This window comes from Pogoniulus pusillus, chromosome Z (assembly GCF_015220805.1).
Source record: "Pogoniulus pusillus isolate bPogPus1 chromosome Z, bPogPus1.pri, whole genome shotgun sequence".
Taxonomy (NCBI): Eukaryota; Metazoa; Chordata; class Aves; order Piciformes; family Lybiidae; genus Pogoniulus; species Pogoniulus pusillus.
In genome coordinates, this window is record NC_087309.1 from 65604930 (window position 1) to 65749108 (window position 144179).

General features: G+C 42.4%; 2 protein-coding genes across 2 annotated transcripts in view; one reads left to right on the forward strand and one right to left on the reverse strand.

The window, feature by feature from the left end:
• Positions 1-14787: 14787 nt before the first annotated feature.
• FOCAD (focadhesin) lies at positions 14788-119922 on the forward strand. The gene is made up of 44 exons (XM_064176839.1): positions 14788-14835; positions 16322-16404; positions 19501-19575; positions 20444-20598; positions 22552-22656; positions 26378-26479; positions 28475-28679; positions 31185-31391; positions 32325-32412; positions 33050-33252; positions 39281-39538; positions 47648-47752; positions 48157-48258; positions 49212-49342; positions 50318-50444; positions 53941-54075; positions 57012-57062; positions 57698-57781; positions 58842-58974; positions 62938-63126; positions 63390-63511; positions 73046-73138; positions 75640-75728; positions 79766-79807; positions 82319-82427; positions 84168-84284; positions 85380-85618; positions 87186-87275; positions 96854-97001; positions 97884-98003; positions 98950-99072; positions 99752-99829; positions 100197-100268; positions 100416-100518; positions 101667-101747; positions 103468-103596; positions 106273-106388; positions 108056-108316; positions 109397-109486; positions 114019-114196; positions 115419-115516; positions 116288-116539; positions 117673-117748; positions 119479-119922. The coding sequence occupies exons 2-44, from the start codon at positions 16348-16350 to the stop codon at positions 119550-119552; spliced, it is 5412 nt and encodes a 1803-aa protein (XP_064032909.1). The 5' UTR covers positions 14788-14835; positions 16322-16347; the 3' UTR covers positions 119553-119922.
• An 11736-nt stretch (positions 119923-131658) lies between these two features.
• HACD4 (3-hydroxyacyl-CoA dehydratase 4) overlaps positions 131659-144179 on the reverse strand; it is a 24645-nt gene continuing 12124 nt past the window's right edge. The window contains exon 6 of the mRNA XM_064140458.1: positions 131659-131741. Within this exon, the coding sequence (XP_063996528.1) occupies positions 131659-131741 (83 nt within the window). The remainder of the gene's footprint in view (positions 131742-144179) is intronic.

The following is a 144179-nucleotide window of genomic DNA, read 5'->3' on the forward strand; positions in this document are numbered from 1 at the left end:
TAATATTAATGCATAGAAAGTTGAAAAGAAAAAAATATTTAACAGCCCCTAGGAGTGCCTAAGGAAATTTGTTCAGAGTGAAAACCCTTGTTGGGAGACCTACAAGGAAGTATTTAGATTTTTATTTTCTCACAGTGGTGTAGCCCCTAGAGGAAGTATGTCAGTTAGACAAAGGAACACAGTCAAATTATCTGCTCAGTTCATGTCTGTGTAATGACCAAATTCAGAGCCTCTGTTCTGGATTTCTGAACCATAGACAGGACAGTGTCTGATCACATGTATGAGGGAGCTGTTAAGAGGTTAACTTCACTGAAATCAGTGTTCTCAGCTCTTGGCCTGACAGGAGATCTCCTCACTGGAGAACAATCAAAGTATATCCTTGAGAGACAAGAGTAAAAGGGGGCCACATCTCCTGTGAAAATGGATGACAGAAGGCCTACACGTCTTTTGGGGGAGTACTTGCATCACAAATGATTTGTTTTCAGACTCTAAGTCTTGAGACAGAGGGGTCAAAACTCACTCATTCTGAAAGTTTCTCTCCAGTGGCAGTACTCAGACACTTTGCAGGACCAACAAAAGAGGGAAAGTTTGCATCGAAGAAGTGTATAAACTGCTATGATTGATCTTACTGCAAACACTGGAACTTATTCCAATAGAAGTGACTGTACTAAAAATGAGATTAAAATCTTGAGAGTTCCAGAAAGCAGTCTGGATTTACTGACCTTTGTAGAAACTCTTTGCCACAGGAACTGGAGGGAGGTAAGCCTATTTGGCAGCTAAGTCACAGAATCATGGAATCATAGAATCATAGAGTCAACCAGATTGGAAGACATCTCCAAGATCATCCAGTCCAACCTATCCCCCAGCCCTAGCCAGTCAACTAGACCATGGCATCAAGTGCCTCATCCAATCTTTTCTTGAATACCTCCAGGGATGGTGACCCTGGGCAGCCCATTCCAATGGCAAATCAGTCTCTCTGTCCAAGCAAACTGAATTCTACTTTTATTATTTTCTGTACAAGAGATAGGCCACAACAAGAATATATGTTGGAAACACCACCAAAGGTGTCAAATTTCTTTCAAATTTGACTGCTGAAAGCAGATTTTGCAGCATAATCTGCAGGTGGTTGTTGGAAGCACAAAACAGTGGAAAATCACTAAGTCCAATATTGCTAACAAACACATCATGATCAGCCAGACACAGAGGCTGGGAGGAGACCTGGTGGTCCATGTTTCCATGGCCCTGGGGATAATGGAGAGGCAAAGTGGAAGTCCACCATTCCATTCTTCCAGTTACCACCTGTAGCAGAGGACCTACAGCAAAAATAAGAAATGTTTTGTGCAACTGATAATGGAACAATAGATTAACCACCAGGAACAATAGTTTGACCACTTTTCCACCCACACACTCTTTTATATATATATATATATATAGCCCCTGTGCTTCAGGGTGCTGATGTCATGGTAATCTCCTAATTCAAGGGACACTGGGTGACGAATGTATGAGCCACACAGCTCCACAGAATTCCAGAAATGCAGAGAGTAGAGGATCTCAGAAGTCCTTGTTGTAGAATCCCCAACATGACAGAGTCTCAGAGTGTCTTTAAGTTAAGTAGTTCCGGAAGTCCTTAACAGATGAATAGGTAACAGCAGTAGAAGTCTTTAAGCAGAAGCCCTGTCCCTCAAATCTCCCTAACCCCCCAATTTCTCTACTTCTCATAGTTGCTGTTTAAGTATTCTTTCTTATCAATCACTTAACCAATAAACCTCAGCCATATATATTAACTAAAGCATGCCTCAATGAAAGATGCCAGCATGTAAGGAGGGCTGGCTCTGCAGGATGTTTCCTATTGGGTTGTTATTGTTTTGTTCCTTGCAACATGTAATTGGTCAGCTAGAGACCAAATATTTCACAATCCCATGTGCTCTATATGTGTAAGCTCTTATCTGCAGAGCAGTTGATGCAGTATAAATGTTGCCCTTATTTAAAGGGGAGCAAGAATTCAACACCAAACTGCAACAAGAGATTGATGGACTTGTCCTCCTGAACTAGTCCCAAAGGGAATACCTTCTTGTAAGACTTGCAACCTTGGCTATGCTGGGTACTTCCTGGGAGCCTGAGTTTGTGACTGCAATTGCATTTTAGAGTCATTGAGCTAGTCTGCAAATCAGTGCATTTATTACTGGAAACCTTAAAGACACTGTGTATGATGCACATGAACAAACAGTGATGTTTGTGCACCCGACTGCTTCTTTTGAATGCAGAGAGACTTAGAACAGACAGGCTGTTACTGCATCTGGTGTGAGGCTTGTAGTAATGGCAATAGCTGGCCTACCTATTACGGGATAAATCCAGCCATCCTTATCTCTAATCTCTGAGAACTGGCTAGAATGCGAGGGCAAATTAATCTTATGCCAAATTTCTCCATCGCTATATGCAGCACTGCTATGAACTTCTTTGAACCAAACCCAATTATGACTTTGGGATGATGTTGCCTTCATAACCCCAAAGTATTTATTTTAATCTGAAGGAAGACATTAGAAGCTGGAAGCATTGCTTCAGGGAACTGTAGAAAAACGTATCTGAGTTTCACAGCCATGTTCTCCAAGACCTTTAAATTGAAAGGCAATCAAAAGCAATATCTATGAATCCAGCAATCTCCTTTAAGATGTATCTTCTGCTTTTTTCCTCTACTTCTGAAATCTGGGCATAGAAAGAATGGCATTAAAACAAACCAAGAACCTAGGATTTTATGTAGAAGAGATGGACTCCTTTTGTCTCAAGCCAGGACTGAGTCTCTGGAGCTATCAAAAGTCCTTTGTGAGGGTGTTTGGGTTATATAGCTCAATGCCTTCATACATCAATGTCCTCATATGACCTACATGAAACTCTGAGTTTTGAAACAATGCTGGGAATTCTCCCAAGCAACCAGCAACAGAACAAGGGGACAAAGTCTCAAGTTGTGCTGGGGGAGGTATAGGATGCTGGATGCTAGGAGGAAGTTCTTCCCACAGAGAGTGATTTGCCATTGGAATAGGCTGCTCAGGGAGGTGGTGGAGTCGCCATCCCTGGACATGTTCAAGAGAAGGGTGGATGAGGCAATTAGTGCCATGGTCTAGTTGATTGGACAGTGCTGGGAGATAGGTTGGACTGGATGATCTTGGAGGTCTCTTCCAACCTGTTTGATTCTATGACTCTATGATACCAGCATCAGTCAGAGAATGGATATCCATGTCTATAAATATCTAAGGGGTGGGTGTCAAGTGGATGAGCCAATCTCTTTTCACTGGTGAACAGTAATAAGAAAAGGAACAATGGATACGAACTGGAACAGAGAAGGTTTCACCTCAACATGAGAAGAAACTTCTTTACAGTGAGGGTGATGGAGCCCTGGCACAGGCTGCCCAGAGAGGTTGAGGAGTCTCCTTCTCTAGAGCCTTTCAAAACCTACCTGGATGCATTCCTGTGTGGACTGCCCTAGGTGAAGCTGCTTTTGGCAGGGGGGTTGGACTCAATGACCTCTGGAGGTCCCTTCCAACCTCTAACATTCTGTGGTTCTGTGATCCCTGATATCCTGATGTCAAGCATGAAGCCACTCTGGTAAGCTGCTTCTCAAAGCAAGATGATCCACAGTATGCCTGGAAATGCTTTTCTGCCAGGACCCCTGGTTGTAAACAGGTTGTGTAAGCCCCCACACACCCAGTTCATGTCTCCCTGGGGTAAGCCCATGTGATCCCCATATTTGGGAAAGTCCAGGCGAGAGGCTTTTGCCTAGTATGGTAAGGTTTGGCTGACTACCAACCTGATTGGTCATTCTAGTGGCCAAAGGGCCTATTAATCTTAGCCCACATTCAATAAACAGGGGTGCACAGGTAAACAACATGCTCTGACCCACTCGCAGCTCAGACCCTCAGGCACAGACCCTGCATGGCTCAGCCACTCAGATGCTACTTTGATAGATCAGCCACTGAGACCCCCACGCTCGGACTTACTCACAGCTCACCTGCTTGCGTACCTTTCTTGCAGAGCTCATTTAAGCCTGCACATATATATATGAGGAGCCTATAGTCTCCTAAGCCAGCTGTGCACATCTGCACGCTACTGTGTTATCAGGACCAGATCCTGTATTGCCTTTACCTACAGAGCTCAGACTCCCAGCAGCTGCGCACACTTTGCATGCCTGCTGCATATCATTGCCTGGTAAGCGCCACTGCCACTGAGATAACCGGGAAGCAGATTCTGGATTGTCTGCATACACACACGGCCTGCTAGCCGTGAAGAACCGTGCCAGAGATAGCATGATATTCTCCTCCTGCTCCTGAGATCCTGCCAGCTGAGAATTCCTGGACACAGCATCCAAAGGAGCCAGCAGCACCAAAGGCAGAGATTGCCTCTTTGCCAAGGAGAACAAGGTTAGCAAACACCATTTCCCCAGAAGCTGGGAAGATTTATCCTTTCCCCTCAAGCCGGAGGATTCCAGCCTCAAAGTCCAAGGGCAGAGATCCCCTGAAGTCTGGACATTAGACACAGACTGTGACACAGCCCCGGAGGGTGATTAATAATTGATAAGCATTGTGAGTAAAAGCTTTAATACCTCTATAAATATCTGTTGCCTCTGCCATAGAGCAGAATCAGTTTCAGCTCGCTCTGCTGGGAAAATAGCATAGAGACCCCAAACAGCATTAAGCCATGGGGAAAACTCCTCTCTCTGTTTATAGTTTGAATGTTTGCTAGTTAATTAATAAGTTCCTGTACATAGCTTATCCTAGAATGTTTTCATAACTGTGTATTGAATATTAATATTAATATACAGTGGTTGGGGGTGGCGAGAGCTCAGAATATTGAGATTAATAAATATATATTTTTATATAAAATTATCTCACCCAAATTAATGTCTCCTCTCCACCAAAACTGGCGTAGGTGCTGAGAATCCCCCTCCATGACAAACCACCAATGGCAACCCCTGCATGAGCTTTGGGTACTGTCTGAAGCTATAATGCAGCGCCGGAAATCCAGAGAGACTACTTTGTATTTAAGAGTTCTGATTTTATAACTAAATTCTATTGTGCCTTCTGCCTTAGTAGAAAAGAGACCTTCAGGTCTCCCTAGAAGACAAGCAGCATATTGGCCACAAGATTCTCTCTCCAACTGTTTGAATAATTTATATATTTGCTAGTTTTCTTAATTGCTCTAAATTGCCTGTTCTCCTTGTGTGTAAATGTCCCGACCATCTGCTCAAACATTGTAAATAAGTTCTTCTGGTGAGATTGAATATTAATAAACATTTTTTATAATTACTAATAATATTTGTCTGGATATCAACATTAATAACCAGTAATTAATTTTGTATCAATCCGTAACACTCATTCTCTGCTCCAGCGGCATGTGACATAGGAATCTGACAAAGTCTATTGAAAGTCTTGTAGAACACATTGCATCCCAGGATTCTGATCCTGAATAGGTTGTATTTGCTCTACTGGGTCTTACACTTTGCGACAGAGAAGCCCATATGGTATTAACACAATTCATAATTTATAGTATCTTTGGGAAAGGTAATGTGTATATGGAACAAGAGTGGAACATATTGATTGATCCTGACCAGGATACTATTGTACATTGAGGACTCAGAGACCAGCCATACAGCTGGCCTGAGTGGATGCAGAACTTTGCTGTGCTGCACTGCTCCCCATGTCCAGCATGGTCTTCTAACTTGTCTTAATGCTGCAGAAGTCCCTGGCTCAGAACAAACTCACCCAGTGCACTGTAACCAAGGAACCTGTAGGCAGCTCTCACTTACTATCTGGTGATTACATGACCTGCATGGCTTTGCCCTTATCTGAAGTTCTCCATGAAGTTCTTGCATAGACATCCTTTATGAGTAGAGATCCTTTCTTGTAGGATAGTTGTGTAGTAGCTTGAACAACCAAACAAGCCTGAAGCTCATGGCAAATGCTATCACAGATCTCTCAGGTCATTGTCATAGATGACTTCTGAAGGGGGCGGGAGACCTGATATGCAGATTGGACCTATTTCTTAGGGAAGTTTGCTGCCTCCCTGGGGCCCATGTTACTGATGTAAGAGGAGTGCTTCCTTCTGTAACACAGCCCTCAGACTGCTCTCTACTGCTGATCTTTCAGGTAGGCAAAGATGAAGTAGCGACAAGTCCAAAGTCAATGAAGAGACTTCAGGGCCTTGGGATGACTGATTAAGGGATCAGGAACACAAACAATGTTCTCTTGTATTGCAGCAAGTGATGAGGGAATAAACAGAAAAAGTCAGCAGACCAGTGTTTCACTGAGTCTGGTATCTCAAGCAGGACTTTGGGTTCTTTAATGAGGGACTGATTTAAAGGACACCAGGTCTGCTAGGAACAGAAGAGGTACACCTGTGGCAAAAGCACATGAGCTAGCAGTGGTCAGTGAAAGGGCTATAAACTAGTTTTGAAAATGGAAAGGCACAAAAATGAACTTGCTAGAAATAAGCCCAAGGGCAGCACACCACTGTTTGAAGGGTAGTGTGCTAGTGAGATCCTTTGGTCTGTTATTTCAGTGAAGGCAGGGAATGGAGATCCATGGCACAGCAAAGATGCAATGCAAATTGATGGGTTATTAACCATGAGAGTACCTAAGAAGAGCTGAGAAGGACTTATCCCTGCAAAGATGTGGCAAGACCTTTAGACTGTATGAAGGGCATCTACACCAATGTGCATGGCATAGGAAACAAAACGGGAGGAGCTGGAAACCATTGTGCATCAGGACAACTATGATATAGTGGCCACCACAGAAATGTGGTGAGATGTCTCACATGACTGGAGTGCTACCTTTAGTGACTACAAACTCTACAGAAGGGATAAGCAAGGAAGGAGAGGTGGTGGGGTGGCCCTGTATGATGTTAAGGAGTGTCGTGACTGTCTCGAGCGTAATGAAGTGATGATAGGGTTAAGCGTTTATGAGTAAGATGTAGGGAGAAAGCCAACAAGGCAGATATTGTGGCAGAATTCCATTATTGACCAACCAACCAGGGTGAAAAGAGATTAAATGTTCTTCAGGCACCTGAGAAAAGTCTCATGCTTGCTAGCCCTGGTTCTCATGGGGGACTTCTACTTTCCTGATCTTTTCTTGGAAAAAAAAAAAGCATAGCAGAGAGAGAGCAGTCACAGAAGTCCCCAGAGTGTGTGGAGGATAACTTCCTGACACAGCTACTGATAGAAACAGCTAGAGAAGGTAGTCTGATAGACCTGCTGTATGTGAACAGAAGAGACTTAGGGGTGATATGAGTGATGGTGGGTGGGATGGTTTGGGTGTTACCCTAACCCCCCCCACTCTTATGAAATCACCCAGACTAGACTCAGCCAAGCTGGAAAGTAAGGAATGAAGCTTTATTTACAGCTTAGCACAGTATACAAGTAGATATCTACAATATATACAGCTATATACAGAAATACACAAGTTAAAGGCAATACAGAAGCACAACAGCCCTCCCAGAAACCAGTCCCCAAGAGGGGCTTCCAACCACCCTTCCACCTCCTTTCCACTCCTCTACCTTATCCTAGATTTTGCCTTAAAAGGTGAGTTTGGAGGATCGACCAGGGAGGTTAGAAAGCAGGATTAGTTACACAGAAAGCAGGCCGGGGAGAAAAGTACAGGCACCCAGAGACACACAGCGACTGTGTTATCTATGTTTTATGTTCTTGTTTTTATACATCTCAGCAAGCCTGTAAGTGAAGTACACATCACCACTGTTTCCCTTTCACAGCCCATCATTTAATTCTTCTCACCAAAATATTCCAGCTAACTTCAAACTAGCACAGTGGGCCATCTCATGCACAGTGATCATGAAATGAAAGTTCTCAGTTGGAGAAGTAAAGAATGGGGTCATCAGAGCTGCCACATGGGACTTCCATCAGGTAAACTTCAGCTTGGTTTGGAGATTGATTGACAGAGTCTCTTCAGAGGCAGTCCTGAAGGGCAAAGGAGTCCAGGAAGGCTGGACACTGTTCAAGAAGGAAGTTTTAATAGGCACATGAACAGGCTGTCCCCACATGCTGAAAAATGAGTCAGTGGGGAAGAAAGACAGGCTGAGTGAACGGAAAGCTTTGGTTGCAACTCAGAATAAAAAGGAGAGTTCATAGTCTTTGGAAGAAAGGGTAGGTGGCCAAGAAGGCCAGCAGCATCCTGTCCTGTATCAGTGTGGTGGTTTGGGAGTTAAGGAATGAAGCTTTATATTCACATCTTAGCACAATATATAAGCAGATATTTACAATATATTACAAATATTTACAGCTATATACAGAAATATACAAGCTAAAAGTAATACAGAAACACAACACCCCTCCCAGAAATCAAAGTCCCCACGAGGGGCTCCCAACCACCCTTCCAACTTCTTTCCACCCCTCTGTGGTGGAGGGGCAGCAGCCCCAAAACTGAGGCTTCGCCGTGCCTCTACATGCCCGGACATGTTTTTCTGCCAGGACTCACGAGGCAATAAACAGATTGTGTATCACACACACGCCCAGCCCGTGTACCCCGGGCTCCATCCAGGTAATCGCCTATTGGGAGGTCCAGGCATGTCTCTACTGCCTACTGGGGCAAGGTTTGGCTTACAGCCAGCCTGATTGGTCATTTTATGTGTCCAGATGAGCCATGAATCTCAGCCAGACTCTATAAAGAGGGGTGCATAGCAGCACCACGTGGTCAGACGGTTCATTCTGTTCATTAGCTCAGAGCATTCAGAGCATTCAGACTCAGCTCTGACCCACAGCAGCACCCTGCTGCTCTGACCTGCTTACATGGCCTAGACACAGGAATAGGCCTTACTCACTTGCAAGCATTACTGAGGTGCAGACCTCTTGCATTGATCTCAAGGCACAGTTAAGCTGTCTGTGTACCCTTTGAGAAGCAGAGCACATTCACGCCTGCACTTCATACATATATGGGGAGCCGAGAGCCCCCTGCTTAAGCCTAGGGCAGCCGTACACACTGGCTTGCTATCCTGCATTTATCTACGGAGCTTACGTCTCCCTGAAGCATGGCATAGACCCTGCTTATCAGCTATCCTGTAACTCTGGAAAGGTCCAGAGACAGCGGACCCTCAGACAGTCTGCTAACCTGCAAACACAGCCTGCTAGCTGTGAGACCGTGTCAGAAGCTGCACGGACAAATCCTTCTTCTGCACCTGGGAATCCTGCCAGCTGATCATCCCTGGACACAGCATCCAGAAGAAGCAACAGTGCCAAGGCAGAGACTACTTCACCCCAGGAGAGAAGGTTAGAGAAAACTCTATTTAACCCAGAGACTGGGATCCCTTATCATTCCCTGCAAGCCGGGACAGATCTTCAGCTCCACCAAGACCCAAATATTGGGCACATGCTGAGACAGAATCCCGAGAGGGTGATTAATGACTAATACCTGAGAACAACACACCTAAGTAAGCTTTGATTCCTTTGTAATATAAGTTATCTCTATCTGAAGAGCACACACAGTTTCAGCCCCTACTGGGCAAACACTAGAGTTGTTAAGAGGCATTAAGCCTAAGGGTATTTCTCTCTGTCTATAGTTGTTCATAATTTGATATTTCCATTTAATAATCAATCCCTGTAAATATATCCCAAGCTATTTTCATAAACTTGCAATACAAACCTGGATTTCATAGTGGTTGGGGGTGGTACAAATTTGTAAATATTAAATTTAATAAATAATTTTATAAAAAATCAAAACCACCTCAAATTAATTTCTCACTTCCCCCTAACAGAGGAGGAATAGAGAAATCCCCTCCACGACACCCTCTCTCCTACCCCAGAATCTCCCTTATGTGCAAGTTGATTTGGAAGGTTTGGCAAGGGGGGGTAGAAGGAAATTATTTGTTGGGTTACTGTGGCCTTTTGAGCAGACATTAAAAAAAATTTGGAACAGAAAAACTTAGAAGTGGAAGCTCTGAGTGGAGAGGTGAAGATTCTAGGGATAGACCATACAATGGCAACAATAGATAAGTTAATATAATTAATTTAATATAATTTATTTAGTTAATATAATTTCATTGGCGCATCGAGAGCTTTATGTCTGGAAACACAACTTGCACCTTCCCTTTGCTGCTTCTGCTGCACCCATGCTATCTTTCCCTCCTCCCTCCCCGCCCCAGCCAGCTTTGTCTGCTGCTGCTTTTGCTGCTTTGCCCAACGCTTGACTCTTTCCTCATCATCCTTAAGGTTATTATATTTCTGTAGTAGTTTATTCTCCTTATAGTGTTATATTTAGTTTAAACTATAAGAGCTAGAATTTCATTTTCCCTGACTTTTTTCCAAAAATCCATGTTGCAATGAGTTTACTCTACTGGAGGAGGGATCTACCCTAACCCGGGACAGTTACACAGATCCAAACAGAACGTCAGAAGCCCAGGGAGAAAACACAGACACCAACAGACTCTGACAGACTGTCTTATCTATGTTTGTGACCTTGTTTTTATACATCTCAGCAAACTTATGAATGAAGTAGACATCACCATTGTTTTCTTTTCACAGCCTATAATCTAGTTTTTCTCATTAAGATATTCCAGTTAGCCTCAAACCAGCACATACAGGAATAGTGTAATAAGCAGGACCAGGGAAGTGATTGTCCCTGTGTATTGGTGAGGCCACATCTTGAGTACTCTGTTCAGTGTTGGGGCCCTCTCTACGAGAAAGACATTGAAGAGATGGAGCAGGTCCAGAGAAGGGCAATTAAACTGTTGAAGATTCTGGAGAACAGGCGAAGGAACTGGGGTTGTTTAGTCTTCAGAAGAGGAGGCTGAAGGGAAACATTGTCACTCTCTACAGCTAACTGAAAGGAGCTTGTAGTAAGGTGGGTGTCAGTCTCTTCTCCCCAGTGTAACAAGTGATAGGACAAGAGAAAAAGGCCTCAAGCTGCACTAGGGGAGGTTTAGGTTGGATATCAGAAGAAAATTCTTCACTGAAAGGCTTAATCAAACACTGGAATAGGCTCCTCAAGGAGGTGGGTGAATCACCATCTATGGAGGCGTTTAAAAGACACAGAGATGTGGTGCTAAGTGACATGGTTTAGCACCACACTTGGAGGAGTTTGATAATGGCTGCACTCACCTTATTTTCCAACCAAAATGACTCTATGGTTCTGTCTGGGATCTGTGCAGTGTGCCGTGGAAAAAAACATCTTGGGTCCACCCAATGCTGCATGAAGGCAGGATTCCCACTGTGTGAGGTGATACAAGATTTTTCTGCTGTTTCATATTTCCCTTTCTCTTCTATCAGCTATTCCATAAAGCCATTTGCTGTCAGGCATTTCTTACTGAGACCTAGGAAGAACCTCACACAACATTTCTCAGCAACTTCACCTTGGTACAGAAGGTAAGTGCCTCACTCACACTCTCCCTTACCACAAAATATGTTTGGCTGTGTAATTCTTCCACCAAATCAAAATTACTGTTGGCAGGGAAACTTATTCTCAAAACAAATGTGATGGCTTCCTTTGGTCAGCATGTGAAGACCTCAAAACCCTCAAGACAGTAAAATCCACAAGAAGTATTTTAGTGTCTGTTTCCAAGTAAAGTCAGCAATGGTCAAAATTATTACCTGGTTTACAGCACAGACTCTCTTAATCTTATATTTTTCTAGCCTGATTAAATAACAAATTAGAAATGCTTCCTAATATAGCCATCTATATTTATTTATGAAACATCATCAAAGATTTAAAAATGTGCTTAAGGTTTAGTGATTTTATAGACTGATTGTAGTGGTTTAAGTCTTATTTGAATCATAGAATCAGTCAGGGTTGGAAGGGACCACAAGGATCATCCAGTTCCAAACCCCCTGCCATGGCAGGACCCTACCCTAAATCAGGCTGGCCAGAGCCTCAACCAGCCTGGCCTTAAACACCTCCAGGGATGGGGCCTCAACCTCCTCCCTGGACAACCCTTTCCAGGCTCTCACCACTCTCATGCTGAAGAACTTTCTCCTCATGTCCAGTCTGAATCTTCCCACCTCCAGCTTTGCTCCATTCCTCCATGTCCTTTCCCTACCTGATAGCCTAGAAAGTGCCTCCCCAGCTTTTTTGTAGGCCTCCTTCAGATACTGGAAGGCCACAATAAGGTCATCTCAGAGCCTCCTCTTCTCCAAACTGAACAGCCCCAACTCTTCCAGTCTGTCCTCATAGGAGAGGTGCTCCAGCCCTCTGATCATCCCAGTGGCCCTTCTCTGGACATGCTCCAGCATCTCCACATCCCTCTTATAATAGGGGCTCCAGAACTGGACGCAGTACTCCAGGTGGGGTCTCACTACAGCAGAGTAGAGGGGGAGAATCACCTCCCTTGACCTGATGGCCACACTTCTCCTGATGCAGCCCAGGATCTGGTCGGCCCTGCAGGCTGCAAATGCACACTGCTGGCTCATGCTGAGCTTTTTGTCCACCAGCACCCCTAAGTCCCTCTCCTCAGGGCTGCTCTCCAGCCAGTCACTGCCCAGCCTGTAATTGTGCTTGGGATTGCCTCGACCCAAATGCAGGACCTTGCAGTTTGTCCTGTTGAACCTCCTGAAGTTGGCTTGTGCCCACCTCTCCAGTCTGTCCAGGTCCCTCTGGATGGCATCCCTGCCCTCCAGTGTGTCTGCTGCACCACACAGCTTGGTGTCATCAGCAAACTTGCTGAGGGTGCACTCAATGCCTCTGTCCACGGCACCGACAAAGCTGTTGAACAAGACTGGTCCCAGGACTGATCTCTGAGGGACTCCACTTGTCACTGGCCTCCACTTGGACATGGACCCATTGACAGCCTCTCTTGGGTGTGGCCATCAAGCCAGTTCTTTATCCATCTAGTGGTCCACCCATCAAACCCATGTTTCACCAGCTTTGAGACCAGGATGTGGTGCAGGACAGTGTCAAAGGCTTTGCTCAGGTCCAGGTAAATGAAATCCATTGCTTGCCCCTCATCTATTAATGTTGTGACCTGTTCATAGAAGGCCACCAGGTTTGTCAGGCAGGATTTGCCCTTGGTGAAGCCATGCTGATTGTACCAAATCACCTCTTCACTATTCTCAGTAGTGCCTCCAGGAGGATCTGTTCCACGATCTTACCGGGCTGATTCCAATCTGTCTGAGCTGGCCTAGTAAATTCCAGTTAGAGTGGGGGCGAAAGTTCTTAACCCACCACACTGATGAACCCGGTTTTGGTCTAGCTGTCATTTAGGTTACTGGCAGAACAAGATACCAAGCAGCAGAAATCAGGCCCAAGCCACTTCAGACAGAAGCATATGTTCCACCATGTTTCAAGAATGAGAGAACACAAGTCCCAAAATATTGCACTGCCTGTCAGTTACTAATGAAGCTGTCAATAATGAGCTCTTCAACAAAGCAGAGAGTGTGGAATGGGAAGAAGAGACTGACGGCTGCATTTTGATTTATGCCATTACCTACGGTCACCTAGAGACACACTGAAATACATTACATGAAAGTTCTTCCAGGTCCTTTTAGCTGATCTTCAGATATTTCAGCTCCAGAAGCAAGTGGAGTTGTAAGCCTGTCTTAGGCTTAGTATATTGAGCTGAAAACAATACCACAAATACTTGTATATGCCATTTGCAAGTTACTCTGGAGAAGTCATGTAGAAAAATCAAGCTGCCTACTTGATTTATGGGATCTGATTGATCTTCTACTTTGCATGTACACATGTAGGCAGCTCAGGTAAGTGTTACTTCTGGGCTGTTAAAGGTTCTTCAAATGTCAGTGTGTGCTTTACAATCACTTCAAGAGGTAGGACATTTTGGGTGCAATAAACTGGGTTTAGTTAGTGAATCTGGAACCAATACATCAAGATATTAAGCAATTTACTAATATTTTAAAATTATTAAACATAAAAACACATTAGGCTGATTCGGCCACATTTGTTTCACATTTGCCAGCATTTCACTACCTTCAGCTCAAACCAACTCACATCCTTGAGTTACATTACACAACAATCTGGTGTGTTTCAAAGACTTTTCAAAATATTTGAGACTTTGCTTACTGAAGGTACTTTTTGTGAGAGCCAACGTTGTATGTATCTTGTAGAAATTGCCTGTTGCTCCACAGTTCAGAAATGGAAGTGATTCGTGTTAAAATATAGCCATCTTGATTGTATCACCAACTCTGTAGTCCCTGCTGTGTGGAGCCTTCAACCTGTCCGTAGCACAGCATCATCAAAGTACACCACATTTGAACTTCAACTGTTCTCCTGCTTTTGAGAAAGCTGTGTAACGTGTATCAATGCCAGCATCACTTATTATTTATGTCCAGTATCTTCTTGATACGCCTGCCGCTTGCTGGTAACTATGTTAAACTGTTTTAAGACTGAGGAGACTCACTCTGCAGTAACATTGAAGCTGACAAAGATTTGGTCTTTTTCGTATTTATGGAATGTATAATACGTTACATTTTCACCAAAAGTTATGTTGTTTCTGTTTAAGTGCTTTATGTCTTTATTTCCGTTGGATGAAAGAATGAGTGCGGGTCTGGCCCAGCACTACCAGGTCAGCCATGCCCGGCACCCCGCACCAAAGCCTGAGACACCTCACCCGGGCGCGCAAGCGTATGAGACCCGGCCGATCCCCGAGCCCACTCAGCCACATCGCGGGGTGCCACCCTGCTGACCTGACTTGCTATGACAGCACATCTGGGGAAAAAAACAATCCCTGTTTTCCCGCGGTCGTGGAAGGGACCGGGCCGCCGGACCGAGCTGCCACCTCCGGCGCCGCAGCGCGCAGGCACCAGCCGCCGCGCAGCCGCCGCGCAGGCGCTTCCGCCGCTGTGGGTGGAGAAGATCAGGCCGGCAGTTGCGTTCGTGTCACTCCGGAGAAAGGGTAGGGAGTTGGCGGGGAAGTTGGAAGGCTCGGCTTGCGAACAGCAGGAGAGCGCTGTGCTAGCCGTCCGGGCGGGTCTGTCGCTGGGGTCGCCGGTGGCGCTGAGGCGGAGGACGAAGGGCACGGGGCCCAGCCGGGACAGGCGCGGGAACTGAGCCGCGGCTGGGGCGCTGCGGAGCCTCCTCGTCCCGGGGCCCGCTCTTGGAGAGCTGCTGGGATCGGTCTCTGCTGGGCCGTGCCGCGCCGTGCGGAGCACGACACCGCTGCGGGCGCACTGGCAGGGTGTCAGGCCGGCAGGGTATGACGGCTGCTGCCGTTACTCAGTTGCGGCTGCTGTGCTTCGCTCTTGCTGAGAGCTGAAGTGCTGCACGCGTGACAGGCAAGCGAGATGCTCGTGGGTGTTCTCAAGCCGCTGGTTTCTTTGAAGCACCGGTTTGAAGTTGCAGTCCTTAGCGAACAAAAGGCATTAGATAGAGGAAAAGCGCCAGATAGTTGCATTCGGTGGATTCCTGCATGTTCCACAATGCTTTGGTATATAGTTGCCGTCTAAGCTTTGCAGCACTGTACAAGGTGGCAGCTTTATCTTTTAGTAATTCTCAAGTTCAGATCAGAAACTATGCAAGTGTCTGCTTCAGTAAGGATGAGGGTTTTTTTCCCTTTCTATGGTGACATTTTATTTCGTTCTGTTGCCTCTGGTCGTAAATGAAAAGAGTGGTAGAGGAAGGCCAGTAGCGGAGTACAGGCCCTGAACCGTAGGAGAGCACTCTGTGCCTTACTCGTAGGATGCTTTGGTAGGGTGCTGTGAGATGTAGCTTTGAAGAGTGAGCTCAGGAAAGCTGAGTAGTCAGAAATGGATTCACCAAGGGCGAACCATGTCTACCTGACCAACCTCGTTGCTTTCTACGAGGTTACTTGTACTGTGCACAGGAGGAGGGTGGTGGGTGTTACATACTGTATCAAGACCTCTGATACAGTGTCTCGTTATCCCGTCATCACCAAACTAGTAAAACGTGCCTTGGGTAAGTGAAAAACGAGAAGGCTGATTGAGCTCAAAGGATGGTGATCAGTGACGCAAAGTCTGTGAGACTGGCGGTGTGTTCAGTTATATGGACACCTATTGCCTCAAAATGCAGTTAAATCTATTGTAACACAATACAAACACGTACTGGCCTTACTCTGAGTGTGGTTAACAGGGTGGATTTTTTTGCTGAACTATCAGAAATGTAATTTGCTAGTATATGGGAATATTTTGCTACTTGTCAGGAATTTATTGAAGTGGGAACTAGAGAGTTTTTCTTCTGTGAGCAGTGTTTGTTGTGGTGCATATGTTTTGTGTGTTTCTAGGGTTTAAATTTAATTTATTTGAAAATAGATTGCAAGATCTGAATGACTATCTTTCCTAGTTCTGTGTATGTATATTTGTGCGTGTGTGTATATATAAAAATCTTTATATGTGTATATATATAAAAGTAAATCTCCATTGCAGAATAAGCATCATATGACAGACCCAGGATGTTGGATGACATCAAGAAGCGTCTTGAATTTCCTAATCCAGTTATTCAGTCACAGGTAATTTTTTTTAGAAGTGTTAAATTTAATTGTCTGTGGAAGCCTTTGTTCCAAGGCCTGCTGCCTGAAGACTGTTTTTGTAATGCTCCAAAAGCAGAAAACCATGGCATTAGAGAATTTAGAAAGAAATGCTAATTGCCTTCTCTTTATAGGACTAGAAGATAAAAGGCCAAATGGTTTTTAGTGACCCTGAGTTTTCAAGAGAAGCCAGAAGTTACCGGATGTAATGTGTGAGGTTGAAATACTTGATAGTACTTAATAGAACTGTCTTCAGGGCTGATCTGTGGTCAGTCCCCTGATCTCTTCAGTCTTCATGCGTGATAAGAACTCATGAACAGATGCAGTCTTGTGTGCCTGCGAAGAATAACTGTGTACAGCTTCACTGTGATTAGGAGGCTAACCCCCTTTTTTTCACACTGATGCATTGGACTCTGCTCATGTTCTCCTGAAACATTTTCATGTGCATGAAATGTTTATCATAGTTTTTAAATAGGTAGTAGTAGGCTCCATTTAAAAAATACATTTTCCTTGCTTGGGCCATCTCTCATTTTAGTATTAAATAGTTGTCTATTCAATATCTAGTCTGCTCTAAGATTGTTGCTGGCTTCCTTGTTTTCTCCTCTTCTGTTTTAAATTTAAGATTAAGTTTATCCATTTGTTTGAGGAAATAAGTTCGTCAGCTTAAACCATCATTGCAACCTGATGTCTCTGTTGCCTTTTCAGTTCAGCTCAGTCTACATTGGTTTACAATAATTAAGTTTGAAAGAGTGACACAGAAGTCCCCTTGTGAACAGATTGGCATTTCAGAGAGGAAGGCATATCCCTGAAAATTGCACTTCATCTAAGGTCCAGCCAGGTGTTTTGTCCTGTAGATGAGTTCACATCATTACTAGATTTGATGAGTAGGACTTGGCATCTTTGAACCAGTTGCTGCTTCTTCTCTGCAGAAAAATGTCCCTGTGGTATATTTTGCTGGAATCATAGAATCACCTGGGTTAGAAGAGATCTCTAAAGATCATCTAGTCCAACCCCCCTTCAGTGAGCAGGGAACATCTTCAATTAAAGAAGGTTGCCCAGAGTCCTGTCAAACCTCGCCTTTAAATATCTTCAGAGATGGAGGCTCAGATACCTCCTTGGGCAAAACTGGGTTCCACCACCCTCATAGTAAAGAACTTTTTCCTAATATCCAGTCTAAATCTGCTCTTTTCTTGTTCGAAACCATTGTCCCTCACCCTATCACTACAGGCATTTGTAAACAATGCCTTTCCATCCTTCTCATAAGCCTCCTTCAGGTACTGGTAGGTCATTATTAGGTCTACCTGGAGCCTTTTCTTCAAACAACTCCAGCTCTCTCAGCCTGTGCTTGTAACAGAGGTGTTCCAACCCCCTGGCCATTTTTGTGGGGCCTCTGGACTCTCTCACATAAGGTCCGTGTCCTTCCTGTATTGATGGTTCCATAGTGGGATATAGTACTCCAGATGAGGTCTCACCAGAGCAGAGTTAAGTAGTGGAATCACCTCTCAATCTGCTGGCCACACATGTTTTGATGTAGCCCAGGATGTGATTTGCCTTCTGGTTTGCAAGCAGATGCTGTCTGCTCACATCCAGCTTCTTGTCCATCAGCATGCCCAAGCCCTTTTCCACAGGGTCGCTTTCTATCACCTCACTGCCCAGCCTGTATTGCTAATGAGGATTGTTCTGGCTCAGGTGCAGAACTCTGCACTTGCTCTTGTTGAACATCCATGAGGTTCACCTGGGCCCACCTCTCCAGCTTGTCCAGATCCTTCTGGATGCCTTCTCATCCATCTAGCTTATCAACAGCACCACTCAACTTGGTGTCATCTGCAAACTTGCTGATATTGCATTCAATCTCACCGTCTATACCTTTGATAAAAGTATTAAAAGATATTAAACAGTACAGGTTCCAGTATGGACCCGTGAGGGACACCACTTGTCATTCCTCTCCATCTGGACTTCGAGCCATTGAGTGCTACCCTCTGGATGCAGCCATCGAGCCAATCCCTTATGCATTGAGCAGTCCACCCATCAAATTCGTATCTCTTCACCTTGACAAGTAGGGTGTTGTGTGAGACCATGTCAGAGGTCTTGCAGAAGTCCGATTAGATCACATCCATAGATTGACCCTTGTCCGCTGATGCTGTCACTTTGTCATAGAAAGCCATATCTTGATTCATCACTACAGATGCACATCATTAAGGGCTGCTGCTACGCTTTGGATGATTTTGTGTAGTGCTTTGGTTGGTTTGCGAATTCCCACTTGCATTCTGTGACTCCTGAGAAGTGTGTTGTAATATTCAGACTATCTTCGATCCAGGATTCAACTTTTTGAAAGATGTCTTCTTTTTCTGGAACCAACCAAGACATTGGCTCTGCAGAGTATATAATAGACACAGACAAGGATTGGCAAAGTGAGGAACTTAAGCACAATTTTATATGTCAAAGTTTTACTGGTGAATCTAGTTCTCAGTGCTGTGATCTAAGCTGCATTTCATCTTTTCTGGATAGCTATCTGCAGAAGCTATTCATAAGCCTCTTTCCATTGTAGTGGAAGTGTTTTAAGAATGTGGGTGTGAATTAATTTCTGGAGTTCCTTATAAGCAGGTTAAAGGGAAAAAAAAATAAACCCACTTGGTAACTGCACTAAAAAAGATCTGTCCGGGAAGTGTGTTACAGCTCTTACAGTGGAATAGCTGCAGAGAAAGAGAGTCAAGTGTCTGCCTTTGTCCCATTTTTTTTCTACCTGTTTTCACAAAAGTGAGATTCCCAAATGATAAACTGGTGGGGTTTTTTTTTCATCAAATATTTTAGAGTACATACCCAAAGCTCTGAAAGGCATAATCCCTGTAGTCTAGGAAGGTTTAAAGTGTCATCTGTCTTGGAAATGTAATCTGTTACCTCAGAGCGCTAATCTTTGTCATGTCACACTAGTATCTAAACAAAATGATGTTTCAGATCATGATAAAGTGGCTGTATGCAGCAGCAGGGTAAATTCTTTCTGATGGAAAACTGAAAAATAACATCTGATGTAGTTTATTGTGTTTTTGTTTGATTTTTTTCCCCTTACTCTTTTTTTAGGCAGTGAGTCATCTGATTGCTGCAGTACTGAAAGAAAGTGTTTCTTCAGGGAAGATCAGACACGCATCTGACGAGGTCTGTGGCAGTCTTTCATTTCTGTCTCCCATCCACAGGTGCTTATGTTTTTCTGTGGCTTCCCATTCTCCATTTTAATAAATCCTGGAAATAAGTAACGTAGTTAGTATAGCTAGAAATGGTAAATTTGTGAGGTCAGAAGAGCACTTTACTTCCAACAGAAGTCTTGATTCTTCAGAGTACTAACATCTAGCTATGATCAGAGTAAGAGAGTTTTATTTGAATTTATTTACTCTACTGCAAGTGAAGTTCCATGTGGTGAGACACTGTCACTTGATAAAGAAGGTCTTTTATATCACTGAAGTGCCATACTTTATGTTGGTGATATATTTCACATTACCTAAGCTGCCCTTTAATTTCTTCAAGCATGAAAACAAGCAATAGTTTTGATGAATATTGCCAGATATTTGCGCTTAATAGCAAATGGACTGAATGAAATACTTGATATGAGTACAGATGACTTACCTCTGGATAGGTCTTTGTATGCCTGCTTCTAGCTGTATAAACTGCCTCTGTGTAGCTTGACATAGCAGCTCCCGAGTTGCCTCCAATTAGACTGTGGTCTTTTTAAGCAAGGTGGCAATGATGTTAGCCTACCTGCATAGATACAGTTTAAAAATGTATCGGCTTTACCCTTTTCTCAGAGACTTCTATACATACTGACGGTATAGGTAGTAGTGCTCAGGAAAGAGGTAGCTATCCTCTGAAAGACATTTTTTAGGTGTAGTATCTGTGCTCCAGCTTTCTCTCTTGTGCTCTCTAAGACTTCAGGAAAGGCCAGGTTTGCATTTAAAGGTGTGTTTGAGATGAATGAGGAGAAATCAGCGTCAGCCTTCTCATTGCCTGTTTCTCATGCTTTTGCCTGCAGACTCCTGCTTTGGGCTTGCTCTGGGAGAACTGCTGCAGTGAGAATGTTGCCTTGCGAACAGCCTGCTCTGAGGGACTGGTGGCACTTGTTGCAGAGAAACATGCTAAGCTCGACTATGTTCTTAATGGGGCTCTCAACCGAATTCCCTCAGCAAGGTAGTGGTTCTTGTTGGCTGATTTTTGTGGTTATTGTCAGATGGTTACCAGACCTCCCTTTTTCTTTGGAAACACGGGAAGAGGTGAGATGCCGTGATTCACAGAGACATTCAGGTTGGAAAAGACCCTCAGGATCACCCAGTCCAGATGATATCCCTACCCTAAAATGTTAAACCTAAATCATATCCCCAAGCACCACATGCAAATGACCTTTAAACGCATCTAGGGTAGGTGGCTCAACCACCACCCTGGGCAGCCTAGTCCTGTGCCTGACTACACTTGCTGGGAAACAATGTTACTAATCTCCAGTCTAAACCTACCCAGTCACAGCTTGAGGCCATTCCCTCTTGTTCTGTCACTAATTACCTGTGAGAAGAGACCAGCACCAACCTGCCCGCAGCATCCTTTCAGGTAGATGTAGGTAGTGATGAGGTCTCCCCTCAGCCTCCTCATTTTCAAACTTAACAGCCCCAGCTCCTTCAGTTGCTCCTTATGAGATGTATTCTCCAGCCCCTTTGCCAGCTTCCTCCAGATTCCTCTTGAAATGAGATGCCTAAAACTGAAGACAGTACTCAAGGTGAATGACACAGCTTAGAGCCCCATTGAGCTTGATCTTGAATGTCTCCAGAAATAGGGCCTCCACCTTTGGGCAACCTGTACCAGTACTTCATTACCATCACTGTAAAGAACTTTCTCTTTATGTCCAACCTAAATGTATCCTGCTCTATTTTAAAGCCATTACCTCTCACAGTATCACAGTATCATCAGGGTTGGAAGAGACCTCACAGAGCTCAAGCCTAGACCATGGCACCAAGTGCCACGTCCAACCTTGCCTTGAACAGCCCCAGGGACGGCGACTCCACCACCTCCCCGGGCAGCCCATTCCAGTGCCCAATGACTCTCTCAGTGAAGAACTTTCTCCTCACCTCAAGCCTAAATATCCCCTGGCGCAGCCTGAGGCTGTGTCCTCTCGTTCTGGTGCTGGCTACCTGAGAGAAGAGAGCAACCTCCTCCTGGCCACAACCACCCCTCAGGCAGTTGTAGACAGCAATAAGGTCACCCCTGAGCCTCCTCTTCTCCAGGCTAAACAATCCCAGCTCCCTCAGCCTCTCCTCGTAGGGCTTGTGCTCGAGGTCTCTCACCAGCCTCGTCGCCCTTCTCTGGACACGCTCAAGCATCTCAATGTCCCTCCTAAACTGGGGGGCCCTTCTAAACACCCCCTTCCCAGCTGTCTAGTAGGTCTTCAAGTATTGAAATGCTGCTGTAAGGTTTCTCTTACAGACTTCTCTTGTTTGAACAAAACAACCCAAACTCTTTTAGCCCATCTTTGTAGGAGAGGTGCTACAGTCTTCTGATCATGTTTGTGATGCTCTCCTAGATTTGCTTCGTTGAGTATTCCAGAGCTGGACACAGTACTCCAGACGAGGTCTCATCAGAGCAGAGTGGCAGAATTGCCTCTCTTTATCTGCTGTCTGTGCTTCTTTTCATGCAGTTCAGGATACAGTTTTCCCTCTGGGCTAGAGGTGCACACTGCTGGCTCATGTCCAGCTTCTCATCCACCAACATCCAGAGTTCTTTACTGTAGGGCTAATCTTGATCCATACCAGATATTTACCTATATCCTTACCTTCTGATAGAGAATTGCTAATTTTCCAGTTTTGACATGTTAAAATCACCAGTTTCAGTTAATCAAATTTAAGATGTGGTAGAAGCAAACCATCAAAGGTTATAACTGATGCATTAATTATAGTCTCATCTGTTTTGCTCATTATGAAAACAATGATTTGTAGATGCATAACTTGCCCAAAGTTGTGTCAGCAAATAAGAGGGTGTCCTCGAGCAGGACCCAAGGCTTCTTGAGGGTCGTTTTTTCCCTTTGGGTTCCTCTTCTTATGAAAGAATCAGCTAGTGCAGCTGTGTACCTGACAATAATATATTTCTTTTTGTCAACAGGAATGTGCATGGTTTAATTAAAATTATATGGAAATTACTAGAAATTCAAGCTGTTCAACCAGGAAACGGTGAAGATGAGGCTGTGTGGAAGCTGTATGGAATCAGGTTGGCTTCACATTGGTTTTGTTTAGATAATATCACAACTGTTTTTTTTATTTCCAGAAAAAGACATAGACTAAGTGTTGATGTGAGCTTTCTGTCTGTCTTTTTTGTTGTTTTACCATGCAGGTAATTGAGCACTGATATATCTACATAGGTTGTGGGCAAAACCTGGCTGCATGAGATCCTGGACAGCCTTCACTGGCTTAATTTGCTTGAGTGCATAGGTTTGAGTAGATGACGTGAGAAGGTGCCTTGCAACCTAAGTGATTCTCTGGTTTTGGTTTTGTTGGTTGTTTTTTTTTAGTTGAAAATCAAATGTTTTATAGCATAAGATTTCTGCTATAAGCTCAAAAGAGTCACTGGCTACATGAGGGATGTATGTAAGAAAAAGCAAGTAGGTACTGGGTCTTGTTCAAATGCAATAGCTAGATGCTCACTAATAGTACTTTTGATAAGTATTAAGTTTTAAGACTGTGGACTCTTCCCTCTCATTTTTTTTTCTTGCTTTGTTCGTATTGTCAAAGTAAGGTTCCTGAATGCTTTTAGTGTTGAAGTAATTGCCAGCGGTGACATAGCCACTATTGTGTCTTGCCCTTAGAAGGTCCCAGCTTGGTAGATGTCATGAACATTTTTAAGCTGCTTTTTATGCAGTCTAGAGGCATTATTATAGCAAGTTGTAGCTATAGTTTTTTAAGGATATAAAAAGCACTATTTGGAAGACAGGAACTATGTCATCACTTAAATTGAAATAGTGAAGCAAAACAAAACAGACTTTGGCATGTTAGATGGGCTTGCATTACTGAAATCTTGTGTGCCTTTTTCTGGCAATGGCAGTTCTTTCTGCAGAGTCTGCATTCTCATAGAGATTTTAATTGAAAAGACATGTAATGGAACGTAGTAAGATGGAATTCTCTTGGAAACTTTAATAGCAAATAAACTTATTTGAAGTTGTCTAATTGAAGAGGTTAAATTAAAGCAACTTAGTCCAGGCTCCATGTGAAAAAGAGCATAGTAGGATGTGGCTGGAACAAAGAAATACCTCTGTCTCCACAGTAGAGTGAGGAAAAATCGTGCTTCCAGACCCCAATGAAGAAAAATTGCTGGTAACATTGGTAGCGTACAAGAAAAGTGAAATGATTTAAAGTAAGGTCATAGAGAACTGAAAATAAGCAGCAAATTTACACTTAGAAATAGATGTTTTAAATATATATATATTTCTTTTTACTTCTAGTTAAATTTAATTAAGGGACATGTCAGATTGTTTTACTTAGTTTTGAGTAGTAGGTAAAAGCCCTGTGATTTTTGAGATCCAACTTTTGGTATCTGGTGTACAGAAAGGCTTGCCTTTATTCAGTGACTTGTTAAGTAACAACTTTCATAGTTGCTTTTTATGAATTACCATTAAAACTTGATTTCTGAAAGGAAAAAAACAACAATACATTCAATAAATCACCAAAGGTAACCTCCTATTACAGTGTTCATATAGTATTCCATGTGGAAATAATCAGTGAAGAATATAAAAGCACCACTGTTTCTCAAGTAGTTTGCTATTGTCATCTCTCTTGGGACATTTTAAAATCAGTATTACAGGGTAATAAATAAATCTGCTTTATAGTGATGTTAATTCTGAACAATAGAATTAGTTTTATAGTGCATCTTCTTGTGATGGTGGATGTAATACCATAAACAGTTCCTGAAATGAAATGGGAAAAAATAATGTCCTGCAATTCTGGGGCTTCTGTCTGGGTATATATTGTATTGGGTTGTCTGCGATGGAGTTAGCTTTCCCTGTAGCAACCTTCATAGTGCAGTGGTTTGTATTTGCAGCTAGCAGAATATTGATAACACATCAGCATTTTAGCTGCCGAAGAGTTGTGCTGTCTCTTCAGCTCGCTCCAACCCACTCAAAGGCTGGTAAGGTGGGAGTGAACAAGACTTAGGGAGAGGACGTAGCCAAGACACAAAGGGATGTTTTATACCATGTGATGTTATGCTCAGCAATAAAAACTAAGAGAAGGAAACCCAAAGGGGACATTCATTATTGGGCATTTGTCTTCTGAAGCAGCTTCCCAGGAAGTGGCAGGACATCACCTCCTGGTGGGAAATTACAAATCTTTTTGTTTTCCTTTGGTTTCACATTTGGCCTTATATTTGCTTTATTAAACTGCCTGTATCTTGACCTGCGAAATTTTAATTTTTCTCCTTATCTTGCTGAGGAGGGGAAGTGGGAGAGCAGCTTGGTGGGCACCTGATGGCCAGCCAAGGTCAACCCACCACATAGGTTTTCTCATTTAATCTGGGGAAGCCTCTGTAGTTTTGATGCAGGGATTCTTTATATAAACAAACTGACCTTGGCAAATAGAGAAGAAAACTGGAAATATCATACAAGAAATTACCTCTGTTCCTGCAGAAGATGGGAAATACTCATTCTACCTTACAAAGTTGGTAGAAAACTGCATTATGTATCACTGAATTTTGGCATTCTGAATTTTTTCTCTAAGCTGTGTAAGTATCTTTTGTTTTCTGCTTGCTATTAAGATAACTAGTATACCAGTTGTGGATAAATACACAAGCAAACCTGCTCTGGTTTTGTTTTTTAAAGGATGTGTGAAAAAAGTGATGGGATACTCAAATTCACATGTAGAATGATCTGTACTTTTTATTATGAAGTTAGGACCGGTTAAATTCTGTCTCTGTAGCAGAGACATAAATACTCTGCAAGCTTGTCTCGCTGTGGACTAGAACTGAGCATTCCCAGTGGATTTATTATTTTTTGTCTGGCATAAAGTTAATTGTTTCCTATGCATGTTAATAAAGCTGTCCAGTAACCTAGGTGAACTGAGTAGAGGGGCAGGAAAGAAGAATTTTTGAGGGTCACGTCGGCATTGTCAGTGTAGGTGGGCCATGACATGCATGTACAGAACTTTGGCTGTACATTTTTGCTGACAGCTACTAACTTAAAAATGATGTGGTCTTTTATGTTATTCTTAGGGTGGGTAGAGAAATGCTTTTAAAATGTATATGTGGTAAAGTGCTATTCTACCTTTCTGAAAGGACGAGGGTTGCAGAAAACTCTTACGACTACAGATGAGATTTTTTTTGCTCACAGAGAAAAAGCAATCTGCCACCAAAGTTGTGCTCTAAATCAGATTGGAGCTCTCCTGTGTTGTTCAGAGATGTAACAAAAAGGTTAAGGTGACCTAAAAGTAAAAACTAATTTTTGTTCTATTGTTACTCCTCAGTTAAATATTTATTTACGTACTTGCAGGTGGATAGCTGCTGTGTCTGGCCATGCATTTTGCTTTATCTTGAACAGCTGTAATACAGGGTAGTAGCACTGTGATGTCATGTAAAGACATGGAGTTTGCAGTGCTATGCTAGCAATTGTTAGGTTAGTGTTGACAGCAAGTTACATCCACACACCTTCTTTTTCGTACTTCTAATATCACTAGCAAATGGAATTTTTTCAGATTATGCATTTTGGCCTTTCATTATTAGTCACTGTCCACTGTGGAGCTTAGCTGATTTCTTTTGTCATCCAACTCAGTGCAGTTACATTAGTTCGAGAGCACAAAATCTGACCTTGTTTCCTGATGATCCTGTAATGTGTGTATTCTTTTTATAGTCTGGTAATCTTGGAAAAGTTGCTATTGTTTTCATGGTAGATGTTTTGCACATTTGGTTTCTGCATTGTAGATCCAAATGTGATATCTTTGTGTTTCAGGATCACTCCTCATCCATTAATCAATGTCCTTGAAAACAGACCTGAATCCTGGCCAGTTATACTGCAGCAGATAACAAGATTTTTCCATCAGTGTCCAGAGAGGTAAATGAATGATTAATTAAACCCCCAAAAATGCAGCTAACTTAGTCATATCCATGTAACTTATTTTCCTGAAGGCAACTGCAATGAGCAATCTAAATTCTGTCATTTGAAAGATGTGATTGTAAAATTTAATGACACTGTTTAAAGGTTAAAATTAGAATATACCTAAAGTACTAGAAGAATGCACTAACATAAAATAGTTTTTTCTTAACTCTTTTATGTTGATTATAGTTTTTATGGATATGTAAAAATTTGTAGTGCCTTTGATTTTTCTTTTTTTTTTAAACAAAGTCTTTTGATTACTCAGTTTGTCAAGATCTTCAGAAAATGTGACAAATGTACAGATAGAACTCATCTGTACAAAATGATAAAAATCCAAAGGGAAAGCACAGATCATTGTATCTCATAGTAAAAGATGAGATTTTTAAAAAAAATATTGCATGATTCTTGATTTAAGAGGAAAAAAATGGAAAAAAATCAGTTTCACAGCCTTATAATAAAATCTCTTGAATGATGAAGAAATATCCAAACTAACAACTGTTTAAAATTTCTTCATCTGTACCTCCAAGGAACTTTCCCAATAAAGCTTTGGAGTGAAATGCCAAATTCTGTGGCAGCCTTAAAGCCAAATGTTTTCAGTCATTGTATACCTCTATGTATGCTTTTCAGTCAGCAGAATTTTTCTTTTCTCTTGCTTCCTGGAATACTTATACAAACCCAACAGAGTAATAACAGTACAGTGAAATTGGCTTGTGTACTCTTATACTCTGAGTAAGCAAATAGATTTATTAATTTGAAAAATCTGTAGTGGCTCTAGATGATATGACCAACTGTAAGACTTTAAAGCAAGAATGTGTCCAACTTAACTGGTCAGAGTATTTTCAAAATACTGTTTGCAGGCTTGTTCTTCAATCTGGGACTTATGAAGAGTCCTGTCAGGTGTCCAAATGGTGGAATGAACTGTGAATTTCTTGCTGGTGGCTTGTTTTTAATTAAAAAAATTACTTAAGAAAAATATCTTAATCTTGGATGAGGTCTTGAGTGACCTGTTCTAATGGGAGGTGTCCCTGCCTGTGGTGGGAGGTTGGAGCTAAATGATATTTGAGGTCCCTTCCAACCTAAACCATTTTATGAGTCTTACAATTGTAGTGCTGCTTTTCATGCATAGCTTTCTGTAGAATAAAGTTCTAGACTGAAAAAATTATAGAAGGATTTGGGTTGGAAAAGACCCTTAAGAGCACTGAGTCAAGCCATTAGCCTAGCACTACAAGTGCGCTGCTAGACCATGTCCACATATGTTGATGTAAATCTGTCACTGTGTTCTTTGTAATACTCTGTGCCAGGGATTAATTTTGTTGAAAACCTACTTTTAATTTTGATTCTCTGTATATTTTGCTTTATTTCATTGTTTTAGTAATGTCAGAAACAGCTGCTGTTTCCAACATGGCAAGCAAAAACAATTGTTCTGCAATAGATTTTTGAGTGGGAAGCCATCCCAGTTAAAGCAGTTCCTGTTTCATGTAGTTGTTTAAGGCCATTAGGAAAAAAATGGCAAGGAATGGATGGCTCTTTCTAAATCGAAATTAAGTTTTGTCTCTTAAAAAGACAGTTCTGAATAAATATGTTTAAATACCACTTGAGAAAGATACACTAGTCTCTCACAACATTAAAGAAGGAAAGTCATTTTCTTGAACAGATGAGAAAAAAAGAACTGTCATAATCTGCAAGTACCTAGTGGGTGTTATTCAGTGCTTAAATAGTGAGTCTTTTTGCTACTGCACTTCTTTATACAGCAACTATACACAGTGTCTTCTGACAGAACCTTGTGCTAATCAAAGGTTTTTTGGGGGGATTTAGTAGTGACTTTCATGACGCCTTTCTGTCAATTACATACTGTAAATTGCTGTGGGGAATGTCAAGCTGCTTGGGTTTTTCTTGTCATTGTTCAGTTTTCAATAGAAAGCAGTATTAGCAAGCCTATTTCTTGAACTGCAGGACACAGAGCTCATGTCTTGGCATAATGACTCCATTCCTAAGATACCTGTATTGTGAACCATCTCAGTTACGGGAGTATGCTGAACTCCGAATGGGTTTACTTAAGATCTTACTTCAGCCTCGTGGTCCAGAGCACAAAGAAGCACCCTCTGTGGTGGAACGTCAGATTCTTCAACTTCTGTGTGACTTTATTCCACACCTTCAGGTACATTTGACTGACTGGGCCTTTTAGAAATAAATGCTATTAAAGCACTGTATTATTATTCTTTATCACAGAGACATTCAGGTTGGAAAAGACCCTCAGAATCACCCAATCCAGATAATATCCCTACCCTAAAAGGTCAACTCTAAATCATATCCCCAAGCACCACATCCGAATGACCTTCAAACACATCTAGGGTTTGTTGCTCGACCACCTCCCTGGGCAGCCCATTCCAGTGCCTCACCACTCTTGCTGGGAAACAGTGTTTCTAAATGTCCAGTCTAAACTTACCCAATCACAGCCTCTTGTTCTATCACTATTTTCCTGTGAGAAGAGACCAGCAGCAACCTCTCCACAATGTCCTTTCAGTAAGCCGTAGATAGCAATGAGGTCTCCCCTAAGCCTTTTCTTTTTCAAAGCAAACAGCCTCAGCTCCTTCAGTCACTCTTCGTAAGATTTATTCTTCAGCCCCTTCACCAGCTTTGTTGCCCTCCTCTGCACTCGCTCTGGCACCTCCACATCTCTCTTGTATTGAAGTGCGCAAAACTGAACACATTACTTGAGGCATGGCCTCACCAGAGCTGAGTACAAGGGGTGAATCACCTCCCTACTCCTGCTGGACACAGCATTTCTAATCCAAGCCAGGATGCCATTTGCTTTCTTTGCCACCTGGGCACACTGCTTGCTCATACTGTTACTTGTCATTTAGACCTTCCAGATACCTTTCCTCAGTAAACTTGGAGAGATACCTATGAGAGAGAAAAAGCAAGGTATTTGTAAAAGACATGTACATTTTTACTTAAAATAGACAACAGTAAACTAAAACAAGCTGTAATTGATGGTCACATCCAGAGGGTAGTGTTCAATGGCTTGGAGTCCAGATGGAGAGCTGTGATAAGTGGTGTCCCTTGGGTCCACACTAATACTGGATAATATTTTTATCAATGATAGTGCACTTGATCTTACTGTCTATATCAGCAAGTTTGCGGGTGGTACCAAGCTGAGTGGTGCTATTGACATGCTGGAGGGACCTGGACATGCTGGAGGGACCTGGACAAGCTGGAGAGGTGGGCCCAGATGAGCCTTACGAGCTTCAATAGGAGCAAGTGCAGGGTTCTGCACCTGGGCTAGAACAACCTGCACTGTTAATACAGGCTGGGGGATGAGGTGATAGAAAGCTGTCCTGTGGAGAAGGACTTGGAGGTGCTGATATACAAGAAGCTGGACATGAGCAGAACCTGTTATATTTTTTCTATCTGATTAATACTTTATATTTGTTTGTTTGTTTTGCCTGCGATAGAACTTTAAATATGGGAAGGGAAATTCTTCCTTCAATAAGACTGGTTTGATGGACTGTTACAGAACCTGTCCTCCTTTCTTTCTTTGAACCTCAAGTGGTTCTTATCCTTCCTTTAAGCCTTACTTAATCTTCTGTATTGTATAAATGCTGAAATACTTCCTCCTTGTTTTATCTGACAGTGTCAGCCAAGGTGTTGAAAATACAGCTCATTACATGCAGATATTTATGGTGAAAAACTCAGTGGATTTGAGCAGATAATTCAGAATTTACTCCACAGAACTGAAAATCAGGATGTTATCCTTAATGCTGGCTTGTTTCAGAGTTTGGATCAGAACAACTGGGTGTAGAACTAGAATTTTCTAGAGCAGAAGTGATCTTCCTTAACATGTTAGGATTTTGAGACATACTGCTTCTTGAAAACACATTCCCTGGCTTCCAAGTGTGGAAATACTGCTTTAGGGTATTGCGCTTCAGCTTTTCACTTCGTGTCAGTAGACTACATGGTTTTCTAGAAGCAGGTTATACCACTGCTTTTCTCTTTTGAGGCATATGTTAAAATCTCACTTATATTACAGGGGAAAAACCCTAGAGCAGGATGTTTCTATTATTGCTATGTGACAGCCCTTCATAATTGTTCCATCTTGCCGAGAGAACTCAGGTGAATTAATTTGCTGTTGCATTTGAGGAAAAAGATAGGATTTTTTTTCTCATTAACTACAGAAGAATCTTTTATTCTTTCACATTTCTAATCTTCAAAAAATTAAATAGCAAATAATCTAAGTTGTGCCAGGGGAGGTATAGACTGGATGTTAGGAGAAAGTTCTTCCTGGAGAGAGTGATTTGCCACTGGAATGGGCTGCCCAGGGACGTGGTGGAGTCGCTGTCCATGGAGGTGTTCATGAAAAGGCTGGCTGAGGCACTTAGTGCCATGGTCTAGTTGATTGGACAGGGCTGGGGGATAGGTTGGACTGGATGATCTTGGAGGTCTCTTTCAGCCTGGTTGATTCTGTGATTCTATTGTTTTTTCAGGGTGGCTGGATCAGATATTCTTGGGTTTAGTTTATAAACATTTCTTTGAAGTCTCAGTAATATTTGCAATTGAAACATTACAGAACCTATACAGCTAGTTCTAAACTTGGAGAATTGTGCATTGATAGATAAGGGGAACTAAATATGATCTTGTTTTTGTTTTAACTATCTTTTTACAGGTTAAAGATTTACCGCAAGTTACAGAAGCCTTGTTTTTTCTGCAAGAGTTATTCCTTAGCCTTCTGCGCTATCCTGAGTTTTGGAAAGTTCAGTTATCCCAGTTTTGTCTGCAGCTGTTATGCTTCTGTGAACTATGTTTAAATGTAATGGGAGAATGCTCATCTTTGATATCCTTAGTAGAGGAGAACTTTGAGCTCCTAAAAGAGGTAGGTGTTCATAGGGGAAAAAACCCCAGTTGTAGTAAATAGAAAGTATGTCATATGTGTTCAGTTCTGGGCCCCCCAGTTTAGGAGGGACATCAAAATGCTTGAGCATGTCCAGAGAAGGGCGCCGAGGCTGGTGAGAGGCCTTGAGCACAAGCCCTACGAGGAGAGGCTGAGGGAGCTGGGATTGTTTAGCCTGGAGAAGAGGAGGCTCAGGGGTGACCTTACTGCTGTCTACAACTACCTGAGGGGTGGTTGTGGCCAGGGGGAGGTTGCTCTCTTCTCTCAGGTGGCCAGCACCAGAACGAGAGGACACAGCCTCAGGCTGCGCCAGGGGATATTTAGGCTCGAGGTGAGGAGAAAGTTCTTCACTGAGAGAGTCATTGGACACTGGAATGGGCTGCCCGGGGAGGTGGTGGAGTCACCGTCCCTGGGGCTGTTCAAGGCAGGATTGGATGTGGCACTTGGTGCCATGGTGTAGCCTTGAGCTCTGTGGTAAAGGGTTGGACTTGATGATCTGTGAGGTCTCTTCCAACCCTGATAATACTGTGATACTGTGATTCAGGACAGTATTTAGAGACACAGATGTGTGGAGATGCATAGAGACTTCAGATGGCATTAATCTGGAAGTGATCAGTGTTGTTTTTCTTGTGGGCTCTCAGAAGGTGAAAACTTAACCGCTTCTGTTTCTATTAGTTAACCTACTGGAATGGAAGTTACTTTAAAATGTGCTTAGAAAGGTTTGAACAAAATAACGAATTAAAGTGTTGTATCCATTCATTTAGAATAATTTTTTACACCATTCATGTTCTTCATTGTGTTTGCAGTGTCACTGTGTGCACTCAAAGAAACTACTAAGAGTTTGTCCTTGCCTTTTTGTACTGTTTAATGCCACTGAAGAACAGAAGACTCAAATCACTTTCTTTCTCCTTGTAGGTATTTCCTGTGGAGCAATACATAATTGGGCTAGCACTTCTACTGCTGCAAACACCAGAAAGTCAGCAAAAGTCTATCTTAAGTCTAGGTAAAGATCTTGTGAAAGAGGATTCTACACTCTTAAGACTGTGTTTCTGTTTCTTCATGTTTATGAAGCTGGATTGGGTGGTGAAATTTACTGTTTTGTAAGCAGATTTTTTTTCTGAATTTAAAACGTAGCATTGTGTCTAATAGTAATTAAGATAATTTTTCGTGTTACCCTGACTTTTTCCATGGATCTGAGTGTATTCTAAGTTCCCTGCTATCTTGGAGCTTTTCAGTTTCATTTTTGAGTCATCAGCAGGATATTCTCAGCAGAGATTCATGCATCTCGGGGAGTTTCTTTTGACAAGTCTTGATGGAACAAGTCTGACAGTTGTCACAATGTTTCCCTGAGCCTTCAGCAGTTTTGATTGGTGATGTTAATTCTAGTAAAAGGATAGGATTGTGTTGCATTCCATTATCTGTTTGTTTGTTTCTGCCATCAGGTTGGCTACAAACAACAGGAATGTGTGGGTCTCTAAACAGAATTGAAGCTTTACCAGAAAGTCTTTTGCACTTCACTTTGCGCATACTGTAACTCTGGGGATTGTCACCTCACCTGAGTGTGTCCTAGTAATGTTTGCACTGTGATTGTTTTTTTCACCCTGTGTGATCTTTGATTTTCTTTACCCTGTCTTGAATAGCCTACAAGATCCTTTCCTGTTCAGAAACCCAGAATGTCTCAACCACAGCCCTTATTTTGGTGATGCCAGTGCTACAGATCTTATCTTCTACAGCAGTGGGGGACTGCCTGGCAGAGGATGATTCTGGAACCACCAGACACCAGCTGGCTGTAAATCTTTTGGGAGTATTGCAGGAGGAAGCCATGAAGGATAAAAAGGAGCTGGTAAATTTACAAGGGTTTTCCTTCTTTTGAGGCAGGTGGAATCATAGGCTCAAACAGGTTGGAAGAGACCTCCGAGATCATCCTGTCCAACCCATCACCCATCCCTGTCCAATCAACTAGACCAGGAGTCCTCAAACTATGGCCCCCCTGGGTCCTCAGTGCGGCCCACCGGTATTTACAGAACCCCCCCCCCCCCCCCCCCCCCCCCGCCAGGGGTTGGGAGGGAAACCAAACAGCCACTTCCTGCCACTTAATCTGCTCGCTGGCCTCTGCAGCCCCCAAGCACCCACTGGGACTGGGCTGGAACCAAACTATAGTCTGGTCCCCAGCAGTGTCTGAGGGACAGTGAACTGGCCCCCTGTTAAAAAAGTTTGAGGACCCCTGAAATAGACCATGGCACTAAGTGCCTCATCCAGTCTTTCCTTGAACACCTCCAGGGACAGTGACTCCACCACCTCCCTGGGCAGCCCATTCCAGTGGCAAATCACTCTCTGGGAAGAACTTCCTCCTAACATCCAACCTATACCTCCCCTGGCACAACTTGAGACTCTGTCCTCTTGTTCTGTTGCTGGTTGACTGGGACAAGAGACCAACCACCACCTGGCTACAGTCTTCTTTCAGGTAGTTGTAGACAGCAATGAGGTCACCCCTGAGCCTCCTCTTCTCCAGGCTAAACAACCCCAGCTCCCTCAGCCTCTCCTCATAGGGTTTGTGTTCCAGGCCCTTCACCCACTTCATCACCCTTCTCTGGACATGCTCCAGCACCTCAACATCTCTCTTGAATTGAGGAGCCCAGAACTGGACACAGGACTCAAGGTGTGGCCTGACCAGTGTTGAGTACAGGGGAAGAATAACCTCCCTCATCCTACTGGCCACACTGTTCCTGATACAGGCCAGGATGCCATTGGCTCTCTTGGCCACCTGGGCACACTGCTGGCTCATCTTCAGCCTACTATCTACTAGCATACACAGGTCCCTTTCTACCTGGTAGCTTTCCAGACACTCTGTTCCCAGCCTGTAGTGCTGCTTGGGGTTGTTGTGGCCAATGTGCAGAACCCTGCACTTGGCCTTGTTAAATCTCATCCCATTGGCCTCTGCCCACTCATCCAGCCTGTCTGGGTTCCTCTGCAGGGCTCTCCTACCCGCCAACAGTTGGACACCTGCTCCTAGCTTGGTGTCATCTGCAAACTTACTGATGGTGGACTCAGTCCCCTGGTCCAGATCATCAGTAAAGATACTGAACCAGACTGGGCCCAGCACTGATCCCTGGGGAACACCACTAGTGACTGGCTGCCAACTGGATGTGGCACCATTCACCACCACTCTCTGGGCCCAGCCCTCCTGCCAGTTCTTGACCCGTATCAGAGTGACTTTGTCTAAGCCATGGGCTGCCAGCTTTGCCTGGAGCTCGTTGTGGCAGACAGTGTCAAAGGCTTTGCTGAAGTCCAGGTAGACTACATCCACAGCCTTCCCCACATTCACCAGGCAAGTAACCTGATCATAAAAGGAGATCAGGTTGGTGAGACAGGACCTGCCTTTCCTGAAGCCATGCTGGCTGGGCCTGATCCCTTGGCCATCCTGTAGGTGCTTTGTAATGGCACTCAGGATGACCTGTTCCATGATCTTGCCTGGCACAGAGGTCAGGCCGACAGGTCTGTAGTTTCCTGGTTTCCTCCTTACAACCCTTCTTGTGGATGGGCATCACACTATCCAGCTTCCAGTCTTTGGGGACCTTTCCAGTGAGCCAGGACTGTTGATAAATGATGGAGAAGATTTAACAGGTTGGATGCATGCCCCTGGCTTCTTGAAAAATACATGTGTGTAGCTTCTGTGGCTACAAATTGGGACATAGAAGGTTTCACCTCAACATGAGGAGAAACCCTTATAGTGAGGGTGAAAGCAGTAGAAGAGGTTGCACATGGAAGTTGTGGAATCTCCTTCTCTGGAGTTTTTTGAAGCCCTCCTGGTTGTGTTCCTGAGTGAACTACTGTAAGGGATCCTGGCTTGGCAGGGAGGTTGGACTCGATGATCTCTGGAGATCCCTTCCAATCTCTAAAGTTCTATGATTCTTTTTGTAGTACATTGTACAGAAGGACCCAAAAATGTGTGCAGTCTATAAAAGTATATTGCTAGTCAAGTATAAGTATGTTTGTATGCTTGGTATTGTTTTACTTGGGAGATGAGATTTTTTTTTCAATTTTAGAAGCCACATAGATAAAAAAAAATCACCTGTATTATTAATCTAGTAACAGAAGAAAACAAGGTTAAGTATACTTAATTTGTTTCTTTCAGATTTGCTTATTCTATTTCTCTGTATACTTTCTTTATTTCTACCAGTTGTTCTCTTCTTGTGTGAAGAGAGTTAGGGAGCATGTAAGTGGTTTATGTTACGTGTCAGCTAATTATCCTGGATCTTTTTGTCTGTATGTTGGCTTATTGGGTTTTATTTATTTACTTATGTTCCACTTAGTGGCTTTCCACTCATTTGTTCCATCTGTTCTGAGAGCAGGTGACACCAAGTCTCTTTGATCAAGATGTCTGTTCCTCTGCTAATAATATTCCTCAACATCCAATTTGCTTTGGTTGATGTAATGATGCACTTCTGACTGCAAGGCTGCTTACCAGACACTTGGATTGTAGCCTGTGATGGGCTCTGTGGATGTGTTATTCCAGACACAGAAGTTTGGCACTTGTCTTTGTTAAATTTCATACATTTCTTGCTATCCTGTTGTTCCAGTCTATCCAAGTCTCTCTAAAAGATGATTTTTCATTCTGTCATGTCTACCTCCCTGCCCAGTTCTGTGTCATCAGCAAATTTGTTGGGGCTGCTTTCAATGCCATCATCCAGATCATTTATGAAAATGTTGCTAACAAACAAAGAAGGTTTGGTAGGGGGTATGAAAGTTGAGGGCAGCCTTGGCTATGGTGACTACAAGACTGGAGTTCAGAATCACCTGAGGAAGTAGCAGGGTAGTAAATAAGATTGCAACCCTGGACTTCAGGGGACCCAACTTTGACCTCTTCAGAGATGTACTTGAGGGAGTCCTCTGGGTTAAGACTCTAGAAGGTAAAGGGACTTGAGAGCTGATGAATATTCAGAGACCACCACCTTCAAGCTCAATGTTTATGTACCCCCATGAGTAAGAAATCAAGCAAGGAAGATGAGAGATCTGCGTGAGTGAGCAAGGAGCTTCTGGAAGAATTCAAGTAGAACAAGGAAGTTCACAGTATGTCAGTATGGCCACTTGGGAGGAATATAGGGACATTGCCAGAATATGTGTGGGTACAACGAAGAAAACGAAGGCTCTCTTGAATTTAACCTGGCAAAGGATGTAAAAAAAATAACAAGAAAAGCTTCTACACATACATCAATAGGAAAAGTAAGAGTAGGGGAAATATGGACCTGTCCGTATCAATAGAAGATGTTTCATTGTAGAATGTGACCAGGTTAAACTGACAGGATTTGCCTTTGGTAAATTTCTGCTGGCTTTTCCTGGTCACCTGATTCATTTGGTCTGTAATAGCTTCTCAAAAGACTTGTTTCACCACTTACTTAGGGACTGCAGTATGGCTAAGGGACATGCAGTTTCTTGGGTCCTCTTTAGGGCAGTTCTTGTAGATGACTGTCAGATTTGCTATCTTCCAGTCATCGGGGTTGTCCCTCATCTCTGTCTTTTCAAGATAATGAACAGTGGCCTTACAACAATGTCAGCCCACTTCTGCTAGCACACTGAAATGGATTCCCTCCAGGCCATTGATTCAAGTATGCAGAGCCCTTACTGAGGGCCACTACTGATGGGTCAACACCTGCTTTGTTGTAGCTGCTTGATTCTGTGGCGTACACTGGTAAAGACAGAAGAAAGGAGGTATTGAGAACCTCTGCCTCATCAGCGTTATGAGTTACTTGTTTACCTGTCCTGTTCAGTGATGGTCCTGTGTCTTCCCTCTGCTCCTGCTTAGTACTTACATCCATGAGGAATGCTTTATTCCTGGCATCTTTGGCTAATTTCAGTTTTGGCAGAGCCTTTGCCTTCCTGTCTGCATCTCTATATGCCCTAGCAAGGTTCCTGTAGTTCTTAATAGGTATGTGACTGTCTTTCCATGTCAAGTATGCTTCTTTTCTGCTTTTAACCACACTCAAAAGCTCTATTTTTTTTTTCTTCCCTTTTTTTGTGGTATGTTTGTTTGGGCAGTGTTGGTAGTTGGGAAGGATTCTGCTTGTGGTCTCAGTATTTTGAAAAATAGTAAGATGTGGCTAATCTGCATTTGTGTTTTGCCGTTGAGGGGTTTCACTTAACATTTTTTGGTGTTGACAGGCTGAAATTTTCTAGCTAAGCTGCTTGGATGGGGATGTAGCATTAAAGAAAATATACAATGAAATAGCTGAAATACAGGAAGAAAGGAGTGAGTGCAATTGCATGGCAGAAACATTGGAGAAGTAATGTGGAATGGGAATTACCAATATGATACCTCAGTTTTTTCCAGTTTTAGCAGTTCTTCCAGGTATAAAAAAAAAAGTCAACTCACACACTAAATATGTAACAGTCTGATCGTGACCAGGAGACCTCTAGAAGGCATTTAGGATAACTTTCATAAACCATTTAACAGAGAGGATGCCCTAACAGAGGGGATGAAGTACTGGACCTGATGTCACCAACACAAGTGAGCTAATTGGTTATGTCAGGATTCAAGACTGGAGTGAGCTTGAGCTCCAGTGATCATGCATCCTTTTATGATCAGGTTACCTGCCTGGTGAATGTGGGGAAGGCTGTGGATGTAGTCTACCTGGACTTCAGCAAAGCCTTTGATGCTGTACTCTGCACTGGTTAGACCACACCTTGAGTACTGTGTTCAATTCTGGGGCCCCCAGTTTAGGAGGGACATTGAGATGCTTGAGCATGTCCAGAGAAGGGCGATGAGGCTGGTGAGAGGCCTTGAGCACAGCCCTGTGAGGAGAGGCTGAGGGAGCTGGGATTGTTTAGCCTGGAGAAGAGGAGGCTCAGGGGTGACCTTATTGCTGTCTACAACTACCTGAGGGGAGGTTGTGGCCAGGAGGAGGTTGCTCTCTTCTCTCAGGTGGCCAGCACCAGAATGAGAGGACACAGCCTCAAGCTACGCCAGGGGAAATTTAGGCTTGAGGTGAGGAGAAAGTTCTTCACTGAGAGAGTCATTGGACACTGGAATGGGCTGCCTGGGGAGGTGGTGGAGTCGCCGTCCCTGGAGCTGTTCAAGGCAAGATGGGACGTGGCACTTGGTGCCATTGGAGCTCTGTGGTAAAGGGCTGGACTCGATGATCTATGAGGTCTCTTCCAACCTTGGTGATACTGTGATACTGTGGTAATGCAAAGACATCTCTGAAAATGTTGCATTTTCATAGGAACAAATATTTAGTAGGAAAGAGATGGTTTATCCTTGATTAAGTTTATTAGTTTTAGTGAAAACCCTTGAAATTCTGCATCAATTTTCAGGAGCTTTGAAATGTATACTTCTGTAAATAATAAAAAAGATTCCTCATTTATTTTTATATTTTACTGCTCTTCTGCTTCTGTTATCTTCCTTGACTGCATCAATAGAACATTTTGTTCTGAGCAGTGAAACAGCCAAACAAAGTCAGGTAAACTGTATATTAAGTACTATAAAATGTTAAGAGAATTCCCTTAAAATAATAGAGGTGATACACTTTTGTGATGTACCTGTCATTGTCAGGAATGGAAGCTTTTTATATGCTGTGTCAATTTTAGTGAGGAAGTAGCGCAGCAGTTACCAGCAAGAACAGGAAGGGTGGATGCCAAATAGAGAGCAAACTCCTGTATAGGGAATAAGCAACACATTCATTCATCTTAAATGCAAGAATTTATAGAAAGAGTTGTAAAGAAATGTATTTATTCTTTTATTGTATTGGGACCCTGGAAAGAGAGATTTGTTTTGGATGACAGAACTGGATTAGTTATGGGGGTTTTTTTTTAGCTTTATTCTTTTATGTACCTTACTTGGTGATTGATAATTGTTTTGTTTCACTTGTTCTCAGGTGCCCTGCAAACTCCTTTTGCCCATAACAAGCTTTTACAGCTCTTTGTGTACAACCTGGAAAATCGTAGAGCTCATGAAAGAGAAATTTGCAGTTACTAACTGGTTATCCTCAGTGAAATCACTGCTACCTGGTACAACTCAAGTCCCTGCTCATGTTTATCTTTTGGTGGCTTATCTGCTGATCCAAGAAAATGGAGACAATCTTTGTGATGTTCTCCAAGCTACTACAGAAATAGCCAAGGCTGATTGTTCACAGGTAAGAAAACTTGCCATTAATGGATTTTGTTAGAGGAATTGAGCTGGATTCTGTGGTCTGAGAGAGGCAAAGCTTTGAGACCTCAGGTCCAGGAAGAGGCAGGACTATGCCTGTATTCCTAGTATTCTCAGTATATGCACATGCAGCACACGTGTACTGTCCTGGCATGCTGCTGGGTGGTGTTTGGGAATTTGGTATGAGAAGAATATTGTGCTTAAGTAGGTAGTGTTTCCCTTCTCAGTCCTTAGTTAAGTGCACCGGTGATACTTGAGTATTCTGCAGTTAGCAATACCAAATATATTACTGTCTTTTAAACTAAATTTTTTTTATTCTGAAAGATGTTACAGATCTTCAAAACTGGGACCTACCATGTGGCTTAGTTGAACTTGGAAGTACCTGGCATCCCTCTTGACTCTGACAAGTTATTTTAGTTCTGAGTCTGCTCAGTGGACCTACAGAGATTCTTACAGTGTGGCACAGCACTGCACTGAAACATTATCACATTGCTGCTTCTTGTAAGGGCAAATCTCTCTGTAAGGCAGAAGAAATTACCTAGGACTTGTCTAATTTTTTTTTTTTTTTTTTTTTTTTTAATAGTTAGTACAGGGGAGAAAGCTCATTGATGGGGGGAATAACTGATTACTTCAACAAAACCAATGGGAAGTGTGTTGGCAATAGCCACTAACATATTTATGATGGAGTTCTACTTTGGTAATGGCTTTATTTGGGTCTGTGTTTTATTCAGTTTTACATAAAAGGTGCTTTATAAAGTACGGGGGAACGTAAGTGGTAAAACAGTGATCAGAATGTCCCTTAAGAAGGTGGAACGCACATCACAACATGCTTGTTAAACATTTTGAGTCTCCAGTTCCATAGGGCACTGATTTAGCTCAGTGGAAGGTGGTGTGCAGCATAGTAGTTAAAAGGTTGTTCTGAAGGAAAGAAGTTGCCTATGTTAACTTGAATCTGTTCGTTTGATATGTTAGCAGCTCTTGAACATTGGCTTTAAACACATGCGTTTGTAATGGAAGGAGTGTCTCAGTAAATAGAGGTACATTCCTAATTCCATCACTCTGATTCATAATCAAAGTAATTTGTTCAGCATTACAGAAGGTAAATAAAGCAACCATAGGGCAAAATGAGAGAAGATGAGCAGTCAATGAATGTATGGAAGTGCTGAGATGTTGTAGTGAGGGTCATAGCATAAAAAAAATGGATCTGGGTTTTTTTTTTTCTTTCTTTTTTCCCTTAAGTGTTCAAGTTAATGAGTAATCCTCTACTAGTGAAATTCTCTTACTATGTGATTCAGGTGATTAGTGGCTAGCTATGGATATTAAAAAGCCACAGGTGATTGCCATGCCAAATTGTGAGTTAAAGAATTGTGTTTCAGATCAGGAGACAATATGCATATCCTCATTGATTCCATGTCAGTTGTAACTCTGCCAAGGGGAGGTTAATAACAGGATCTCCCATTTCTTCACTGGATATTGTTTTTATAAGGAGTGTGTTATCTCTGCAGTGTATTAATGGAGCATTAAAAAAGATTTCCAAATAGTTATTGTAATTTATTTTCCAGACATTGTTCTGGTTATGCTTTATCTTTGTTTTTCTGACTTTCCGTGAAGAGAGCCTACATTAGATTTGTTTATAGCTGAGGCATTTGGGAGTAGTGGTTTGAAACTCGATAGAAGAAAATACAGAAGTCCTCCTAAAAGGCTGCCAGGAGCAGTATATGGGTTTTTAAACTGTCTTAAATCACGGTATAGGCTGCACTGACATAGCTGTTCATGGAACACATAATACAGTCCTTCTAGCTAGGTAAATTTCTTGTTGTGCAAAAACTGTTATTACACTCTATGCAAGACCAGCTGTGTTGCAAGGGGAAGAAATTAAATCATCTGACTGAGTGGTCACTGGTGAATAGTAGCACAAGATCTGTTATCGTTATTAGAGGATTATGAGTCTCTAGAGGACATCTGTTCTTTTATGGTCTTTCAACTTCTGGAATGAAATACGTTAGTGGTAAATGACACCCTTCTGGAAAATCTGCCTCAAGGTGTATTAGTTTGTTTTCTTTGGGGGCTGGGGGTGCATTTTTAAAAAGTTAAATACATTTGTATTCAGGTGAAGACCCATTTAAGGGTATGCTGCACTGGCCAAACACAGCAGGTTGCTGTATTAAGCATTAAGGATTGCCTCGATGAAGGAATGAAATGTCCATTACTTGCTGATGACCTTGTGTCATTCAAAGATTTAGGTGACAAGAAGTCAGGCAATTTTTTTTTTTTTTAATCTTACTACTCAAGGTACAACAGGTGCTCAGCAGTAAGATTGTTTCCATCTAGCAAGTCTCCTAGTTTCCATGGGATTTTTTTTCCTTTTAGTTTCTCTGCAAGCTTGCTTTTCCTTAATCCTTGATTTAACCAAAATTTGTCCTTGCTTTGAGGATATTGAGCCTTTGTTATGTATCTTCTTTTAGGTACAATTTAATCAGGAAGTAGATTTTATTCCTGTATATTAACAAACACAGTTTTCTCTTAGGCAGAGCTCTTGTCCTTTTGGCATGGGTAAAGTGGGAAATCCAGCTTCATTGTGCATAGGGTAGTCTAAACAAATCATTACAGCTGGGGAATGGGAAGGAAAAGTAGATCAGCAAATTAAATCTCTTGTTTTAAGTGAAGGTTTCATTTTTCTGTTTTTCAATACTGATCCAGACATTTTATTACTCAAGATTACTGAGCTGATGTTAATCAAACTCTGCTGTGTGCTAGTGAGCTTAGAATTAATTGCTTTCCCCATGTGTTTTTGTACTTTACATAATACAGTGGTAACAAGGAATGCTTCTTATGCTGTAGAGTTTATAAGATATTGTAGTGATGGTCTTGAAAGTGTAAGCAAGCTTTTCAGACATGCAAGAGAGAAGAAATGTGCTGATTAGAGGCACATAATGGATCGAATTCAAGGAAGCTCCCAGGAAGTGGTGTGAGGGACTAGAGATGCCAGTTGCTATTCTATATGACAGAGCAGATGAGCTGTAATGAAAGTAAAACAACAACAAAAAGCCACAAATAAGCCCACCCAATTTTGAACAGAGAAGAAAAAAGTAGTTCAGAGAACTACTGAGGGGCTCCCTTCCTCAAGTTAGATAAAGGCCTTTTTCTGGGGTGATGCAATGAGGTGGACTATGTGTGGACACACTCCTTTGACTGAGTTCCATGGTGTTGTCCGATGCGGTAAGTCTGAAAGGAGTTGGGGGTTTTAAAGGTTTTTAATTGTCGTGCAAGAGGAAATCTGAGAGAATCTAAGAATCTCAAGGTATGTTGCTTATTAGAGAATATGTTCCTCAGAAGTATCTCCTCGCTATATTTTAGTCTTCTGTGAGACCATATATCCTGGATGAGGTAAGTTTTTAATGATTAAAAAACATATTGACCATTTCAGAGCAACTTACAAGAACTACCACTGCTCTGGTGAAAGGCAGGTTTATGGCCACTTCAAACAGGAAGAGTGGTATCCGTGTCATCTGCTTTGAATTGTTGCAAATTTTATCGAGTGAATGGTAATTCAGATTTTGAGCATGTCAAAATTATCTCTGCCTGCAGCTGTCAGAAATGCTGTAGTCTGCTGAGACAAGGTTGTTCGGTTGAGCATCATGGAAGAGTGTTTAGTTAAGAATGCTGGTTGGGAATGTTTGTGTTGGAGCAAGGCACTGGAGAATGTGATATAAACCCAAGTGTTGCTTGGCGATTCTTTTTTTGTGGTTCATCTGTTTTGCCCTTTGCTTTAAGGTAATGGTATTGTTTATTATAGATCATAGAGTAGAATCAACCAGGTTGAAAGAGACCTCCAAGATCATCCAGTCCAACCTATCGCCCAACCCTATCCATGTCACTAAGTGCCTCATCCACAGCCATTATTAATAAAGAAAAAAAACAAAAAACATCTTAAAAAAATGCAGAAAGCCACATGAATGCTTGAGATGTTCAGATCAGCTATTTAAGATATACATAGTTAGATTAAAAGATAACTTTCTTTTAATTATCTCTCAAATTCTGAAAATGCAATTAGACACTGGCCTTTGAAACTTACAGATATGGCCTGGTTTCCTATAAAAGCATTTGTACAGATTTCCAGTCTCCTGTTTGCATAAATCTACATTTTTGTATTATGTGTAAGGTAGGGTGTTTAATCCATGTGCAGTTTACGTTTTCTGTGTGTAAACATTTTTAACCTAATGGAATAAGCCTTGCTCCTACAGTTTACCTTATAAAAACAGTCATTATAATAAGTGTATGATCGGTGGACTGAGTGTTCACTTTGAAGTATTTGTGCTTCATATGAAGTTTTTGTTTGATGGATTGTGTTTGGTCTGTATCCAGAGCTAAACATTAGTAGTTAATCTAACACCCAATTCCCCCTCCCTGGCAGAGAAAGGAAATCAGGAAAAGTTAAAAAGACCCCTGGGGTGAAGTCAAAGCAACTCTAATGAAAAAGCAAAGCTGAGTAATATAAAGTATACAAAGTTAGCCCAGTGAATGTATGGCAGTGGCAATAGGTCTTAAAAGAAGTAGGTGGGGGAATTGACATTGTTTAGTCTGTAGAAGAGGAGGCTTAGGGGAGGCCTCAACATGTTGTCGAGAGTTGTTGCTCTCAAACTACCTCAAAGGAGGCTGTAGTGAGGTGGGCATCTGTCTCTTCTCTCTTACTATCAGATGATAGGATGAGAGGAAGTTGCCTGAAACTGTGTAGTGGGAGGCTTATGTTGACTATTAGGAAAAATTTCATTATGGAAGTATTGGTCAGGCATTGGAAGAGATTTCTCAGGTTGTTGCTGGAGTCAGTGTCCCTGGAGGTGTTTAAGAAAGGTGTGGACGTGGCACTTGGGGACAGGATTTAATAGCCACAGTGATGTTAGTTTGACAGTTGGACTCCATGATCATAATCATAGAATCAGCCAGGTTGGAAGAGACTTCCAAGATCATCCAGTCCAACCTATCTCCAGCCCTGTCCAGTCAACTAGACCATGGCACTAAGTGCCTCATCCAGGCTTTTCTTGAACACCTTCAGGGATGGCAACCCCACCACCTCCCCAGGCAGCCCATTCCAATGGCAAATCACTCTCTCTGTGATGAAATTCCAGTTCTATGATTCTATAAATGGGAGGACAATCCTCAGAAGAATCACGAGTCAGCCTCACCAGGGATGAAAAGGACAGAAGGAGAATGAAGAGAAAGAGTAGGATCAGGAGGAGCCCAAGCAAGAGGCACCTCTACTCTTAGAAAACCCCTGCCCTTTATAACAGCTGTGGCATAAGCATATCCATATCATAAATGAAACAGCTCAGTGAGCCTGTCCTGGCTGTAAACTGATAACAGCTTGCAACCTATGCCTGGCCTATGGTTCTCTACCATTGAAACCAGTTTTACTTATCTGCCATTCAGTTTTTATACAAAATAGAACTTTAAAGAAAGGAATTTGTATATGTCATGTTTTAACCCTGGTAGGCAGCTGAGCCTTACTCAGTCACTTGGTCACTCTTTCCCTGGTGGCATTAGGGAGAGAACTGGAAAAGTAAAAGTGAGAAAACTCATATGCTGAGATAAAAGCAGTTTACTAGGGAAAGCAAAAGCTACAGGCACAAGCAAAGCAAATCAAGGAATGTATTCACAGCATCTCATCGGGAGGCAGGTGTTTAGCCATAGGCAGGTGTTTAGCCATCACCAGGGCTCCGCCTTGCGTAATGATTGCTTAGGAAAACAAATGCAACAGCTTTTAACATCCTGTCTTCTTCCTTCTCTCAGTGTTATTGGTGAGCAAGACATCTTAAGGTCTAGGAAATTCTTTAGGTCAGTTGGAGTCAACTGTCTCTGCTGCATCACTTTGCCACTTCTTGTGCACCTGCTGCCTACTCATGACTCACAGTGTGAAACAGAGGTGGCCTTGATGCTGTGTCAATGCCGCTTAGCAATAGCTAAAACATCAGTGTGCTACCAGCACTGTTTTCAGCACAAACCTATAGCATAGCTCCATACAAACTATTATGAAGAAAATGAAGTATATCCCAGCCAAAAGTAGTACACACGAAAATTTGGAAAAGCTACACAAGTTGTCTTCCATCCAGAGGCCTGAAATAAAGGGGAGGAAAGGTGCTAGAGAAAGATTAATTCAATTTGGAATAAACAGGTGGGAAAGCAAGGCACTGTTAAAGTTGTTATTGAAAGTGCTTCTTGGCATGAAGGTCTGCTCAAGTGACCACTGCCATAAATGCCCAGTCACTACTGATTTTACTTTCAAAGAGTAGAATAGTAAAGCTAGCCATTTGTCTAGGCAGGTGCTGGAGTGCTGACTACATAAGCAGATACTAAACAGCATTTGGAACTGGAAAGAGGCTAGTTAATTAGTGAAATGTGGGGGAATTTTGGTTTATAAAGGGATTTATTCTGTTTAAGAACGCTAAGTAATATCTAGAAAACCAGAAACTAGAAGTTTGCTCTAGTTAATTACTTAGGTGTTAAAATACAGATTCTAGAACAAAGTTTTAAAGTTCATGGAAACACAAATTTGGGTTGTTAAACTGTAAAATCAGTGATACCTTGTAGAATAAATGGCATAGTTTTTGGTCTGTAATTTGGAACCAGTAATTACAGAGGGAAGTATACAAAGTCCTGGACCTCATGTTTTTTTTTCAATTTTTTGTATTATAGTTTCTGTAGACTGAGACCTTTATACAGTGAAAAATGTTACCATCTGCTCAGGAAAAAAAAGGAAAATAAGCATACCAAGAGAATGTTACAGCAGAATTTTCCATTAATTATTTTTTGAACAACTATATGTATAAACCACACAGTTCTATATATATATATATGTGTGTGTATGAATGTGTAGGGTCAGCTGTACCAGGATCAGTTTTCAACAGTGTAAGATAGCCAAACTATAGAGAAGATTAAAGATCCAATCTTGTTAACATTGGGTTTGAGAGTTGCTCAGTCTTGTAGCTCAGCTCAGGGATTTAATATACATTAATTCTGCTGCATTAACCAAATGTTTTTTTTTCTGAAGTTACAGAAGTTTCAGATAATTAAAGAGGAGAAAAATTCATCCAAGTGTCATTCACTACACTTACATGGTAAACACTAAACAAGAAGAGGAGAATTCTGTAGTAGTTTACCAAAAAGACTTAACTACTGCTAAATATCAAATTTGCAAATGAGTTTTTCTCAGAATGACATTACCTTTGAACAAAAGGTTTATCTTTGGAAGACTAACTGATGAGTCTAAGTGGAGAGAGAGTGATTTGCCATTGGAATGGACTGCCCAGGGAGGTGGTGGAGGCACCATCTCTGGAGGTGTTCAAGAAGAGATTGGATGAGGCACTTGGTGCCATGGTCTAGATGGCTGGATAGGACTGAGTGATAGGTTGGATTGGATGATCTTGGAGGTCTCTTCCAACCTGGTTGATTCTATGATTAAAGCAGAGTGTAAACCAGTGCTGTGTAGTGACTTAAATGTATACATAAGATGCCAGTAGGGGGAAAAAATGAGTAAATGTATATTTGCAACATAGTGATGTGAATGTAAGCAAGAGAAAACTGATGGACTTGCTAGTATGAAAATACTGAAAATATAATCTCAATAAAAGGGAAATGGAGATAAATGTCTCCTTTTATTTGCTGTCACTTTAGGTGCAACTCCCCTGAGGCTTTGGACCATATATGGAAGAATGCTGTAGATTATGACAAGCTTGTGCAATATAATAGCATCATTGGCATTCCCATGTCATGACAAAACTGAATTGAAATAGTTTCTGTGTTAATTTGCTATATCTTTTAATGTACCATTTTCAAATTCATGTGTTTTTCAGTGTGCCTATCATGGATTTTTGAGTAGAAATTAGATTATTGCAGTGGTTACAGCTGACTATGCACAACAAGGAGCATTTGAGATTGTGGCTTATAAAGAAATTATAGAGTTCTTAATTTCCCTCTTTTTCTGTTAGCAGAAAAAATAATATAAAAATGTTAGGAGTTAAGTTCACTCTCTTATGTAGGACACCATATTGACAACCTAGTTCCGAATTTCTTTCTTGCTTTTGTTTTTGCTTTATTTTAGGTCCCAAATTTGATCCCTGTTCTGATATATAAATTGGGAAGATCTTTGGAGCCCCGACTTTACAGAGATGTATTATATACATTGCCTACACTGGGTGTACACAAGGTCAGTGTGGAAAAATTCGAGTACAACAAAAACCTACATCAAGATGAGACAATTTATTTATAAAAAATTAAACTGGGCAATGCTTAAAATAACTAATTTGTAAGCTTCGGTATAGCTTTTTAATATTTTTTAAGAGATGTGACATTTGTTGTAAAGAGCAAAACATACTTTTTTTTTGTCTGCACTGTGGCATCACTATATATGTGTATATATATTTAACCATAACAAGATGATCTTGGATTCATGCACAAAAGCTTTTCAGAAGATTACTTTCAATTTCTTTCTAACATGACAGTTGGACAGTTATCTTCTGCTTGTGCATCATGTAAAAAGAAACTGGTAAATTCCTCTTTTTTTTTCATGGACATAAAAAAGTAAAAAAGGTTAAAAAAATCTCTTTTCAGGTCTGTGTAGCTCAGATTCTACGTGCCATACACACGCTGGGGAGTGTGACAAAGCTTAGACCAATTGCTTTGCGACTGATGACATCTTTATGGGAAAGACAGGTTAGATACTTCTTATGGTGTCACTAAGATATATAATGGTGTGGTTAGCGGGAGCAAGGAGGTCATTCTGCCCCTGTACTCTGCACTGGTTAGACCACACCTTGAGTACTGTGTTCAGTTCTGGGCCCCCCAGTTTAGGAGGGACATTGAGATGCTTGAGCGTGGCCAGAGAAGGGCGACGAGGCTGGTGAGAGGCCTTGAGCACAAGCCCTACGAGGAGAGGCTGAAGGAGCTGGGATTGTTTAGCCTGGAGAAGAGGAGGCTCAGGGGTGACCTTATTGCTGTCTACAACTACCTGAAGGGAGGTTGTGGCCAGGAGGAGGTTGCTTTCTTCTCTCAGGTGGCCAGCACCAGAATGAGAGGACACAGCCTCAAGCTACGCCAGGGGAAATTTAGGCTTGAGGTGAGGAGAAAGTTCTTCACTGAGAGAGTCATTGGCTACTGGAATGGGCTGCCCGGGAAGGTGGTGGAGTCGCCGTCCCTGGAGCTGTTCAAGGCAGGATTGGACGTGGCACTTGGTGCCATGGTCTAGCCTTGAGCTCTGTGGTAAAGGGTTGGACTTGATGATCTATGAGGTCTCTTCCAACCGTGGTGATACTGTGATGATAAGTGCAGTTGAAAAACTTCATTACCTCAAACCAAGGAAGGAAATTAATTTTGAAGCATTGCTTATACTAACATCGTATTATCAGCAGTATAAAGTAAATGACAGAAATGATGTCTCCATTGCTTCTGGTTTAGTGAAAAATTTCAGCATTATGTCTTCCATGAAACCTGCGTTTTGCAGACTGCAATTAGGGGTTAAAAAAAAAAAAAGACAGTGTTCAGGACAGCTTTCTGGTTTTCGTAATGTGCAGCAGGTAAAAGACCTTACTTAAATGGCAGTAAGTTTCTTCTCCATTTATCAAGCAGTAACTTTTGAAAGTGTAATTTCTAAATGAAATATTTACTAGGATCGAATTTACCCGGAATTGCAGAAGTTCTTGGCGATGTCTGATCTGCCGTCTTTGTCTGGTGACAAAGATGCTCAATGGGAAATGATGATTGCTAAAGCTGCTTGTATTAGAGATATATGCAGACAGAGGTAAGTGCAAGCGTTGTCTGTTTGGTGTCTTGTAAGAGAAAACAATTGGAGTGGGTTTTCTGGAGGAGGGGAGTTGATTGTTATTTGGCAGGTGGGGGTGTTTTGTGTTTGGGTTTTTTTTGGTTGATGGTGGGCTTGGGGTTTTTTGGTGTTTTCTGTTTGCTTTTGAGTTTGTGTTGTTTTTCCAGAAAAGCTTTTATTTAACCTAGGCTATTAAATGCAAATAATATTTTCCTAGTTCTATGAGAAACTAAGCATTGCTAATCTCAGCAGCTAGGAAGCTGTGGGATTTAGATTATAACTAGTAGAAAGCACATTGAAATAATATTAAAATTAAGTGTCTTCATTGTGACAGAGTAGAAATTTAAAGCATACCATTTTGAAATTATAAAAAGAAAGTAGTGAAATGTTAACCAACTAGTGCTATGTATGTGTTTTGATGTATTCCAAGAAAGGTTGTATGCTTTTCTGGAAAGCTTATTTTGGCTACACACAGCTTGCTGGTCTTCACCTGGCTATAATGTTGACCACAGGACACATTTCTACAAGTGTAACTATGTATTGATTGTTTCCAGCACTAACAGTCCCTTACTGACAGTACTTGATAATAATTTACAGTTCCTGTGGAGATTATTTTTTTAACACACTGAGTCTGATCTTAAATGTCTCAAGGAATGGGGGCTTTGATCACATCCTTGGGCAGCCTGTTCCAGTGTTTTGCCATTCTGGTTGTAAAGAACTTCTTCCTTGTGTATAACCTAAATTCACCCTGCTCCCAGTTTAAAACCATTGCCTTGCATCCTATCAGTACAAGCCCTCTAACCAGTCTTTCTCCAGGCTTTGGGTAGATCCCCTTCAGATTTTGATGCAGCCCAGGATATGGTTTTCTTTCTGGGCTGCAAGTCTTCATTGTACATGCTACTATAATATACTTAATTTTATATACTTCCTTATATGTTTATGGTTTGCCTTTAGGCCATACCAGCATGGAGCAGACATGTTGGCTGCAATTTCCCAGCTATTAAATGAATATACAAAACCTGATCAAGCTTCTCCTGCTGCCATAGCATTACAGGGTCTTCAGGCACTTTGTGAAGCTGAGGTAAGATTAAATGCTTGTCCCTGTGTTTCATGTTTCAATAGATAGTGAAGTCACTTGTAACAGACAGTCTTCTGTTTTACTCTAATGCACTCAATTAATTACTGATAAAGAAGATAAATAAGCATTGGAACATGCTGCCCAGACAGGCTAAACTGTCTCTGTCCTTTAAGGTTTTCATATTCCTGTGAGGCTCAAATAGTAGGAACTAGGTCTGATCTCATAGCAGGGTCACTGTGAGCATGAAGTTGGACTACAAATATCATGAGGTCTCTTCCAACCCAAATTGTCCTGTGATCCTATGATCTCTCTGATTCAGCAGTCAAGGCTCATTTCCACAGCGATATCTCGATGTGGATACAGGGCACAGATATGTTGTGAATCACACAATAGACAAACTGTGGGCGATGCAGGCCATCTGAGTTAGTGGACAAATGATAGCCTGCAGGAATATATGATTACCCACTCCGTGCCAAAGAGCATTTTTCTTAAATCCACTAAATCACTTTTAGTGCAGTGTTTTCTGCAGTGAGACCAATCCAACAAAATCCAGCCATTGCTGGGTGTTTGAAGTGATGTCAGCAGTTCAAGAGAAACATAGCAAATGGTTGCAGTCTGCACACATTAGCATTCAGTAAAGTTACAAAGCTTCAAACAATGCCTACAAACCAACTTAATCAGGGTAATTGCTGTGTTTGCTTTTGGTATGGAGTTTTGCTTTTCTTCAGGTCACGTAGGTTCTTTGCATGCTAGCCTCAGTATTCAAGCAGTGTTTTCCCAGGCTGGATTATATTTAGATAGTTTACTGCAAAGAAGCAGGAGCAAGGCCTATGACAAATGTCACATCACACTGTAAAAACCTCATTTAAGAAAAGATGTACTGTGCAGCTGCTGAGATGTGGAAGACAGAGACAACTCCAGTTATTCAGGATGGAAAGAAGGATAGAATTGCTTTGTGGGCAGGTACCAATTTTTCCTGTCCTAGTTAGTATAGGCCCTCCTTGTCTTGCTTTGTTTTCCCAGTATAATGCCAGTGTAATGTTCTTGGGAAATAGATGTGCCACTCAAGTATACCTCAACTTCAATGGAGAATTCTTTTGTGGTTTGGTAAATTAGATAACCATTTAGGTTAAGTAATGTAATCTATCCCATTTTGGATATTTAGACTCCAGTTTGCAGTGCAGAAACCCTAAAGGATGTAATCATAGAGACTGGTCAGAGGGTTTTATTTTGATGCTTCCTTTTTCTGCCACTGTCTTTGTAGATAACTATGGGAAGAGGATTTAATCTGTTTGTTCTCCTCCATGTCCAACTGTTTATGTGCAGGATTTTAATGAGCAACTGATTGTCAGTTAACGGAGTTTCTAGGCACAGTGTCTCAAGTACATGATGACAAATTGATTAACCATTTCAGACTCCAGATTTTTCTCCTAGAATTCATAGAATACCAGGTTGGAAGGGACTCAAATTGTCCTGTGATCCTATAATATCACTGAATCAGCACCCAAGGCTCTTTGTTTCCACAGTGACATCCCAGATGTAGATGCGGAATGGTGTATGGGTAACATATATCAGAATTAGAATATAGTTCAAACGAGAAGGCCCAGCACTCTGTCAAGCTGGGCCTTGAAATGTAGGAAAATCCACCACCTCCCTTTGGAATTTATTCCAAGATTTTGTAGTTAAAATAGTGAAATATTTTCCCCAGCATCCAGTGTAAACGTCCCCAGTAGCAACTTGTACCCATTACCTTTTGTGTTTACTATGTGACTCTATGTGAAAATGAGTCCCCAAGGAAGGTCTCCCAACCACCCTTCCACCTTCTTCCCATCCCTCTACCGTACCCCAGACTTTGCCTTATGCTTAAGGTGAGTTTGGAGGGTCGGCTAGGTGGATTAGGAAGCAGATGGATTTGTCACACAGACAGCAGGTTAGGTTAGATAGAAGTGCAGCCCCAAAAACAGAGAGCAAACAACTGCGTTATCTATGTTTATGTTCTTGTTCTTGTACATCTCATCAAGCCTGTGAGTGAAGTAGACACCACCATTGTTTCCTTTTCACAGCCTATAATCTAATTCTTCTCACCACAATATCCTAGCTAGGCTCGACCTGGCACATCAGTGTGTGTTGCATCCGCTTCAGAATTAGCTTCTGATAGTCTTTTTTGCCACCAGAGTACCTGTGTATAGCAGTATTAAATTTTGAAACTTGACTGTTCAGCTTTCTTTACTCCCTATAGATATTAAGAAGAAGGTCAGACTTCTGTGCAGGGTGTTATCTTTTCATTGGGGGATTTCAATTTTTTATTGTTTTTGGTTTTTTTTTCCCCAGTGATTTCAAATTAGTGAAAACCCACCATCCCTAGGATCAAAATATGCAAGGTGCTCTTAGTGTTTAAATTATAACCTGGTATGACAGGTTCCTTTGCACTGCAAACATTGGCTTCTTGGGTTGAAAAAAATATAGGAGAAGGGGGGGAAAAAAAGAGAAAAAGAGAAGGAGGCATGATTTTTCCAGTTCATACTGGATTGTTTATAGCATGGAAACCTGCAGCAGATACTCCTGCTGGACGTAATAATAACTGTGACAACAAAAGTGTATCTGAAGTGATTTATGATTCTACTTGACCTTCCTTCTTTTTAGTTTCTAGTATAACCACAAAGGCAGAATTAAAAGGCTGAAGTTACTATTGTCTAAGGACTTGCAAAACAAATGACAAGATGCCAAAATCATGATTAACATAATAAAAAAAAAAAATTATATGCTTTTCAAACGGTTTTCATAGTTTTTGTAAGTTAAACATTGGAAGCACGATGTTACTATTATTTCTAGTTTCCTGGCACTGTTGTGGCTTTTTCATGTTTCGTGTTTGGTGAAGCGAGTTCTCACAGTAAATGCTAAGAACAGACCTGTATTGTATAGGGCTAATAAGGCTGTAGAATTAGTGTGTAATTTTATTTGACATTTCCCAATGATTTCTGGGTTATGGGAGTATGAAATTGTTCTTTTTCAAATTTGGTCGGACTTGGTTGTAGTTAAAGGTTTCATGCATTTAGTTTTGGAGGGCCGCAAGGGAACACTGCTTCCTCTGCTTTCATCCTGTTGAACTGAGGAGCAGCTCCATGTTTAAAGCTAATTTGAACAAAGGAAGTAGAACAGTTGTGCTGTATTGAGGATGCATCTACAGTGTTATGTGTATTGCTAAAAGCGTCTTATTATTCCTTCTGGAACTTGCTTTATCTGATGAAGTATTGCACAGTTTTATTGCATGCTGTCAATTAATGTACTGTGAGACGGTTAATGTAAGTGTATTTTTAACATGCTTATCTTTTTTTGTGTGGTTTTCTTTTTTATTTTTTCTGTCTTTTTTCCTTCTAATGAATGTTGGTTTTGGTTCCTGTTCCCCAGTAGGAAGACAGAAGGCAGGTGCTGAAGATACATATCATTAAAGTCAAGTACAGATTAATGTTTGTAATGGTGCCTCGTGCTTTCCCTTCAGGTTGTTTGCATCTGCTCTACATGGAATGCTTTGTCACCAAAGCTGAGTTGTGATACGAGACCACTCATTTTGAAAGCACTGAATGAATTGTTTGCCCTGGTTCCCTCATTAACAGTGAATACAAAAGAGTATGAGGTAAGTAGTCGTGGTGTAAGATCAGTGTCTTCTTTTAGTGTGTCTTGATTTAAGAGTTTTAAGCAGATCTGCTTATTCTTAACATCTCTCAATTTCCCATCTACCTGGTTCAGGTTTATTATAATGCACATTTCCATACAGTTTCACAATTTAACTTGTATTAGTAAATCCTGAGAGTTAGGATAGAGATTCCAGTGCAGAGTTAATCAGAGGTTTCCTTCTCCTGGAATGGGAGGACACTTCTATTGTCCAACAGAGCTGCTGGAGTGAGTCTGGAGAAGGGCCACAAAGGTGATCCAAGGACTGGAACACCTCTGCTATGAGGATAGTCTGAGTGAGCTGGGGTTAATCAGTCTACAGAAGAGAAGACTCCGAGGAGACCTCATAGGACTTGGCAATACCTAAAGGGATCCTGCACAAAAGCCGGAGATGGACTTTTCATAAGGGTATCCAGCAACAGGACAAAAAGGAATCATTTTAAGCTGAGGGAAGGCAGTTTTAGAGTGAATCTCAGAAAGAAACTCTTCAGTACAAGGGCAGTGGGACTCTGGAATCGACTGCCCCTGGAGGTTGTGAGTCCAAGCTAGGTTGGTTGAAGCCTTGGGCAACCAAGTCCGGAGGAGAGGCTTCCCTACCCATGTCGGGGACATTGGATTAGATAATTTTTAACGTCTATGCCAACCTAAGATATCTGTGATCCTATGAATTGCTGCAGCAGGTCCAGAAGACAGCCACGAAGATGATCAGAGCGCTACAGCATGTCCCTTAATGAGGATAGGCTGTGAGAGTTTGGACTGTTCAGCCTGGAGAAAAGAAGGCTCTGGGGAGACCTTATAGCAGTCTTCCAGTACCTGAAGGGGGCTTACAAGAAAGCTTGGGAAGAGACTTTTTATGAGGGTGTGATGGTTTGGGTGTTCCCCACCCCCCCACACTTTAGAAGTTACCCAGACCAGTCTCAGCCGGCTCTGGGAATGTAAATGAAGCTATTTATTTACAGCTAGCACAATATACAAGCAGCTATTTACAGCATATGCAGTTATATACAGAAATATACAAGGTAAAAGGTAATACAGAAACACAACTCCCCTCCCAGAAACCTGAGTCCCCAGGAGGGGCTCTGAGCCACCCCTGCACCTTCCCCCTGCCCCTCTCAACCTTACCCCAGTCCTAAAGAAGAATAGAGGTTCAGCCAAGAGATTTAGAAGCAAAGGTGAGTGGAAGGTGAGGTTAGGGAGATGCAGCTCAGTAAGAAGCTCAAAGCAGAGTGCAACAAAATGGCAAGAGTGTTAGCTAATGTTTTCGTTTCTTCTTCAGCAAGACTCTGAGGGGAGTAGACATCACCATTGTTTTCCTTTCACAGCCTATGATCTAGTTCCTCTCACCAAAACATTCTACAATGCTTCAAACTGGCACAAGGGGCTTTTAGGGACAGGACAAAGGTCAATGGCTTTAAGCTTGAGGTGGATGCATTTAGACTGGACATTAGGGAGAAATTACAGTGCGGGTGGTGAGACATTGGAACAAGTTGGCCGGGGAGGTTGTGGAATGCACCCCTTCTTGGAGGTATCCAAGGCCAGGTTGAAGTTCTCAAGCAACCTGGTCTAGTGGAAGGTATTCCTGTGAGCTGCTGAAAATGGTGTCCCTTCTGCTTTCTTCACAGTATCATCAGGGTTGGAAGAGACCTCACTTGATGATCTGTGAGGTCTCTTCCAACGCTGATAATACTGTGATACTGTGATATCATCAAGTCCAACCCTTTACTACAGAGCTCAAGGCTAGACCATGGCACCAAGTGCCACATCCAATCTTGCCTTGAACAGCCCCAGGGATGACGACTCCACCACCTCCCAAGGCAGCCCATTCCAGTGTCCAATGACTCTCTCAGTGAAGAACTTTCTCCTCACCTCAAGCCTAAATTTCCCCTGGTGCAGCCTGAGGCTGTGTCCTCTTGTTCTGGTGCTGGCCACCTGAGAGAAGAGAGCAGCCTCCTGGCCACAAGCACCCCTCAGGTAGTTGTAGATAGCAATAAGGTCACCCCTGAGCCTCCTCTTCTCCAGGCTAACCAATCCCAGCTCCCTCAGCCTCTCCTCATAGGGCTTGTGCTCAAGGCCTCTCACCAGCCTCGTCGCCCTTCTCTGGCCACGCTCAAGCATCTCAATGTCCCTCCTAAACTGGGGGGCCCAGAACTGAACACAGTACTTAAGGTGTGGTCATAGAATAGTCGTAGTCATAGAATCAACCAGGTTGGAAGAGACCTCCAAGATCATCCAGTCCAACCTATCACCCAGCCCTAACCAATCAACTAGACCATGGCACTAAGTGCCTCATCCAGTCTTTTCTTGAAGACCCCCAGGGACGGTGCCTCCACCACCTCCCTGGGCAGCCCATTCCAATGGCAAATCACTCTCTCTGTGAAGAACTTCTTCCTAATATCCAGCCTATACCTACCCTGGCACAACTTGAGACTGTGTCCCCTTGTTCTATTGCTGGTTGCCTGGGAGAAGAGGCCACCCCCCACCTGGCTACAATGCCCCTTCAGGTAGTTGTAGACAGTAATAAGATCACCCCTGAGCCTCCTCTTCTCCAGGCTAAACAGGCCCAGCTCCCTCAACCTCTACTCATAGGATTTGTGCTCCAGGCCCCTCACCAGCTTTGTTGCCCTTCTCTGGACATGTCTAACCAGTGCAGAGTAGTACAGGGGCAGAATGACCTCCCTGCTCCTGCTGACCACACCATTCCTGATGCAGGCCAGGATGCCATTGGCTCTCTTGGCCACCTGGGCACACTGCTGGCTCATGTTCAGGCGGGTATCAATCAGCACCCCCTTAGTTCAGTGTATGTCGATGTGGCAGCAGTTTGTTCCTGGTAGCTGCCTCTATTTCAACTTCTTACTTGTTTAAAGAAAATCTGAATGCCTGTTTTGTTTGCTTTTATAGAAATTCAAAGCTCAGGCAGTCAGCTTCCTTTGGAACAACACACAAAACAAGGTAGGTGGTAAAACTGAAAGTAAAACTAGATTGTTAATTTTTTTTTCCTTTCTGTCAAGAGAAGGTTATTAGTCTTAGCAATCTCATCTTCTGATAGGGTTTTCTTGACATAGACAGTTTAAGACTATTTTTGGAGCACTGTAATGCAAGAAAGGGGTTAAGTCCTAACATCTGCCACTCCCAAGGAGAACTATAACACAGACTAGTTTGGTGTTTCCTGAACACTTCAGCCTTAATATGGTGAAGCACTTTTGGCAAAGCTGCAGCTGTCACAGTTAACTTGATCCTTTGCTAGAGTATTGTTACACAGTGGGGATGTTGGACCGTCTTCACAATGTGGCTGGTGGAATCAAAGTATTTTAGTTTGAGTGTATCAAGGATATTTCTATATAAGCTATCCCTACAGCAGTAATACAGGCAATTAATGTTTTTTGTGAAGCCTAGATAATTGGTCTTGCTAGCTTGCAATATATATATAAAGTAAGCAATTGAGTGCACCTCAGGGGAATGTTATTTTAAAGTCTTTTCAGCATTCAGTGAGTAGCAGACAGGCTCTTTGTGTATGGCGTTTTCTGTAGGTAGGAATGTCATATGCTATGCTTGTGATTTCCTTTTTCTTCCTGTCAATTTTCTAGGATGCTATTGTAGCCATTTCAGCCTATAAATCCCTCTCATCTTTTCCTGCCGAAGAACACACGATTCTTCATCTTCCTGAGCAGGTATCAATGACATGTTTCGTAGTAAGGGCATCTGACTTCCATCTGACAGTAGGCTGTGTTCTCTTGTGAGGGAAACAAGGCCTTGTTTAGTTTCCGTCAATTATCCATCAGAGCCTCAGAGAAGGAATATGAGCTCTTGCTTGTGAAGTGGGATGATATATTTGATCAGCATAATAAAGACTTATGAGAGGGGAAATGCACCAGTGGAAGCTGAGTGAAGTCTCATTCTCCACTGCAGTCAGAAGGTAGTTTTTTCCCTTTCCTTTATGTAATCAGCAAGCTGTCTTCTGGGCACCTGATTTATATTTTATGTTTTCTGTTAATGATTGTAGTCTTGATGCTAAGCAGCTCTTGTGATAACTCTGTTGTCCACTGCAGTCACACTTGTGCTGAGTGCTTTTCACAGAATCACAGAATTAACCAGGTTGGAAGAGTCCTGGTTCCAAAATCGAGTTACCATGTAACCCTTCTGATTAAACTATGGCACCGAGTGCCTCATCCAGCCTCCGTTTAAACACCTCCAGGGGTGGCGACTCCACCACCTCCCTGGGCAGCCCATTCCAATGGGTAATCACTCTTTCTATGAAGAATTTCTTCCCATTGTCCAGCCTAAACCTGCCCTGGTGCAGTTTGAGACTGTGTCCTCTTGTTCTGTCACTGGGTGCCTGGGAGAAGAGACCAACCTCCCCCAGGTAGTTGTAGATGGCAATGAGGTCTCCCCTGAGCCTCCTCTTCTTCAGGCTGAACAACCTCAGCTCCCTCAGCTGCTCCCTGTAGAGCTTGTGCTCCAGTCCTCTCACCAGCCTTGTTGCCATTCTTTGGACACATTCACACACCTCAAAATCTTTCTTGAATTGAGAGGCCCAGAACTGGACACAGCACTCAATGTGTGGCCTAACCAGTGCTGAGTACAATTGCAGAAGGAATTGGAAACTTTTCGTATTTAGTTGGGAGTTTTCAAACTTGGTTGACACTTGGAGTAGTGAAATGTAAAGAATTTTCATGGTTTCTAAGGTGATGGGTTGGTTTGTTTGTTTGTTTGTTTGTTTTAATCTTTCAGGCACGTCCAGAACCTGACTCACTGGAGGAAGCAGGCATGAATGAAGATGAAGAGGAGAAGGAGGCAGATGTTTTTGTTCCGGGTTCTTCATATATCAAGCTGTTGTCTCTAACACCACCTTCTGTTCTAGAAGGTAAAAGAGATTATTTTGCAGATTTAATACCACAATGACTGTACAGACATGAGATTTTCTTATAACAGAGTGTCATGTTAAACAGCAACATTCTGGTTTTTTTATTCTATGGGAAAATACCAAATTACAGGATAAAATGCGAAGTAAAAGTTCAGAGGAAAACAAACCCCTCAACTAATTTTTTGCAAGTCAGCAAGGGAGACAGAGTTCCTGATGGTGCAAACAAATGCTTTTAACTTCTTAAGTCCTTGTCTGACTTAAAGGAAAAGCCAGTTGTCTATTATTTACTTCATCTGCTTGTTGTTTCACCCCAGTCCAACATCAACAGAGTGGACTGAGCAGCTCTGTGGGAAAAAGAAAAAAAACCAAGGCATACTGTTTTATATGCAGAGTATCAATAGTGTTAAAACAGCACTGTATGCAAAATACGTTTCATTCAATAAAGACATTAATGCTATTCTTAATGCTTAATTTTAGTGATGCGTATTGATGCTGAAGTATGCTTCCAATAGACGGTGTCTGATTGATGCACTAGTTTAGACACCTATGCAGCTTTAGTATTTTTGGGTTCTAATGTTCACTGAATTCTTCTCATTAATGCTTTGATTTCCAGTGTGATGATTTGGGAGTTACCTGCCCCGCCTCACACAATGAAATCACCCAGACTCGACTCAGCTGGCTGGATGTTAGAGAATGAAGCTATATTTACAGCTTAGCACAATTTACAAGCATATATATATATACAAATATTTACAGTTACATGCAGGTTAAAAGTCATACAGAAACACAATACCCCTCCCAGAAAATCAAGAGTCCCCTGGAGGCTCCTGACCCAAACCTCCTCCCCTTTCCCTCTTTCCTTCCGTTCAGAAATAACCAGATCAATCCCTGTATATCTCATGTGATAAATCTGGAGAGATCTGAGGTGAGGTGTCAAAAAGACAACAAGGAGGTTAGAGGCAAAAGGGTTAGGTTGGATTAAAGAGTTAAGGCAGAGGCAACCACACAGACCTAGACTGCTGGAGAGAAGGAACAGAAGTAAGAGCTGAGAAGTGTGTGAGAAGTGTCATGTATATTTTGACTAGTTGGGTTTCTCAGCAGAAGAATGAGGGCTATAAGTTACTGGTTTGTTGGGTTTTTTGTTGGTTTCTTCTCACAGATAAGGATTTAATTTCTCTCAGTAAAAATATTCCAATTAGCCTTAAAGCAGCACATCCAGTTACAGGATTATGACCTGAGTGCCTGGACACAGGCATTGTTATTTCACAGTTTCTAGAAGGCCTGGAATCTTGATAACTGATTGCAACCTGTAATCATTGCCATTGGGAGTAGTTGTACTTTCTAGCACTGGGGATTCCTAGAAAGATCCATTCATTAAACACTGCAGTCTAGAGTATGTGCAGCCTCACCCAGAAAAGCTTTTTGGGGATGACTTGTATAATGTATGGAAGAGAGTTATGTATCTGGGTAGAAAACTCAAGCTTCTATAATAGATACTGGGATAGCCAACTTACCGAAAACACGGGAAACCAAAATGGACTTCAGAGAGAAAAAGATCTGTGTGCAGCTAGCACATCTGAGTAAAAAGATGCAGCTAGCACAGAGCAATATAAAAACCTACATGCAAATATTTTTCCAACCCCTACATTCACTGAATATATTCGTCAGAGAAGTCTTCATCTTCGGTCATTGTTAGTTAATGCAAAATCCAGACCAGTTGAGCAACAGCTTCAGTAGCTAGCAGAGGTGGTTCTCAGGAGTTAATGGTTTCACTGAAAGGGTATGAAATTGGATTCATGAGGCAATGTCCATAATAATAGAAGAGCTACAAAAATCTCTCTTCTATTGAAGCTGAATCTGTGCCATCTCATGCTCTAGAATCTTGCTTCTACACACTATTGAGATTAATTTACTACTTTTTAACTGCTCAGAAGGAGGACTGAGATGCTTTTTGAGAAAATAAGTCACTCTTACTCAGTTTCCCCCAAAGTCCTTGTTAGTACACAGCAAATTGATCTAAATTTCTAAAGGAGGTTTAGCTTGTGATTGATGAGATGCTTCTTCTGTATTTTGCTTGCTGATTCCGTCAGCTCTGAATTACTGTTGCTTTTCCTTCCCTTCCTCTTTAATCATTTCAGAAGGAGGAAAATCTTTAGTTATTTTCAGCTTTCACATTCTTCTCCCTGAGGAGTTGAACACTTAGTCTATGACAGCTGTAGTTAAAAGGTTCCAGTCATAAGGTGGGCTGTATGCTGGCATTACTATTGAATTGTGGGGATTTCTTCCCAAATGCCTTCTCTGCCTCTGTGACAAGAAAATGTCTAAGCTTGTGAACAACTCAGTACAATTTATCTCTGCAACAGAGCTAAGGGAAAATCAATAAGCAAAGTAAAACTAGACTTTGTATAGTATTTGGATGGAACATGGTTTACTGTATCTGTCTGTGAAGTACTGGAAAGTGAGATTCTGCACAATACTTTCTCTCAGGCTCCTTTAAAACTTTTTTGTCATTTCAGTTCAAATATTGTGCCAAATTATTGCAGTTCATAGGGTATAAGGAGTACAGTAGTCTTATTTTTTATTTTAATAGTTTTTCATTATGGACGTCTGAGACTTGTCTGAAACCTGGTAGTCAGAAAATTATAAAAAATACCATAGAATCACAGAATGGTAGGAGCTGAAAGGGACCTCTGGAGGTCATCTGGTGCAACACCCACTGCTAAAGCAGGGTCATCTATAGCAGGGTACACAGCCTTGTGTCAAGGTGGTTTTTGAGTATCTCCAGAGGAGATTGCAACCTCACTGGGCATCCTTTTCCTGTGCTCTCACTCTCAAAGTAAAGCAGTTTTTCCAGATGTTCAGGTGGAACCTCCTGTGCTTCAGTCCACTAATCATTTGGGAAGCCCAGAACTGCACACAGTACTCCAGAGTTGAGGAGAAAGGTAACCATCCTTGACCTGCTGGCCACACTCTTCTTAACACACCCCAAGACAATATTAGCCTTCTTGGCCACAAAGGCGCAGAACAAACTATAAACTTCAAACAACATATCTTTGTTTGTTATTATTGAGAGGTCTTTCTCTTCAGGAAGGATGCAAAGAATTTTGTTGCTGTGATGTTAATTACCTCTTCTTCAGGCAGTCAACTTCCGCTCTTTAAAATACAATGCTCTAACACCTGCTGCATGCCTAAGTGTTTCATTAAATTATCAAGATTTTCTAATTTGAGTTACATGCAGCACCCTAGATCCTTGGGTTATATCTGTTGCCTGAGGAATTGTTTTTGAATGGGCTCTATGTGTTGAGAGTCTCTTGACATAACTAACAAGTGCAGTAATATGACAGCAGTGACAGTATCTGTGCTAGACTGTCTCTGTCAGTGCAGATGGACACCAGTGGAGAAAGAGCTGTATGCTCTTTCAGAAAATTTCTTTCCTATTGTTGTAGCCACCTTTAAAAATACAGTGCTTATCAAAGTCTAGAACAGGTAGTTTATATTGTCATGTCTATACTTTTTTTTTTTAAAGAAGGTTATATAGTATTGAAGACTGGGGGAAAAGATTTATAGTTTCTCTCTAAATTGCTTCAGTGATGTTTTTGCTTGAAGAATATTGGCATTACATGTAGGGAAAAATAATCCACAGAGGTATATGCTCTTCTTGCTATTCTACAAAAACCTACTGGATTTAGTCTGGTGCTCCACTATGAAGTTAGGGGCAACAGGTACAAACTGGAACACAGGTGGTTTCACTTCAACTTAAGGAGAAACTTCTTTACTTTGAGGGTGCTGGAGCACTGGAAGTGGCTTCACAGAGAGGTTGTGGAGTCTTCTTCTCTGAAGACTTTCAAAACCTGTCTGGACACATTAGCAGTGGGGTTGGACTAGATAATTTTCAGTGGTCCCTTCCAACCCCTCCCATTCTGTGATTCTAGGATTCTCCTCATTTTTTTGTGTTTTGTCCAGCATTTGAAGAATTTGCTGCCTCACTTGTGAAACAAGAGATGACCAACATGCCCCGTAGTGTCTATCATTCTGCCTTGAGAGGAGGGACCACACGCTCAGACCACGGGAAGACCGTGGCAAGCGTTCCAAACTTCTTACTGAAAATGTATGAGAGGAACAACCAACCAGGCATGACACCAGGCCTTGCAGGTGAGGTGTAACTTTCTTGAAGTTAGACAAGTATATATGTTTTGGTCCAAAGATTTCTATGAATCTGAGAGTGAATCAGTTTAATTAACAGTGAGGTCCTATGCCACTTCCATATGTTTACACAGGCTTTTAAATTGTTGGGTTTATTAAATTTACTTTAAATTGCTTTGAGGTGTCTGCTTACTATTGCAAGACTTTTGAACTGCTAGCTGTTAGTATTGATTCATCTTGACCTTTATTTTCTCCTTTGCTACTTCTTTAAGCTGGCATGTTGTTGTGTTATGACCTTCCAGTCCATGTGGGCAAAGATGGCAAGCCTATTAATCGATTTCTGGCCAGCAGGGCACGCAGTTTCCAGCAAATGCTGGTAGCCCTCATTCATGAGGTAAGTTGCTGACATTTTTTTCCCTTTTCCAGAAGCATTGTGCTTCCTCCTCTCTGCCTATGCAGTTAATGACACAAATGGAATTGTGTAAATCTCTTTAAAAGTTCATAAAGCAATTCTATTAATACACCAATTTTGTATTACTTCAGAAGTTTCTTGTGTGGATCTGATGGTTATGTTTCCACTCACAGGTCAAAAATAAGAATTGCATCAGTCTGATATGAGCAGCAAAGCATAGAGGTTGATTTAAAACAAACCAAGAAAGCCCACTTCTGTAACATTTAGATCAAGACACTATGTCCAGAAATGAAAACCACGTATGAGTATCTGCATATGTTTAAGACTTAGGGTGTTTTTTTTCCACACCATGACAATACTGATTCCTGTTCTACTACACAAGGATAGAAAAGCTTGAATGGTCCTATTACTCCCTTCTCTCTCCCATGTACAGGCCGTTTTGTACTGTTTGGGATAATTTTACTTTATGCTGTTTTGTGCAGAGAAGCCTTTTTTCGGAGCACAGTGCTGTGGATCCTGTGCTGACATTGAACCAGAACTATGAAATATAAGAGAATGTTTTATGTAACATTTACACTGTACCTGTTGCGGAAGTTGGAAGAGGCAGAATGAGTGAGATACAGGTTGCATGTGGGAGTGTGTCTGGATCCTAATCTTGGTTTGTCATTGGCACCCAACAGACCCAGATCCTACTTGCTGCATAATTATTTTATGATGCTAATAAAATCACTGACACCAAACAGCGTATTATGAAATAAATATCACACAAGGTTTGAGTGGGAAGGTTGCATGCACATGGTTGGGAGCTTTCTGTTTAAAAACTAACACAGGTATCTGTTGTGGAAAATACATAGAGATGGCTTTCTGATCCTGTGATGCGTCCTCTTGGCTTTGTTCTGCCTTTGCTCCCAAGTCTTGCTCCCAAGTCTTGCTCCCTTGCTCGTTCACTCTGCGTTTGCACTGGTTTATTCCCTCAGTCTATTTGGAGGGAGCTGTTTTCCTCTTTAAGAAAACCTGTCTACAGCATAGTCTGCCTGAGTTTTCCAGTCAAGCAATGTGAATGTGTACCATAATGAAACTGTGTACTTCTAAGCAGTGCACTCTTCCAGCTCTCTACCCTCTCTCAGGCACTTCCACATGCCAACAGACTTATACTTGTTTGTTTAAAATAGAACAGCTTGTAATTTTTGTTGTTCTGAGCTGAAAAGCCACAAAATAATATTTGTGTCTTGTGGTCACAAAGATGCCACACAAATCTCAGTAGAAGTTAGTAAGCAGTAAAAGGAAGAAAACCAAACTTGCACCAGTTGAACTAGGGTATTGAAATCCCTCCCAGATGCTGCATTATGAAGGCAGTGTCAACAGGAGCATGAAGTATTTCAAATGGCAAGTTCTTTCCTCAAACTAGTAAAAATAAAAAACCAAAACCCACCCTTAAACAGAGATCTCATGTATGTAATCATATATGCAAATTTAATAGATATTTTCCATCTTGACATCTTTACTACTAGAGTGCACAGGTAAATTTATGGGTATGTTCTAACTACTTGGGTGCTCCAGTGGAGAACACCAGGGAAAGTCCACAAGGATTTTGCAGGTAGTCAGAGGAGCAGATTTAGAATAATGGGTTGTGAGTGGAGTGTGGGCTTGCATAGCATCCAGAAAGAAAAGCTCTGCCTGCTCTGTAGATGTTTCATTCATTGGGACCTGGATTCAGTACCAGAGGTCATGGAGGAAGGAAAAAAGCAACTGTTTTAGTAGAAGGCATATACTAAAGTGTTGTATAAGCCAAATTCCAGTGGTATGAAAATCAGTTGTGAACAACTATGTTGTAAACACTGGCTTATTACCCTATTAAGGCTTCAAATACAGTCTCTGGTTAAAAATGTACATTATGTCTGTGTACTGGCATTAATTATTGTGTGCATCAGCACACCAAAAATTGACTTTTCTTGTGCTAACAAAGTACCTTTACAGAAACACAACCTTAAGATGGTTTCCTTAACAAAATGTGGAAGTTTTATGGAATGTGGTGAAGGAGATGGATCATAGAATCATAGAATAGATGGATGTAGTGAATATGAACCAATGACTGGAGACAGAATATTTTATGAAGTATCTCAGTATTTAACAAAGTCAGTTGTCAAAATGTAATAAAACTAAAAAGAAATAAAGTATGTCTGAAATATAAACCTGTCCTAGGTTGGGGACTATAGGATTAAAAGTCCTCTGGGGACTAGAAAATTATTATTCAATCCCATAATTTTGCTACCTCTTTATAAACTAATGCTGAGGCTAACTCTGCCTCCTTTCCTCTCCCTCCAGCCTGCCATATCTGGTAGGAGCTACTTATGGGGACAAACATGTGAGGAGTAGGTCTAGTTTTAAGGCCTCCAGAGGTTTTTGTTTGGGCCTGTGGATGACAAGAGACGTTGAGGAGGGAGGACTGGAGCACTGAGGATTATTGATTTAGTTTCAGGTATGGGGAAGATTCAAGGGGGTCACTATGGATTTTGTATCTGTAGTTTCTTTCTGTATTTCTCTTTCCAAATATAATTGTTTTCTTTTGGAGTTCACCTGAGAGTCTTGTTCTGTTAGCTCTTTAAAAACCACGACAGAATAAATGGGTAGCAAAGGATGATTATGCTGATGTTCCTTGGTAGCTTTACTCTTGGCCATGTGAGCGTCTATGTGTTGTACTCTTACAGGAACTTTCTTTGGACAGGTAGTGATGTCCTGCCATAAGTCAGCAGCCCAAACTGGCTTTCCTTTCCTTTGCCAATTACTCCTTTTCCAGTCCATTAGCCAACCCCACAAGGCATTGGCTACCAGTCATGAATCAGTATAGAGGTAAATCATGGGCCAATTCTCACACACAGCTACATCAAGAGCAAGTTGGAGAGGTTTTACCTCTGCAAACTGGCTTGCTTCAACTTCTCTAGCTTTTACTTCAGCCTCTGCTCACATAGGGCTCCAAACTGCAGCTCTCCATTTTTGCTCGTTTCCAACAAGGCAACGGGAACCATCTGTGAATAAAGCACAGTTCCTTTCTTCATTTGACAAATCACTGTAAGGAGGAGCTTCCTCTGCCTGAGTTACTCTCTCCTCTGGAGGACTTATAGAGTTTCTGCCTTCCAGACAGTTAGTAATCATCTCCACTATGCCAGGTCGTTCAAAACTCCTCATGCATGCTCACTGCATTATGAGAGCCATCCCCTTAGGTAACATTGTTTGCATGATGCAGTGATGACCCCTTCCCTTTAAACATCCAGTTCAAAACTGGTAATCTGGGAGCCCAAAGAAGTTGAAAGTCTGTTCTCATTACTTCGGAAGCAGCTCTTACTCCTTCGTAAGCAGCAGGGATCTCTTTCTGTGTTGGAGTACAGTTTGCTTCTGACTCTCTATATCCTCTACTCCAGAAACCAAGTGGTTGGCTGTGTGTTTCTCCTGGGGCTCTTTGCTGTAGGCACCAGGTTGGACCATTATCACTGGCAGCCATGTACAAAATGTTCTTAATGTCTGGACCAGTTCGAACAGGTCCAAAACCCATTGCATGAACTACTTCCTGCTTTATGTGATCAAAGGCTGCTTGTTGTTCAGGTCCTCACTTAAAGTTGTTTCTCTTTCAAGTCACATCGTGTATAAAGGTTTTACAATTTGACTGTATCCAGGGATGTGCAGCCTGCAAAATCCAACCATTTCTAAGCAAGATAATATATCCTTGTTTTTTGTGGGATCTGCCATGGTGGAAACTATCACATCCAGTAGGATGTGGTAGCGACCATCTTTCCAATGAATTCTGAGGAACTGGATCACTCTAGCAGGTCCTTTCACCTTGCCTCGCTTTATGGTGAAAACTGCATTCAACAGAAAATTATTTTATTTCCTTTCTCAAAAACTTTTCTGCTGTGTTCCCGCAGACAATGATGACATGAATGAACTGCAGATGCTCTGGAGCTCCACCTTTCTCCAATGCATCATAGGATCACTGCATGACAAATTGTTGAGCTGTGCTTCCAGACATAAGCTTTTCATGCTCCAATGAAATTATATAAACTTGACCATTGTTGTAGTTTGTAGCCTATGCCTGGAATGTTCACCTCTCCACTCAAAGACTCCAGGACACTTCAACTTCTAAGTTTGTCTGACCTAGAAATCTAGCTCAAACAGCCAAAAACTGAAATGTAACAAATCTTCAGACAATCTTAATTAAACCCTTATATATAATTATAGACACAAATTTGATCAAAATACCAGTATTTCTGTTTGCAGCTTAAGCTGCTTTAAAAACACAAACAAACAAAACAAAATCAAAGTTTTTACCTTTTTTTTTCTCTGACAGTTAGGTTTGTCAGGAAAAATGTATTTGGGTCTTTGGCAAGAAGGAAAGTGAGTACCCAGTTTACCCAGGACATTTTCATGCTTGTTTTTCCCCAAAATTTCATTTGTAAATTTGTGCTTGTTAGCCCTCAGTATTCTAGTGAGCAGAATGTAACAGTGGGGAAGAAAAAAAAAAAGGTATGCTAAAAAGCTGTCAAATAATTGTATTGGTCTAAACAGAGTTAGTGAGACCTAGGCTCATGTTTACTGTGCACTGGCTATAGGAATTAATGTGGTTTTGCAAAGGCATTAGCTTCAGAATTCAACACAGCACATTAAGCAAAGTGAGATGCCAGTTGTGTGTTGGATGGTATTTAATATTGCTCCACAAATAACATGCTAGGCACTCTGTAGACACAAGGGAGAAGCATTCCCTGCATTTGTTAGATGTGCTGTGATTATGTGCATCTTTGAGCACTGAAGCAGAAAGTTCTTTCCGTACATTTTTTGCTGGATTGATTTTGATGTAATCAAGATTCTAGGATTTATTCAAAGCTTGTAGTAGAAGTACCGTAAGGTGATAATTGGATTTTCTGGAGCAGACTTCACTGCAGTATATTCTTCAGTGTGTAGGTATTGCAATGAATCATAGAATCAGCCAGGTTGGAAGAGACCTCCAAGATCATCCAATCCAACCTATCCCCCAGCCCTATCCAGTCAACTAGACCATGGCACTAAGTGCCTCATCCAGTCTTCTCTTGAACACCTCCAGGGACAGTGCCTCCACCACCTCCCTGGGCAGCCCATTCCAATGCCAATCACTCTCTCTGTGAAGAACTTCCTCCTAACATCCAGCCTATACTTTCCCCGACACAACTTGAGACTGTGTCCCCTTGTTCTGTTGCTGGTTGCCTGGGAGAAGAGGCCAACCCCCACCTGGCTACAATGTCCCTTCAGGTAGTTGTAGACAGCAATGAGGTCACCCCTGAGCCTCCTCTTCTCTAGGCTAAACAACCCCAGCTCCCTCAGCCTCTCCTCATAGGGTTTGTGTTCAGATTATGTACTACTTTATTCTGGCTTCTGCTTATGAAATTATTGAATGTATCTCCTCCATGAAACAATTCAGGAAGGAAGTGTCTTTAGAGATTTTCCCTTTATATTCTACTGTCAAATATGCCTTAGAAAGAGACACCTTTTTTTTTTCCCTTCACAGAAGAATAACAGGGGGAGGAGTTGCAAGTGTATGCATGCATGTTAAAAAGATCCTCAACACAAAATTTGAAATGAAAAGAGATAGTCTGTCACCACTTCACTCATACAGATAATGTAATGCTAGCCTTATTTCTGACATCACTGAGGCCGTGGTTTATATCTCACATATGTGAGAAGGATATTAAAATACATTACTGAGCACTTAACTGACATATGGGTATGGTCTAAGCCACACTTTATAGCTACAACCTGAGTTGGCCAGACTATTGAGGTAGAGACCTATTGTACATAGTGAAGAACTTACTATGATTCCTTGTCTCCCTGCTCTATAGCAGATTTTAAGATGAGCCATAAAGATTAATGATATTACAATTTATAAGTTCTTCAATCAGTATTATCTCACTTAGATACACAAGGAAGTAATAGAAATATGCCTGATTTTATTGTTCTCCAAGTTTGTTTCATGTGCCCTCTGCTGGCTACACGTCAAGTGCTGAACAAATGAGCCAAATACAAAGATCTGCGGCCGTGCGAAGGCACTAGTGCTGCAAGCAGCCAATTCTTGCAAGGGTGTTTAGTTTTTATTTGACGTGCCCTGGAGATGGGAAATGAACCTCTTGTTTAGTTTAAAATTACTCTGCCAGTGTTGCAGAAGTGTGAAGTACTTTCACCAAGTGTATTCAGAAGTGCTGAAGTACACGAGTACTTCTCCTGTGGTTTGACAGCGTTCTGTGCCTTGTGTTTGGGCCAAAACAGTCTATACTTGCATGTCTTTTCAGAGAGATGTGTCCTTAAGCATTGATCAACAGACTGAAATTACTGTCTCCTGACTTGTGCTGTTTCATACTGTGTAAAATCTCAGATTGCAGCTTTTCCTTGAAAACTACTTGATAGTCAGGTTTGGCTATGTTGCCTCCAAAGAACATCCAGGAGTAGCATGGCAGTGTTTCACAACCACTGGTTCTGAGTTCAGAATTCTCTTGAGTGTCCTCCCCTCTGCCTCCCTCCCACCCAATATCTTGCACATAAATCACTCAGGAGACTCTGAACTTCATTTATTGTCAGCTTTGTCTATGCTAGCTAGTATTAGTTAACTGATGCTTAGTGATGGTGTTATTGTTACTGTTGTGTATCCAGTGAGAGAGCACACTGGTTTCCAGCACTGAAATGATAGCTATCAGCACTGCTTAAGTGATAATCTTCAGCTCTATATTCAGTCGTTTCTAATTGCAGGTGAATTTTACTTGAGTGGTTTTTATTATGTAGAGATGTTCTAGTTCCTCTTGTCTTTCTGTCATTCCATGTATCTGCAAAATGTTTACTACCTACAAGAAAAAATAATTAATCAAAAGCTGCTCAGCAGTTCTGCTGGTAATGAAGCACATCTTCAAATTTTATATCAGATGTGCAAGGTGCTAATAATCTGCTCTTGATTAGATTATGTTGCCTAGTTCTTTAAAAGCAACAGTACGCACTTACAGGTTTATATTACCTGCATGAGTGACTGAAGTTTTTTGAAGGTCTACTTTTGCTCTGCTGCACCAATGTAGACTACATGAATTTCACAAGCAAATATAAATGCACAAATCTGAAATAGTTTCAGGGTAAAGGCAGGGACAGGAATTGCTCCAGGTGCCTTGGGAACCTATGGCAAACAGTTCCAACTGCAGCCTTGACTGCTCGTCAGCTTGTTAGAGAAACTGAGTAGCAGAGAGGGGTGTACTCATGTTGGTTGTGGAGTAGACTAGATCATCTCTTTATTGGTATTGATTTGCATAGATCTGTTAATACTCTCTCAGATGTGTTCTAAGTGTACAGCTGATAGTGTTCAAGAAGCTTCAGCACAGTCTTTTGAGGTTTTTTTTGGTTGTAAAGTCCATTTAAAGAAAGAACATTGACTGCTTTGTGTAGATTTTGAGGGGCATAAAATAGGAGAGATGAGACTTATGGGAGCTGAGCTGTTTATTTTGGTATATCATGTTCTGCAGAGGAGACCAGTGGAGCACATGATGAAGAAAGGAGAAGGATGCATACCTTGAGACATGGAATGTATAACATGTTAACAATGACTAGTCTCTGTAATAAACAGGAGGAACTAAAAGGAAGAATAATAACTGTATGGCAAGATTAGTTACTGTAGGTGAGCTTTGGGCATTTCTTTATCACAGCTCCCAGGGGGTTTCCATAGTTCAGGGAGTCTCTCATGTTCTTTTAATTTGGAAATAAGACGTGTGTGCCTTGAACAGCAGATACTGAGATATATCCCATATCACTACAACCTGACATGTTTGCCTTTCCTTTATTAAAAAATGATTATGATGAAAACTGCTGGGATTCAATAACTTGCTTCCAGTAGAGTTCAAGTAGCTGTGATGACATTTTTTTTCATCTTTTTTTGATAGAGGCAGACAGCAGATGTATTTGGACAGTAGTAGGAAAGAAACAGCTCTGTGTGCCCACCATGGAATATGATGAGAGATAACAATGTACACCCATAATTTTAATTTATTTTAATTAATAACAGAGCTAATGTTATTTGTGGGTCTAAAAAAACACAGCAGTTTAAAAGGAGAGCACAGCTGAACTCCTATCTTCAATAAAATGTTGCTCCAGTTAGGAGAGTCATGCAGGGAATGAAATGGAGACCTCTGCATAATGGGTTGCAATTCACATATTTTGTGAACTATGATTTATAAGTTGTGCAACATGCAAACTGGAGAGAGAAAGATACCTATTTCATGCAAGACTTTGACTTCTGGAAAAACTTCTTGGTGGCCTTGAATTTGTGGCCCATTCTACTGAGCTTACTTCTGTCATTACTTTGCTAACCTACCAAGGCTACAAATGACTTGTTACTGAGATTACTTGGCTTCTTTTTTTTTGTTTTCAGCATGCTTTGGAAAAGTCTTTGAGTCAGTTTTCTGTGGTGCTTACTAAAAAGCACCATAGAGCTTGGGATCCCGAGGGAAGTCTGATTGTGGAGTTAACAGTTATTATTTTATTATGAAGCTGAGGCTGTTGTACCTGTGAGGGATTTGGTCCTCATGTTTGTTCCACTAGTGTTTTCTAGAAAGAAAGTTTGTGATTCCTTTTGTTTTTTTTTTAACAATTTCTTTCTTAAAGGAAGTTTTAATGAGGTACTTGAACAGAGTTTTATATACCCCAATTACACTAATGCATTTTTCATAGAATCATAGAATCAACCAGGTTGGAAGAGACCTCCAAGATCATGCAGTCCAACCTGGCACCCAGCCCTATCCAATCAACTAGACCATGGCAGTAAGTGCCTCATCCAGGCTTTTCTTGAACACCTCCAGGGATGGTGACTCTACCAGCTCCCTGGGCAGCCCATTCCAATGGCAAATCACTCTCTGTGGCAACAACTTCCTCCTAACATCCATCCTGTACTTCCCCTGGCACAACTTGAGACTGCGTCCCCTTGTTCTGTTGCTGGTTGCCTGGGAGAATAGACTGACCCCCACCTGGCTATAGCCTCGCTTCAGGTAGATGTAGACATCAGTGAGGTCCCCCCTGAGCCGCCTCTTCTCCAGGTTAAACAACGCCAGAAATTTAATGATTTATTATGTGTTTAGGTAGTCATCTAGTTGTATTTAGGTGTCTGTTTCAAGCTTTTAGAAGCACCTAAGATTTACAAAAACTATGACAAGCAAGCCTTAGTAACATCTTTGTTACATACATTTTTTTTTTGTCTACCAGTCCTACTGACTATCATAATTGTTGCCATGTATAACTTTGCTGCCCTTCATGTTTTTCTGACCTGGGTAATAAAATTGAAAGTAACTTGGTCTGGGTACAACCAAAAAGGACAGTGAAGCACATTATCATTTTGATTTCCAGCAACTATATGTAATGTCATATGGGCATGAGCAAATCATTGCCTGCAAATCAGAGGTTGGAGAATATACATCCTCCATATGTTAGACTTAATGTAACCACTTCTATCTTTTCTGGTGTGTTGCACAGGTTAACATTCAGCCTTCTGAGTGGCACCGCTCCATACTGCTGCCACAGTCCTGGTTGGGATTTATGAGTCGAACCTACAGTGCAGTCCTTCAGGTAATTTTGAAGTACAGAATGTTGTGCAGAGCAATGCTCATTCAAGTGGTGTGTTTTACCAGCAAAAGCATCCATGCAAGTTACAGTAATGTAAAAACAATGCTTGACATTCTTAGTAACAAAATTTATGGAAAGGAAATTAAAATTAATCTTGAATTAGTGGCAGCACAATCTGAGATACTTTGTGGAAGTATAATTAATGCTTAGTGTTCAGATTCTTGCAGTCTTATTCTTTTGTTAGGTTGTAAAAAGTGCCAATTCTTAGAGTTTTTGTGATGTGAAATCCTATCTAGAGCTCTGAAGTCTTATTTTGGGCAGGAATCCTGTAGTAAAAGTATCACAAAGGATACAGAAGCTATCAAGGAATGCCTAATTAAATGGAACTTGCCTTAACCAGCACGCAGAGCTGTTGCTCTGTGAGAGACTGATCTTTATTTTCCATCTTTTCTGACGATTAGGAAATATCTTAAAACTTCTCTCATTAGGTTAGCTGGTCTGATATCTAGAGCAGTGTGGTGTCATTTAGGTTTTTCAACAGGAAAATGACCTAAAAAACTTTAAACAAATATTTGCCTCCTGGAAGGCTGTCTTTGTGTTGAACAGGAGGATTTGTCTGTGTTTCCTTGCCATGTCAGCTCTTCTCAGCATGAGCAGCTCAGGTTTCTGAGTGAATTCTAGAAGCTTTGACTGTTGCTTGTTTTGTTGTGTGGCAAAACGTGCTTCTTTAACATTTTCAAAACAAATTCTATCTTGTCCATCAACAAAACATCAGATTCTAAGCTGAGGCAACTCCAGGAAGCAACTATTCAAATTGTAATTTCAGGTCATGACAACAGAGGGGCTATTAATTTTTGGTACCATTTAATTACTTTCCTATTTTGTTTCCCCTCTGAGAAGGAATCAGGATCAAACTTTTTCTTGAGAAACTTAGCATTTACCAGACTTGTTTCTGAAAGCCTCTCTAGGATTGTGTTCCATTGTGTGAGGCAGTAGAGCATATTTTTGTTGTATCTGAGGTCCCTCACTAGATACCTAGTATCTTTGGTCGCTTCTTACGCTTGTATGGTGCATAGCCGAAAGAGACTACAGTATAAGCTGAGTAGTCTTAATAGTTCATAATTCAGTATGTCTGCTAGAATAGTTGGGAAGCAGACATTCATAGAGTGCAGTTCACCAGAACCTTTGTGTGAGGATTTTTTCTTTCCTCTGGACAGCTGAAAGTCCTCCTGTCAGCTTTTGGGGTGGGTTTTTTTGATGTCTACTCATATGTTTAAGTGTCTGCCAGTTTACTCATTCAGCATGTTTTTGAGACTGAAATAAGCCTCATCATGATGAGGTCTTGATTTCATACATAATTAAACCGATGTTTATGTACTTGGGGAAATTGCAGTAGGTTTCTGCATAGTTTTTATGCAGCTTTCTCTTTGGTCAGCATGGTGTGTATGCTGCTTTAATCTCTGTGAAGAGTCACCTTTTGAGTGACATCTGGATTTATAGGACTGACCCTCTTATTTCCTCAAGTTTCTTGCACACTTGATCTACAAGCATTTAATACATGAAAAAATCAGCTGTATTTTTCACTTAAGGCTTAATAACTTCATAAGGAGCAATAAGCGACAACCTAAGCAAATTGAGGTGCAGTTGTCTCACTGTAGAAGGGTGAACATTACATCAGGAAAAGGATAAGCAATTCTCCTCTAAGTAGTGAATCAATAAAGTGATATTTTGCTGTTAGAATCTATTTTAGCTATCAGGCTTCTAAATTTCATTGAGTGATTACAGGATCCCAAGATATTAGGGGTTGGAAAGGACCCAAGGAGATCAAGTCCACCCTCCCTGCCAGAGCAGGACAATACTATCTAACACAGATCACAGAGGAACACATCCAGACAGGCCTTGAAAGTCTCCAGAGAGACTTCACAACCTCTCTGGGAAGCCTATTCCAGTGCTCTGTGACCCTTACAGTAAAGAAGTTGCCCCTTGTATTGAGGCAGAGCCTCTTTTGCTGCAACTTACACCCATTGCTCCTTGTCCTATCACAGGGAGCAAGTGAGCAGAGCCTGTCCCTCCACTCCTGGCCAGCCTTCAGATGCTTATAAACATTTACCAAATCCCCTCTAAGTCTTCTTTTCTCCAGACTAAAAAGCCCCAGGTCCCTCAGCCCCTCCTTATAAGCCATGCCCTTCAGTCCCCTAATTATCCTCATAGCCCCTGGTTGTTACACCCCTTCCCAAGGAATTATCATTGTATTGACTAAGAGAGATGTCTCTCAATCCACTCTCAAGCCATCTGTAGCTTGTTTTCCTCACTCGGAATAAAAGAATTATGAATTCTTTTGCTTAAAATATTGCATATTACTGTGTGATCCTATGTGAAAAGCAGTCAAGTTTATTTATGAAGTAACCCTCAATTGAAAGGATACATTCATTGCTGAAGTGTTCTCTGATGAAAACTGGTGATGGCCATGTAACATCCCTTTCTGACTTTCTGTAATTGTGTAGGGGAGGCAGGCAGAGCTGGAGATGCAGTTAAAGCACGGAAAAGAGGATCCTGAAGAGGTGCAGTACAAACAGTTTACAGCCTGGCTCTGGTAAGGAACTGCCGGTCTCCTTTCAATCACTTGTAAAGGCAAGTGAGGTAGCCTAGAAGAGAGCCTTTATTTTGCAAGTTTGAAGACTGTATGAGCACTAACAAGAAAAACTGCAAGCAAACATCAGATACAAAGTACTAGCTGGGGAGGTGGGAAGTGGGGGCAGGAAGAAGACTACTGAAATAATTATCATGTGCATGGGTTCATAGATTGCCGTTGACGGTGCCTGAAACTTTGTGGGATAAGCATGTGCAAGGAATGGAAGACTGCATTTGGTTTTGAATCACAAAATAATTTTGGTTAGAAAAGACCTTTAAGTATCCTTTTTTCCAGACTAAACACACAGTTCCCACAGCTGCTCCTCAGAACTTTTCTCCATACTTTTCACCAGCTTCCTTGCACTTCTGTGGACCAGCTCCAGTACCTCAATGTCCTTCTTGTGGTGAGAGCCCCAAAACTGAACAACAGTACTTAAGGTGTGGCCTTAGCAGTGCTAAGTAGAATCATAGAATCAACCAGGTTGGAAGAGACCTCCAAGATCATCCAGTCCAACCTATCACCCAGCCCTATCCAATCAACTAGACCATGGCACTAAGTGCCTCATCCAGTCTTTTCTTGAAGACCCCCAGGGACGGTGCCTCCACTACCTCCCTGGGCAGCCCATTCCAATGGGAAATCACTCTCTCTGTGAAGAACTAGTACAGGGGAGCAATCACTTCTCTGGTTCTGCATGGGTTTGTTGTGACCCAAGTGCAGGACCTAGTACTTGGCCATGTTCAGCCAATCAATCCAGCCTGGCCAAGTCCCTCTGCAAAGCCTTGCTACCCTCAAGCAGATGAGCCCTGCTTCCCAGCTTAGTGTCATCTGCAAACTTACTGGGGGGGCACTCTATCCCTTTGTCCAGATCATTGATAAAGATGCTAAAGAGAACTGGCCTCAATATTGACCTCTGGGGAACGTCACTTGTAACTGACTGTCAACTGGATTTAAGTCTGTTCACCATCACTTTTTTGGGCCTAGTCATCCAGCTGGATTTTTAACCATCATTAAGCTCAAAACAATTAAAACACTCCTGTGATAGTGGGCCAGTCCACTGCCTCTCCTTCCTTACTTGTCCCTTCTGAAGAGTTTGTGTTGATTGTGGCACTCCAGTAATGTGAGACAGCTTACCACATTCCTGTGATGGCCACTATATCATGGTTGTCCTGATGCACAAATGGCTTCCAGCTACTCCTGTTCGCTTCTCATACTGCATGTGTTAGTGTAAGTGCACTTCAGCTGGTCTAAAGGTCCCTCCATTCTTTTACAGAGCAAAGTCGTAGTTGCTTCCTGACTGTTCTCAGGTGCTCTTGTGGTTACTAATCCATTAATAACCCTTGTGCCTTTGCTGTCTCATGAGTCTCCATTGCTTACCTCCACTGACAGGGCAGCCAGAAGACTTCACTAGCACACCATCCTTCAAATATTGGTGTGCTGCCCTTGGGCTTATTTCTAGCAAGCCAAATTTTGTGCCCTACCTACTTGAAATCTAAAGAACAAAACTTAGTTTCAGAGCCTGAATCATCTGTCTCACTGAAAATGACTTGGTACAAGAAATGTGAGCATTGGTACAATACAAAGAGAAAACATTTTCCAGGTAAAGAGAATGCTTATAGTAGTGCTGCTTTTGTGGATTTCTCTTGAACTGATAGCTGCTCCATACCTCTTCAGTGGCATTAATTACAGAATCACAGAATTGCTGAGGCTGAAGTAGAGAGATTATCAAGTCCAGCCTATGACCTAAGATCACCACATCCACTAGACCCATGTTGCTAAGAGCCGCGTCCAGTCTTTCCTTTAAACACCTCCAGGGATGGTGACTCCCACCTCCCTGGGCAGTCCATTCCAGTGCCTAATCAACCTTTCTGTGAGGAAGTGCTTCCTAACATCCAACCTAAACCTCCCTTGGTGCAGCTTCAGGCCATGCCCTCTTGTCCTGTCACTAGTTGGCTGAGAGAGAAGCCTGACCCCCACCTTACTACAACTTCCCTTCAGGTAGTTGTAGAGTTTGGTAATGTCGCCCCTAAGTCTCCTCCAGGCTAAACAACTCCAGCTCCCTCAGCCTCTCATAAGACTTTCCCTCCAGCCCCCTCATCAGTCTCATTGCTCTCCTCTGGACTCACTCCAGCACCCTAATATCCTTCTTGAAGTGAGGGGCCTCAAGTTGAGGCCTCACTGGTGGCGAATGCAGGGACAGAATTACAGCCCTAGTCCTGCTATCCACACTATTTTTGATACAAGCCAAGATGCCATTGGCCTTCTGTGCCACCTGGGCACACTGCTGGCTCACATTCAGTCAGCTGTTAGTCAGCACTCCCAGATCCCTCTGCCCAGGCTGCTTCCAACCATTCATCCTCCAGTCTGTAGCACTGCATGGGGTTGCTGTGGCCAATGTGCAGGACCCTGCACTTGGTGCTGTTGAATCTCATCCTGTTGGCCTCAGCCCATTGATCCAGCCTGTGCAGGTCCCTCTGCAGCATCTTCCTACCCTCCAGATCAACTCTCCCTCCCAATTTGGTGTCACCTGCAAGTTTACTAACGGTAGACTTAATCCCCTTATGCAGTAAAGATCCTGAATAGAACTGGGCCCAGTTCTGGTCCCTAGGGGATACCAGCTGGGTTAAGCACCGTTCACAGCCACTCTCTGCACCCGGTCACCCAGCCAGTATTTAGCCCAGCAAAGGGCTGGCACCTGTCCAAGCCATGGGCTGCCAGATTTTCCAGGAGGATGATGTGGGAGGCTGTCAGAGGCTTTGCTGAAGTATAGGTAGCTCTGCCCTTGTCTACCAGGAGGGTCACCCAGTCATAGAATGAGATGAGATTGGCTACGCAGGAGCTTTCTTTCCTAAACCCATGTTGGCTAGGCCTGATCCCCTCCTCGTCTTGTACATACCACCCAATGTAACTTTGCCTGGCACCTTGCCAGCTATGTCAAAAAAGAGCATAATTTGCTTTAACAGCAGAGAAATCCAAGTTATGAATTAACTGGGAGCCCAGTATCAGCATTCATATATTTTCCTGTTCCTCCTTAATTGGTTGGTGCTTCATGGCTCTAGCTTCAGTACCCATTAAGCATTTGAATTGATTGCTGATTCTGGACAGCTTGATATAAACTTTGGGTTTACTTCTTTATTGTGTGGGTACCATACAATTTTACAATAATGTTTGCTGAGCTCTGGTATAAGTGTTCTGGTGTAGATGGGTTTAGAACTGTGTGCAGAACCAGCATGGTTGTGAAAGAAAGCAAGCCTGAGCAGGTTTTTTTAAAAGCCTGAGTATAACTCAGTCTTGCAACACATGGCCCTACTCTACAAGGCATGCATTTTTAGTCTTCTAATCACATTATTGAACTGTGATTGGAACTATCTTCTTCTGTAGCATGACAGTCTTGGCCTGGATGGTATTGTTTATTGTAGTGCTGCAGATCCAAAGCTAGCAATAAAGAAGATTCACTGCATCTTTAAATCTGTACCGATATGTATGCAAAACTAAACAAAGGCCAATAAGTAGCCTGTTATTTATCATCTATAGTAATGAGTAAGAAATTGTAACTACTGCTGTGTCTTCGACTTAAGTGGATTCCAGTTCCTCTGTTGCCTAATAGCATACTACTTTCCAGGAGTATAGTAAGTGCTGGATAAATTGTTACGATAGTCTGTTGTAAAATGTTTTTATTATGCTGAGATATAGCACAGAGGTCTGAAAACTTCAGTGTAACAGCTCAAATGACAGACTTATGGATATTGCATGAACCAAAAAAAAGTAGTATGAAATCAAAGAAGAATCTTTTGTAAAACATTGGTAGTGGACCTAAGCATGAAGAAATGTTGAGTGGTAAAAAGCATTTCTACAGCTGTAATGCTTGAGATTAATTTGTGCTAAGTCTTCTGATAGCTAGATAATTATTAGCCTGTGATAGATGTGTAAGAGACAAAGGGAAATTGGCTGAGTTCACACTATAATGAACGTGGTGTAAATGCAAAGTCTTTCTGTTGCAGGGTCAGAGATATGTTGACTGATGTCATCAAAGGTGCTTCCAAGTAAGTGTTGCTAATTTAGTGCAGATGAGAATGAGTTCAGTTTTGTAACACATTCATGAAAATGCTTTCTACAATCGATCATGTGCCTGTTTCATGATTACAGAAGACTGTTGTTAGTCCCTGCCTTGTGCTTTGGGATTTTTACTACCGACTGTGTGTATTAGAAGGGCTGATGCTTAATGTTTAAAGCCTATGTAGTGTTATATACACTATTCATTTTTTCTTTTGGGGTTTATTCTTTGTTCTGTTTTGTTTTGTTTTGTTTTTAGCTAGTAGACTGCCTCAAGTAGCTTCATATATCTAGAAGTTGGCAGGTCTTTAGGGAAGTAAGTACGGGCTGTTCAAAATTCTCATCCTCTCTGTTAGGTGTCTTTCTTGTGCCCAGATGTGCTGAAAGGCAGGAAGTTACACATTTTCATATTGTCAAAGATTTGTTCATTTTTTATTAGAGTTAGTCTGTGGCCTTTAGGCAGCCTTAATATTTTAACCTGCCTTTATGGGCTGCTAAAATAATTCGACAATTTCTCTCGACTGGCTGTGAGCTTCCTCTTATGCTTTGCCCTTGCTTAGCCTGAAACTGGCCACTTGCTTTAGGTCAAGCAAAAAGTGTCAGAAACATTAATCCTCATAAGAACAAGTACTTAGAATATTTTAAATCATGAAGATATAGTCAGTGAAAGAATTAAAGTTAAATCTGACAGACTGTTTCAACTTTTATATTCTTGTAAATATTTAGGAGTCTAGTTTGAAGTACTTGTGAGATTTCTGGAGATTTTCATTAAGACTTTTGATAAAGGCTTGGCCTTCTTTTTACTTTTTAGCTTAACATCTTCAGACATTTAAAATACTCCTAGCTGTTTCATTTTCTTTCTCGTCAGCCTGTTTTGAAGGGTCAGTTAAAGAGGAGTGAAATTGGACTACCTGTTTGATATTTTAGGTACTCAATAAATATACATGTTAAGGTAAGGTAGCAGAAAGAAATAAATAAAGGTGTAACAAAATAATAAACTGTAGATATTTTGTATTCTCTGTCTCAAAATTAAAGTTATGGTTTTAGTTACAGAAATTTATTATCAGCATTAGTTGAGGTGTAAGCACTGCCTAACTGGGAGGGAGTGGTGAATTCTTTTTTAGGTCACAACAGAAGGATTTCTTGAGCGTAGATCACATCTTTTTCTCTAGAACTTCTTGTGCTTACAGACTTCCCTTAAGAAAATACTGGGGGTTTTCCTCATGCTTTCAAGCAAGAGTAAGACACTGTTCTGTTTTGTCCTGGGGCTTGCTAGGGTGATGATTTTCATCTTCATTGAATGTACAGCATTCACCTTCCGTGAGAGAGCAGATTTTTAAGTTTCTCTCTGAGGTGCATCATGAAACACATCATAATCAATGACAATGAACGTTAGGAAGATAGTTTGAGAAGTTATTTAAGGCAAGAGGTGTGGGGAGATCCTAAAGACCTTATCTGTGCACCAAGTTGTAATTATTTGTAATTATCTCTTACCTGGAAGGAAATAGTTCCAAACATCACAGTTCAGTGACATTCCACTAAGACTTGCATGTCTTAGTTTAAAACAAAAACCAAACCCACAAAAGTACTGTTATACTACTAATATTTCTACAAAAGTGTTATCTCTGGATCTGGAACAAATACCTAAATTTGCAGTGTAGGTGTATTTTTACAGAAATAAGTGAGGAGCTTTGTAGAAAGGAAAGACAGATGCAAAAAGTGTAGTCCAGTGTGCACTAGTCTAGTGTAAGATTGTGAGTGGCCCAATACAGTTATATTGTTCAGGGGTTATTGTGAAACCACAAAGAGTCCCAGCAGCATTATATTTCAATATATTTTCCGGGAATGACTGGGATATTGATGTTTTATCTGTTCATTAAAATAAATAGTTATATTCTCTCTCTTATTTTCAGGTAGCAGAATTTTTTTCTTAAGTTCCATAAAAGTAAAGGGCTTGCACTGTGGTAGAAGTTAGTACTCCTTTCAGACTGTCATTTTCTGTTATGTTGATGTTTTCACAGCATAGAGAAGCAATTAAAAACTTCTTTTAGGCTGGAGTGGTGGCTGCTCTGCTAAATTTCTTGAGCAGATGTTGTTGCAGGTACTTGCTTGTCTGGCATTTCCTGTTTGAAGAGCTTTTCATTGTTGTCCTATGTAGAGATAGTACTTATTAAGACCAGCTGTTTAATTGTCAGCGCTACAGGGTGGCAGTCCTCATAGTGGAAGCAAGCTTCTGCTTCTATACAACTTTTTGCATATTAAGCTCTATATCAAAGACACACAAGAAAAAAAACTGAAACACTTCTCTCCCTCGTTCTTTTTCCTCATACCTGAAGATGAAGGACTTTTGATGAGCTAGAGGAGGGCCCAGTAAAGCTTCTAGGTATAAAGGCCTTCCCTCCTGGACCATTTGTAGCATAGCTTTCCTGCATTGAAATACATAATTTGCTGCTTTTTATCTCTATTTCACTTCCTAACTGTTTGCCTTTTTTTCTGTTCAGAGACAGCCCAGTGGTGAAAGGAAATGTGATTTTTGCCTTAACTGGTCTTGCAGTTGCTGTAGCCAAATATGAAAGTAGCCTTTCCTCAGACACTGAAGGGATGCCTGAGGTGAGTCAATCTGGGAAAGAGATTCTCTACTTTTAATGCTATATAGTGAAGCCATATGACTAGGTGTTTAGGGGGCTGGTAGGCAAATGTGACATACTTCCTATTTTCAAGTTCAAATCTCACTCTGATCAGTTAATGCCATCTGGTAGCTGCTGTGTGATCTATGCAAAAGCAAGCATAGTGTACAGGCACCTTCTCACAAGAAATACAACTGTTTATGTGTTAGTTTTTACAGATGAGGTGGACTGGAAAGGTGGAGGACACTGATGCATTCAGCCTCTTTTCTCATAGTTTTTGCTTTCTCTGCCTAGAGTATGTTGTGGAGTCTCCTCTTCTGGAGACTTTCCAAACCTGCTTGGATGCATTCCTTTGTGAACTACTCTTAAGTGGTCTCTGAAGGTCCCTTCCAACCTCTATGGTTCTGTTATACCTCATCAAAAGTGGTGTCTTGGAGGGTGAGCATTGTCAAGTAAAACATACTAATGGCAAGTTGTTGCCAATGAGAAAGGTGAGGTGGGGCATTAACAAAAATATAAATGGTTTATTAATTTAGCTCCATCACCCTTGTAACTATATACAAAAGTTCTCGTGTTTTGTTGAGAAAATCTTTAGAACAGAGGAATGCTTACAAATAGTTTGAGAAAACAGTATTTGGAAAAAAAGATAAATCCAGAAGCAGTATGTTACCCCTTAATAACAAAAGGGAAGTATCTCCTGGAGACTTTGGAATATTCCAGATTACTCACAATGCCATTTGCTGATAGTGGGAAGAATTCCTTTGATGTCTCTCTTACTGTGAAATCCTGAAACTGTGGCTGCTTAATCCACATGCACTGGGGGGCAAAAAACTAAGAAAGAGAATGCTTTGCAGCTTACCCATTTAAACATCCATTTGTTGTAAATGGTACCAGAGAGCATATTCCAGAAGTCGAAAAGAGCAGTAACTGATTATAATATCATAGAATGGTTTAGGTTGGAAGGGACCTCAAAGATCATCCAGTTCCAAGCCCCACCATAGGCAGGGACACCTCCCACTAGGGCCGGTTGTTCCAGGCTTCAGCCAACGTGGTCTTGAATACCTCCAGGGAGGGAGCATTCACAACTTCCCTGGGCAACCTGTTTCAGTGTCTCACCACTCTCACTGCAAAGAACGTCTTCCTAACATCTAGTTTAAACTGGCAGAGGGGAGATTTAAACCCATTAGTCCTCCTCCTGTCATTACAAGACCTTGTAAATAGGCTCTCCTTAGCCTTCCTGTAGGCCCCCTACAGATACTGGAAGGCTACTACAAGGTCTCCTCGAAGTCTTCTCTTCTCCAGGCTACTCTTGTAGCCTGTCCTCATGGCAGAGGTGCTCCAGCCCTCTGATGATCTTCATGGCTCTCTTCTGGACTCGCTGCAACAGTTCAATGTTCTTCTTGTGGTGGGGGCTCCAGAACTGTACACAGTTGCCATCAGTTCTGCTTAAACATGCCCTGGCTTGCCCTGACATCAAAGTCTGTGCCTGACATGTGGCTTGGGGGCAAAGGCCCATGTGTCCACTGACCACAGCCTTAAGGAGGTGGGGAGATTGCTTCCCTCTTGCTCCCTTTTCTCACTCTTCTCTATTTCCTCCCCATCCAGGGGGATGTACTGCCACACAAGTAAAACATACTGGTGATGAGGTAATCTCAGTTCTGAAAGATTGTAGTTAGAACATCAGCTTCTGAACAATGAATATTTGGGTTTGAATTTTTTGCAGGCTGAACCTGATTTTCTTCCCACAAAACACTGGATTTCTAGAGTCACAGAAACCCTCTTTAGTATTGTAAATAGCCGATATCACCCTAAAGGGGAAGTCTTCCCGTGGTTCTACCAGGTATGTGTTGTGGAGTTAAAGACAAGAGAATATGTCTTTATTTCACAGATGGAGTTTTTGTTTTGGTTTCCTGGTTCTGTTTCCCCTGTAGTACTTGTAATACTGGAGAATCAAAACTTGCTCATTGTGACTAACAGGGGACATGGATCATCAAATTAAATGCAATGTTAAATAAATACTATGTTGGTAGGTTGTAAGGAAATTCGCCTACTTGCTTGGCACTGGGAGTTCTTGCCAAGTTCTGTGACTACTGCCTTTGAAAATAATGCTGCTCAAAAAGGATAGGTTTGAGGTAGAATAATGTGGTCATGTTTCATTTCTAAAATCCATTCTGTTTGGAAAAACAAAATAATTTTCTCCTTATAAAATCCAGAGGCACACAATAGAAACCACTGTCTTGTTGAGTACCTTGCATCTTGATGGGATTTTTTTTTTCTTTTCAGAATTGCTTGTGGAAGTTGTTAAATATACATTAAGCTATTGCTTAGAATCAGTCCATTGCTTTGTGAGTAAAGGTAACTGTGTAGTTTTTACCTTTCAAAATGGAAAATAATTAAAAACCTTCTTAGAGGACATTTCTTCTAGAAGACATCCCTACAGGTTATTTTTCAAGCTGACAAAGCTTTAACTTCGGCATCATAGATGTGATGCATTTAAGGTAGTGGTTTTTCCACCTTGCTAAATTCTTGGTGCTTTTTAACTCATGAGTGGTTTCTGTTTGTCCTTCTGGTTATGCTGATGGATATTTTAATAAGGAGGGTGAAAACTAAAACAGAGCTCTGAAACTCTATCTGCATTCCGTCTTACGCTTTTTTGACAATTTCTTACTTAATGATTTTATTTACACTTAGAAATTCTGTTATGAATTACCCTAGTTTTAAACTGTCTGTTTACAAGGTAAGGCAAATAGAAAAGCTACTGTTGGGAATTCTGTGAATTACTGTTGCCAGGTTGCAATACACTTGTGCTGCTGCTAACTGCGTAGGTGTTTATTTTACATTTCTAAAGTGCTGAATGTTACAGTCTGGAAAGGATTTCTTTTCCCTCCTCCAAGAGGCAAATAATTTTGAAAAATATATTTTAATGTTTTTCTAGAAATCCTATTCAGGTGAAAATACTGCTAGTGTTATAGCTCGTTCCTGTGCAGCCACCGCTTTGTCTCTCCTGGTGCCAGTTTTCATTGTATCATGCAAAGAGAAGGTTGAGGAGGTCTTGAATATGCTGACTGAAAGGTTACCTGGGAAACCAAATGCTGATGAGTCCCAAGCTGTTCAAATCCACATGGGCCTTGGTTTGGGGATGTTTATCTCACGTTTGTATGAAGAAAAAGTCAGGTGAGGATTACCATATGTCATGTAATACCATATGTAATGTAATGTAGGTCTGGAGGCAATGTCGTTTTTCCTGTATGAGGTGTGAATATATTTGCAAGTCTTAGGCAAATGGTTCTTCAGAGGCTTTGCAACCTTTCTTAATATCCTGGACATCTTGCTACTCTTTTAGGACGAATGATTCATTTTCAGAATACCTTAAGTTACATGTGCAAAACAGTCAGTTAGAAGAGGGAAACTGGCTGCCCTAGGAAACTCAGTTGTTCTCATCAATATTTTTGTAAGTGGTGCTTTGTAGACTGGGTAGTGTCCACTTAAATCATCCAAGTACACATATGGGGATGGAGCTACCAGCAGAAGTAGTGTAATGAACTGTTTTTAAAGCTATTAGCAGCTACACTGGCAGTGAAGAGGTGTTCTGAAGTTGGTAGAAAACGCTTTACGAAAGGATTGGCTGGAGTTGCAAATTTCCAGTGATTCCAGAAAAGTTAGAAACTATGATTAGCTTTATTCTTCTCTAACTTCCTGACTACTAGGAATTCTGTCTGCCCATAATAATATTACCCATAATCAACATTAATTGATGCACAACCACAGGTAATTTGTTCAGTGAAGCTAATATTTTCGACGCACCTGCCTTTGTTAAAACGCTGTGTAACACTGGTCTGCTCTAATCTTCGTGCTTTAGCGTCTTGATACTTTACTGTTTCTGAGTCTGATATAATTTGTGAATGGACTGTCTCTGGATGATGAGTCAGTGCTGACACCTGAGCTACAGGCAAGCATTAAAAGACTCTTAAAAAGAATAATGTTAGGTCAGCTTGGTGTTCTGGCATATGTGAAATTTGACAGGGAGAGAGGAGCATGTTTGTTGGTTTGACAAGGGGTGTGGAAATCAATACATTTATCTAAGAGACGTTTAGTCTTCCACTGCTCTGCATCATTTCACATTTTTTTCTCACACATTCTTCCAAGCATTGAGTTGCAATAACAGCAAAACTGTAGTTAACACCAAATCATAGAGCTAGTTTGTGTTAAGGTTCTTCTGTTCTGTGTGCATATTTTGGAAGAGGAGAGTGCCTATGATGTCATTGGAGTAAGATGTAAATGATTCCTTTCCCATCAGTAAGTTAGGCAAAGAGATGAAGAGAGATACTTTCATGAACTTCCAGCTTATAGATTGTTACAGGTTTATCTGAGATGTTCAGTCATTATCTTGCTTCAACTGCAAGCATGTTCTACAAATCCTGAGTGCTGAGTTTTTTTGCTGGGTGTTGCAGCAATAATGGTTGCAATTGAAGGTCTGAATATGTTTGTATTATTTGTATTTGAGCAACTTTATATGAGTGTGACACAAATTACCAGCAATACAATTATTGCTAACAGGTTAGTATGATACCTGCTACTTCAAGAAAAAAAATCTATTTGCTGGCATGTTGAGTCTTATAAGGAAGTTAGTGTCTTTTTAGAAGGAGGTTCAATATCCTCTTAGAAGGAGGTTGAATATTTTCTGTGATGTGAAGAGCAAACCTATGGTTTAGATTTGTTGGTTTCTGTTTTGGTTTTGTAGTGATGTGTCCGGTCAGCAGATGAACTTAGCTTTAATGAAATCCCTGGATGCACTGGAAAACTGCTGCTTTGACACCAGTCTGGAGTACAAGTGAGTTTCCTTTATTACCAGTGATACTTTATTTTGTGCTTCCACTTCCTTAATTCATGTTTTTCCTTAATTCTACACAGAAGAACATAAGAATGGGATAAGGAGACAGCCTGTTCTGTGAGAAAAGATGCTGTTGAGATGAACCAGCTATGGTCCCACAGCCTCTGCCTAGGGCAAGGGTCTTTTTCCTCAGTAGGCTCCCATACAGTTTTGTTGATGTCTTTCCTGCATTTGGAGTGTTCAAGGTGTGTTGCATAGCAGAGGGGTGATCCTTCCCCTGGCTCTCATGACTTTGTCCTGCTCATGCTGTCTGTGCACTGATGGCTCTCATTGCTTCCTGAGTGCCAGTATGGCTCTGGCTCAGCTTGTTGCCTGCTGTGACAAAGCTGTCCCCAAGAGCTGATGCCTGGCCCCTCTGGTCTCAGCCTAGCAGGTGCCAGGTGCAGGAGTGTGTGTCAGAGCTTCCTGAAGCATAGAGTTTTCCTGCTTGTTTATTCTTCTGTGTACTCTCTCTTCTACGTGAGTATATCCATATGTGTGTGTGTGTGTGCATATATATATAAAATATTTATATAAATGTATGCACATGAGCATACATCTTAACATACACCCACATGATTTCTTTCCACACAGCCCCTAGTCTCTGTTGACCACCACTGCTAATCCCTTCCAACACACAAGGAAGAATCCAGGGCATGCCAAGAGAACCACAATTGTTCTCAAAGGCAGTGGGAAAATAGCAGCTATCATCTTACATGCACAAATTCATTAAATCAAGATGTTTTTGAAAATTCCTTCTTAGTACTCTTGGGTGGTTGCCATAATCTGTCTGCTTCTGCATTGGAGCCTTTTGCTGGAATGTGCACCTGTGTAGAATACAGTGTGAGCTCCAGGATCAACTGCCTCACATAAAGTGTTTATCTGGGAGACCCAGGCCATTAATCTAACAGTTGGGGATGAAATGTTAAATTCTGAATAAAGCCATTCATAGCATCATGGAATTGTTTTGGTTGGAAAAGACCTCTAAGAGCATCGAGTCCAACTGTAGAACTAACACCACCATGGCCATTAAACCATGTCCTTAAAGTGTCATGCCTACGCCTTCCTTGATTACCTCCATGAATAGTGCTCACCTCACAATTGTATTTCTTTTAACTAACTGAGCTTATGCCTCCAGTCTCCCAAAATGAGAGCTGTCCACAAGCAGGGCAAGTAGGTGCTGAGAGGTCTTGCACAATTACTAGCACTGGCAAACCCAGAGCAACTGAAAAATACAATGTGTCAGTTGCCACTAAAAAGCTGACAAAACCTATTAGCATGTGTCTGCCACAGTAGTCGTTCCCGTTTTGCATCAGGGAAGGAACTGCAGTATCTTGAGTGCCTCAGTGTGGGCATTTAGTTTTCTTCCTTTTGAACATTATTCTGCCCAGCAGTGATTCCTGTTTACCCTCTCTCTTTTCAGTGGACCTTCTCAAAAAGCTCGAGGGGTCATATTCGTACACCATTGGGTCGTGAACCTGTAGAGCTTAGTAAGGATTTGGGTTGCCTCTTGAGTGGTGCAGGGTGAGACACACAGTTCGCGGGGGCCTGCATCACTTGGTTGCACCTGTTACTGCCCATGCACAGCCTGCTAGCTGGAGATCAGTGCCTCTTGGAAGAGCCAGACGGCCCTTCTGGCTGTGGTAGGTTGCCAAGAGAGTATGAAACAATGGCAAATTGAAGAGGGAAGACTGAAGCGTGGGTTGTTCTTTTATACTGGTGCGTAATGGCTGTGTCCTTTAAAAGTTAATGGTAAACTGGCATCTAGGGCTGAGCACTCTGTGCGCAAAGTAACGCCAAGCTGTAAATGTCGCGGAATCATCAGTTTGGCATTTACCCACTTGTGGATTGCTGTTCCAAAGCAAGAGCTTTTCCATCCTTTTAATCAGAGCATCTCTTTCGCTGTTAGAAGGTTGCAGGTTGTCAGAGCGTGGGTGCACTGCGCGGCGCAGAGGGCGGAAGGGTGCCCTTGCGGCGGCCGCCGCCGCTCTCCGGATCGTGCTGCCCCCTTGCGGAGCGCAGGGGCCGTGGCAGGCTGCTGCCGGCCCCGCCCCGCAGCCCGGCTGTGAGCTTGCGCGGCGAGGAGGCCGCCGCGGGGCTGCCCTCAGGTCTGCGCCTGCGCGGGAGGGACCTGCTCCGCGCGTGTTGGGAGTTTACTCGCCAGGGCATTGTCGATAAAGAGAGGCCTTTGCTGAGGTTTCGTTCTGATTTTCTCTGCCTTGAGTAGCTAAGTAAGAAAGTGGTTTGTCAGTGCCAGTGCTGTGCAGACTGAAGCTCACGCAGCCGTGCTTCACCGGTCCTGTCAGCCTTCATGGGGGCGTTCACAGAGTCGCAGGGTGGAAGGGGTTGGGCAGCACCTCTGGAGATCAGGTAGGTAGCACCCAGCTGGAGCAGAGCGCCTGGAGTTGACTCAGGGAAATCAGTCAAAACTTGATAGCTGTTAAGACAGGTAGTGCCTTTCTTAACGACTCTGGGTGCGAAGGGGCATCTGTCCCCTGAACGGAGATGTGCTCTACACGTTCTGTATTACAATAATACATATTCATTAAATTGACGGGGAAATGGCTTACATATGCATGCAGTCATTTAAGTGGAGTCCTTTTACTGGTCTTTGCTGTCACTTCCTGGCTTTCCAAGAGCACTGCAGTTTCTTGTCGCTGTTCTGGCCAGCCCCTCAGTGTGTGAATCTTTATTACAGTCCCTTTGTTCTCTGTGGCTGCGTCTTAGGTTCTTTTCTCTAGCCAGCTAGAGGCCTCACTGTTACTTATGTCTCGAAGTCTAAAGGCTGATCTCCCTTGACTACTGGGAAAGTTTCTACCTGTGAGAAGGTCTCCCTGCTTCAGAATACATCCGAGAAAGACGTCCAGGCACTTTTGTGATGCCTCCAGGGATGGATGCTCTGCAGCATCTCCAGGTGGCCTGTTTCAGTGCTCTGCCACCCTCGAAGAATTGTTTTAGTTTGTTTGCATGGGAGGTCCTGTATTCCAGTTGACTCTTGTCCTATCACTGCACTCCAGCTGAGAAGAGTCAACTTACCCTTTATTTATATGTGTTAGCAGGATCCCTCCTCAGCCTCCTCCAGGCTAAATAGCTCCAGTTCTCTCAGCCTTTCCTCATAAAGACAAGTGTTCCAATTTGTTGTATTTTCAGCAAACGTCAGGGAGGTCCTGCATCACAGTAAAGGCTAGCAATTGTGAGGCTTCTCCCAGATGCCTAAAGAACATTTTGTCTGTCTCTTCATCCTGATTGTGTGGCCTATTACAGGCTCTATCTAGGATATCTGCTTTGTTTGCTTTCCTCCTGTTAGTCACCAGTAAATATTCAATCCTATCCTCACTACCGTTAAGCTGACGATGATGAAAATAACTCCTGACACATGGGGCCACACCACTGCCTCGCCTTCCTTGCCTATCCCTTCTGAAGGGTTTGTAGCCATTCATTGTGTGGCTCCAGTCATGTGAGACATCCATAATGTTTTTTTGTGATCCTTGCCCATCTTGAACAGCGTAGAATTGGATGGAGTCTTGCAGATGAGACTTCACCAGGGCAGAGAAGAGGGGGAAGAGGATCTCCCTGCGCCTGTTGGTGTTATGTACATTTTTATGTCCACTTGTAAACAAGGAAAATGTGCCCCCTTTGTTGGATGCAGGAGCAAGCATTGCTGAGGTAATTAATGCCTTCTTTGCCTCAGCCTTTAATAGTCAGACCCATTATCCTCAGAGTATTTGGGCATTAAGGAGTGAAGAGAAGGGTGAAGAGAAGCATCACAGAATCAAAATCAGTCAGGGTCAGAAAGGACCACAAGGATTATCTAGTTCCAACCTCCCTGACATGGGCAGGGACACCCTACCCTAGGTCAGGCTGGCCAGAGCCTCATCCAGCCTGGCCTTAAACACCTCCAGGGACAGGGCCTCAACCACTTCTCTGGGCAACCCATTCCAGGATCTCACCACGCTCATTGAAGAACTTTCTCCTCAATTCCAGTCTGAACCTACCCATTTCCAGCTTTGCTCCATTCCCTCTAGTTCTGTCACTCCCTGATATCATAAAAAGTGCTTCCCTGACTTTTTTATAGACCCCTTTCAGATACTGGAAGGCCACAATAAGGTCACCTGGGAGCCTCCTCTTCTCCAGACTGAACAGCCTCAACTCTTTCAGTCTGTCCTCACAGGAGAGGTGCTCCAGCCCTCTGGTCAACCCAGTGGTCCTTCTCTGGATACACTCCAGCATCTCCACATCCCTCTTATAATAGGGGCTCCAGAACTGGACACAGTGCTCCAGGTGGGGTCTCAACAGAGGGGAAGAATCACCTCCCTTGACCTGCTGGCCACACTTCCCCTGATGCAGCCCAGATTCTGGTTGGCTTTCTGGGCTGCAAGTGCACACTGCTGGCTGCTGTTGAGCTTTTCGTCCACCAGCACCCCTGAGTCCCTCTCCTCAGCACTGCTCTCCAGCCAGTCACTGCCCAGCCTGTAATTGTGCTTGGGATTGCCTCGACCCAGATGCAGGACCTTGCAGTTTGTCCTGTTGAACCTCCTGAGGTTGGCTTGTGCCCACATCTCCAGCCTGTCCAGGTCCCTCTGGATGGCATCCCTGCCCTCCAGTGTGTCTGCTGCACCACACAGCTTGGTGTCGTCAGCAAACTTGCTGAGGGTGCACTCAGTGCTTCTGTCCACATCACTGACAATGCTGTTGAGCAAGACTGGTCCCAGGACTGATTCCTGAGGAACTCCACTTGTCACTGGCCTACACTTGGAGATGGACCTGCTGACAGCCACTCTTTGGGTGCAGCCATCAAGCCAGTTCTTTATCCATCTAATGGTCTACCCATCAAACCCATCTGTCACCAGCTTGGAGACCAGAATGTGGTGTGGGACAGTGTCAAAGGCTTTGCTCAGGTCCAGGTAAATGACATCAGTTGCTCACCCCTCGTCTATTAGTGCTGTGACCTGTTCACAGGTTTGTCAGGCAGGATTTGCCCTTGGTGAAGCCATCAGCTCCCTGTAATCCATGAGAAAGCAGTTAATGGCCTGTTATGCCACCTGGACACTCAAAAGTCTATGGGGCCAGATGGGATTCACCCAAGAGAGCAGAGGAAGTTGGAGGAGCTTGCCAAGCTGCTCTCCATTGTCTGTCAGCAGTCCTGGTCAGCAGAGGAGGTGCTAGGTAGTTGGAGACTTGCCAACATGATGCCTGTCTACAGAAAAGGCCAAAGAGAGGCTACAGAGAGTTACAGGCCTGTCATCCTGACCTTGGTACCAGGGAAGATTATGGAGCAGTTCATCGTGGGTGGGCTTACCCAGCAAGTGTAGGGTAACAGTGGGGGCAGGCCTAGCCATCACGAGTTCATGACAGGCAGGCCCTTCTTGACCAGCATCATTTCTTTGTATGACCAGATGACCTGCCTAATGAGTGAGGGAAGGGCTATGGATGTAGTCTGCCTGGACTTCAGTAGAGCCTTTGAAACTGTCTCCCACAGCATTCTCTTCAAAAATCTTGGCAGCCCATGCCAGCCAGGTGGACTCTTTGCTGTATTAAAAGCTGTCTGGACAGCAAGGCTGAAAGAGTTGCAATAAACAGGTTGAATAGACCTGGTGGCTGGTCACAAATGGTGTCCCCTGGCCTTGGTATCAGGACCAGTTTTATTTTAACACCTTTATTTAATAACCTTTATTGTCCTGCAGACAGTTGATAAGGAGTACTGATCCACCTGAGGGTAAGGCGGCACTGCAGGGAGATCTGGACAGGTGAAATTGATGGGCTGAGGTAAATGAAATGAGGTTTAACAAGACAAAGCGCCGGGTCATGCACTTTGATCACAACACCCCCAAGCAACACAACAGACTTGGGTAAGAGTGGCTGGAAAGCAGCCTAGTGGGAAAAGTTGCAGGGCTGCTGGTGGACAGCTGGTTGAACTTGAGCTAGCAGTGCACCTAGGTGGCCAAGAAGGCCTGTGACAAAAACAGTGTGTCCAGCAAGAGTAGGGAAGTCATTGTGCCTCTGTACTGAATCCTAGTAAGGCCACACCTTGACTACTGTGCCCAGTTCTGGGTGCCACAGTACAGGGAGGACACTGGGGCCTTGGAGTGTGTCCAGAAGAGAGCAGCAGAGCTGGTAAAGGGTTTGGAGGACCTGTCATGGAAGTGGCTGAGTGAGCTGGAGTTGTTTAGCCTGCAGAAGAGGAGGCAAAGAGGAGAGCTCTCTAGAACTACCTGAAAAGAGGTTGTAGAGAGTCTGATATTGGTCTCTTCTCCCAAATAACTAGTGATAAGGTGAGTTTAAGGTTGCCAAGGGAGGTTTAAATTGGACATTAGGAAAAAAACTCTTTACTGAGGGAGTGGTGTGGCATTTAACAGGACGCCCAGGAAGCTGGTGTAGGCATCATACCTGGAGTTGTTCAAAAAAGTGTGTAGATGTGGCACTTCAGGACATGGTATTTCAGTTAAGGTTGAACTCAATGACCTTAAAGGTCTTTTCCAGCCTTAGTGATTCAATGACTCTCTGATATGTTGATTTAATTAGGAGAATTCTCTTTTTTGAAACTGGGGCAAAGGAGTGAGAAGAATGAAGAAAAGAGAGTTGTTTTCAGTAAGCAGTATTTTCCCTGTGCCAGTGCTTTGGTTTGGTGAAAGTCCACTTACGTTACTGAAGAATCTGTGTCTGTGTAAGTTGCGCAAAGTACTCCTAGAATTTCCTCTTAGAAAAAGTCACTAGTCACTTAAAATAAGTCACTTAGAGAAAGTGAGAATAATGATTATAATTCAGCTTTCTCTTACCTTTCATAACCACACAGGAAAAGAAAACCAAAAGTGAAACTCGGAGTCTTTCAAAGGGGGAAAAACATTTCAGATGGTTAAGCCTATTGATGCGATAGTGCTTCAGTTTTTGACTGAAACAGAATTTGACAGATGGCGGAGCTTCAGGAGCTCCCACAGTTACTCCCGGTTTTAAAAATTAAATCCACTCAGATGTTATCAAGAAATCTGTGGGTGGACCTTAAATCTGTCCTTATATTAGACAAAAGGCTGAAAGTTTAAGTAGCTTTTTGAAATGCACCGTTACACCACTTTTCACTGTATGCTTGTATGCAAAATACAGACAGCAGTTAATTATCCTCTGAGGTTTTGTCAGACTTACTGATTACAGAATGCTGTGTAACAACTCATTTCTTTTCTCCTAAGCCTAACTTACATTGAACATAGGTTCAGCAAGAATGTACAATTATGGCTGTTAACTTTTCCAGGTGTTCATATAGATTAGATTCAATAGATTTTTGTCCAGTAACTCCACTTCGGAAAGACTAGAAGGCAGGGTTCCCTTTATAACATTCCTGAATATAGACAACAACATAGCCTGTGGTCCCTATATTGCAATGTTTTGCTCCCCTACAGCCACACTCCTTCCTGCAAAGAGAAAGGTGTTAAAGATTCATTTAACTTAGACCTTTTGAAAGTGTTGCATATTCAAAGTTTTTGAGAGTAACCAAGGTGCAGCAGAGATTTATGGCTTACCTTGTAACAGTTCCCAAATTGATGATGAGTTCTATGAGCTATTCTATGAATAGAGTTGTTACATAGTGGAGCTTGTTCACATCTATGAGAGCAGAGGAGAAATACTGAGCAAATTATAAATACTGGTACATGCCAAGTAAAGATTTAGTAAAGAGCAAACTGTTATGAAAATGAAAATACATAGTAGCCTTCCTGTTAAATCGCTGCATATGGCATTAAACTGGCTTGCTTTTTATGGAGTTTTTTGGAAGGTCAGTAGCTATTTGGTTCAACTTCAAGGCATTTTCAATCAAAACTGTCATCAAACTTTTATATTGATCTTGCAGAAACCTGTCAAACTCCACTGACCTCAGTATTCTCTAGAAAATATGTTTTCCTTCATCCTAAAATAAAAACTTAATGGATAAATAATGAAGTAAAAAGTCCTTAATTTTGGCATGTCATGAACTATACTGCCCTGTATACTGCCAAGTTATATTGAAATAGTTAACAGCAGATTCAAAGATGAGCTGTGACAGTAATGCAGTATGGCTGATGTACTGGCACTACAACACTTCTAAACATGCCAGGAAATCTGAGGTATTGTATGGAAGAACATTTAAATACTAATTTTATGAAGATCATAAACAAGGTGGCCAAGTGAAAACAATTGCTAGCTACAAAAGGGAGCAGAGAGGGTGAGGTATTACTCTGGCTTTGGTCCCCACTTTTATGTTTTTCCTTGCTGAAAGTCAGCAATATGAAGAACTGTAGCTTTAATTAGGAACTTCTTTTCTTTCCGTGTATTTTTATGAACAAGTAATGGTGTAGAAATGAGTATAGAACTTTTGCATATAAGTCACGTCCTTACTTTGTGTGCTGTTCGTTAGTTCAGATAAGCCAGTTAAGAATGCTGATTCCAAAGGTTTGTTTCAGCATCGTTGTTGTGAAAAGAAGACACAGCTGCCAAGATGCCACTCATGAGTTGTCTGGCCATGTTTATTATCATCATCCCCCAGCTGCTGCAAAACATTACCTTATGACTGAAGTAATTATCAAAATTTTCCTTTAACTGAGTAAAAGCAGTAGCTCTTCCCATTTTTAAGTTGGATGGGAGAAGCTTAGAGAAATGCTGAATGCCAGGTTCATTGACTGCTTGCTTCATGTGGTGTCTGTTATTGGCATTCTGAGGGAGATGTGTGGGGAGAAAATATCCTCACCGTTCACATGAGACCGCCTTCAGAGCAGTGACTGTTTGTTACACTTTTAGTATCTCACGGTGATAGCCAGAACTTTTTTGAAATTTTCTGCCTAAAGTTTTGATTTTTATGGCTGATGACTTGTGGAAACCAAGATTTGTGGGAGCACAACTGCCCTACTAAATTATCTGTATTCTTTTTGGTGCAATTTTAAGCATCGTTAGCTTCAGACTGTTAGTTTTGATGGGTATGTCTGTCCTGTTAAAACCAGTGCTCTGTTGCACATGCTTTAGTACAAGTGGGTTAGCTTATTAACCTGGTGTTCATGTTCTGAAATGCAGATCAATACCTTAATATCTTCAGTCATCTTAGCTATTGGCTCAGTCACTGATTTCATGATGTTTGCAAACTGTTAACAACTCTTGCAGGAGTCTGAAGGAAGCAGACCCTAATGCAGCCAGCAGATCTGCAGTTAGTCTATTTATAGATTGCTGTATCAGAGTTTGGATATTGATATAAATCAGATGTAGAAGGTTGGATCCATACTTCCTTCATACTAGTTGATATGCTTGATGAGGCTGTTGGTTCTCTGATTCTTCATAGGTGGAAGGAATAACGAGCATTTGTTATTCTGAATATGTATTTTCTTGTTAGGCTCTTCTTTTATCCTTTGTCTCCTGAAAAATTTCACCTCTGTATGAGATAAAAAACTGTTTGTAAAATTGATAGTGTAAGTAAGTACCCACAGGGCTAATTACAGTCAAGGCCAAGAGGTTTTTTTACTCAGCAACCAAAGAGTTCAGAGCAACCAAAGCATATTTAACCTTTTTCCTTTCATCTTCTGTTTAAGCACTGGATGTATTTTGGGAGTAGGACTTGTCCTTTCGCTTATGAGTCACAGCAGCCAAACAGAATCACGAGTGCACGTTTCTGCTTCATTAAGGAAACTCTGCAAATATCTGGACAGCAGTGAGGACCAAAGCAGATGGGTCCAGGAGGTATGCTCTATTTTATTGCAGATTTTAAGTCTCCTTTTTTCATTGTTTCATTGTTTAATTTATAGACTTTTAACTGAAGCTTTGCTTCTGTGGTGCTGGAATACTTTGTTTGTGTTACTTCGTTCAGTATATATAGGTTTGTATGTGCTGTAGAAAACAGCAATTATTATTGTTGTTATTGTTGTTGTTATTTTTGTTCAGTCATGATGATAATAAGCTCTAAGGCTGCACAAATACGAAGAAACTATCTGAAAAAGTACCCTTCAAGTGTTTCTTTAATTTTGTGACCTTAAATTGACTTGTTAAAAGTTGGGTCCTCAGTTGCTGTGGATATTGGTCTGTCTTATATAGCAGTTTTTTATTGCTCAGTTGATCTGCTAGAAAGAAGACAGCAAGTTACTCTCAGAGAGAAGTCACTGGCTATTTTCACTGGCTAACGAGGATGTTGCACTTATGAATGCTGGTGTGACCTAATATGCTGTTCCCTATGTTTTGAAGACTTAAACTGAACTCTGCTAAGTTCAAGCATGCTTTTCAATTTATTTTAGCTTCTTGTAGTCCTGATGGGATCACAAGTATGTTGTGTATGCTCACCTCAGTGATGATTTGGTATCACATAAATAATGATTAGACACTTGTGTTGAGAAAAATAACTAGATGGATGGAAGATCAGGAGTTTGACCTACATAAAGCAGTTAGTTCCAAACTTTAGTTATATTTATTTAATGGTAGCATCAATAAAGAATCTTTTAGTGAGGGAATAAACACCTGAAAATATAAATTGAAAGTGGCAGATTTTTTTTTTTACACTGGAACATTGCTCCATGTGCACTTTGCTAGAGTAATCAGACAATGGTAAACAGAATTAAATATTTTTTGCAGGTACTTGCTTATTCTGTGGCCTGTTCCTGTGTGTCTGCTTTCAGTGTTGGAATCATAGAAGCCGCTGAGGCTGAGGAGACCATGAACAAACTACGGACCTTAGTGGAAAATAATCAGCAGGTCATAATACAGTGTTTGGGCTTTGTTTCAGTTCTGTTTTTCTGTTATCTGCTTAATACTGGATAGTGTTTTATCCAAACTATAACTTTAAGAAAATTATATTGATTATAATATAATTTCAGCATGAATGAGTATTGAGCATGTTGTGCATACTGTGCAGTAATCAAGACAACCACTTGGTCCATTTGTACACTGTCTACAGTACTATAGCAATTACCAGAGATTGGATTAAAAATAGATTTTAAATGTTTGTTTGCATTTGGAAGGGAAGTTGTTGCTTTGGAGTTCTTCATGGCTTTGTTTCCTGACAGATTTATCTTTTTTATAACATGTTTCTTTAGATTCTTTTTCTCTGTAAGAATGCACATCTACAGCATTCTTCTGAATTTTGCTTTCCCTTAGCCTGCAAACACTGCGTTATAACCACAGCCAGTTTTCTCCAGGTGTCTGTTCCATACCTAGTGTTCTAGGGTTACATATAAAAGTTCTCCAAAGTAATCTGGTTTTAGTGTGTGTTCTTCTTTAGTTGAATGCTTGCTAGAAGGATAAAACAAAGGAGGATGGGGAACTAAAAAAAAAAAAAATCAACCATTTTGGATCAGAACTTCCTGTTAAACTTGACAAGTGTTTAGAATATTTACCTGGAAAATAGAAAGCTGAAACAAACTACCTACTATTTCTTCATCTTTGTATCAGAAAATGTGCTCTAAAATTAATGTCTCCAAAGTGATCTGTGTGCCAAAAGTCAGAATTTGGTCTCAGAAAACCCTGTGTTACTTAACATGAGTAAATACTTGAAATAAGGAACCATCTAGGCAAAGACATTACTTGTAATTATGAGGACATTATAAATATTTAATGTTTCAATCATAAATGTTAAAATAATACATCCTTTTTGAATCCTTTGCAATATCTGTTTTATTAATACATCCTTTTCACCTTACAGACCCACAGTTTTGCTTTAGCTCTAGGTACAGTAGTCCATGGCTTGTCAGCTTGTGGTCATGGGAAAGCTGAAGACCTGAGTAACAGGTTAATGCCAGCCTGGATAAAAATTGTCCTTGCAGAGGTAATGAAATTTGAATTCATGGCCTGTTTTTTTGCAGGATGGTGGTGTGGTTGGGTGGGTGTTTTTAAATGAACAGTAGAGACACAGTTGTCCTCGCTTCGCAGAAATGATGCTAGAAAAAGGACCATCTTAACATTCTACTGGATGTTTTGAAGAAAAAGGTGTATCTTTGCACTGTTAGCTAAGGGGGGTGTGGGAAAATCTGTTTCTCTTCTACTCGCATGATTTGTGGTAAAAGATGGACATTTACTAACTTGAAGGTAATTTGATATCCAAGCATAAAATCTAGGTCAGCTGTCTCAGTTGTTACAGTAATTATATTTTATCTCATTGTAACAAAAATAGCTTGTTTGAAATAAAATTCAAGCCTAGACATAAAGATTGCAGTATTTCAGTGCTGGATCGCACTGACATGTTTCACGGAACTCGTACAGTGCTGTAAGGAAGTGATTTGTCAGGAAGAAATGTATGATGATTCCATAATCACAGGTTGGAGGGCAGAAGCTCCATATTAATTGGATTCATCCCCCTCAAGAGGGGGATGAATAATTGTCCAGCATACTGGAGTCTGATGTGAAAGGTTTATTGGAATGAAAGGTGCAGAGTTGGTGGCAGTGTTTTGTCTTATGGTAGTGTTGTGTGACCTCACTGGCTCACTGTCCCTGGATTTTATTTTCAGGGTGCTCCAACAATGCAGCGTCTGGCTGCTGTCAGTGGCCTGGTTGCGCTGGTGGGTTCAGAAAAAAGCATGATACAGGTGAGAACATGCAGACAAATGGTATGTTTATGCCTTCTAGAAATATGACTAGAAGTCAAGAGACAATGAGGTTCTTCGTGTCTTTAAAGTAATGGTCATACACCAGGGCACCCCATTTATGCAGTAGAGAATCATGTGTGTGACCCAGATCAGATAGAATTACAATAAGGGAAATGAGATCTTTTCTACTTTCGTATCACATAGCCCATGGGCAGTGCCTCTGGGAAGGAACTTAGTCATGTAGGCTTTCTTCTTTCTTCTCTTTGCCAGGACTCTGGCATGGAAAGGAATGTGTGTAGATGTAATTTTATATTTTCCGTGCATGTTTTCCTCCTGGTAAAATTCATAGCATCTCTTTCTTTGGCAGCTGAAATCTGAGAGCGTTCAGTCTTCCCAGTTTCAAAGTAAGGTCAATGAAGTCATCAGAACCCTTACGCAGGTAAGAATGTAGCCTCTTGCTTGCTATGGATAATGCACTAGGGTACTGTGACACCTTTCACAAAGAGGCCAAATCTGTGCATGATGTTGTGTCCAGCTTGAATGTGGCAAGGAAGTTGGTCTAACTAGTGCTTTGTTATTTCAACAGATAATCAGTTTTTCAGGGCAGATTGGCCTTCAGACAAATGCAGCAGGACTTCTGGGACGTCTTCATATGTCCTGTTTGTCTTCTGCCCATAATAGAGCATCCGGTAAGGTGCTTTATTACTGCTGCTTAAAGAAGATATAGAAGTAGCACCTAGCTAAAAAGACAGTCAAAGACATGTGACAGAATGCAAACTAGACGTTGTCAACTCTTCTAATGACACAGTAGCCTTTGAATCTGAGAGCTCATGATCCTGTGTGCCAGACCTAAAGGTTGGAACATAAGCAGGAATCAGTGTGCTGAACAGGATCTCCTCCATCTGTTTTCACTTCGAGTATCAAAGGTTCCAAGTTGTGCTGGTCAAACTTGTGTACTGTTTCTGTCATTAACCTTTTATGAAATAACTTATAAAGAAGTTGTGTCCTGCATGTAGTACCTGCCTTCGGCATCTACATTATCTCCTCCACATCCTGAGAATCCACACTTGGTTTAGCACTTCCCACTGTATAAAAAAGCCAATGCTTAAACTGGTCCATAACAAGAGCAAGCTTACTTTGCAAAGTATTTTTTCTAGAAGGTGACTTCTGTAGTTAGTTGAAGTAAAAAAAATAGCATCCCATGGCCTTTTAATATAGCAATTAGCAAGGACATACATACTCTATTGATACATCGTTACCATCTGGTGTTTCAGTATCCATTGGTAAGATATTGGTGGGATTACCATTGATGAAATACCAGTAGGAGGAGGAAATTAATGAAGTGTGTAAACCAAGCTGGGAACTTAGAAAAAGTGTAGATAATCTTTCTCGCTACAGAAAAAAAGTTCTTGTATTGTCTAATTTTGTAAAATTTTATTTTTTTTGTAAAAATGTACATGTGCCTGAAGTTAGTTTGATAGGGAAAGTCTCCATCACATTAAACTTCCTAAGATTTTAAAGCTCTCCCTCTAAAAGTCTGACTTACAGTGGCTAATACATTTTAAGGGAGTTCTTATCCCTGACTTCTCTTTTGGTCAATAAATTACTTTGCTGCAGACCCTAATAGCTAACACAACTGCAAATGTTTAGCTTGTCTGTTTAAATGTGGGCAAAACAAGGTACTAGCAGTGATCTTGGAGTCTGGATGCTTTGAGTCAGCTACAGAATTAGGTAGCTCAAACATGGCTCAGTTTGGCCTTTGAATTTATGTGAGATGTGAAGTTTGTAATTTCTGCTGAGGTTTTTGAGTATATAAACAGTCCTTCTGTCTTCACAGTTCCTCCAGATTTTAGTTACTTGCCTGAAAACAGCTTCATCAGGGGAGCCATTGACTTTATCATTGAAAGTGGAAAGAAAGGTAAGAAGGGATCAAATTAGATTTGTTATGATTGTGAACAGTGATGCTAATAATTTCTGTTTGCTAGGAAAACTTTTTCTAAATATTAATTAGTACTTCTCTAATGTGCAATATTTAATCACAGAATGTTAGGGGCTGAAAGGCACCTCAAAAAATCATCTGGCCAACCCCCCTGCCAGAGCAGGATTACCTATAGCAGATCACACAGGAACACATCCAGGCAGGTCTTGAATATCTCCAGAGAGGGAGACTGTACAGCCAGCCCCTGGGCAGACTGTACCAGTGTTCTGTCACCCTTACAGTGGAAAAAAAAATTCATCTTGTTTCCATGGAACTTTCTATGCTTCAACTTACACCCATTGCCTCTTGTCCTGGGCATCACCAAGAGGAGCCTGGCTCCATCCTTCTGGCATTCACCCTTTACATATTTATAAACATTAATGAGGTCAGTCCTCAGTCTCCACTTTCCAGGCTGAAGAGCCCCAGTTCCCTCAGCCCTTTCTCACACGGGAAATGTTCCACTCCTTCAATAAGTTTTTGTGGGTCTGTGTTGGAGTCTCTCAGGCAGCTCTGTGTCCTTGAACTGGGTGGCCCAGAACGAGACATAGTACTCCAGATGTGGCCTCACTAGAGCGGAGTAGAGGGGAAGGAGAACCTCCCTCAACATGCTAATCACAGCCCTTCTAATATATCCCAGAATGACATTGGCCACCTTGGCCACAAGAGCACATGGATGACTCATGGTCAACCTTCCATCTAACTAGGACACCCAAGTCCTGTTCCCTTTCACTGCTCTCCCGCAGGTCAGTCACCAACCTATACTGGTACCTGGGGGATCTTTCCCACTCGCCCTTGTTGAATTTCATTAAGTTTCTCCCTGCCCAGCCCTCCAGGCTCTCTAAGTCTCACTGAATGACAGCACAAGCCTCTGATGTGTGGTTAATCTTTAACCAAAGTTAAATGACACTCGAAAAGATAAAGTAGAAGTGTGTAGTTAGGGTTTTAATTTTCTTTGGACTTTTATGACTTTTAAAACTTTTCTCTTCCCTCTGTGAGATGAGGTATCTTTCCTGTGGGAATGAAAGTTAGATCATAAGTGTTAGCACATGTCTTCAGGAATACTGCATCATAACACAAACTTTATGCTGCTTCTTATTTCAGTGATCCTAGGTTAAACTTTTCTGTCACAGAGTGTATTTGAGTGGGTTACAGTTGTGCATGATATATGCAAAGAAGAAGAAAGTTGCCCATGCCTTCCCTCCAGAAGAACTTCTATTTTTAAATAAAGCTCTCTTTAAGTTACACAGTATGTAGCGAGAGTTAGCACTTGTCTGACTATTTTTTGGGACCTGCACCTACAGGATAGGAAAGGGGAGCACTGATCAGGAAACTTGCTTTTGTTCTGCTAACAAATGCAAAAATACTACCCTACTGGATAAGGAACATCTGTAATTAACTCATAAATTGGTTCAATGAAGAAGAACTAGTAAGTTTCTGTTTATCAGTAGCAAAATGCTTTTTTTTGATAGGACATTACTGTTAAAAATACAACTGTTGATTACAAACAAGAGATAGCTAATTCTTAGATAGAAAAACAAGTAGCAGGAATTTTATAATGCTTTACAGTTCTTCACTGCATATTGGTGTTCAGTGCAATGTTTACTTTTTTTCCTGAGCTATGTGTATGTACAAAATTCAGATTCTGAATCTTCTGTTCCAGGCCCTGAATCTATCTCACCTGAGCTGGTGAAAGTAGCACTTGCACCCATTGCATTAGTTGGAGAAAGCCATCAGTATCCACCTGTAAACTGGGCCTCCATTCTTTCTCCTCTGATGAGGCTAAACTTTGGTAAGATTAATAGTTTTCTGTTAATTGTTTTTTTTACTTGTCACAAGTAAACCCCACATTTTTAACTAACATTTTCCACAAGTTTTCCAAACTTTAGAGCCCACTTCAGGCTTAAATTATTGCAGAAACTGAAGTGTCTGCTATGCTTTCAATGCCAACTATTTAACATTTGCAAATGTGTATTTGTGATCACTGTTTGGACATGGTTGGTTTTAATTCAGGAGGAGACAAAGTCAGTGCTGAGAGATTTAGAGCAGTGTTGGAAGTTCCTAAAGCACTCGTGAAAGTGGACTGAATTTTTCATTTGAACTGCTAATACTAAGAAGAAACTATCATGAGACTCAACTAATTCTGTCTTATTTTCAGTACTTGCTAAATGCTGGTCCAGTGCCCATGTCAGTGGCTACAAGCAGCTTTATCAAAAGCTTAAACTGCTCTCTTGTACATCTAGCTATTCACAAGTGTGAAATACTCTTTCTTCCATATTACACTGAATGACAGAGAAAAGCATTCCCCTTTGTCTGTGATGATCTTGATTTTTTTATCAGTGCTTGTAAATGCATTGTTTTCTTCATGCTGGCAGGTGGTTTTGGTCCTGAAGGGTTGTGTTGGACAAATTATGTAATATTTTTCTCCTCAGGTTATCTGGCATTCTTGTTTTGGTTGGTGTGTCTAAGTTTCAAACTCATTTCCTTAAAAGGAACCCAGCAATCTACTGTGCAAAATTCTGTATTCCCTTGTTTGATTCCGCCAAGTTTTGTTAGTCTTGATGCATGTTACTACTATTACAGACCTTGCAGGTCCAAGGTGGACAAAAGATGTTGTGGTTAAACTGATGTGCTGTTGAGCCTAGAACATGTAAGGTTGTTTCATTTCTTTCTGAGATATTTCTTTTAGCTATAGAGAGTGCTTGTGTGTGCACTAGGAATCATTGAACCTTACTGTGAAGAACAGCTACTCACTAGATAAAGATTTTGCTATATGTTAAACATTTTTCCTTATACTCGAGCTGCAACTTCTCTTTTGCTTTGTATCCTTGCAATTAGTTGTGAAGTCTTTTGTAAGAACACGTGAAGGAATTTCCTATGCCAAGCTTTGCAGCCCATGGTGATGCAAATTTGTGTTATGAATAGCTGAAACTTGCTAAATGTATGGGGGACCTTTTAATTCCTGTTTTTCACTTAGGAGTCTTAGTTTTCGTAAAACAGGGGAAATCCAGAAGAAACAGTACAAGGGTTGTTTTGCTGTGATTTTGTTGACTTCAGTCATCATCAGTCTGTATCTTTATCCACTTTTTTTTTACTGTTCCTCAGCAGTGTTATGAGATTGCAAACATATCTTTATAGAAATAGGTCTCACTTTGTACTAATGAGCAATATTCACATTGTGTTAGAAAGTATTAATGCAGTCATGGTGTGACCTAACAGTCCACCTAGTAGAAATAAGGCACTAACGATTACATAATGAATATTTTTGTGAAAGTAAGACTCCAGCTCACTTCTCTGATTCTCTAGGTCACTGTTACTTGTGTCTGGGAATTCATGACTGTTGTTGTGAACTTTAACTGTTTCACAAATTCTGGTGTGAAGATATCTTCATGTGTAAACACATTGAAGACAATAGATTGCTCTCCTGTCTGCTGTTGTTACTGAGCAGAAACCATATAATATGATTAAAGTAGTACTTGTTTATTACTCAGATAGTGCTCTGAAATGAACAGCCATAGACAAATTACAGTCTGTGTCCAAACGAGGGAGAGAGAATGTTTTAATTTGTTAGCAAAATATTTTGTTGCAATTTCACCCTTTCAAAGTTCTGCAAATGACTTAACCTCTCATATTTTATTTCAGAGTCTGATACTAGACTTGTTTTCTTCGTGCACTGGTGTTGGTGAAGTTCATAAAAGTCATGCTCTAGAGATTGTCACTTTAATTATTGAAAGAGCATTTTAACTTGCAAAGCACCCATTTAAGTTCTGTGTTTGTTTCTGTTCCCATCTGTTCATTTAACAGTAATACATCTTCTGTCCAATGAGTCAAATACTAGAATAATGCTAACATTGTCCTTCTGTTGCTGTAGCAGTTGTGAACTGTACAAAAGCCATGTCATTGCTCAAAGTACATCTTCAACATATTTAGGATTCGTTACTAAGAAACAGGTGTACCACTCATTAAGAGGACTTAAAACAGAAACCAGTAAAAATTCCATAGCCATCATAGCCTCTAGGCACATTTTAACATGGATAATGTTACTAACAAGCACACATGGCAGTAATGGTGACTAACTTCGGTTCTGTGACATTTTGTGACTTCCTTGTGAGATACAAGGAAGAGTAGAAACGTGAACAAGTGGTGATTACAACTACATTTATCAAGAAGAACTCTTGGCTCATTTCTCCTGTACATTGTTTTCTCTTTATGTAGCAAGATTTTTTTTAATTCTTACTTTTCTGTGCCATTCTCATGTATTTATTCTTGAGTGAATTGCAATGGACCTTCACAAATAATGAAATTTCTTGCTAGCATGTTTGTGTGAAAAGCTCTAAGCAGCATCTAGAGAAAAGCAAAGTTTAAGTATTCCTCTACTAGAACAGTAGACCTCCTTTATTATACAAGTTGAAAACAAGTTTAAAGTAAAAATAATTTCTTTGTAAATTCTGTTTTTCTTCTGCTTTAGGTGATGAGGTAAAGCATCTCTGCCTTCAGCTGGCTGTGACACAGGCCCAGTCATCTCAAAATGCAGCAATGCTTTTGGGAATGTGGGTGGTACCTCCCCTTGTCTACAGTCTCAATGTACGTATGTCAGAAAACTGGAGGGATGTCAGTATCTCTTTTCCGTAAGATTCTTTGGTGGTACTGTTTAGGATGTCTCATGAGAAGAGGATTACCAGGTTCAGAATTCTGCAGAAAGAGTGTTTATTCATTATGGGAGAGGCTGTTCTGGAGTCTTGAAATTCAGTGCAAATTTAAGATCTGCTACACTGATTTTTCTTAGATTGGTTAAGGCCTTTTTTCCTCTTCATTGTTTCATGATACAACTTTGATAGCATAGAGATGTAAGAAGGCATGTCCTGCAAGGAGAAAAATTATCTTTTATTGTATCAGCTGGTGATTTAACAAACAAGTCCAAAAGCTTGCCTGCTTCTCCCAGCAACGTCTTTTGATGCCTTAATTGTATAGACAGCCAATAGAGTAATTTGTGAGATAATCAAATTTGGGCTTACCCTCCACTACAGGGCAGTTTTTACAGAGATACAACATGCTGCTAAGTCTCACAGTGTACTCAAGTGTGCTATTCTGCCCATTGAGACAGGTTGGAGAGCAGGTTTAAGACAGCTCTCAGAAAATCCATTGTGGATTTCTTTGATCTTGTCTAGTTCTTCAACAGGTGTTTTTGCCTTGTAGGATTTAGTTAATTAATGTTCACAGGTAGACAAACACTTCTTGGCAGTTTTAAGGTACATAATTGGTATGGTACCAAAAATTTTTTAAAAGTGCTTTATTTCTGAGCACCACTTTCTCAGTACATTTGAGCTAACTACTTGAGTGTGTAAGGTTTGTATTCCTTGAAGGAATTCATCCTTCCTCACTAGCTAGCAATATTAATGGTGCTGGGCATACCATACTTCTGTCTTTGGCTGTCTATTCAATCTGAACACTTTATTTAGGAATGCAGTGAGCAGTATGTAGAAAAATCATAACTGACCCACAATCCATTTAAAGGTAATTTTTCATTTTTTAAGGAAGGTGGAATATTTACATGTCTCAACTATTTTTTAATTCAGGCTTTTCATCAAAAGAGGGAAGAGCAACGGAGATGTATTTATGTCTTCTCAATGAGTGCTTTCTTAAGCTATGTTTAAGCCACTTACAATTTCATTCTATATAACTGTGATGGTTTGGGCTCTTAACCGCCCCCCCACACTTTGTATTTGCCCCAGCTAACTCAGACGGCCTCTGGGAATATAAATGAAGCAATTATTTTACAGCAGCAAATATACAAGCAACTATTTACAATATATACAGTTATATACAGAAATATACAAAGGATAAACAATACAGAAGCACAACTCCCCTCCCAGAAACCTGAGTCCCCAGGAGGGGCTCTCAAACCACCCCAACACCTTCCCTAGCCCCTCTCAACCTTACCCCAGTTCTCAGAAAGAAGAGAGGTGCAGCCAAGAGGTTAGGGAGCAAGGTTAATGGCAGCAAGGTTAATGAGATGTGACTAGGTCTGAAGGCAAAGGCAGAATGAAAGACAAAATGGAGAATGTTTTACTTCTTCCCAGAGTTCTCAGCGTGACTGAGAGAGAAGAGACAACCATGTTTACCTTTTCACTGCCTGTTATCTAGTTCTTTTACCAAAACATTCCAGCTTACTTCAAACTAGCACAATAACAATAGCCAAAGGTCAGTGAAGAGCTGGAGTCTGAAACTGAACAAAAGTTTTCACTTTGCAGGTGAAATCTCAGAAATACTTGTCCACTTCCTTGCACCTGTGGATGAAACATGTTGCAGAAGACAAACTTCAGTCTTTTACAGAGGTGTTTTTGATACAGCAATTTGAAGTCAAAAACTGCACAGAAAATCCAGAAATTTGCCAATGTGTTCTACAAGGACTTACACAAGCAATGAAGCTTCCAAATCCTGTGCAGTACTGCTGGACCTTTCTGTGCCAGGCTGTGGAGAAAATATTTGAGTTTCTGCCAAATGAGGTTCAGGTAGGGAGCTTAAGTATGACGTGTATGAACATTGTAACTGGATATTTTTACTGATGGTAAGTCATCTGTTTTTGCACTGATGCATCAGTTATGAAACATGAAGTAGGTGTAGGATTTTTAGTGATACTAGATAAGATGCTGGCATAATTATGTTCAGATATTTTTTAGAATACTAGTAAGCTGTGATACCAATGTAATACACACTTTACCCTCATAAATTATTTGGTAATGGGAAATTACAAGATGAGTATTGAAATAAATGTTACTGAAACAGAAGCAGAGGGGTGTCGGAAATTTTCTGCACAGAGTATTCAGTATCTCACAGTGATTTAAAGAAAAATAACCTCCACTGAGGGGCATTTTTCAGATAAAAATAAATACTTTAAAAGTATTCAGAAGTCCTCAGAAAACATAGAATTTCTGAAGCAGAATAAATAAGATGAGGCTAGGTACTAGGTGTGATGGTTTGGGGGTTACCCCGCCCCCCCACACTTTGTATTTGCCCCAGCTAACTCAGACGGACCCTGGGAATATAGATGAAGCAATTTATTTACAGCTAGCAGAATTTACAAGCAGCTATTTACAATATATACAGTTATATACAATTTTATACAGAAATATACAAAAGGATAAACAATATAAAAGCACAACTCCCCTCCCAGAAACCTGAGTCCCCAGGAGGGGCTCTCAAACCACCCCAACACCTCCCCCGGCCCTCTCAACCTTACCCCAGTTCTCAGGAAGAAAAGAGGTGCAGCCAAGAGGTTAGGGAGCAGGGTTAGAAAGCAGTGATGTTAGAAAGATGTGTCTCGGTCTAAGGCAAAAGCAAGAGTGAGAAACAAAATGGAGAATGTTTACTTCTTCCCAGAGTTCTCAGCGAGACTGTGAGAGAAGTTGACATCAATTGTTTTCATTTCACTGCCCGTTATCTAGTTCTTTTACCAAAACATTCCAGCTTGCTTCTAACTAGCACACTAGGTTAAATATTCAGCATGACCATTAACAAAGTTCCTGAAGTCACCAGTTTTAATGATGAATTAACTAGAAAGTGTGCATCTAAACTTGCATTTGCTTTTCTAGAGAGACAAGCTGGAGATGTATGTTGATGTAGTAAAATGTATCTCAGAAATGGCCGATTCAGAGATTGATCGCATAGTCCAGATCTCTAAGGTAATGGTGCTGTATACTCCCATTTCTTTTTAATCACCAAATCACATGTAACGAGCATATCTTGCTGTTTTTCTTGTCACTGCTGTGTGTTTCAGCTGATCGAGAGCATTGATTGTTTTGTCCGTCATGAAAGTGAAAGTGCTTTGGCTCTGATTTGCAGAAGGTGGAAAAGCACAAGTGATCAGAGTCCATATCCAAAACTTTCACAGGGCCACTGATTCACTTGGGAACATTGACCTGGAGATTCTAAGTAACTTGATCAAGTTCAAGGAGGGCAATATTAGCAGAACAGAAATGGTGTTGGATCTTCTGAGTCCCAGACCAGTGATGCCATTTGCAGACCGTAGTCCTCTTTAGTTATGAAAATCATCTGCTAGAAATGGACCCTAAGTGCACCTTGGTGACTCGCAGTGCTTGAACTTGCTTCTTGGATTCTTGCTTCTGCTAAAAATGTAAAATACTTGAACTGTATTTGCATGCACACGCATAATGTTTCCTGGTGGGCAAGATGACTAAAGATGACAAGGCAGTAGAAGTGCTTTCAGCTTCTAGCTGACTAGTTCAAAGAATCACACAATTATTGAGGCATCAAAAGACCTCAGAGATCATCAGGTTGAACCCATGACCTAACACCAGCTAAATCATGCCGTCAGGTGCCACATCCAGTCTTTTTTAAAAGACCTCCAGGGATGGTGACTCCACCACCTCCCTGAGCAGTCCATTCCAGTGCCTAATCACTCTTTCTGTGAGGAGGTGCTTCCTAACATCCAACCTAAATCTCCCTTCGTGCAGCTTCAGGCCACACCCTCTTGTCCTGTCACAAGTTTTCTGGTAGAAGAACCTGACCCCCACCTTACTACGACTTCCCTTCAGGTAGTTGTAGAGTTTGATAATATCCCCCCTGAGTCTTCTCCAGGCTAAACAACTCCAGCTCCCTCAGTCTCTCCTCATAAGACTCCTTCCAGCCCCCGCACCAGTCTTGTTGTGCTCCTCTGGACCCCCTCCAGCACCCTAATATCCTTCTTGAAGTGAGTGGCCCAGCACTGCACACAGTGCTTGAGGTGAGACCTCGCCAGTGCTGAGTGCAAGGGCAGAATTACAGCCCTAGTCCTGCTATCCACACTATTCTTGATACAAGCCAAGATGCCATTGGCCTTCTGTGCCACCTGGGCACGCTGCTGGCTCACGTTCAGTCAGCTGTCAGGTCCCTCTGCCAGGCTGCTTCCAACCATTCATCCCCCAGCCTGTAGCACTGCATGGGGTTGTTGTGCCCAATGTGTAGGACCCTGCACTTGGTCCTGTTGAATCTCATCCTGTTGGCCTCAGCCCATTGATCCAGCCTGTCAAGGTCCCTCTGCAGCATTTTCTTACCCTCCTGGAGATCAACTCTCCCTCCCAATTTGGTATCTGGGACCTTTCCAATTAGCCAGGAATGGTGATAAATGATGGAGAGTGGGTTAGCCAGCTCCCTAAGCACCCTAGGATGGATTCCATCTAGATCCATAGACTTGTTAGGGTCTCAGTGACACAGCACTACTTCCTTCTGGGTTACAGGAGGGATATTCTGCTCCCCATCTCATTCTACCAACTCAAGAGCCCAGTTGCCCTAGAAATAGTCTTTTTCTTAGACTGAGGCAAAGAAGGTGTTAGGTACCTCAGCCGTTTCCTTGTCTTCTGTTACTATGTTCCCCACTTTTCAGGTATTAATATTTTGCCTGGCTCTCCTTTTGTTGTTAATGTACTTATAAAAGCACTTTTTATTATCCTTTACAGAATTGGCCAGCTTACATTCAAATTGAGCTTTTGCATCTCTAGTTCTCTTTTTACATGACCTTACAGTATCCTTAAATGCGTCCTAGTTCACCTGCCCCTTTTTCCAGATTTGATACACTCTCTTTTTTGCCCTGAGTTCTTGCAAAAGCTCCCTTCTCAGCCTGGCTGCTCTACTTCCCCAACAGCTCATTTTATAACACATAGGGACAGCCTGCTCCTGTGTCTACATAATTTCATTCTCCAAGTAGGCCTAGCCTTCCCAGGCCCATTTGCTTTTGAGGGCCCAAGAGACTCTCTGACTCATCTTCCACCAGCCCTTCCCTGTTTGTGAACAGCAGGTCTAGCAGGTCACTACCCCAGGTAGGCTTGCTTACCAGCTGCAGCAGGAGGTTGCCATCCACACATTCCTGGAATGACAGAAGCCTCCTGGATGGCCCCCTTTCTGCTATGTTGTACTTCCAGCAGGCATCGGGTAAGTTGAATTCCTCACAAGAACAAGGTCTAAGGAAGGAGTGGCATTGCCAAGTTGTTGAAAGAATGTCCCATCAGTGTCTGTCTCCTGGTCAGGTGATCTGCCGCAGACTTTCAACAGGATATTGGCCTCTCTGGCCTTCCCCTTTAACCTTATCCATGGATGTTCCAGCTTTGCGTGTCTAACATTGAATTCGAGACAGTCAAAGCACTCCTTCATGTGTAACACTACTCCGCTTCTTTTCCCCATCTATCCATCTTAAAGAGCCTGTAACCATTCATTGCAGCACTCAAATCATGCAAATCATCCCACCACATTTCCATGATGGCAATTATATTGTGGTTTCCCTGGTGCACAATAGCTTCCAATTCCTTCTGTTCATTGCCCACTCTGCGGGCATTGGCACACAGGCACTTGATCTAAGGTGCAGATTATTGCCTACCACACGTCTCCCACAGGCACTGGCACGTAGCATTGAATCTCCTTTCTAGTGACCCTGGTTTCACCCCTGCCCACCTTCATACCTAGTTTAAAGCTTTGACAATGAGCCCTGCCAACTCCCTTCTTAAAACTCTTTTACTCCTGTGGGATAGGCTATTCCCATCTGTTGCAAACAGGCCTGGCCTTTTGTAAATCAAGCCATTGTCAGAAAGCTCAAACCCCTGCCGGTGGCACCAGGCTTGGAGCCAGGTACTAATCTGCTGGCACGTCCTACCTAATCCTTCATCATTCCTGACAGCTGGTTGGAAGAGACCTCCAAGATCATCCAGTCCATCCTATCCCTCAGCCCTATGCAGTCAACTAGACCATGGCACTAAGTGCCTCATCCAGTCTTTTCTTGAACACCTCCAGGGACGGTGACTCCACCACCTCCCTGGGCAGCCCATTCCAATGCCAATCACTCTCTCTGGCAAGAACTTCCTCCTAACATCCAGCCTATACCTACCCCGGCACAACTTGAGACTGTGTCCCCTTGTTCTATTGCTGGTTGCCTGGGAAAAGAGGCCACCCCCCACCTGGCTACAATGTCTGGTGCAGAACATGACCTGTGCAGATCTTTTTGAGCAGACCATGCTGCACCTCCTATCCTCCTGGTGCCTCCACTTAAGGAAGTGCCCTGTTCACTTGAAAAGAAAGGTTAATAGCTGCTCTGCTGGAGCTGATCTTGGTACCAGAGCTAGTCCAGCAGGCAGTTGAATCAGTTGGAAGCGCTTCTCCTCCCTCCTTGCTCTGCCATAGTGAGGCCCCACCTGCATCCTGTTCTGGGATCCCCAGTTCAAGAGGGACAGGGATGTACTTGAGAGAGTCCAGTGGAAGGCTACAAAGACAGGGGACTGCAGCACTGCATTGTGAGGAAAAGCTGAAAGACATGGGGCTTTTTAGTCTGGAGAGGAGAAGACTGAGAGGGGGTCTAATAAATGTATATAAAATATATGAGGGCTGGGTGTCAGGAAGGAAGAGACAGCCTCTTCTCATTTCTGCCCTGTGATAGGACAAGGTGCAATGGATGGAAACCACAGCACACAAAGTTTCACCTCAACATGAGGAGGAACTTCTTTACTGTAAAGGCCACAGAACACTGGAACAGGCTGAGAGATTGTGGTGTCTCCTCTGGAGACTTTCAAGACCCATCTGGATATGTTCATTGCAACCTGCTCTAGATTGTATGGTCCTGTTATGGCAGGAGTGTTGAACTTGAAGATCTCTAGAGGTTCCTTCCAACCTCTAACATGCTATGATCCTGTGAAACCATAGCAACTAAAAGGCTAAGGGAAAGACCTATGTGGAAGTACTTGATGATTTCAGAACAGGTTGTTATAAATAGACATCCATGACATAAAACTGTTTTGTTCTGTTTCCTGACAGATTCAGTAGAGAATCAAGATTTGAATAGACTGGGGAAACTGAACTATCATGCTGTATCTTTGAGCTCTTGTTTCCACACTGGAAAATGCCATTTCAGAGAGCTCGGTTTGTTAGCACAGTGAATCTTTGTTCCTAAAAGACTTGAGTCTCCAGAACTGTCAGTCTGACTTATTTCAGTGTAAAGAAGAATGTAAAATTCTAAGCAGTGTTAAAACAAATCAGCTCTTCTGAGTCATGCTTTGCTGTACCCTTTAGGAGTGTATGAAATGAATATGTCCTTTCTTCTGTGGCATAGTTTGTCTTGCAGAAAAGTGAGTCTACTAAATAGTCAAAGAATTTATCCTCTTTTTTTAAGAGGAATGCTGTATATGCTGCTCTCCTAAGAAAGGTACATTTTAATTTAACATATTTTCATTTGCAGAGCAATATCGAGAAGGCCACTTTCACAGAAGTGTATTTGATTTCGCAAGGCAGACTGCCTCTGATGAAATTCAATGCTGTGATTGATGCTGTTGCAGGGTATCATCAGAGGGACCATATTTTATGGATGCTCTTGCATGGTTTATATCATGCTCGTATTGTGAGCCATGAAAACACAGGTAAGGTCAGACATGAAGTATTAACAAAAAAATCAGCAAGTATCAATGTATCTGCACTGATGGTTTAACCTAGGTTTTCCCATATTTCTCTCTTTTTCAATGATCAGATTTTTTTCTACTCTTCAAATACTTGTATCAAATATAGCTATTAGATTTTTTTTCTCCCAATTCTTTATGTTTTTGCGTATCAGTTACAAGTCATTCACCACAGCCAGGTGGTTTGCAGACCAGAGTTTTGACTAGATTCGTGTTTCCTAATATTTTTTAGACTTTCAGTCTAAAGTAGTGATAGAAATGACACATACCACAATAGAGACCAGTATAACTGCTAATGCTCAGATTTACTCTCTGACTTATTGGTGGGTGACACAGAGGGGAAGGCATGTTCCCATGAGATAGCTTGCCTTTCTGAACAATTTGCACTGACTTAACAGGGGGAACAAATTGTCCTTCCACCTCTTCATAAACATAGCAGATAGTTATCAGGTGGATTCGTGACTTAAACTGTCAGCCCTAAGTGTCTGATAAAGCACTGGAGCTGATGAAAGTAGAAGAATCGTTAGGAAGACAAGGAAGAAACTAGAACAGAGGGAGGTGAGAATGAAACCTCCTCACTTTCATGACAGAAGGATTTTTGGCTGCTTGGCTCACAGAGTGACTTCAAAGCATTTTATTGCTAGATGCCTTAGCTGCCAGCTGTGGTTGAAGAATTTCAAATAGTGAGTTTTGAATGACTGAAGTGGGGCTCCTTTGGGCAAAAGAGGAGGCAATATGAAAAAGCACACATGCAAAAAGTATGAGGAAATGGTTGTATGAAGTGCTGTGGTCTCAAGGTGAAGGTGGTTATTACTTTGTAGGAGGTAGAATGGATTTTAGACAGCAGAATTTGAATTAATAAAATATATTCCATTATTGGGTTGAGGCCTGATTTGATTTGCATGCCTGACTCTTTTACTGATCCTCTTTGCACTGTAGGGGCATTTTCAGAGCACCCTCCTCATTCTTGCCCAGTCTGTGCTGTTTGATGAAGTACTAAGACTTGAGACGAGCTTCAGGGTTCTGTAGTAGTCATGTATGCAAATGGGGTTAGTGAGATCTGTAGGCTGCCATTATGTGAAAGAATTATCATTTAGCATTCTTTTTTTTGTTGTTGTGAGTGTGTTACCTGCATTATAAGCAAAGGTTTTGTACTACTGTGTTTTCATGTGAGTTGTTCTTCTAGGAGTGCTGAAAAGAATGAACTGGCTGCTAGACTTCATGGGCTACACAAGAAATTTGGCATACAAGTCAACACCCTTACAAAACATCAGTCTTAAAGAGGTACATGCTATGAAAAAAAAATCAGCTCTTGTGTTTAATACGATTGTCATCTGACCTCCATGAAGAAATTATTCTCAGTAATATTTGTGAGCTTATGTGTATTTAAAATTCTGACTTTACAATAATCATGACATTTAAATTATGATAGAAACTAAAAGCAACTAATGGAGATTGTTGCTTCAATTTTACTGTATTTACAGCAATTAAAGTATTAAATTTATTACACCAATTAAATTTATTACACCAGTGGAACTCTCTAGGCAGGTCCAAACTCTGCAGCTGCTGTTTGGATAGGATAGCTGTAGGGAATTACATTGTCCATTTTTACATCTCTTCAGCTGTTTAAGTCTTCTGATTGAGGACACAAAAGGAAGTACTGATTATGTCAGAAAAGCACTTGTTACATTGCTGCAGTAATTCCCAGCCATTTACAGTGCCACAAGAGTGACAGTCTCTAATTTACTTCAACTGGCAGCCTGCTGAAAAGGAGTTATTTCCTCATTTTAAATGAAACGCAGATCATCCTTAATCTAAAAAGATTGTTTTAGAAGAGTGCAGTTTTACTTTGTTTTTCTGTAGACATTGTAGTTTGATTTAGGATCTAGAAAAAGTTTGAAGCTGCATCAAAATGTGAGAGAATATTAAAAACATTTTATTTCTGACATTCTGATTATTGTGAAGAGCAAACCATCATCCGGATTTTTTTGTTTGGTGTTTTTCTGCTTCTATATTACTCTTTTTAAAGTGCCTTTTTGCCTTTTTCCTGTTTAGTGCATAGATTTTCTTCTGTGGCTGTTTGCAGCTTGTGTGGTGGCCTGGGCTGACCACGGTGGACCATTACTGCTTGGCCTCAGTACTGACTGGTCACTGTGGAAGCACCAAACAACATTACTGGAGTTACCTGAGGAACACACTGGCAAGCACCTCACTGACAAGCTTGCTGTACAAGAGACTCTCACCCTCCTTCCAAGCAGCATTTCCCTTTTGCTGGCTAAAGAGCCTTGGAAAGAACAAACACAGAAGGTAAAATTGCATGTCATGTTAATCGTTTTCCAAGAGCTGTAAAGTACCTCCTTTTCAGTAGTCTTAGGTAGAGTATGTCTTTGTTGGAGCAGTTACTTCCTCTTTATCTATTGCGTCTGACTTGTGGTCTTGTTTTCCTTTCTTTGCAATCAGTTATGACTTGTCTTAAAAGACTGTAGTTTCTCAAGTGAAATTTGAGTTGCAAACACTAAAAATCATTCCACTGTTGGGCTCAAACTCTTAAAAGGGTACAGCTGAGAGAGGAAAGTTGCCTGGTAATAAGTCTGCTATTAGGCATCACCACTGGTGGTTTAGGGCATTCAAAGATCTTTGCAGTTTTACAGTATGTGTCATTTATTTTTAAGTATAGGTAGAGAATAAGTGTGGAAAATTGTACCTAAGTTAGCAAGTCTACTTTAGAATGCTTGTGGTTGAGGTATGTGGAAATCCTGTTATAAACCTATAGAGTAACAGCTGGTTTGTGCAAACCAGTATCTGTTAAGGACCAGCTCCTATACACTCCTCTGCTCAGAGTCACTACCGAAGTCTGTATTCAGAATGTGAGAGCAAAGCAAGAGTGGGTTGTTAATATGCAAATATGTGCCCAATTAGGCCTTAAGGAGGAATTCGAGACTATGCCCTGACAGTAGTCTTGCTAAGTTTGAGACACCACTTTATATTCCAGGCAGCCTGTGCTGTCAGAACACCCTGAAAAGTGCCAAAGGTCTAAAGAGGCCTCTCTTACTACAAAGGCAGTAGGAGTTCTGAAGGCTTTGCAGTAAACTGTTTGAGGAAGGGATTGATAGGAAAGGACTGTATTAATAGCATGAATGCGTGAACAAGCAAGAGAGAGAGAAACTAGTTGCTGTGCCTTCATTAGAGTTATTGCTGAGGTAATGAGATGGAACAAAGTGAGTTTCAGATGCACTGTGGGAGAGAGAAGTTGCATAGAGAGTAGGTTGTACTTTAAGGCGTTTGGATAGTTTTAGCAGAAGGTTGAGTGGCCCCTGTCTCTGATTAGGTACCTGTGAATTTAGCAGCAGTCACATGTTCCTTGTCAAACTGAAAATAATTTGTGATGTTCTGATAGAGGCTCATTCAATTTGTGTTTTCCTGTATATTTTGATCTTTAGTTTATTGATTGGCTGATCAGTATGTTGGGAAGTCCTAAGGAAGTGCTATCAGAATCTTCTGTGAGCCTGCTGCAAGGTAGGATATTTTTAATTGAGTCCTTATTTTTCCCTGTCAGAGCAGATCAAAATCCAGTTGTTAAAAGGAGTGAGATTAATCTATGCTACTAGCACAAGTAGCAGAACTATATTTTGCCTTTAAGAAACCTTCACAACTAAATTAAAATTCTTGTCTGTAGTACCATATTGTATTTGCTGTCTCATCTATGCATGATTACAATGTACAAGTGAACATCCATAGTACTTAAAAGCACATCTGGTCCTAAAAGCGTGTTTCAGTGATAGATCTGTCAATTACTTTTGAAGTTACCCTTAAAGTAAAATGCAACACAACATACTATTTGAAAACCCTCCGATACTAAAACAGGAATCAAACAACAATTTATTTAGGTGCAACTGAAGACTGAACTGTGGGGACAGGATAAGAGACAGGCAGTGACAGAGTAGTAGAGCAGTCTGACACAAAAAGAGAAAGCAGTGAGGATTGATGAAAAGATGTGTAAAAAGAAAGATGGGAAGTAAATGATATTTTAAAGTAATCACCTGTGGCCCTAGCATGTACACTGTTGCTCACCTAGAGATGCAAGATTGTTTAGTACAATCTGTGCAAGTCATTTTAAGAGGACAGAGCAAATATTCTCAAGTAAAGTGAGTTTGCTTGTGCTCCCTTACATAAACACAAGGGACCTCTTTTGAATCCCTGATTTGTTGGACATAATCAGGGCTGCTTAAAAGACGGGGAAAGTATAGGCTGGATGTTAGGAGGAAGTTCTTGCCAGAAAGAGTGATTTGCCATTGGAATGGGCTGCCCAGGGAGGTGGTGGAGGCACCATCCCTGGAGGTGCTCAAGAAAAGACTGGATGAGGCACTTAGTGCCATGGTCTAGTTGACTGGGTAGGGCTGGGTGCTAGGTTGGACTGGATGATCTTAGAGGTCTCTTCCCACCTGGTTGATTCTATGATTCAGTTATAATTTTTTCACATTATTTAGGATAATTAGCTTTGTTTTGAGGGGCTGCAGTTGTTAGGAATTTCTTAATTCACCCATTGAGTCTGCTAATCTTCACCAGAAACAATTCTATGGGTTGTTGCAGAATCTCCTCTGTGTATTCTCTGTATAAGAATCCACCAGAGGATTCTTAAATGCACAGTATATTCTCATTATGCCCTGATTGAGGTGAGTCATTGTTTCCCTGTAGTCTTCCATTGCTTGTTTTAGGTACTAGAATAAGAAACTTTCCTTCTGGACGACTGCAGTGTGACTCTGCATTTTGCTAAGTGCAGATGCTTTCAAATTTAATTCAAGTGAATTACATTTCCAGTCAAGCACAGAGGACTTAAGACATTTTACTTTGTATCTCTGTCCTTCCAATTGCCTCCTAGCTCTCCTCTTGCATCATTGCTTGTTGAATTAAAATTTTCTGCAGTGTTGGTTTATCAGTGGGCTACTTCAAAGTGATACTGTAATTGGCAGTTGAGGTGGTATGATTTCAGTACAAGACACACTACGAAGTAGATGAAAGACCTAGGATGACAACACATTTCAGAGGGCTGTAGACAGTAATGTATCTTGTAAACAGCAGACAAAGCGTTCATAAACTTAGGCTAGGAAGTGACAAAGTCATGAAAAGAGTCAGTAAATGGACAACTGTATCTATACCTGTGTTAGTAAAATGACTAGGAAGAATACTTCCACATCTGTTTGTGTTTGGACTGCACAAATTAGTATCACTTGTCCTTGTCTTCACAGTTACACTTCTGTCCTTGAGATCTCTCGTGGAGTTCAAGAAGAAAGACGTGTGGACTCAAGCTTATGGGTGGTAGCTGTATGCCGTGTCTTACCTAGTGAAGAAAATGTTCACACTTGAAAGGGTCATAGTACTAATCAAGCATCAAGAAGACTAATTTCAAAGAGGTTTCCTATCAGAAGATTTTGGACTTTTTTCCTTCTAAAGACTCATAAGGTGAAATACAATGTGTTGTTTTTCACTGATGGGGTTGTGTTCTGTAATAAACTACCTAGCATGGTTTGGACTGTGCTGAATCTGAATGAGAAATAAACATTTGATTGTTCCAATTGAGCTGTCAGTGACACCTGGAAGCCTCAACAGCTGGAGTGGAATATTCCTTTAACTCATGGAAGCCTTGTAGGAATGGATTGAAAAAACCTCTAATAAAATCTATTTAGATGTAACCTATTGCTAAAATACATTTTAGTGTTCTTTAAATTATAACCTTTTTTTAGTGATAACATTATGTTCTTTCCCATTAGCAACAACGTATTGTATCATAGTATCATAGTATCATCAGGGTTGGAAGAGACCTCACAGATCATCAAGTCCAACCCTTTACCACAGAGCTCAAGGCTAGACCATGGCACCAAGTGCCACATCCAAGCTTGCCTTGAAGTGCCCCAGGGACGGCGACTCCACCACCTCCCCGGGCAGCCCATTCCAGTGTCCAATGACTCTCTCAGTGAAGAACTTTCTCCTCACCTCCAGCCTAAATCTCCCCTGGCGCAGCCTGAGGCTGTGTCCTCTTGTTCTGGCACTGGCCACCTGAGAGAAGAGAGCAACCTCCTCCTGGCCACAACCACCCCTCAGGTAGTAGTAGACAACAATAAGGTCACCCCTGAGCCTCCTCTTCTCCAGGCTAAACAATCCCAGCTCCCTCAGCCACTCCTCATAGGGCTTGTGCTCAAGGCCTCTCACCAGCCTCGTCGCCCTTCTCTGGACACGCTCAAGCATCTCAACGTCCCTCCTAAACTGGGGGGCCCAGAACTGAACACAATACTCAAGGTGTGGTCTAACCAGTGCAGAGTACAGGGTCAGAATGACCTCCCTGCTCCTGCTGACCACACCATTCCTGATGCAGGCCAGGATGCCACTGGCTCTCTTGGCCACCTGGGCACACTGCTGGCTCATGTTCAGGTGAGTATCAATCAGCACCCCCAGATCCCTCTCTGTTTGGCTGCTCTCCAGCCACTCCGACCCCAGCCTGTATCTCTGCATGGGGTTGTTGTGGCCAAAGTGCAGCACCCTGCACTTGGAGCTATTGAACCCCATCCCATTGGACTCTGCCCATCTGCCCAGGTGGTCAAGGTCCCTTTGCAGAGCAAAATGAAGCTGGCCAATAGGCACTAGCATCACTGTTCTGGCCAATGAATTCAAAGCGTCGTGCCTTGTGTGACCACACAGGCTTGTTGAGGGCAGCACAAGACACCTGACACATGGTGCTAAGGCCCTAGACCTCAAGGCTTTGCTGGGAACAAACCCTTACTGTTTGCTCATCTAACTCCACTCCCCGACCCACAACAACAAGAGGAGAGCAAGGGTTAAACCTGACAGGATTTATGCCTTACCAGGACACTCATGTAACAAAACTACTGTGGGACAGTAGTGAACTTCCTTTAGACATTTCTTCAGCAAGTTGAGTGTATGGAGAGTTGTCACGATACTTGTTTGTATTGCTGAAGAATGTATAACAGTGGTAATTTCCTGTTCTGTATTCAGCTGAGGATACTGAGGAGACAGTATGAAAATGAATGTACAGAAGGACTGACTGAAAGCTGTGTTGTCACTGAGTCAATGTCTCAGTGCATGACACTCCTGTTTTGTGCCCTTCTAAGTAACTCCTTACAAAGCCGAATGTATCACACTTCAGTAGTGTTGTTTCTAGTGTAAGGTGGCAAACTAACTTATATCTTTACTCATCAGAGTCTGCATGAGTATTATTAATTCAATTGGAAGTTTGCCTTTTTCTAAAGCAGTTCTCTTGAGTAGTAGCAGAAATTCTCTGTGTAGTGGAACAGTAGAAAAACACCTGAATTAAACAGTGCTGAGACACTGTAGAAAAGGTGAGCCAAGGGACAGCACAGCACTGACTGAGAGTCACAAAGCTAACAGCTCCAGAGAACACTTTAGGAATTTGTCTGAAATGCTTGTACCCCGGTGCACACAAGATGAGAAAACAGCATGAACTGGAAACACTGATCAGCACTCAGAGCTGTGGTACCAGTGAGAGACTTGGTGGAGTGAGTGCTATGTCTGGAGGGAGGGCTGCAGGCTGTTGAGGAGAGGTTGGCAGGCCAGTCAAGGTGGAGATGTTGCACTAGATGTAAGGGAGGGTTTGCCTGTTCAGCCCTTACAGTTAGGGATCATGTGTTTGAGTGCCTGTAGGAGAGTATTAGAAGGATGGAAAACAGATGTTGTTGGGAGTGTTCACTCAGCCCTGATGATAGTGGTGATGATTTATTCTATTAGCAGTTATGAGAAGTGTCTGGGTTGGTCCTTCTTGTCCTTGTGGGATATTTCAACTTCCTAGACATTAGTGAAGAATGGCAATCCACTGTGACAAGCAAGTCTGGGAAATGCTAGAAATATGCTGAAGACCATTGCTTGTCACAAATACTTGGTGAACTGCCTAGGAAAGACACCCTCCTACATTTGCTGTTTGTGAATGGAGGAGTAATCAAGAAGGTGGTAGGTGGCTGTCTTGAACAGAGTGATGATTAAATGGCCCAGTTTAATTGTTTTGGTGTAGTGAGAGAAACAGTCAGCAGAGTTGCTGTGTTGGATTTCAAGAAAGAAAAGCTGCTCAGAGGGCTACTGTTCCCTGGAATTCAACTTTTGAGTGTTTACAGATCTGAGAGAGTGTGCTAGTTTGAAGCAGGCTAGAATGTTTTGGTGAGAAAAAAATAGATGATAGGCTGTGAAATGAAAACAATGGTTGTGTCTCCTTCCCTCACAGTCTTGCTGAGAGCTATGGGAACAAGAAAGTAAACATTAGATAGCATTCACCATTTTCTCTCTCTGCTTTTGGCTTCAGACTGAGCCACAGCTCCCTAACCTCACTGCCACTAACCTTGCTCCTTAACCTCTTGGCTGCACTTCTTTTCTTCCTGAGAACTGGGGTAAGGTTGAGAGGGGCAGGGGGAGGTGCAGGGGTGGTTGAGAGCCCCTCCTGGGGACTCAGGTTTCTGGGAGGGGAGTTGTGCTTCTGTATTATTTTTCCTCTGTATATTTCTGTATATAACTGTATATATTGTAAGTATCTGCTTGTATATTGTACTAGCTGTAAATAAATAGCTTCATTTATATTCCCAGAGCCCGTCTGAGTTATCTGGGGTGTTTCTAAAAAGTGGGGGTGGGCAGGTTTTTAAGAACCACCTTTTAGAATAACAGGAGCAGGCAATGCCATTGTGCTGACAGTCAAGCAAGCAGGACAGATGAGCTTGGCTGACTAGGAAGGTCCTTTTGGAGAATAGCTACTCTGAACAGGGAGCTCTTCTTAGGTGGAAAAGGAATTGTATGATCTCTGAAAGTGATTTTCTGAACTTCTGAAGCATTATTTTGCCTGGCCAGTCCTGAGCTTTTTCAGAAACTGAAGTAAGCCTTTGAAGTTGAAGTTACAGTGACCTGCTATGATCATACATGGAAGGCTGATTCCCTGTCCCTCCCAACTGCTTGTTACAAGATAGAGTTCAGAGGGTGGTGATCAATGGTGCCAGGTCCAGCTGGAGAGCTGTCACTAGTGGTGTCCCCCAGGGATCAGTGCTGGGGCCAGTCCTGTTCAACATCTTCATCAATGACATTGATGAGGGCACAGAGTGTCTGCTCAGCAAGTTGCTGATGACACCAAGCTGGGAGGCTTGGCTGATATAGCTGAAGGCTGTGTGGCCATCCAGAGAGCCCTGGACAGAGTGGAGAGCTGGGCACAGAGGAGCCAGATGAAGTTCATCAAGAAGTGCAGAGTCCTGCACCTGGGGAGGAATAATAAACTGCACCAGTACAGGCTGGGAGGTGATCTGCTGGAAAGCAGCCCTGTGGAGAGGGACCTGGGGGTCCTGGCGGATAACAAGTTAACCATGGCACAGCAATGTGCCCTTGTGGCCAAGAAGGCCAATGGCATCCTGGAGTGTATTAGAAGGAGTGTGTGCAGCAGATCAAGGCAGGTTCTTCTCCCCTTCTACTCTGCCCTAGTGAGACCTCATCTTGAATACTGTGTTCAGTTTTGGGCTCCCCAGTTTAAGAGGGACAGGGATCTGCTGGAAGGGGTGTAACAACCAGGGGCTATGAGGATGATGAGGGGACTGGAGGGCATGGCTTATGAGGAGAGGCTGAGGGACCTGGGTTTTTTTTACTCTGGAGAAGAGAAGACTTAGAGGGGATTTGATAAATAAGTATCTGAAGGCTGGCCAGAAGCGAGGGGACAGGCTCTGCTCACTGCTCCCTGGGATAGGACAAGGAGCAATGGGTGTAAGTTGCAGCACAGGAGGTTCCGCCTCAACACAGGGGGGAACTTTTTTACTGTAAGGGTCACAGAGCACTGGAACAGGCTCCCCAGAGAGGTTGTGGAGTCTCCTCTGGAGACTTTCAAGGCCTGTCTGGATGTGTTCCTGTGTGATCTGTGTTAGATAGTGTTGTCCTGCTCTGGCAGGGGGGTTGGACTCGATGATCTCTTTGGGTCCTTTCCAACCCCTAACATCCTATGATCCTGTGATCCTGCCAGAGAAATTCAGTTTCTGGGAGTGCAGTGGCAGGATGGTCGCCGTCACATTCCACAGGATATGATAAACAAGGTCCCCACCATGGCAGTTCCCACCAATAAGAAGGAGACTCTCTCTTTCCTGGGTGCAATGGCATTTTGGAGACTACACATTCCTGGGTTCAAACCTCTGCACAATGTGACTCATAAGAGAAACAATTTTGAGTGGGGACTTGAACAACAAGCAGCCTTTGATCAGATCAAGCGAGCAGTAGTCCATGCAGTGGGCTTGGGACCTGTGCAATCTGGTCCAGACATTAACAACATTCTGTACACGGCTGCCAGCGACAATGGTCCTACTTGGAGCCTTTGGCAGAGAGCTCCAAATGAGACACATTGGTCATCTGGGGTCATAACTATGGAGGGGTGGGAATAAGGAGGGAGGGTATTTGGGAGCCTTCCTGGACAGTCTCACTGTTTGGGAAGGGTTTTGAATTTCTGTATTACTTCTAACTTGTATGTAATGGTGAGTATTGTGTGCATATGCTTGCAAATACGTGCTATGATGTGAAACGCAGCTTCATCTTACTTCCAGCCATCTGAGTTAGCCTAGTGATTACAAGATGAGGGAGGAAACTCCTGAACCACATCAGTGAGGCTGACAGGATGGTAGTCCCCAGGATTCTCATTTTTACCCTTTTTTGTTACCTTAATTCCTTTTACTTTCAGTTTAGGTTTGGGAGTCGTCCCCGTAGTGACTTGTAAAGAATCATTGTGTTACTTTGATGTTTAAGCCAGCTGTGAGAATCAGTGCAGAAGTAAAGCATCACATTCTGATTTTTGTTTTTTAACCTAAAACAATAAATATGACTTAGTGTGAATAACTGTGGAAGGTTTGACCTTGGCTAACTGCCAGGTGACCATTCAACTGCTCCTCTCCACATGCTTGAGAAAATGGGATGAGAAAGCTGGTGGATCAAGATAAAGACAGAGGGAGATCATTTACTATCGTAAAATCAGACTCAACCTGAGGAAAATAATTTATTCTTCATTTAAAGTACAGTAGGATGGTAAGGAAAATAAAAAAAAAAACAAACCAAAAACTAGAACCACCTTTCCTTCACACCTCTCTTCTTTATAGGGTCAACTTCACTCCTTCATTCTTGACTTTTCTACCTCCTTCCTCCCCAAGTTACCACAAGGTGGGTAGGGAATGGATATTGTAGTCAGTTCACAAACCTCGATCTCAGCTACTTGCTCTTTGCGCACTGTTCTCTCACTCCGGCATGAGGTCCCTCCCATGGGGTAGTCCATCATGAACTGCTCCAACATTGTGCTTTCTGTCAGGCTGCAGCATTTCTGCTCCAGCACCGTGTCTTGGTTCTAGTTTCAGCTTCCAGGTTGCCTTCCTCTCTCCCCTTCTTTGGAAAGAAAGGAATTAGATGTAGAGAGGAGAGTGGTAAAAACACCCACAGAATAGTCTCACTTCGATTTGGAAGTTAAAAGAAAAACTCTAACAATAAATAAAAGGTATTTAAGGTAGGGGAGTTACAAAGGGGTATAAGGAAGGGAAGCAAGATACATATATATATATATATATATATATATATATATATATATATATATATATATATAAAACCAGGTTGTTGGCAATGGATGGAGGTAGATTCAGGAACTGTTTGTCCACCATGTTGTAGAATGGCCACATGCTACAACAGGAACAGCAAGGACAAGGGTGGTGTTATCAGGCAGGGAGGATAAAAAGAGCAAAGAGGAAGTTCCTCTATTTTTTATAGGGAGCCTATACAGGACATGGGAGTGAGCTAACCACTATACCTGGGGTCAGGTTCAGACCATCCTCAGGAGGGTTAACTCTTTGTGCATGGGTGCTTCCCCTTGGTCCCGTCCATTTGGAAAACGTTCCAATGTGGGTCCTTTGTGGACCAGAGTTCCTGCTCAGAACTTGGTTCTGTGTCTGCTGCAGCTTCTTTCAGTGCACATCCACTGGCTGCAGTGTGGATATCTTTACAGATGTGATCCTTCGTGGGCTGCAGAGGAACAACCTGCTCCAGCACAGTCTTCTCCATGGGCTGCAGGAGCAGGTACTGTAGTGGCTGGAGCACTGTCCTCCTCACCTTCCCCACTGACCATGGTATCTGCAGAGCTGTTTCTTGCACATTTTTGTTATTCTTTTCTTTCACAGTGTTATGAAGGGGACTAGTTGAAATCTGAGTTTGGGGTAAAATGCAATGAGGCTGATTTTAAAGTTATTACATAATTTATTCATATACACAAAATAATTCCCGCAAACTTATTTACAACTCTCCACACAAGTTCTTGGATGTGCTTAGCAGAACTATTTTACAGAAAGTCTCTGTACAATGGAATTTTGACAGGTTTCAGAAAATGTCTTTAGTAGAGAGTCTGGCAGCTTAATTCACCTCTTCTGAGGTTAGCCAAACTCCTTTAGCAACTTGAATAATTAATGAAGAATGCTCACTAGTCCCAGTGTCCATGGCCCAAAACACAGACGGGAAAATATTCAACAGAAGTCCTGTGGCGAATTCCGCGTGGGCTGCAAAGTGGAATCAGCTGCTGGCTGAGGCGGCTGAGGCAGCTGAGGTGACTGAGGTGACCGAGGTGACTGAGGTGACCGAGGTGACTGAGGTGACTGAGGCGGCTGAGGTGACTGAGGCGGCTGAGGTGACTGAGGCGACAGGCGGGCAAGCGGCAGGTGAGCAGGGAATGAACGAACCTGCAAGCTCCTTATTCACCTATTCACCCCCTTCTATAGGACAATGGCCAAGGCTGATGGTCTCACTGGCCACACAATCACCCAATCACCTCTGACAATCACCCAAGCAGACCCAAAAATGGCAGAACCCACAGGCTGTTGTCTTCCAAAAATGGGGGCGCCTATGCCTTGCACGCGACAGGGGCATGGTCCTTATGAAACTCCCCTCAGGCAACCGGATCAAACCAGACTGGGCTGCCTGGGCTTCTTTGTCCTGTTTTCCCACCTCTGGCTGCAATGCAGACAGGCAGGTAAGTAAGACAGGACATGCTTACGCCCGTTTTATGCCCTTCAGGACTATTCACCACACACAGCTCCCGAGTAGCACGTATTACTGTAAGCATATCTTCACAGAGGCACCATCAGCTGTGCTGCTTGGCTCAGCACTGTCCAGTGGTGGCTCTGTTTCAGAGCTAGCTAGAGCCAGCTGTGTCTGGCATGAGGGAGGGCCCTGACAGCTTCTCACAGGTGCCACCCCTGCAGCTTCCCTGCTGCCAAAGCCTTGCCATGTTGATCCACTATCATATCTAGTGGTGTCCCTCAGGGATCAGTGCTGGGCCCCATCCTCTTTAACATCTTCATAGATGATCTGGATGAGGGCATGGAGTCAGTCATCAGCAAGTTTGCAGATGACACCAAGCTGGGGGCAGATGTGACTGAGTTGGAAGGCAGAAGGGCTCTGCAGTGGGACCTTGACCGCCTGGACAGATGGGCAGAGTCCAATGGGATGGGGTTCAATAGCTCCAAGTGCAGGGTGCTGCACTTTGGCCACAACAACCCCATGCAGAGATACAGGCTGGGGTCGGAGTGGCTGGAGAGCAGCCAGACAGAGAGGGATCTGGGGGTGCTGATTGATACCCGCCTGAACATGAGCCAGCAGTGTGCCCAGGTGGCCAAGAGAGCCAGTGGCATCCTGGCCTGCATCAGGAATGGTGTGGTCAGCAGGAGCAGGGAGGTCATTCTGCCCCTGTACTCTGCACTGGTTAGACCACACCTTGAGTACTGTGTTCAGTTCTGGGCCCCCCAGTTTAGGAGGGACATTGAGATGCTTGAGCGTGTCCAGAGAAGGGCGACGAGGCTGGTGAGAGGCCTTGAGCACAGCCCTATGAGGAGAGGCTGAGGGAGCTGGGATTGGTTAGCCTGGAGAAGAGGAGGCTCAGGGGAGACCTCATTGCTGTCTACAACTACCTGAGGGGTGGTTGTGGCCAGGAGGAGGTTGCTCTCTTCTCTCAGGTGGCCAGCACCAGAACAAGAGGACACAGCCTCAGGCTGCGCCAGGGGAAATTTAGGCTTGAGGTGAGGAGAAAGTTCTTCACTGAGGGAGTCATTGGACACTGGAATGGGCTGCCTGGGGGGGTGGTGGAGTCGCTGTCCCTGGAGCTGTTCAAGGCAGGAGTGGACGTGGCACTTGGTGCCATGGTCTAGCCTTGAGCTCTGTGGTAAAGGGTTGGACTTGATGATCTGTGAGGTCTCTTCCAATCCTAATAATACTATGATACTGTGATACTGTGATCTGATGTGTCCTCCTATAGGATGCATTAACTCTAGGCCATTTTATGGCAAACATGAGATTAAATTTCCAAGGGGAAGAATGTCCATGTTTTACTTTTACCTTGTTACGTGCTCATTTGATGTGTTGTTAGTCTGGCTCCCTTCTCCAAAACCATCATGCAGTTCAGCTGCTCTGTACATTACTTTACACTGTCTACACTTAAGCAGACAGTTTGGGTCAGACAGAAATCCAAAGTGGAAATACTTCTGTTTCTCCAAGGAGTTACACATTTGGACCTCTGCTTTCAGTGCTTTCAAAGTAAAAATCCAGGGTTGGCCCTGTACTATTGTAGCATAACCTTGCTGCTTATGATTTGCAAATACTCCAGTGGTCACAATAGTCTGCAGGCATTCCCTGTCACATGTATTAATAAAACAAAAAATGCTATTGTGCTAGTTTGAAGCAGGGTAGAATGTTTTGGTAAGAAAAAGTAGATAATTGGCTGTGAAAGGAAACCACTGGTGATGTCTCCTTCCCTCAGAGTCTTGCTGAAGAAGAATGTAAACATTAGATAACACTTTTCACCATTTTTGACTTCACTTTCTGGCTGGACTTTGACTGAGCTGCATCTTCCTAACCTCACCTGCCACTAACCTTTTCGTCTTAACCTCTTGGCTGAACCTCTTTTCTTCTTAGGACTGGGGTAAGGTTGAGAGGGGCAGGGGAAGGTGCAGGGGTGGTTGAGAGCCCCTCCTGGGGACTCAGGTTTCTGGGAAGGGAGTTGTGCTTCTGTATTGTTTTTACCTTGTATATTTCTGTATATAACTGTATATACTGTAAATAGCTGCTTGTATATTGTGCTAGCTGTAAATAAATAGCTTCATTTATATTCCCTGAGTCCAGCTGAGTTATCTGGGGTGTTTCTTAAAGTGTGGGGGGGTGGGTAATAGCCAAACCACCACAGCTAGTAGGTGATCTTTCATAACAAATTAGTTAATTGAAGCCAGCTTCACTCTTATGTCCATTTTTAGGCCACTTGGTTTAGAAAGTCAAACAGGCAAAATGTCTCCACATTGTGGTAATGTTCATTTTTCCCTTTAAATATTGTTTTCCTATTTATCTTTCGTTCCTCCTACCAGTTTTCAGTAAATTTTCATAAAATAGCCTCACTTTTTTCCCCCCACCTGCTTAAACATAGATTCCAATCTGGATAAAACATCAGAAAAGCCCCTGCCAGCCTCGTAGCATTTATTTACCCTTTTTTGCCTCTACAGTCCACTGGGTTAATTGTAGAATGATCTGTCTTGGAAGGGATGAAAAAAGATTGTTTAGTTTCATAGACAGGGGCACATTCCACTACACCAGTTGCTTAAAACCCCATCCAACCTGTCCTTGAACACTTACAGACAGGGGGCATCCCCAGCTTCTCTGAGTAACTAGAAAATGCCTCACCACTCATCACTTACTCTACCCTCTGCAGTTTAAACTATCACCCCTTGTCCTATCACTATATTCCTTGATGGAGGTGTCCAGCATCAGTAGTCCATGGTTTTTTTTCCCAGCCTATCACAGAATCATTCAGGTTGGAAAAGACCCTCAGGATCACCAAGTCCAACTGATATCCCTACTCCACAAGTTTCACCGCAAAACCACCTGCAAGCACCACATCTGAATGACCTTTAAACAGATTTAGAATTGGTGGCCCACCTACCTCCCTGGGCAGCCCATTCCAATGCCTGACCACCTTGTGGAAAAAAAATAAAAATCCTAATATCCAGTCTAAACCCACCCAGTTGCAGCTTGAGGCCATCCCTTCTTGTTCTATCACTAATTACTTGTGAGAAGAGACCAGCATCAGCTTCTCTACAATGTCCTTTCAGGTAGCTGTAGACAGCAATGAGGTCTTCTCTCGGTCTCCTCATCTTCAAACTAAACAGCCCCAGCTCCTTCAGTCTCTCTCCACACTGCACTCACTCCAGTACCTCCACATCTCTTTTGTAATGAGGTGCCCAAAACTGAACATAATACTTGAGGGGTAGCCTCACCAAAGCCGAGTACAAGGGGAAAATCACCTCCCCGCTCCTGATAGACACAGCATTTTTAATACAACCCAGGACACCATTGGCTTTCTTGGCCACCTGGGCACACTGCTTGCTCATATTCAGCTGCTTGTCAATTAGAATCCCCAGGTCCCTTTCTGCTAGGCAGTTCTCCAGCCACGCTTTCCCAGACCTGTAGCATTAGTTGGAGTTGTTGTGACTCAGGTGCAGGACCTGGCATTTGGCCTTGCTGAAGCCCTAGCTACATTCTTACAGGCAATCCATACACAGAAATATGAGAAGCAGCGCACTTGAGAAAAACAGCCAGAATTTTGCATGTGGCTTTTGGTAGCTCTTCGCTTCCTTTTGAAGGGTGACCTATATTTGGCCTGACTACATCACACTTCTGTTGTATATATCCATCTACCAGTCAGGGTGGAAGAAAATCATTGTAGGGAAAGAGATTCTTTGTCTGTCAGACACTGTTACATGTTTTTCCTTCAGGCCTTCAAATATCTTCTTGCACGTGTAACAGGTGAGTACTCCAACACTTGCCTTTGTGCTTTAGTTGCATTTTTTTGGTTCTTATTTGGAGAATTGAATTCTGGGACAGAAATCAAAAGATCCTGTGTCAATGTCTGAGGCTAATCAGCATCTGAATTTCACAGGCTGCAAAGTTCCCAGCCTCTGCTCCTGGAGAGATTCCAGTTCTAACCGATTTATTATGAGGCAGATACATGTTGGCCTACTATAAAGCAATCTTAGAGATCTTACAGAGTATTTGTTGCTAACAAGGCAAGAATTGATACCAAAGTGGCTGTCAGGGTGATTGTGTGTGGGGTTGTTTCAGAGTTCTCTAATATATGTTAGAAAAGAATAAATTCATTTTTAAAACTCCTGCCATTTCAAATGAAAACTATCAAAAGTAAGCAGTTATTTTGAGCTACTCCATTTCTGAAGTGTGTTACAGGGTCCTGCCTTTTCTGAAAACTGCATGCACCCAGGTAATGTACTTGGCAAACAGGAGTTCTGCACTGAAGATCTTTGACTAATTTCTTCTTAACCTATGATATGCAGCAGGACATTGAAAAGACATTTATTTTCAAACAAAATACCAGCTTAGCTCCTTTTCCTTTTGATGTTGCTTGTCCCTAGATGTGCCTTCCTTTCAGAGAAGAGGTTCTGGATGTTAAAGCACATACCTGAATCAAAACAAAAAACGGTGTAAGAATAAGGGAGTAGAGCCCAAAATGTCTTCAAGTCATTTCAAAGGGACTGTGGAGGAGCCTTCTTGTGGCAACCTTGCACAATTCCTTCCATGAACTTAAAAACAGACCATTGCATCACAAAGATGAGTGTGCTAGTTTGAAGCAGGGTAGAATGTTTTGGTGAGAGAAAGTAGATAATTGGCTGTGAAAGGAAAACAATGGTTGTGTCTCCTTCCCTCACAGTCTCACTGAAGAAGAATGTAAACATTAGATAACACTTTTGCCATTTTTGTCTCCACTTTCTGGCTGGCTTCTGGACTCAGCTGCAGCTCCCTAACCTCACTGCCACTCACCTTGCTTCTTAACCTCTTGGCTGAACCTCTTTTCTTCTTAGGACTGGGGTAAGGTTGAGAGGGGCAGGGGGAAGGTGCAGGGGTGGTTGAGAGCCCCTCCTGGGGACTCAGGTTTCTGGGAGGGGAGTTGTGCTTCTGTATTACTTTTACTTTGTATATTTCTGTATATAACTGTATATATTGTAAATAGCTGCTTGTATATTGTGCTGCTGTAAATAGCTTCATTTATATTCCCAGAGCCCGTCTGAGTTAGCTGGGGTACCTTCTAAAGTGTGGGGGGGTGGGTAACAGCCCAACCACCACAATGAGATCCTTCAAATTAGCGTTAAAGCCAATGACAGAACAACTACCTGGCTCTAATGCTATGCCAGGTTAGAGTGGATCTCTCCCCTGGTAGAGTGAACTCACTACAACGTGGAATTTTTGGAAAGTCAGGAAAAGTGAAATTATATTTCTTAGAGATTAAAATAAATATAACAGTATAAGGAGAATAAACTACTGCAGAAATATAATAACCTCATAGAAGATGGGGAAGGGTTCAAGCGGTGGTGAAGCAGCAAAAGCAGCCACAGCCAGAACAGTGTTGGGGAAAGATAGCAGCAGGTGCAGCAGAGGCAGCAGGGGGAAGGTACAAGCTGTGCTTCCAGACATAAAGCTCTTGATGCTCCAACAAAATTACAGTAACTTATCCATTGTTGACATTATATGGCTTATCCCTACAATGTTCACCTCTCCACTCAGAGCTTCCACTTCTAAATTTCTCTGTTCTAGTTTTTTTTTTTTTTTTAATTGTCTGAGAAATCTAGTTGAAATGGCCAAAATCCACCCCTTTCATGTAATTTCCATTGGAACATCAAGTCATTCCATCTAAGCAGGGACATCAGTGTCATGGACAGTAGTCATCCAGGATTCAAGCATTTCCCCAATTCCCTTATTTCCATCTGTCTCAGGGATTGGCTAGCTCAGAGGTTTTAGGAAAGGGTGGGTGTTTTCTTCGGTAAATGGGATGGAGCAGGACTCTTAGCACTGACAGAGTTTATGCTCATGGGGTTTATGGACATCACAATTTTCTGCCAAAAAAAACTCATAACAACTTACATCTACATTCTCTTTGCTAATGTCAAGTTCCGTTGTGGAATACATTGCATTTCATCATTGTTTGCGTAACCCAGTATGTACGATCAGATCCTTTGGCAGAAACCAGCACTTGGACAGGTGTAGCCTTCCCTGAAGGGGAGAATACCCAAACAGACTTCCCCAACAAATTATTTTCATGAATAACAGGAACCCTGTCACCTTCTACCTTTCTTTACACATCTGAATGAGATGGACTTGCTCAGTTGGCAGAACCCCTACTGTTCACTACCCAGGTAGCTTGGGCTAGATGTTTCTCCCAGTTCTTTAAGGCTCCTCCCCCCCATTTAAAGTTGTTTTCAGCAAACCATTATAATGTTCAATTTTGCCTGAGTGTGGTGGAAGGTCCAAATTATACCTAGAATACATATCCATCACATGCCCCAAACACCTGCCTGAATATCCACCTTGGTCCCCCTTCCCGCTACTTCTTCCCAGGTGGAAGAGGTGGTAAAGCAGACAAAAGCCTCAGCACCTCTCAGTCTACCACAGACACCTTATTTGGCCTTGTTTTGCAGCTTGTTTTGTGCTAAACACAGGTCACGGATCCGAGGCGTGTGCATCTCCCTTTTTTGGATTGGTTCTAGGGGTGGTTTTACCTGCTGCTATTGGTCAAAGATGCTTGCCAAAATGCTTAAAACCTAGCAAACTTGTTTGCTGCTGCTGCTGCTGCTTTTGTTTTGTTCATTACTCGATTGCCTTATGTGCCTCTGTGTGCCAAGACACTTTGCATCGCACGTTACTGGGGACTTGCCTACAAGTGGCAGCCCTTACCCTGCCTGACTGAGCCGAGGGACTGAAAACTGTTTTGCCTTCGGCTGGGATAGAGCTGCCCACTTGAGCTCAGCCAAGCTCGAGTATAGGTAAGGACATAACAACAGCCTAGCAACAAGTTGCGACGCTGGGACCTGCTGGCCTGCCGTGCTAGCCCACTCTGCCAGCCTGTGCTCCACCATGAGGACCGACTCATTGGCACACACCGCACCCGACTGGCCAGCTCCAGCCCGGAAAACTGGATCCTGCTCTGCCCAGGTGGCTGACCACTTCAGTGACTTCCTGAGAGACACGGAAGACTTGTCTCATGTCCGTGGGCCTTCTCTGACAATGTGCTCAACCTGAACTAAACAAGCATCAAAGCCCCATTGCACCATCACCACGTGAAACCTCACCACATGGCTGCAACTATATTTTTCCCATTTATGCTTTTGGATCACAAATACGGAGACTCTTAACCAGTGAGTAAACTAACTCTCTGCACGCAAGTTTGTGAAAGTTTATGCTTAAACTTTAAGCAGCAGTTTGTGCTGTGCTGCAAGGCTCTCCAGTTACAAATATTTTTAAAAAGAAATCCTTTCTAAATCATTTACATTTAATCTGACTGTGTATATCATAGGATATCATAGAATCCACCAGGTTGGAAAAGACCTCCAAGATCATCCAGTCCAACCTATCACCCAGCCCTATCCAGTCAGAAAACAGTTGTACTAACTACATAATAGAATCTGTGTCTGTTAATTGTAAATAAGTTTGGGCAAATTTTCTTTATATATTTAATAAACTATTGAATAATTTTTTTATCAGCCTCATTACAATTCACTCCTAACCCAGATTCAAATCCCTCCTTAGCACTGAGACAAGTGCAAAATAAAGGATGTGGTATAGCCCCTCAACACATGCTCTTTGTCTCAAGTTTTTATGAGATTATTCTTAAAATGGTGCCCTTATCTGATCCAATTCACTCTGTAGTGCCATATTGCCACAAGATTTGTCTATTCAAGCCAAGAATCATAGTATCATATCATAGTATCATCAGGGTTGGAAGAGACCTCACAGATCATCGAGTCCAACCCTTTACCACAGAGCTCAAGGCTAGACCATGGCACCAAGTGCCACGTCCAACCGTGCCTTAAAGTGCCCCAGGGACGGTGACTCCACCACCTCCCCGGGCAGCCCATTCCAGTGTCCAATGACTCTCTCAGTGAAGAACTTTCTCCTCACCTCGAGCCTAAATTTCCCCTGGCGCAGCCTAAGGCTGTGTCCTCTCGTTCTGGTGCTGGCCACCTGAGAGAAGAGAGCAACCTCCTCCTGGCCACAACCACCCCTCAGGTAGTTGTAGACAGCAATAAGGTCACCCCTGAGCCTCCTCTTCTCCAGGCTAAACAATCCCAGCTCCCTCAGCCTCTCCTCATAGGGCTGTGCTCAAGGCCTCTCCCCAGCCTCGTCGCCCTTCTCTGGACACGCTCAAGCATCTCAACGTCCCTTTTAAACTGGGGAGCCCAGAACTGAACACAATACTCAAGGTGTGGTCTAACCAGTGCAGAGTACAGGGTCAGAATGACCTCCCTGCTCCTGCTGACCACACCATTCCTGATGCAGGCCAGGATGCCACTGGCTCTCTTGGCCACCTGGGCACACTGCTGGCTCATGTTCAGGTGAGTATCAATCAGCACCCCCAGATCCCTCTCTGTTTGGCTGCTCTCCAGCCACTCTGACCCTAGCCTGTGTCTCTCCATGGGGTTGTTGTAGCCAAAGTGCAGCACCCTGCACTTGGAGCTATTGAATGCCATCTCATTGGCCTCTGCCCATCTGTCCAGGCGGTCAAGGTCCCGCTGCAGAGCCCTTCTGCCTTCCAACTCAGTCACATCTGTCCCCAGCTTGGTGTCATCTGCAAACTTGCTGATGACTGACTCCATGCCCTCATCCAGATCATCTATGAAGATGTTAAAGAGGATGGGGCCCAGCACAGATCCCTGAGGGACACCACTAGTGACTGGCCGCCAGCTGGATGTGGCACCATTCACCACCACTCTCTGGGTCCGGCCCTCCAGCCAGTTCCTAATCCAGCACAGAGTGTTGCCATCCAAGCCATGGGCTGATAGCTTAGCCAGGAGTTTGCTGTGGGGGACAGTGTCAAAGGCCTTGCTGAAGTCCAGATAGACCACATCCACAGGCCTCCCCACATCCACCAAGTGGGTCACCTGATCATAGAAGGAGATCAGGTTAGAAAGGCAGGATCTGCCCTTCCTAAACCCATGCTGGCTGGACCTGATCCCTTTGCCATCCCTTAGGTGCGCTCTTATCACCCCCAAGATAACTTGCTCCATCAGTTTCCCTGGCACTGAGGTCAGGCTGACAGGTCTGTAGTTCCCAGGTTCCTCCATCCGACCCTTCTTGTGGATGGGGACCACGTTGGCCATTTTCCAGTCTCCTGGGACCTCTCCGGTGAGCCAGGACTGCTGGAAAATGATGGAAAGCGGCTTGGCCAGCTCAGCTGCCAGCTCTCTCAGCACCCTGGGATGGATCCCATCTGGTCCCATGGACTTGTGGGTGTCCAGATGGCTCAGCTGGTCCTGAACTAAATGGTGTTATGTGCAGAAGCATGGGAAACTGTATAGGTTTCCAGCTATCCAGTGCTGGCCTCTGCCATGGTCAGCACATACTGCTTTCTAGTCCGAGAATGAGGATTTGCCATGCTTCACCATATTTGCACTTTGCCCACCACTCACCATACCACAAGGGCTTCAGATGCTTGGCTTATTTAATAGCAGCACAAATATCACAGCCATGTATAACTTGAGCTATAGCGTCCATGGACGTGTCAATTGCTCTATCCCATGCCCACTGGTAGGTAACATCTCTACCGCGATGTCCCAAGGAATCATGGGCCCACCAAGCCAAGAACAGTTCACCTTGGTGTTCCCAGTCTAAATCCAAGTCACTGTTTGCATATCTGAAACACCTTGGCAGTGAAATCTGCCTCATGGTTGTGTTGATGCTCTTTGATAGCTTTACTCTTGGCCATGTGAGTGTCTATGTGTCATACTCTTACAGGAACTTTCTCTAGATAGGTAGCAATGTCCTGCCATAAGTCAGCAGCCCAAACTGGCTTTCCTTTGCCAATTATTTCCTTTCCAGTCCTTTGGCCAACCCCACAAGGCATTGGCGACCATCCACGAGTCAGTATAGAGTCAAAGCATGGACCAGTTCTCACACTCAGACATATCATGAGCAAATTGGATAGTTTTCACTCCAGCAAACTGGCTTGATTTGCCTTCTCCAGCCTTTGCTTCAGCCACTGCTCGCACAGGGCTCCAAACTGCAGCTCTCCATTCTTGCTTGTTTCCAACAAGGCAATGGGAACCATCTGTGAATAAAGCATAGTTCCTTTCTTCATTTGACAAATCACTGTAAGGAGGAGCTTCCTCTGCCTGAGTTACTCTCTCCTCTGGAAGATTTATAGAGTTTCTGCCTTCCAGTCAGTTAGTAATCATCTCCACAATGCCAGGTCGTTCAAAACTCCTCATGCATGCTCACTGCATTATGAGAGCCATCCCCTTAGGTAACATTGTTTGCATGATGCAGTGATGACCCCTTCCCTTTACACATCCAGTTCAAAACTGGTAATCTGGGAGCCAAAAGAAATTGAGAGTCTGTTCTGATTACTTCGGAAGCAGCTTTTACTCCTCCATAAGCAGCGAGAATCTCTTTTTCTGTTGGAGTGTGGTTTGCTTCTGACCCTCTAGATCAAGGGTCCTCAAACTTTTTAAACAGGGGGCTGGTTCACTGTCCCTCAGACACTGCTGGGGGCTGGGCTATAGTTTGGAAAAAAATGAATTAATTCCTATGCACACTGCACATATTTCATTTGTTGTAGTGCACAAAAAAACAGGAAAAATAATGCAGTATTTAAAATGAAGAACAGTTGTAATCAACAAAACCAAATAATATTTCAATGTGAACCATGGGCCGGCTTTTGGCTAATGAGATGGTCGATGTTAGGTTCCATATTTGTCACTGCTAGTCGTAGCAAGTGATGCAAGTGTTCATCAGTTAGTCTGGATCTGATTGGAGATTTCAGATGTTTCATTCGGGGAAAAGTCTGCTCAGACATAGATGCTGCCAAAGATGGCTGCAATTTTGAGTGCATGGTTCCTGAGATTATGATATGTCTCTGAGCAGAGAGATGCATAGAAATTAGTAAGGCTGCTTGATTTGAATGCATCTTTCAGCGAGTCACAAGTCTGTAGTTCGGCCAATTCCATTTGGTAAATTGGATCAGCAGTTTCAATGTCAACAGAAAATGGGTTCTGGAAAAGCTGCATGTCCTGTTCATGGAGACGAAGCTCTTCAAATCTAATTTGAAACTCCTTTTGCAACACTTTTAGTACATCCATACATGTTTTGTTTGGGAATGTAACTGCTGGGTTTTCTGCAGACAGGTTTTGAGTTGTGGGAAGATGGCAGGAGTTTTCCTCCTTTACTTGGTTAATGAGCAGGTCTAATTTGACTTGAAATGGTTTCACATGTGAATGCATATCACAGATGAGCTTCCCCTTTCCTTGAAGTTGGACACTGAAATGGTTGAGTAGCTCTGTTACATCTGTCAGAAACGCAAGGTGCCATTTCCATCCTGCATCTTTGAGCTCTGGTACTTCTTTGTTTTTAGAAAGCATAAAATCATAAACCTGTGGAAGTCATAAAATCATTTCAAAACTCTCCCTTGACTCAGCCAACAGACTTCTGTGTGGTACAGAATATCTTCATAGGCAACATTTAGCTCAGACAGAAATTCCTGAAACTCTCTGTGGTTTAGTGCATGAGCTCTAATGAAGTTAACACAAGAAACCACAGTTTTCATGACAGAGTCCAGCTTCAGTGGTTTACTGCACAGTGCTTGTTGGTGGATGATGCAGTGTATGGCTGTTGGATGTGAATGGTTGCGTTTGTCCATCCTTTTGTTAATGTGTGCAACCACTCCTTTCATGGACCCTACCATGCTAGGAGCACCATCATTTGTCACACTAAATAGTTTACCCCCAGTCCAGCTCCAAATCATTCATAGTTTGGCAAACTTTCTCCTAGACATTGTCTCCTGTAGTTGTTCCTTTGATGCTTTTCAGTGTAACAAGCTCCTCTGTGACTTTGAAAGAATCATTTGTCCCACAAATGGAAATTAGAAGTTGTGCAGAATCACGAACATCATCGCTTTCATCGAGTGCCAATGAGAAATAGGAGGAGGACGAGGATGGGGTGGTGGCAGCGCAGTTTGTAGCTGAGAGGTGCCCAAAGTGGGAGGCAGGTCGAGGACAAGGCGCTGGTTCCAGCCAAGTCCCAGCAGGAGTCTGGGGGCTGCGGAGGCTGGCGTGTGGATTAAGTGGCAGGAAGAGGCTGCTTTGTTTCCCCCCCAACTCCCAGCGGGAGGGGGAGTGAGATGCGGGGTGTGGGGTGGTTCTGTAAATACCGGCGGGCCGCATTGAGGACCCTGGGGGGCCGTATCTGGTGCATGGGCCATAGTTTGAGGACCCCTGCTCTATGTCCTCTGTTGCAGGCCACACTGCCTGCTATCTCTGCTCGCTGGTGGGACAGCAGTAAACAATCCCATAGGCCAGTATGGTCATAGGCCAGCCACAAGGGTCTCCAGGTGATTCAATGTGAATTACATAGAAGCCAAATTTATTTTTGTAACAGCCTGAATATGTACACTCAGCCAGTAGAGCACACACCTACACATTAGGATAATTAGTCAGGGACAACCCACTCCATCAGCATAAACCATGCCTTGTTAGTCTCATTGGTGGAATCTCTATTATCTACCCCTTCTGAGGTAAGGAGGACAGCTGCATGTGAGAACCAAGGTCTGTTATCGTAAGAATCTGCCTGTTGTCGTTTCTCTTCACTCCATTCCCACAGCTCTCCTGCACCTGCACCCCACAACTCTTCTGCATTCTGCATTCCCACAATCCTCTCCTCCAGAAACCAAGTGGTCGGCTGTGTGTTTCTCCTGGGGCTCTTTGCTACGGGCACCAGGTTGGAACATTATCACTTGCAGCCATGTACAGGATGCTGTTAATGTCTGGACCAGTTTGAACAGGTCCCAAACCCATTGCATTAACTACTTTCTGATCTGCTCAAAGGCTGCTTGTTGTTCAGGTCCCCACTTAAAGTTGTTCCTCTTTCGAGTCACATCATATAAGGGTTTTACAATCTGGCTGTATCCAGGGATGTGCAGCCCCCAATATCTGTTTCTAAGAAAGATAATGTATCCTTGTTATTTGTGGAATTTGCCATGTTGGAAACTTTATTTATGGGATGTGGTGACCATCTTGCCAATGAATTCCCAGAAATGAAATGTTTCTATCAGGTCCTTTCACTTTGTCCTGCTTTATGGCGAAACCTGCTTTCAGCAGAATGTCAATTATTTTGTTTCCCTTCTCAAAAACAGCTTCTGCTGTGTTCCCCCAGACACTGATGTCATCAATGAACTTTGAGTGCTCTGGATCTCCACCTTTCTCCAATGCATCATGGATCATTGCATGACAGGTCTTTGAGCTGTGCTTCCACCCCTGGGGTAAATGGTTAAATGTATACTGTGTCCCTCTCCAGGTGAAAGCAAAAGGAGGCTTGAATCCATCCACTATTGGAATAGAGAAGAAAGCATTAGCAACATCTATGGTTGCATACGATTTTGCCTCATTGGATTCCAGCTCATACTGGAATTCTAACATGTCAGGCATAGCAGAGCTCATAGGCAGAGTGACTTCAGTTAGGCTGCAGAAGTCAACTGTCAATTGCCATTCTCCATTTGCCTTTCATATGGGCCATACTGGACTGTTGAAAGGTGAATGAGTTTTTTTTAATGATGTCTTGGCACTCCAAACAACAAATCAGATCATGTATGGGCACCAAAGAGTCACAGTTTGTTCTATCTTGCCTGTGATATGCAGTTTGATTGGCAATTGGCAACTTCACATCCTCTATATTGTACTGTCCAACAACTGCAGACTCATCTGAGAGCTCAGGCCTCACAGACAACTTTGATCTGTCTCCAACAGCTTCTGTATTTGTTATTCCAAAGGTCCATTTATAACCGTTGGGATCTTCAAAATGCCCTTCTCACAGAAAATCAGTTCCCAGAATGCAAGGTACATTTGGACCTGTTACAATGGCATGTCTTTGCCAGTTGCTCCCAGTTGAATTTATTTCTGCCTCAAGCTTCGTCAATTCTTGAGACCCTTCAGTAATTCCAGAAATAGTAATAGATCCCATTCCATTATGATTTTAGGACATCAATGTACATTGAACAGCCATGTCCCCTGGAGCCCTGTATTTCTGAATCTTCAACATACCACGCCATCTAATATATGCATTCCAGTATATTCTGTTATCTTCCTGGTCACTGGCTTCTGACTGATAAGAGGCAGGACTTCTTAATACAGACCATTGCATGTACAATTGGCACAGTGTTTAATGGCATTTTCTGAATCATAGCCAGAAATGTATGAGTCATTTGGGAAAACTGAGAATCATAGAATCATAGAATCAATCAGGTTGGAAGAGACCTCCAAGACCATCCAGTCCAACCTAGCACCCAGCCCTATTCAGTCAACTAGACCATGGCACTAAGTGCCTCATTCAGGCTTTTCTTGAACACCTCCAGGGATGGTGACTCCACCACCTCCCTGGGCAGCACATTCCAATGCCAATCACTCTCTCTGGCAACAACTTCCTCCTAACACCCAGCTTATACCTCCCCTGGCACAACTTGAGACTGTGTCCCCTTGTTCTGTTGCTGGTTGCCTGGGAGAAGAGACCAACCCCCACCTGGCTACAACCTCCCTTCAGGTAGTTGTAGACAGCAATGAGGTCACTCCTGAGCCTCCTCTTCTCCAGGTTAAACACCCCCAGCTCCCTCACCCTCTCCTCATAGGGTTTGTGTTCCAGGCCCCTCACCAGCTTTGCTGCCCTTCTCTGGGCATCTTCCAGCACCTCAACATCTCTCTTGAATTGAGGGGCCCAGAACTGGACACAGGACTCAAGGTGTGGCCTGACCAGTGCTGAGTACAGGGGAAGAATAATCTCCCATGTCCTACTGGCCACACTAATTCCTGATCCAGGCCAGGATTGCATTGGCTCTCTTGGCCACCTGGGCACACTGCTGCCTCATCTCCAGCCTACTCTCTACCAGTACTTCCAGGTCTCTTTCTTCCTGGCTGCTCTCCAGCCACTCTGTTCCCAGTCTGTAGCACTGCTTAGGGTTGTGTTGTGGAGGGCCTGTAGGCCCCAAAACTAGGCTTATTTATGCCTTTCCCTGCCTGGACATGTTCTTCTGCCCAAACCAGAGGTAAACACATTAAGTGGATAAAAGAGAGACAACAGACCTGGTGCTGTGGAGTCTGGTCTGCTCAGAGTCTATGTTATATAAAGTGTTTGTAAACATGTTGTGTAAACCCCACACGCCCCAGCCCATGTGATCCCCTTATTTGGGAAGTCCAGGCAAGGGGCTTTGCCTATTATGGTAAGGTTTGGCTGACTGCCAACCTGATTGGTCATTCTAGTGGCCAAGGGGCCATTAATCTCAGCCCACATTCAATAAATAGGGGTACACAGGTAAACAATGTGCTTGGACTCTCCCGATTGCTCGGACTCCCCTGCTTGCATACTCACTTGCAGAGCTCACTTAAGCCTGCATATATATATGTGGAGCCCACAGTCTCCCAGCAGCCATGCACACCTTCTGTGCCTGCTGCTTATCATTGCCTGGTAAGCGCCATTACCAGGAAGCAGACTCTGAATTGTCTGCACGCGATCGGCCTATGCAGCCATCATTACATCATGCTGAGACAGCACAACATCCTGCCTCTGCACCTGAGGTCCTGCCTGCTAAGAATCCCTGGACAGAGCATCCAGAAGAAGCCAGGAGACAAAGGCAGAGATTGCATCCTTCGCCTGGAGAACAAGGTCAGAGACCACTATTTCCCCAGAAGCCAGGAGGATTCCAGCCTCAAAGTCCACAGCCAAAGACTCCCATGAAGCTTGGACATTAGTAATAGGCTGTGACATAGCCCCAGAGGGTGATTGATAATTAATAAGAGTTGTAAGTGAATGCTTTTATGCCTCTGTAATATCTATTGCCCACTCTGCTGGGCGAATAGTACATAGACCCCAAGTGGCATTAAGCTGTGGGGAAAAACCCTCTCTCTGTTTATAGTTTGAATGTTTGCTAGTTATTAATAAGTTATAATGTGGTATTAATCCTAGAATGTCTTCCATAACCATGTAGAATCCTTTTAATATTAATATACAATGGTTGGGGGTGGCGAGAGTTCAGAATATTGAAGTTAATAAATATATATTTTTATAGAATGTTATCTCATGCCAATTAATTTCTCCCCTCTGCCAAAATTGGTGTGGGTGGCGGAATACCCCTCCGCGGCAGGTTGTTGTGGCCAAAGGGCAGAACCCTGCACTTGGCCTTGTTAAATCTCATCCCCTTGGCCTCTACCCACCCCCCCAGCCTGTCAGGGTCCCTCTGCAGGGCTCTCCTACCCTCCAACAGATCAACAACTGCTCCTAGCTTGATGTCATCTGCAAACTTACTGATGCTGGACTCAATCCCTTTGTCCAGATCATCAATAAAGGTATTGAACAGGACTGAGTCAACTCCTCTTTTAGTCTTGTCATTTTGCAACTTCCTTACTCTTTTCCCCTTTATCTGTATTTTCACTGAATTGATCACATAAGATGACCCAAAGAGACCCATGTGACTGCTGTCTATTTCTAATCAAGTTAGTTTGATTTGGTTTTCTGGGACGACGCCTATCCATGATAGCTGAGACATGTACCTACTCTGATGGCGAAGAGGAAAAGTCATTGTCCTTTGCCAACTGGGATATGGATACGCCAAAATTAATGTACCTGGCTCTAATGCTGTGCTGGGTTAGAGCAGATCCCCATGGCCAGTAGAGTAATCTCACTGCAACACAGATTTTCTCAGGAAGTCATGAAAAATCAAATTGTATTTCTTATAGTTTAAACTAAATATAACAGTATAAGTAAAATAAACTGCTACAGACATATAATAACCTTATAGAAGATGGGGAAGGAGTCAAGCAGTGGCGAAGCAGCAAAGCTGCAGCAGCCAAACAGCAATGGGAGAAGATAGCAG

Coding starts and splice junctions, on each gene's coding strand:
- FOCAD (XM_064176839.1), top strand. CDS start 16,348: ATGTTGGATGACATCAAGAAGCGTCTTGAATTTCCTAATCCAGTTATT. Junction 39,539..47,647: donor CCAAGGCTGATTGTTCACAG/GTAAGAAAACTT, acceptor GCTTTATTTTAG/GTCCCAAATTTGATCCCTGT. Junction 97,002..97,883: donor AAAGCAGATGGGTCCAGGAG/GTATGCTCTATT, acceptor TATTTTTTGCAG/GTACTTGCTTATTCTGTGGC.